The sequence below is a fragment of the Acomys russatus genome, chromosome 14 (genome assembly GCF_903995435.1).
Source record: "Acomys russatus chromosome 14, mAcoRus1.1, whole genome shotgun sequence".
NCBI classification, from domain to species: domain Eukaryota; kingdom Metazoa; phylum Chordata; class Mammalia; order Rodentia; family Muridae; genus Acomys; species Acomys russatus.
Genome location: NC_067150.1, coordinates 26271707 through 26415885, shown reverse-complemented (window position 1 = coordinate 26415885; position 144179 = coordinate 26271707). Strand labels below are relative to the sequence as shown.

At 44.9% G+C, this 144179-nt stretch overlaps 1 protein-coding gene across 5 annotated transcripts; it reads right to left on the bottom strand.

Moving 5' to 3' along the window:
- Positions 1 to 38539: 38539 nt before the first annotated feature.
- Ets1 (ETS proto-oncogene 1, transcription factor) lies at positions 38540 to 133505 on the bottom strand. 5 transcript variants are annotated; one of them, XM_051156136.1, is made up of 8 exons: positions 133346 to 133504; positions 69895 to 70014; positions 68201 to 68401; positions 65440 to 65514; positions 64267 to 64515; positions 59899 to 60159; positions 43372 to 43490; positions 38540 to 42006 (listed from the first exon to the last, which is right to left on the bottom strand). In XM_051156136.1, the coding sequence occupies exons 1-8, from the start codon at positions 133452 to 133454 to the stop codon at positions 41791 to 41793; spliced, it is 1350 nt and encodes a 449-aa protein (XP_051012093.1). In that variant the 5' UTR covers positions 133455 to 133504; the 3' UTR covers positions 38540 to 41790. The 5 variants fall into 5 exon arrangements, with proteins under 5 accessions (XP_051012093.1, XP_051012092.1, XP_051012094.1 ...); XM_051156135.1 differs by having other exon boundaries at positions 65440 to 65517; positions 133346 to 133503; XM_051156137.1 differs by lacking the exon at positions 133346 to 133504 and adding an exon at positions 101573 to 101965 and having other exon boundaries at positions 65440 to 65517.
- Positions 133506 to 144179: the final 10674 nt, after the last annotated feature.

Sequence of the window (144179 nt, the reverse complement as noted above, 5' to 3'; positions counted from 1 at the left end):
ATATGCTAAGGATTATATCAAAATATGAAAATAACTATAGATCATATGTCAATGGATAACCATAATTTTGTTTCAATAAAACTTTATTTACAAAAAGAAGTGACAAGCCTGATTTGACCTCGTTGTCCAGTTTGTCAACACCTGATTCAAAGCATCCTGAAGTGTCTCTATCTATTGCCCTGAGACTTTAATTATTCCAAAGGCAACCTTATTTCCAAGTCTAATTTATAGCAGATATACACGTTTTTAAAAAGTGATTTTTAAAAGATCTTCAGATAGGAGAAGTAGTTCTTCCTCCTGTCTAATTGGATGTTTTATCTCCATCAAGCACGATCCATCATCCACCCAAGTTAGAATTAATTAGCAGAGAAACATAGGAGTCAGACAGGTGGGTTCTTACAGATAGAACCTTCAGTGGAGAGCACAGCTGTTTGCAGCCAAGCGGACTCACTAATACTTCATTTTAAATTAGGCAGGCCTGCTCATCCAGTCACATGCACATCTGGACACAGACTTCACCATGTGGAGCTATGTCTACAAAAGACAGAGTGCAAAGTACAAGAATATGTGTGTTCTGCAGGACTGTCTCAGGAAAGGAAAAGGAGGGGGCTGAATCGCGGACAGCCAGACTTATTCCCCAAGTTATCAATCAGAGAAAAGGCATTCCTCTTTCCTTTGGGAAGTATGGGTTGGGAAACAGGAAGGCCAAGAGTGTTTCTTTATTCAAGATCTGTCCACGATGAAATAGAAACCAGGGAAAAAAAATGTGGAAAGTTTCCCCTCAACATCCACATCATTTGGTCTTGTAACCTTCTGATCAAGATGCTCACTAATCCTTCATCCCTTAAAAGGCCCATTCTGATGTCTCAACTGAAAGGAACAATGCCTCACTGTTAGATCTGACCTGCTGTTTCCCTACTGTTTCCCTGGCCAGATCAGATCGCTGCCTCCTCGTCACTGTCCCTGCCATTACTTCCACGTGGAGGGCACTCCTGAGGTGTCTTGGGTAAGCCGCGTCTGCTGCTTAGGGCTCGGCCCTCTCCCTCTGAAACCTTCTCCAACCACTTGGTTCTCAAGATCTTTGTTCTGAAATTCCTAAGACACTTAGGGTCTCAGCAGGCTTTTACAGTTAATGTCACTAATTAATTTTTGCACAATGATATTTTATCCACAGATTTAGATATTTTTGTTGCTGTTAATTCTCTGAGGCTCAGAAACATTTGCTGTTATTTTCAGAGCAAGCATTACCCATAGCAGAAGTGCTCAAACATTTGCTCTTCCAGTATCCTTCAAAATAAGCTATTATTTACACATGCGTGGTGTTAAGGGTTTCTTATTAATGCAGACTGTGTCCATCAATAAAAATTAACAAGGGTTGGCTCCATTCCTAATCACTGTCCTGGAAAAACTCCGTGAAATCGGCTTTCAGATGGGTTGTCCCGTCCTGTGGAAATGCAGGTGTGCCGGCTTCCCCACCATATCTCCCCCGTGAGCAGCTCTGACTTCCAGGCTGCTCACTTGCGGAAATAGAGCTGGAATACTCAGAGGCTCTGGCTCTTCGGTTATACTGGTGACGCCATTTGGAAATGTTAGAACTCCTTTGCCTCCATCACAGATCACGTCAAGCTATGTGACTCCATGAAATGCCACTAATGTCAGTTACTCAGAACTGCTTTTATTTTTCCCTTTACATCAGGAGTTCAGTACATCCGCACTGCAGGTGTGACACTACCTTGACAAAGGAGCTTTGTGAACTTGAGAGGAACTTTACATGGTCACAGTCGGAAGCTGGATCTACTGTCATTTCTTTAATGGCCAAGAATGTTGAGCACCCTACAGTGCACAGGACGACCCTGGACAATGAAACACTACCTTCCTCAGCAAGTAGTTATGCATGTTTGTCCAGACATTCCTGTGGGTGAAAACTGAAATGATCTGAGCCTGATACTTAATTCCATTTACATTTAAAAAAAAAAAAAGTAGGACTTGATTTTTTTGTATGTTGTGGACTTTCGTGAAGTTGGAATTTTCTGTAAGTGAGACTGCTGTGTAAAACATGGGAAGGGTATAATTTGTCCTGCATGGAAATTTCAAAACTGCATTAATCATTCTGAAAAATCATCCTGTCAGTGGCTGTACCATTCCAATACCCTCTGCAACACACCCATTGGCTGCGGACTGGCAACCTCAAGCGTTTCTTCTGAGAAGCATGTTCAAAGAACTTTTTTTCTTTAGGGGAGTGGAAGCCATTCTTCCTCCTACTCTGTAAACACCAAGTGCAATCCAAGTCACACTTCTCAGCTTTATTGACAATTTTTAATTATATGTCTGTGCCCCTGCTTTTAAACTGTGAGCAGCTTCTGAGCTAGGATCGTGTCTTGTTCGAATTAGACCTTAAGAATCATGGGAGTCTCTTGTACAGCCCTTACCAACAACTCAAAAGAGGGCTTCACATGTTTGGTGTTGGGGTTTCTGTTAGGTGGTCTATGGCTTTTGTGGGAAACTTTGTGAGCCCAGATGGGGGAAATGCCATGTAAATTTTAAGCCCATAAGGCTTCAACTCTACACAAAGAACTACAGGCGAGTTCTAAGGAAGGTTGAGAGTGGGAGAAACAGTCTTCCCCAGAAAAGAACACATCAGCTGGTTATCCAACACCAAGGGTCAGCCCTGAAAATATACATTCAAGTAATCCATGGTTTTTGTAAAAAAAAAAAAAAAAAAAAGAATAAAAAACCCAAAATCTGTCATCTGAAAGAATAATAGGATCAGAATTATCAAAGTCTCATCAAGGGGTTATAATGCACAACCAAAGCTGAAACTCTGCTCTCCTATTGACCCCATGGTAGACAATAACATCTTGACTTAGCATGCCTGTGTATGGTGTGAAACAAATGAATGCATGAATGATGTGAGTAAGTGAACTCGTGAATAAAGGAGTGAATTCATGAACGAACAGGAAAAATTATACCTCAAGTAAAGATTTATGGTCTATGGTGAAATCAACTTACTTCTGATGACAGTACCACAATGTCATTATTAGGTAGGTGACTGACTACATCATGTCATCTTCTCGGTGAGTCCCAGGTTCTCCATTTGCAGAGAGGATATAACAGCAAGACAGCCCCAGCCATGTTCTAGAAGAACTGATGTGCTCACTGCCCTGAGCATTTCATACCAGGCTGGACAACCGAAAGGCACTCAGGAAATATCACATGTCGGTCTCATGATTGAAGGAATCGTGTCCTGGGCACTGTAAGACCTCCTGTGCTATTAGTTCTTATTCCGTTATTATCCCAGGAGCAAACTTCATTCTAATCCCATCCCTGCTCATGTGGTAGCGATTAAAGCAAAGCCCACGCTGGGACCAGATATCGCTCACTCTTGGCTTGCCATCGATCCTCCTCGGCTCTGCCTGATGCTGTCATCTGGCCTCAGCTCATCTGGGGGAGGAGAGGGAGAGGCCAGACAGCCGTGAATCTTGCTGTCTGCTCACACATGTTCACAGTCTAGGGAAGACCAGGCAGAGCCCCTGTGGGGGTGGAAAATGTACAGCTCGGTAGCAAGCAGAGTCTGATACACTTATACTGTCCCTCTGCAGACAGCAAAGCCCAGGCTTGTCCAGCAGAATCCTGGGGAACTTCTAGAAGAAATATCAAAGCAAAAGGAGGGTGCTGGATCCGGGGTCAGGGCTGTGTATGTCCTTCTGGGAAGCAAGGGAGATTCAGTTCTCAAGAGGGAAGTGACTTTGTATTATGATTGGGGGTGGGGGATATCAACTAAATTGAATAATATATTTTAAGAATGCCTATAAAGAAACCAGGATAGAAACATGCTAGAGTGGTGATCAACCTTGTCCTTGCCTGGAGTGAAATACATGAATGACATGTATGTCAAGAGATCCGCCCCCTTCCCCCCCATTCATTGTTTTAATTAGTTGATTTATTCATACACTTTACATCCCAATTGTAGCCCCCTATCTCATCTCTTCCAGGTCTCACCTTCTATCTCCCTTCCCTCAACTCCCTTCCCCTATTCCTCAGAAAGGGGAAGCCCCTCCTACTCACCTACCCCAACTCGATCATGTCACACAACAGGACTGTGTGTGTCCTTTTCCTGTGGCCCAGTAAGGCAGCCCTCCAGGGGGAGTGATGAAAAAGCAGGCAACACTATCCATGTCAGAGACAACCCCCTCTCCCCTTACTAGGAGACCCACAGAAGCCTGAGCTGCCCATCGGCTATATCTCTGTAGGGGACCTAAGTCCAGTCCATACATGGTCCTTGGTTGGTGCTTCAGTCTCAGAAAGCCACTCTGGACCCCGGTTAGTGGGTTCTGTTGGTCTTCTTGTGGGTCTCCTGTCACCTCCAGGTTCTTTTCTCCTTCCCCCCATTTTTCCACAAGACTCCCTGTGCTTCACCCAATATTTGGCTGTGAGTCTCAGCATCTGTTTCAATCCATTGTTGGATGGAGCCTCTCAGAAGACAGCTATGCTAGGCTCCTGTCTGCAAGCATAGCAGAGCATTGTTAATAGTGTCAGGGATTGGCTCTCTCCCATAGGGTGGGTCTCAGGTTGGGCCAGGCATTGGTTGGACCGTCCATCAATATGTTCTATCTTTATTCTGACACATATTGTAGGGGTGGTAAATTTTGAGGTGAAGTTTTTGTGGGTAAGTGTTTCCATCCCTCTACTAGGAGTCCTGTCTAGTTAGAGGGTGTCATCATCAGCCTCCATGACACCTGTTACTAGGAGTCTCTGCTAGAGTCACTCTCATATCCTCCTAGAGCCTACCCTGTCTTAGGTCTCCAGCTTGTTACAGAGATGCCCCTGCCCATGGTTTCTTTTCTCTCTATAGGTCTTCTGGCCTCCTCTCCCGCTCTCCCAGGTCTAGTCTCCACCCTCATCTCTCTCTGATCAGTGAACTGCTTTTTATGCTACACTTTGGCACTAGAGAGCCCATCACAACGTATTCTACTTAGAAACACTGCATGCTACATGCCTGTAACAAAAGCTTCCTACTCTTGCCCTCTTGACTTTTTTTTCTCTCCCTCAGCTCTTGCACCGTAACATTTCCTTCACCTATGCCTTTAGGAAGTCTTCCTGTGGTATAAGAGATGAACTGAATGTTAAGGAATCACTTAGTCCGGCATTCTTGGCCATGTTGTTTAGCTCAAGTTCATCATTGTATGACGATGATGACGGCAGGATATTAGCACTCCTTATAGGGGCTACATCCAAAGACTGAAGATGGGTCCCTAAAACCGCAGATACTGCAAACCCTGTATGTAAACCCTACTGTACTGTGAGAGTCTGACAATCATGGTGATTGCCCAGTAACAGGCTGGCAGCATATACTGCATGGATATATCAGCCAAAGGGAAAACTCATGACCCAAGGCAGGAGATAAATAAATTATACCACTTGGGGTGGTGTCATCTTTAAATTTGTTTGTTTCTAGAATTTTCCGCCTTATATTTTTGGGTCACGGATAACTGAAACTGTGGAAAACAGAGAGCCTTGAGCAGGAGAGATGCCTCTAAGCTGAGCACAATTTTGTTTCATAAAAAATTAAATGAGCTACTACATGTAAAGAATTTAGTGTACTTCTGAACATAAGGAAACTTGAAGAATTGTTTTGATTCCAGTGTGTTCCGTCACCATGCACTTGCTGCTAATTGAAATCCTCAAATCTGATCTTTGCTTGAGAAGAAATAAAAAGATGAAACGAAAAGGAGATTAAATAGTAAAAAGGACCCTGATGGTGTTTGCCTTGTGGAATTTGCCTTGGTATAATTTGCGTACTGGGCCTCTGATTGAAGCTGGCTGATAATGGTGACATAAGGAGATCTCTGAGGCCAGACATCAGCCTGCTCTTCTCCTCTGTCTTTAGCTGTGTGACTTGGGGCAGCATCCTCTCTGAGAGTTTCTCATCTGTCACTGGAGAGCAACACGTACCTTATACAGCTGGCATATGCAGATAAGTGCCAACTCAGAGATTATATAGCTCATGCCCAAAGACAAGCATGAGGTCCACACCTCACTCTTCCCAGGAGCCAATCAGATACCACCTCCATGTGTAAGGCACCTGCTCTTCCCCCTCCCTCAGACAAGCACGCCTGCCGTCCCTAGCCTCCATCTCCACTTTGTCCCATCATCCTCATGTGCTGGAACTGCACAGGCGCCCTCAGTATTTTTCCTGTCCTCAGAAGTGACACTCTAAAAAGGATGGGTGGGTTAAGGGAGTTCTCGTTGCTCTGTTCACACCTGGCATGTATCAGGTACCCCAGAGACTTATAAGTGAATAAATAAACAACAACTGAATGTCTTAATTCATATTTCAAGGGAAACATGAATACATTGATGCTATAGTTACATACAGAAGGAAGAGCTAAGACTCGTCTCTGCCAATCTCTCCCTAATAGAACATCAGCTAATATTTTCTCTCTGCGCTGATTTTTCTGTCTCTAAAATGGAACGAATACCCTCTACCAAGTTTCCATGAAACAGCTATTTGGTGGGCAGCTTTTAGGCATGGAAACATATTTGCTTCCAGTATTATAAATCACCATATAAAGATGAAATGTTGGCATCGCCCTTAAAATAACAGCATTTTATTACCCTGTGACACCCTGATAGGAAAATGTCTCCTCAGTGTGGAAGAAAGCAGAGCATGCTTTGTGATCCAAAGCTGAGTTTCAAACTTGCTATTTTGTCCTGTCCTGCCAATCACTAGATTGGCATAGTTCACAGAGCTACCCAGGGTACCGAGTGTGGCTCTTACACACAGTCCACCCTCTCAACCAGGATGTCCTGGCACAAGCAGCCTGGACCCAGCCCAGGCTGAGTAATGAGATACAGAGCCTGTCGCCGGGCAAAGCAGCATTTGCGTCAGGAGTTGTCACTTTCCACTGGTTGCCTGGTGACCCTCATGGAAAAGGAGATGTGGCAGGCCATACCACAGAAACCACTCCCTCAGCTGGCCAGCTTGTTGGAAAGCCAAGTGCCCTGGGAGGGAGGGATGCCCCAGAAGAGCTGTCCCCAAGGCACCCTTTTGGGTGGAGGTGGAGGAAGAGATGGGAAGAGAGGTGTGGGGAACATGAGCTATTTCTGAAGGCAGGGTGAGCCCAATTCCAACATTAATACTTATCCTTAGCCTCAGTGTTAGGAAACACAGGCACACATTCCACCAGTGGATGGTAACCAACAGTTCCCAAAACACATGAGGATGTGTCCAAAGTTGTTCGACTTGCTGTCGCATACTGATGCTGGTGATGACAGTTGTCACAGAGAGGAAAGGCTATGCAGATAGAGGTAAAGCCACTTGCCTCATGCCTGAGGCAGGAAGATGTCTCTGGCAGTGCAGCTATAGGAAAAGGAATGATAGGAGAGTGGGACAATGTTTGCCTGGGAAGATAGATAATAAGCCTTGCCAATGGAAAAACAAACCACACCATGTACTTCAAAGAAATGGAACATCAGGCAAAAGGTAAAATGCTCTATGTTCAAAACTGTGCAGTGACTCCGTGGCTAGACCAGCCATTACGACTCTCCCACGCTGTCTCATTTAATCCTGAGATTATTATAAGTGTCTGTAGGTGTCAGTGCACTTGCTCTAAAGATGAAGACATTCATGCTCAGAGAGACTAATCAACTTGTCTGAGGTCACACAGCTACAAAAAGGCAAGAATAAATGGTAGTCTAACGATCCATTCTTTTTTTTTTTCCACTTTTTTCTTTTCTTTTTTTAAATTATATTTTACTCACATTATATCCCAATTGTAATCCCCTGTTATCTTCCTGTTCCCGCTCTCTTTAATGGTTCTTTCTACTCACATTCTTTCAGGAAGACTTGTCCACCACCCTACATACCTTTTCTTTCTTCTACTTTTTAGCTATTCTGCACACAGTGTAGGCTTCTCACCACTTTGTTGAGTCAAAAGCTAATTTCACAGGTTCTTTCATTTATTTATTCACCCAGCACCCACTTTTTGGGTACCCACAGAATCCCTATTAAACTAGGTGCTGAAGACAATGAACAGGAAGATGTACCCCAATCCTCAAGAAGGTAGAAATATTTAATGCTTAAAAGGAAATGCATGGACTTATGGAACTGCTCAGCAAATAAGACACGCAAAATGCCTACCCTTCAAAGAAAGGCTCCATTATGACCCCTACTAAGAAGAGATGTGGCCTTCACATTAGTTGTCCCCTGCTTCTCAATTCAAACACCTGCCCAAGTGATATGTCCGTAATATTTTCAATCCCATCAGTTATCAGTGTCTATCCAACTAAATTATGAGGTTATGAAAATCAATGAAGTAACTGTGTTCATTTGTATGTAAGTGTGGCTAATGAAAACTATTGATACAAGTGTTTGAGGGATTGTAACCAGCACTTATGTATTGATTTGTGATCTCTGAGTGAGGTGGAGATCACAGCTGAGGTGAATCGCATTCAGGTGAGGAGTGGCCTGAGTCTAGCCTCCCTGTCTGCCTCCAGCCCCAGATTTGGAGCAGCTCTCGGGTTTCTGGGTGCTTCATTTCATTTGTACTTGGCTGAAGACAGCTTCCTGTTTCTAAGAAAAGACTGCCTGGGTGTCCCAGGAGGTCCTTTGGCTAGCAGATCCTGCTGGCCTCAGACCTGTCTAGGAGAAGCCTGGTTGGGGGAAGGGCAGCAAGCCATCTGGGGAAGATTTGCCCTTATTAACCCTCTCCAGCCCAAAGAGTTCCTGGGGCTCACACTCCTAAGCGATTATAAATATTTGTGCGACTGGATGAAATATGAGGTTTACATCTGGACCAAATGGGCCTGAGCTATTTGGAGAACATCTGGATTTGTTAAGCCTAAATAAAAGTCTGATAGGCCAAGGATCACAGAAAGGGAGCCCCCCACTTCCCCTGCCAAGCACAGGCCCCTGGACTTTGCTCAGAGAAGGATTCAGCAAGGGTCCTATGCACAGCTCTCTCCAGCTCTGCCTTCCTGCTTCCAGCCCTAATCCTCACCAATCACTTTCCCAGTGGTATCACAGACTGTTGCCCTGGAGACAGCTGTTGTGGCAAACAGAAGTGTCCCATCTTTGCCCTATGGCTCACAAACTGTGGCAGAATGTGGACAGGAGCCATGGCATGGCCACAGGCCTCAGTGAAATACTCTGGGGACACATTCGGTGGGAATGGAAAACCCCAAATGGGACAGGGCCACTGCCTCCTGAAGCAGCCAGGCCCAGTCAGCCCTTCAGGTCTAGAGCAAGGAGCAGCTGCCTTGAAAAGCAGCCTCCACCAGTGGTGGAGTCCAGTGAGTGGCGATACACTCACTGGGGAGCTGCAGTTACCAGCATTCCTTGCAGTGGTTCACAAAGGCTTTGGGTCAGAACACACTGACATCCTATGAGCTGAGAACCAGCTTTGGGATCTCAGCCACCAAGGTTCAAGGCCTGGTTCCGCACTCGCCGCATTCTGGATTTGCATCAAAGCTACTCCATCTTCCTAAACCCAGTGCCCTCATTCAGAACTCCTCATTACATTGTTGGTCTCATCCTCTGAGCTACTGTAGGTAGGATCTCATTTCTACTCCTACCTGGCTCCAATTTTTCTTCACCAGTGGCCAAAGGGTCATCTCTAAGGTAGAAATCTGTCGTTGCCTCCTGGATGAGACCCTCCAGTGACTTCCCACTGGGAATGAGATCTACCCACAACCTTGTGGCCATGGTAGCTGTGGCCCATTCACAACTCTCCCCCACCACTCCACCAAGGCCCTTGTGGCCTGAACTTTGCTTCCACTTTGTCATCCCTACAGGGAAAGTCACCTCGCCTATGTCACAAGCACCACCTTCTTAGAAGAAAGATTTCCATTTGAAATTGAAACTTCTACCTTCCCCTCACAGTGCTCGATTCTGTCCTCTACAAGATTTCCTCTGGAGTATTTGCTAATGTCTGAAGTCACCTTTATTTTTACCATAATCTCCCCAGGAGGAGGTAGGCCTGTGTTTGTTTATAGAGTTTCTTCCACAGTTCCTGACACATGGGAAGTGCTATATGCATCTACTTATACTGATGTGTCTGCATGTTTTATTAAGGTATTTAATTCAGTACCTGTTAAATAAGCATTAGTTGTTATATTATTAAGGAATAATGCACTGCATTGTTTTGACCATAATAATCCTCATTTTTTTATATTAGACAAGTCTAGTGCAGATCAAGGAGCATCTTGACAGGCATGACCTTACCTGTGTCTTGTAGTTGGTACACAAAATGAAAAGCACTGTTTTGGGAGGGGTGTGTGTGTGTGTGTGTGTGTGTGTGTGTATTGCTTGCTTGTATACACATTGAAGATGGTCTTCCTCATTCCTCCACCTTATCTTTTTTAATACCGTCTCTCACTGAACTGGGAGCTTAGTGTTTGGATAGGATAACTAGCCAGCAAGCTCTATAAACCTGCCCAGCTCTGCCTCTCCAGTGCTGGAATTACAAGTGAACCACAGTGCCCAACATTGGCACTCATATTTTTGATTGGCAGATGAGGGTCTTGGCAACTTGCTGAACTATAAACCAGGCCTTTGAACAAGACCAAGGCTTTATATGACTCTACATCCCCCATCCCCCTTCCAAGAATCTCTTGAGGAGTAAATGGCTCAGTTTATGCTAGGGGATCAGCACAGTGCCAACCTAACACACCACAAGGTCTCCACATAGGACAGATACTGTTGCTGCTGTTGCTGTTATCACTCAGTCAATCAGATAATACAGTTGATTAAACAGGTTGTGTGTGCACCTATGTTAAATCTATGGTCAACATCATCCCAAAATTCAATTTTGTTTCAGTGTCTGGGGTGCCCGGTATGACTCAACCTATAGAAAACTACTGTCAGGTATAATAAGCTACTCCAGTAAAAAAGTTTTGTTTTATAAAAAGCTTTGGGGTGAATCCCTAGGCCTTGTCATGATTTGACTCAATCCCCTTATCATGGAAGCCTCCTCCTTTATCCACAGCAAGGATGGAGGAGACTGTCTGTTCCATTCAGTTTAGACACACAGCTGCCTTTACACCTCCTCCAGACTCTTCCATCAGGCACTGCCCTCCACATCTGGCTCAGCCAGTATATGTCCAAAGCAGTCCCATGCTGTCTGCACAGATGAACATAACTGGAAGTTTGAGTGGGCCGGCGAGCTGATTCAGTAGGTAAAGGCACTTGCCACCAAACCGGATGGCCTGAGCTGAACGCTGAGAATGCACACTGTTGAATGAGGGAGCAGATTCCCTCAAATTGTCTTCTGACCTCCACACATGCCTCTGGCATCTCTCTCTCTCTCTCTCTCTCTCTCTCTCTCTCTCTCTCTCTCACACACACACACACACACACACACACACATACACACACACACGCACGCACGCACGCATGCACGCACACACTTTAGTGGAAGGTTTTTTTTTTATGGTTTTTATTAATTTATTCATATTAGATCTCAATGGTTATCCCATCCCTTGTATCCTCCCATTTCTTTCTCCTTTCCATTTTCCGCTTACTCCCCTCCCCTATGACTGTGACTGAGGGGGACTTCCCCCCTTTATATGCTCATGGTGGTGGAAGTTTTAGAATAAACACACAAAGAGGAGGCAGTCCTGCCTCAGAATCCAGAGCACATGTAGAGAAGACACTTGTACAATAGGAACCTGGCTTGTCAGAACAGGTCTCTACTTCAAATAATCTGCTAGTCTCATAAACTTCATTTCCCAGGATGTTGGACGTGACACAGAAATCTTCTTCACATCATGTGAGTCTGAAATGTAGTCTGTTAAATGATTTCAGTGTATTAATGGAAATATCCCTAGACTGAAAATCACTTCTGGTCTCATACTACCATTTAAATGGGCCAAGAAACACAGGAGACTAGAGATAATACTCAAAGCCAAGACCCACACCTCAAAGGCCCACCCCAGCTGATTCCAAACCTTCCAAAAGAACCAGAACAGCTCAAGGAAAAGAACCTCTCCCAAGAATGAGCAAGTTCATAACAGAGAGTCACTCTTTCCCCTAATAGTTATCATGATAACATCACCTCCTAGCACAATGTCGCCTGTGTTATAAAGTCTGGTGAACCAAGACCTGGGTGCTAAGCGACCTATACAAAGCGTATAGCTTTGTGTGCTCAGGCACCCTAGTACCCAACAGATTTGTCTGTAATTTCCTTGGCCTAGAGCCTTACCTCTTACTCTGAGTGAGCCTGAATGCAGGGACACCAAAGTAGCACAACAAAAAAAGGAGACATTGTTACTGAGAAACTAGTTTTTACCACCAACCGCACCAAAGCCATCTAGAAGATGGCTTTTCCTAACACTTAATTTTTATGGTCTCACTGCCTCCCTTGCCTAGCACAGCTCCAGTGCGGCCACACTGCCAAGTCATATGGGCGTTGGACTCCAGACCCTGTTTTCTTTCATGTGAGGTCTGTGTGGGTGGGAAGTGCAGAGCGCGCGAGCATCGGGCCTGATCTGAGCTCTGCAGAGTTCCTCATGGAGAGACAATAGCCTTGTCTTTAGTGGGCAGAGGAGTATGGAGAGATCTGCCAGGCTCAGCCACTTGCCTCCCTGACTCTTATCAAGAGCCACAAGGAAGACTCTGAGCCAGCACCTGGACAGATGGACCACACACACGCACATGCACACGCACACATACGTGCATGCGTGCACTCACACACTCTCTCAGACTATCCTCCCCCTGGCTCCCCACATATTACATAGAGATAGCTCAAGCCAGGCTTTCTTTTGCGGCCCTCACTAGCCTCTGCTAGACTTGGCTTTTCCAGTGAAAAATGAGCCCTTAAAACCCCAGAGCCTTCTCGGTGATTTACTGAGAACGTTGCTTCCACATGGTTTTCCTGCTGCAGCCAACCCCAAGAGTCAGAGGGAGGAAGAAGAAGAAAATCATAAACTGATAGTCAGATGGGAAACAGATGTCATGAGCCTCCCCTGGAAGGGAACTCTGTCCATGAGATTAGAAGTCTGGGGCCCCAAGGAGCAGTTCCTGGTCCTACCTACATTTCCTCACCCCCAACTCTTACTCCACCTGTTTCACCCTAGCAGCCTGCCACATAGGTATCTACCTGGCTGCATCTTTGCTTTCTGACTTTACCATACTAAATAAATGCTCGGTAATCTCTAGCAGGCACAGGTTAGACATGCAACTTGTGCCAAGTTGCTCAGATGTTGGCGGAAACAAAGATGCAATGGCAAGAGGACATGTCTGTTCAAGGACTGAAGTCTGACCATTGCTCTGACTTCTAGCAGTTCATAATGTCAGGAGCATGTGATGGAATGAAAGCTTTTTGCATAACCAGCAACAAAAGGGAGAGGAAGAGACCAGGGGTGCACAATGCCTTTGAGGGCACATGTGTAATAGCCCGAGAGCCTCCCACCACCCCAGCTCCTGAAGATTACACAACCTCCCTATAGTGTACCCTTGGGGGTCAAGTATTTAATGCATGAGCCTTTGGGACACTCAAGATTTGTACTGTACTAAAGTGTCTTCTTAAAAGCATTAAAAGCCAGGCTTGGGGGCTCACCATGTAATCCTAGCACTCAAGAAGCTGAGGCAGCAGAATCGCTGAAAGTTTAAGGCCAGCCTAGGGTACAATAGGATGTAAAACACTGCTGCGCTGCATCTGCTTCTGCTTCCGGGTAGCCTGGCCTGGTGCTGCCCTGGAGAGAAGGAAGCTTAGCCAGGCACAGGTGAGTGCAGTGCAGGGTCTTCATCAGAGAGTGCAATGGTAAAGAACACACCCAGGAACGGCTTTGGAGAACTGGTTTGGTTTATTGGGGGGAAAGGGATATTGATGCCCCTGGGAGGTTGGCAGGGTCTCTGGGGCAAGGTTTGTGTGGCCATGTACCATTGGCCAAGGCATGGGTGTTGCGTACTCAGGGGCTGTAAGGTCTGGGTTAAACAAGGTATGAAGCCTGATAACTGTTAAGGTAATTAATTCCTACTAGGATTGGTGATGGGGGAGCCAGCTTTGTGGCACCAGGTTGAGAAGGAAGAGGTAGCCAATTCTGCCATCCTCATGTTTTGAGATATCCTGAGCTGAAGCTGCCTTGGCTTTTCCTATGTAACCCTGGGCAATTACGATCCCAAAAAATCCCATCTCAAAAAAAAAAGTTTTAACATAATTAAATAGGCATTTTGTGCTTAGCATGCATTAGGCAGTGTATACGATCCTCTGGGTATCAGCAAAGGAGCAGGCTCTTACCACACAGAGATAAGAAGGCTCTGACTACACCATGCGCACACACCCAAGGAGGTTCTCTATAGTCTAGGCCAACGGCAGCAGCAGTTTCACAAACCTGGAGCTATGAGACTGTGTAGCGAGTTCCTGAATAAAGGGAATTCTTCGTGAAAAGAGTACACAATGTGAGGCAGAAATCAGCCTGATGCTTTTTTTTTTTTTTTTTTTTTTTAACTTGGAAAGGTTCATGTAAAATGCCAGAAAGTCAACCAACTGAAAGAGTGACTCTCCTTAACTTTAATTTTTTCCTTGAATTTATTTGGCTAATGCAGTAGGGATAATATTCGGAAGCTTTTCTAGGCCCGTGTGATTAGTCTTCATGGCCCCCCAGTGATCACTAACAGCATTCAGACTCATATTAGGAGAGACATAGAGATGCTTGGAGCTGCTGTCACTAAGGCAACAGGGAGTTGGAAGCCATAAGGTTGGACACTGGGAGAATCCCAAGCTGGTGGCATGGATGATGGAGAATCTGAGTCTGGGAGAGTAGCTTGGCTTTCCACAAGATGGTGGAGTGGGTGGTGGAGAATCTGAGTCTGGGAGAGCAGCATAGTTTTCCACAAGCTGGTGGTGTGGGTGGTAGAGAATCTGAGTCTGGGAAAGCAGCACAGTTTTCCACTCAGAGGAAGTCAAGAAGGTGGAACATTTCCTTTATTATTTCTCTTGTCTGTTATATTTTCATTTTTAGCTTTTTTCACAATAGAGTAAAATAAAATTTTCAACACAAAACAATGCCTTATTTACCCACAAAAATCTCAGTTAAATCTAAAGTTCACCAAAAGCATACTAAATACAAGCAAATACAAAGTCTTGATAACATTTGCAGTTCTTTCTGTGATGATGTTTCAGTAACTTCTGCCATGGCCGTGTGCAGAAGTTTTCTCCTGAAACCTCCTTTTTGTGGGGGCAACAGTGTCTGTGCAGAGAAGCCACAGCTATTCACAGTTCATATTCCAGCTTTGGTCATTTCTAAGTGGTCCAAGGAAGGAATCTACCCCACCTGGTTACCCTTTCCCAGTGGTTAGCCCTAAGTACATGTATGTACAAGCAACACTACGTAGAGTCACCAAAGCTTGGGACAAAGCAGTCATTCCTGTGAAAAGGGCCATGGACAGGGAGAGGTAGAAGTGCAGGATGTAGTGCCCTACTTTAGGAAGTAAAAGACATAACATTAATTCCCCTCCAATGTTTTATTTACCTAAATTAATATTACTGTAGAAAGACTTGGAGCAAATGAAACAGGTTGGAAAGATGATAGAATATTTAGTACCATATTCTCACATATACCCTGGGTGGAAGAGGAGAGCATTTTAGGGAAAATACTGCAATATGTATTAAAATTGTTATGTGCATGAACTTTGACCTTGTAGAGTAGTGAGGTCAGAGAGCTGCGTCTGCTCTGGACATTGCCTTCTCACTCAGAGGAGAAGCCCACAGGCCTGGGTAGTGGAGGTCTTCTCCACAGACACAGCTGTACAGTCAGGAGTGGGCTTTTTCCTTGGGACTTTGAAACTGTCACCAAAAGAGGAAGAGTCACCCCTTTGCTGTGTGGCTACACCCACAATACATGGATTACGACTGTCCTGTGGCCATGTAGACTGTCATTTGTAGCAAAAACATCATTGGAAGTTTGCCTGCAGAGAGAAAAACAAATGTGACACAATCTCAAAAGGAGAAACAAAAAGTAGAAAGGAAAGTTCCGTGGCTTTCCAGCCCCTTGGACTGGAACTTCCACAGACCACTGCCTTCTTGAACCCTGCATGAACTGATTCCTCACCCTTAAGTCCCCCAGACCACTCCTTTACTCTAGAAGAACACTAGCTATTTCTTACTACTTGCAGCTAGCTAAATCTCAGTATTAATCCCACTTTTATGATTTAGTCTCAGGAAGATACAGACATCCAAAGTTATGTGTGTAAAATGTGTGCATGCATGCATGCATGTATGTGTGTGTGTGTGTGTGTGTGTGTGCACACACACACATACAAAGTATCTATGTAATGAATAAGGAATTCTGATGAGGAGGCCAACAGGTCAAATAGCTCTGAGTGTGGACTCACTAACGATAAATGCTAACAGCACTAACAGGTTACTGTCGTTAGCAATTTTTACTTAATAATCAGTTTGTGCTGAGATGGTCTTATGTTTTACTCACAGCATCTTGTTTAGCCTTCGTGGAACATCAACCATGGGTGGTATTATTTTAAGGTGATCCTGTAAGGGTTGAGCATAGTGTCTTTCAAATAGCAGAAATTTTTTGAAAAAAATGCTAACTATCATTATTTTGATTTTTGCAGCCAGAGCCAAGTTTTACAGATAAAACCTTCATGATCGTTACTCTATGAATGTAGCTTGAGACACGTAGTGTTTGGGAGAGTGAGTCAGGTAGAGCCTTACACCTTCTTTCACGACTGCAGAAATTGACAGAGGCATCAGACAGAAAGCACCTAGGCCAAGTTGAGGAATTAATAGTCACTTATGGCATGAAAAGGAATAAAGAAATAATTTTCAACAAATTCTAAACTTCAGTTATAGTGCAAACTAGATGGAGATAGCCTATAAGCACACACACACACACACACACACACATACACACACACACACACACACACACTTTACCTCTCTGTAGACAGCCTTGACTGTGTGTGATTTCTGCAGTTGTTACCAAGTTTCCCTTATCGACTAAGGGGGAAGCTTGGTGACCAACTCTGGGTCCCTTTCTTCCCCTGGCCCTGGCTTCTTTCCCTGTCCCACAATGATCCTTACCAGTCAGCATTAAGAAGACCGTTTCTTTAGCTAAGCCCTTACTACTTGCAAAAGGTTTTAGACAAGGACCCAAAAGCAAGGCAGACTTTTTATTTTCATAAGCTAGTGTGCAAATCTGAGCAAATGCCAGCACAGTAACACGTCCCCCAAAACTAAGAACACAGCCTGTGACTACGTTTTTACTTTGTGAACATGGAACTTGGAGCTAAAAGTGTTCAGTTCTTAGACTCTTCTAGACTCTATTAAAGCATAAGGTCTTCCTCATTACCCCACATTGCTCCTCGGCAGCCACTTCTCATTATTTATTATAAAGCCCACACTGCCAGCAGAGGCTATATTTGTAAAGCATCATACTGATTGATTCCCTGGAACATTCTGTTTCATATTTTTCCACTTAAGTGTGTGATACAAAGATACTTTTGAACTCATAAAATAGCATATAAGTGAGGTGCTAACACATCATGTGCTACATACTCCATTATTCTAAGCAAAATGAAAGCAATATTTTTTTCCATCATCACATTAAATAAGTTTATTTCCTTTCATTACGAGGTTACTTCTGTCATTGTTTTTTGATGGTGTATCGAATCATGATAAAAATCATCACTAAGAGTCTGCCTCCGTCTTGATTATACAGGCTGTACCCAAAATTACTAATGGCCTTATCTGCTGTGATAAAAGGAGAGGGAGAAATGGGAGGAATAAGTGATAGTTGTCACCTGCATGTGATATTTTTATGTCAAGAAACTCAGATAAATAATTTTAGAACTAAAGAACTAGTTGGCCGTAGAATACCTAGTCACCACCTAAAAATCGAGTTTATGCTCATTTGTTCTCTATGAATAAAAAGCAAAAACATTCCAAAGTTCTACTTATATCGTTGTCACAAAATATAAAATACATAATCGTAAAGATGGCACAATGCCCAGGAATTCCCAATGAAGAGAGTAAAATGTTCCTCAGAAAAGTTCAAAGATAAGAAAAATGGGCAGGTGAGCCATGCCTGTAGGTAGAAAGACCAAATATTGTGAAGATGATACTTGCAGACTGCTCAGTAGATCTAACGCAGTGCGCATCTAAATCCCACCAGGCTCTCTACCCAAACTTCTACGCAGCCTAAAATTAGTACGAATGAGAAGGAACCAATCAGTGACAGAATGGTAAGGCTCACTCTGTTTAGCTCCATGGCCTACTTGGGGACTATGGTAGACAGAAGATGGTGACAGGTTATTGAAAGGATTCTGTAGGTAAATGGATTAGAATAAAGCTGAGGGTTCAGAAGTAAGCCCATATGCTTTCCAATTGTTATTCGACAAGTCGTCTAGATTAATAATGTGGAGAATTCTTCACAACAAATAATAGAACAACCATCAAACACAACTACACAAAAGGTTACGTTTGGCCCACATCCAGCAAAACAGAATGAATCAAATGAATCACAGACCTGAATGGAAAATGGAACACACCAAATTTATGTTAGTAAACATAAGACAAGATCCTTGGGTTAGGGAAAACTTCTGACTCGACACCAAAAACCTAAGCCATATAAGAGGGGAGAAGTATTAACTCCTTCCAAAAAGAAAAATCCATTCCTCAAAAGATGAAAAGTAGCCTGGCATAGGGCTGTATCCCTGCAGTTCCCTTCTGTGGCAGGCTGAGACAAGAGAATTATTATTTTAAAGTCACCCTAGGCTATAATTATCAGACTCGTGTGTGTGTGTGTGTGTGTGTGTGTGTGTGTGTGTGAGAGAGAGAGAGAGAGAGAGAGAGAGAGAGAGAGAGAGAGAGAGAGAGAGAGAGAGAGAGAGAGAGAGAAGAGAGAGAGAGAAGAGAGAGAAAGAGAGAGATAGAGACAGAGAGAGAGAAGAGAGAGAGAGAGAGAGATAGAGACAGAGAGAGAGAGAGAGAGAGAGAGAGAGAACAACCAATTCATGTAAAGACCATATTCATATAGTTAACCCAAATGAGCAAACAAACACTCAAACAACATACCTTTTTTAATTCAAAAAATACCTCAAGCCCTTTAAAACTTAAGAGGAAGATAAACAGGATAAAGGAATGGTAGAGGACTTAGTCAGCTTTGCTTACTACAATGAAATTCCTAAAGCATTTAGCATACGAAAAGAAAAGATTTGGTCAGCTCATGGTTCTGCAAATCCAAGGGTAGGCAATCTCACTGCTTCCATCATCTGAGGAGACAGTGCATCCTAGCAGGAGCCTGGGATGGAGCAGTTTCTAAATCAGGAAACAGAACGGGATGAACGAGAACTGGAAAACTGTAGCATCCTTTGAAGGCATGCCTGACCCCAGAGACCTCTCACTGGCCCCACCTCCCAAAAGTTTCATCACTTCCCAACAATATACCACCCTGGTACCAGGCCTTTGGGGGACTCACCCAAACCATAGCAGACAGAAGAATAACTTGCAAATCTTCCACCAGCTTCCAAAGAACTGTCAGCTAGCATTAGTCACTAGGGAAATAGAACTTAAAACCACGAAGCCATCTCATCATTCTCACTAGGGTGTCTAAATGAAAGTAGGTCTTAGTGAGTATATACCGTTTGTCTCTTTTTGCTTCTGGGTGAACTCACTCATTATGATAATTTCTAGATCAATCCATTTGCCCACAAATTTCGGGAATTCCTTGTTTTTAATAGCTGAGTAGTATTCCATCGTGTAAATGTACCACAGTTTCTTTGTCCATTCTTCTACCGAGGGACACTTAGGCTGTTTCCATGTTCTGGCTATTATGTATAAAGCAGCTATAAACATGGTTGAGCATATGTCCCTGTTGTGTGGTAGGGCATTTTCTGGGTATATTCCAAGGAGTGGGATAGCTGGGTCTCGAGGAAGCCCAAGGGATACGTACCATGAAAAAACTTTACTTACCAAGAAAGTGGGTCAGAGGAGAGGACATCCTATTGAGACTTTAGGCGAGAGTAGCATGGAAGAATGGGGAAATAGTAGGACCCACAGGGTCCTGGAAACCTACAAGAAGAACTTTATGACAGGCAGATCTGGGTCCTGGGATCCTCCTCAAACTAAGGCACCAGCCAAGAAGAATATAGGCAGTAAGCTTCGAACCCCTACCAAGACCTAGCCGACGAACAGGACATTCTCCACCGTTGAGTGGAGAGTAAGATCTGACTCTCACACGAACTCTGGTGCCCCTTTTCTGACCATGTCCCCTGGATGGGGAGACCTGGCGGCACTCAGAGGAAGGATAGCAAGTTACCAAGAAGACACTCAATATTCTAAGAGCATATATAGGGGGAGGAGGTCTCCCTCAATCACAGACATAGGGGAGGGGAAGGGGGAAGTGGGAGGGAGGGAAGAATGGGAGGAAACAGGGGAAGAGCTAACAATCGAGATGTAATATGAATAAATTAATAAAAATTAAAAGAAAAAAAAAAAGAAAGTAGGTCTTATCAGTGTTGGCAATGAGAAGGGACAAGTGGAGCTCTCAAACGCTGCTGATCACAGCGCAACTTAGAGCATCCACAGAGAAGAACACAAAGCTTCTTAAAAGACAACAGTTGCACCCTCCTGGTAGTGTATAACCCAGTGTGTTTATGACAAAAAATAGGAGATGGCTATCAGTAGAGGAATATCCTACAAGTTAGCCAAACATTGCCCCCTCAAAATAGTCATTGTCATCAAAACAAAACAAAACAAACAAACAAAAAAAAAAAAAAAACAAAAAAAAAAAACAAGGAAATGTGCTGGTTCAGCAGGCAAAAGTGCTTGCAGACAAGAGCGGCAACATAAGTTCGATCCCCACAATCCACAAGATGGAAGGCGAGAACCACCTGCTCTGTGTTGTCCTACTTACCTGCTGTGGCATACATGTGTTCTCTCACACACACATATAAATTGTTATGAATTTAAACTGGGGAAACCTAAGCAATTATTACAGCTACAAGAAGCTAGAAAAACAGGCAATGAGGTGACCTACCTAGAAACCTGAAACAAAAAGGACACAGAGTAAGAGCTGACGTAAAGTGAGTAAAACATCTCAGGCCCTAATAATGTGTCAGTACTGGTTCACTCATTGTAAAACACACCACAAGATAGTAATAACTGGTTAAAAAGTAAAAACATGTGTAGGCTATTAGCACTATCTTCTTATAAAATTTAAAAGTATTCCAAAAATGAAAAATCGGTGTAAAAACAAAAGCTGAAAATCCGTCTCCCACACCATCTAGGCCTTTTATTTCTATGTGTTAACCCAAGAGAAGCAGACGCACAGGTTTGTAAAAAGGCATTTTTCGTGAATGTGCAAATCCGCTTCATTCGTAACAGAAAAAAAATGTAGCAAATTAGAAATAACCCACAAAAGTTATAGATTTAAAAATTGTGGTATGACTTACTAAAAAGGTAAAGAGGGCTTGCTGTACATGTCTGAGGAGTTCAAATACCCAGGGCCCACATAAAAGTTCCGGTAACCCAGTTGTGGTGGGAACTGAAGACAGGAGAACCACTGAGACTCACTCCCTACCAGCCTAGCTCCAGGTTTTCATCTCCAAAAAGACAATGTCCTCCTCTGGACTCTGCACACTTGTGCATGGGTGCCCATACCTGTACACACACTCACATGAACCACACACATACTTACACAGAAATAACTAAATAAATATATAAACCATTGCCATATAGCCACACACAAATTGTTGTCAAGACTGTATGAGTTATTTTAACACCAGTGTATCTCAAATCACTCCTCTGAGGGAAAGCATCCAAACAGAAGAGTATACTGTGCAAGACTGACTCACACAAATCCCTAGATCATTCAAAGTGATCCCTTTGTCAGAAGAGAGATGATCGGTTGCCGGGAAGAGGTGATGAGGAGCATCTGCAGCATGGGGGTGGGAAGGGGTGCATTGCACAGGGCTTGAGCAAACTTTAGGATTGTGGATGTATTCCTTAGCTTTGTGTAGTACAGCTAAGGTCCCACTGTTTACACTGTATCAGACCCTTTGGAAGGGTAACTCTAATTTTTACAGTTTATTGCATGTTAGTTATGCTTCAATGTAATGCCTTGGTTTTTATTTTTAAAAAGAGCAAAAGGGAAAAGACCTATTTAAGATGGAGGGGGGAAATGACATAAAGGCGTGCGTCATTGCTTGTGTGACAGCAACTTCAATCCTTACTCATCATGTGACATTCCTAAGTCTAGAGCAGTGGAGGACAAAATGAAATACGGAATTAAGTAGGATCGCTTAGAAACCATTTTTTAAACAAGGGAGGGGAAATCGTGCTCTCCACTGTAAACCAAGGATCGGCTAAGATCCAGTGTCTGTAAACAATTTACTTTGAGAAATTACTTTTTCCTTGTAGTGGTTATGGTTTTCCTGGCCATTCACGTTCTAATCCCAAGACCTCGAAATTTAGGAAAATTGGCCTGTGTTTTGTTGCTACTGGAAATAGAGACGGTTGTGGCCTACAGATGACTCGGGTTCATGGTCTTGACCTTGGTAGCACGGGACATCAACCAATTGAGCTCACTGGTACTGGAAACATTACAAAGAAACTGTACCGATGCATGGTTAAGGTGTGCTCAGCTGCACGTGTGTGTGAAATATACCGCTGGACCAGCTTTCAGGAATGCCTGGGCCTCACCCATCACCACTGTCAATACATTTAGGGAACTCCAAAAGCTTCTGCTTTGTCATCCTCAACTCCTCCTTGGTCCTTAGTCTTTTAACGTTTTATTTATTACTATTGTGTTGTGGACTGAAGGGGTAGATGGGGACCCTTGCTGTGACACAAATGTGGAGGTTGGAGGACGACTCTGTGGAGTGACTTCTCTCTTTCTCCCTTTACATGGGCTCAGGATTGCCAGATCTATGTTGCAAGCATTTTACCCACTGAGCCATCTTGCTGTTGACTTTTATTTTTAAACAATCTGCTACCACTCCCTTTGATTTGAGGAATTGGACCCTTTCATGCTAAGGTGCTCCTGTGTATAGCTAGCTTTTAAATTTCTTCCTTTTGATCTAGCTGTTATGTGTTCCCTGTCCTGTCCCTTTGTGCTTTCCTTTCAACAACAGCTTTCACTAACACCATACAACTCACACATACTGTCAAATCCTACCTCTGTCCCTGGTACTCGGACTTTGCGCTCCTGTTTCCACACACTTTACTTCTGCGTGCCTAATACGCCTATGCTGCCTGCTCTCCTGCTTGCTTTCAACAGTCTGTTGTCTTTTAAAGGGATTTAAACAAAGAGAAAAATGTTTACCTACACAATCACTGTTTCCAAGGCTCTTTAATTACATCATGCGCTTCCTTGTTCCCATCTGTTGTCATTGTGGCCTGAAGGACAGCCTTCATGTTTCCTAGCCTGCAGAGACCTTTCCAGAAATGCCATTGAAAGAGCCTTTCTTTTGTCTTTGAAAGATATTTTCACAAGATACAAAATTCCAGATTGAATTTTTTTTTCCATTATCATTGCCCACTCTTTTCTTGTTGACTTATTTCTGTTGAGAATTTTTTTTTTTTTTTCGCCTCTGTATATAATGCTTCTTCTTCTCTGGCTATGTCCGTTCTTGTGCACACGTGCCACAGTGTGTGTGTGGAGTTCAGAGTCTTGATTTGTGAGGCCTGGATTTCTCTGCTTTTATGTGACGTAGGCTGTTGGATTTATAGAGCAAGTGGCTTCACCCTCTGAGCCATCTCACTGGCCCCTATGGATATATATATACATATATACATATATGCGTATATATATATATTCCCCTAGGGCTTGGAGACAGCATACATGTGCTTGAGTGTACATGCAGACACAGAGAACAACGTGTTGCCACTCTTTCTTTCCTTCTATGATGTGAAGCCTGGGAAACAAACTCCAACTATTTGGCCTGAGAGAAAGTGCCCTTGTCCACTGAGCCACCTTGCCGGCCTCCCCTCTGGCTACTTTGTAGGAGTTGCATTTACTCTCCAGTTGTGAGCAGTTTGGTCTCAGTGCTCCTTAGGAAACTCATTTCCTATTTCTTACACTCGCGAATATCTTGGCTCTGTGAGCTGACAACTTTAAACAAATTTGGAGTAACTGCAGCCCTTAGGAAGTCTTTAAATGGTTTTGATCTGTCACACACCCCACCGTTTCACAAACCCAATTTCATATCTCCAAATCCTTCGACCTGCTCCACAGCTCCCAGACACTCCACACTTCTTGTCTTGCTTTGCAGACTCTATCCTATGTATGCTGGATTCAGGGCTGTTGTTGTTGTTGTTGTTGTTGTGTTGTTGTAGCTATACCTTTATATTCGCTATTTTTTTCCACAGCCTGGAGCCTGCCATCAGTCCCGCCTTGCACTTTTCATCTTAGATCTGGTAGCTCGTTCCTCCAGGTTTTTTCCTTAGCTTCCTTATGCTCCTCACAATTTCAGTCTTTGCCTGGCTTCTTTTTGTTTGGTTTGGTCATTCTGTGATGTTTTACTTTGTCTTGTTTTTGAGACAAGGTTTCCCCATGTAACCCTGGCTGTCCTGGGGCTTTTACAGTAGGCCAAGCTGGCCTCGAACTCAGAGACCCACTTGTCTCTGGTTCCCAAGTGCTGGGATTAAAGGTGTGTGCCGCGACCACACAGCTTCTTTAACAAATGAAGTCTCCGCGTTCTTTCAGTGCCTTTATTGCTAACACTTCATCCGTAGCACTTCTCAGAAATTTTCAGGTTAAGTGATTATTTTTCTCTACTGCGGCTCATATTTCTCCAGATGCCTGGTGAGTCTTGATTGGATATCACACAATGTGGCGTTTCAGGGCACTCTTAGAAATACTCACATTCCTAGAAATACTCTTGAGCGTATTTGGGAATAACCTGGTTTCTCTGCATCTTGTTTTGAAGCTGCTGAGGCAAGGACAGAACAGCACCCTTTGAGAGCTCGTTTCACTCCGCTACTGATGCCGAACCTTTCCAAACTCTCTCCAGTGGCGTGTGGCTTATGCAACCCACACACAGGCAAAACTTCCCTGTGAGGACAGCACTCCCAGTACTGTCAGACTGTAGAGGGTGGACATGGGAACTTTCTGGAGTGTTCCTTCTGCAAACATACTTATCAAAACACACCAAGCTGGTGACTTTGTCACTTTTAGGTATCTCTTATGGTAGAGAGATCTCATCATGGAAGATAGGAGAGGAAAGCAAAGCCACTCACCTTCTGGCTGGCAAGTAAAATTGAGCAAAGGATGAAACCAGGAACTCCAAATCCCCTTTGGTGGTCCGCTACCAGTATCCTAAAGACTCCTCACTAGGAACCAACCTACTGAAGGTTATGCAGCCTCCCAGTGGTGCCATATAGGACTGTGGACCTTGGGGAAACATGCTCCAAATTGTAGCAACTGTCTTCTTAATTGCATATACATATTTAATGAAACTACTTTGGGGTGGATGCAAGAAAGAAAACTAATATTTAGTGGGCATTTGCCGAGATCCAGACCCTTTAAGAGTTGCTTTATTATGTTTTCTTACTTGGCCAACCTATCTACTCTGCGAAGTTAAGTATCACCTTCTCATCTGCAAAATGAAATTGGAAGTGCTTTCTGTCCAAGCCAGCGCACTTGGTCTTAGGGCAGAGACACTGATATCACTTCAGAGAACTCGGGGCTTCACCCTTCAGATAGGCAGAGTGCCCTGATGCCTGTGCCATGGCCACACGGAGTTCATCTGAGACTCCAGAAAGTCGATATGAGACAAGGAAAGAGGCTAAGATAAATGCAAGAGAAAGAGGACCCCGCATGGCAACTGTGGTGAGAGGAAGGAATGTGATGCTACTTGCCTATGCCCTGAAGGCAGGTTGGAAAAACAAGGGCCACTTTGTCCTCAGATATGGTTAACAACCTGGGAGGCCAGGGTCAAGGATATTGGGTTACAGAACGGAGTGAGCATCTCCAGTTCGGGCAAGCCTGACTCACAGTCTGGTCACTGACTGGTATAGACTGTGGAGAACACCCACAGTGCAGTGGGGGCACTCAGAGAACTGTGAGCTAGAACTCCTTCCCTGGATTGCATGCAGATCACATCCTCCAGCCACAGCAGCTCTCGGTCGCCTTTGCCAGAGTCTGCGTCAGTGTCAAGGAATCTTCTCTAACATCTGTCACACGCTCCTAGCACAGGGGCCGCCTCACTCACCTCTTCTCCCGTCACCCAGAGTAGAACCAAAAGTGAAGCATTTGCTATCCTGTGGCTTGGGAAATTTCACTGGACCCCAAAGAGTCACCCCAGGGCCACCCGAAAGGAGAAGCTGGTGCTAAGATTAAGACTTGAGTCTAAGGCTCTGTTTAAAATGAAGGTTTTGGTGAGTGACTTTCAGCCTGCCCTGCCCCACCTTGTGTACAAGCTGGTCCTCTCAGTTAGTGTATGCCTTTTTATCAGATAATAAAAATCTCTTTTTGAGCAACAGTATGGACAAGATGTGGTAGGGATGGAGACTATGCTTCTGCACTTAGATGGAGTCATCATCTTCAGCGTGTACCGTTGTGTGTGGAATGAAAGGGAACCAGGGAAAGGAATCAGAAGAAATGGCATACTCTCACCTCACCCCCACCCTCATACACATACTGCCTTTAAAAAAATGAAGAAGAAGAAATGGAGGAAAGAAAGGAGTAAAGAAGGAGGGTAAGGGAACTAGAGAAGGGGAGAGGAGGGCAGGGGAAAGGAGCTGAAGGTGAGCAAAGGGAATGAAGAAGGGAAGGAAAGAAGAGGAGGGAGGGGAGGGAGGGGAGGGAGGGGAGGGAGGGGAGGGAGGGGAGGGAAAGTTGTCTGAGCTGGGCTCTGGACTAAAATCAAGGTGAACCACTTATTGCAAACATATTAAGAAGTCTCCAGGAAACACTCCTTTATTGCTGGTGGGAACGCAAGCTAGTACAACCACTTTGGAAATCTATCTGGTGCTATCTCAGAAAACTGGGAATAGGGCTTCCTCAAGACCCAGCTATTTCACTCCTTGGAATGTACCCAGAAAATGCTCCAGCACACAACAGGGACATATCCTCAACCATGTTCATAGCAGCCTTATTCATAATAGACAGAACATGGAAACAGCCTAAGTGTCCCTCAGTAGAAGAATGGATAAAGAAACTGTGGTACATATACACTATGGAATACTACTCAGCTATTAAAAACAAGGAATTTCTGAAATTTGTGGAAAAATGGATTGAACTAGAAATGATCATAATGAGCGAGTTAACCCAGAAGCAGAAAGACATAAATGGTATATACTCACTTATATCTGGACACTAGCCCAAGGGGCATGTCTCATGAAAGTCTTCACTTACCAGGAAAGAAGGATAGAGGTGAGGACATCCTATTGGGACTCTAGGTGAGAGAAGTATGGGACATTGGGGAAATAGAAGGATCCAGAGGGTTATAGAAACCTACAAGAAGAACACTATGAAGGGCAGATCTGGGCCCAAGGGTTCTGCTCAAGCTATGGCACCATGCATCAAATGGCAGTAAGCATCAAATCCCTACCCAGATCCAGCCAATGGACAGGACATTCTCCACAGTTAAGTGGAAAGTGGGGACTGACTTTCACACGAAGTCTGGGGCCCCATATTTGACCACATCCACTTGATGGGGAGGCCTGGTGGCACTCAGAGGAAGGATAGCAGGCTACCAAGAAGAGACTTGATACCCTAGAAGCATATACAGGGGGAGGAGGTCCCCCTCAGTCACAGTCATAGGGGAGGGGAATAGGATGAAAGCAGGACGGAAGGAGGAATGGGATAACAATGGAGAGGTAATATGAATATTATCAATAAAAATAAATAGAAAAAGAAGTCTCCAAGAAGGCCTACCCAGTATGTTTTCTGCACAAGCACGTGCATGCGCACACATGCATACATGCAAGCACTTGCACACACACCTCTCTTCCTAGGGCCAAGAGCAGCCTACCAGTGATATGAATTAGCACGGCATCACATTTCTCCACCTAAGAGGCACAGCTGGATTTCAGAGGAAATGTACCCGCATCTCAAACACATGAGCTTTCCCAGAGTCTCAGCAGAGTCTCTGATCCTCCTTGACAGACATGAGTTTAGGTGCCACTGTCCATTTGGGGAAACAGAGGCCCATAGAAGTTAGATGTCTCTTAAAAACTACATTTTAAACTCAGTATGTAAGTTCTATTTGAGCAGTAGTGATCTTTTAATGGTTGCACATGTTGGGTTGCTCCCAACACAGCCAGGAATCTTCAGGGTCTCCAACAAATATTTTTCCCAACAGTCATAATTGCTTTCCATGCTATGACTAAATATCTTGGCAAAACAGTGTACTGGAAAGAAGTTGTGTTGTGGCCCATGGTTTGAGTTTTCAGCCCATCAGGGTGGGAGAGTGTGACCAAACAGAGCTGCTCCTGTCATAGCAGCTAGTAGAGAGAGACAGAGAAAGAAAAGAGGGAGAGAGGGAGACTATGCTCCTTTCTCCTCTTTTATTTTACCAGCCCCCTCCTCCAGCCTATGGGATGCTACCAACCACATTGTGAGCAATCTGCCCACCTTCCCTTCCCCATCACAGACACACCAAGAGTGTGCTTACTGATCTTCTAGGCATCTGTTGATACAATCAGGCTGTCAATCAAGATTGATCACCACACCAGTCATCTCCAGATGTCTCTGACAATATTTTCCCTTTGGTAAATCTCTTTAATAGACATCTCCAATGCACATATGTCGTTATTTATTTATAATTTACATGTACCAATCAATGTCAGATAACATTATCAGCCTATACCCTAGAGCATCAATCTTCAGTAATGACGATGGATAACGCGGTGGTATGAATAAGGTTGGCCCCCACCATGGGCCTCATCTTTGAATGCTTGATCATCAGGGGGCGGCACTACTTGACAGGCATTAGGAGGTGTGGCCTTGTGGGAAGAAGTGTGTCACTGGGAGGGTAGGCTTTGGAGTTCAAAAACCCAAGTGAGTCCCAGTGTCCCACTCTTCCTGGTACCCGTGGATTCTGATGCAGAACTCTCAGCTATTTCTCCAGCATATGTCTGCCCAAATGCCACCATGCTCCCTGCTGTGATGACAAAGGACTAAACCTCTGAAATTGTAATCAAACCCCAATTAAATGTTTTCTTTGATAAGCGTTGCCATGATCATGGTGCCTCTTCACAGCAAGAAAACACTGATGACACCATGTATAGGAACCACGTATAGGAACCACGTATAGGAAAGTTCTGACAATCTGGAAAAGTTTTGGGCTAAATCTTGTCATTGTAATGAGTCATTGTCAATTTACTTTCAATATACTGATGACAATTTGTTTCAGGGTCAGAAAGACACTCCTAGAATTTTATCCCCATCTTCCTGCCTCTGAATTGTGCATAGTGTCTAGAATCTATACTTCCATTTCTGGAGACATGTAAATCACGATTATCTTGGTCAAGTTACCTCATATGGTTTGTAAATCTGCTCATTGCACATATAGAGACTGAAGAAGATTGTCGTATGCTGAAAAGAGAAACAAGGGCACCAGCGTAGGCCCCACCCACACACTCATGATCCCCACTTTCCCTCAGGATACTTTGTATATATGCAAATGACCCAGAAAGCCAGAGTAAGGGAGAAGTGATATGTATTTTCAATATGAGTAAAGAATAGATCTTTTCTAGTGTTACATTAAAAATGAATTTAAATAGAGGTTCTACTGGTTTCCTCCATGGCGGCTAGAGTGAACACTTCCTCCTTTGGTGAGCCCTACAGGATATTTGCATTATTCGTGAAAGAGACCCTACTTGGACACAGGGCACCATGGGTAAGATGAAGAGAGCAGGCCAGTGAAGGCTTGGAGTGACAGGAGGCAGGACATGAGAAGAGAAAGGCGCCCCCTCAGGAGAACCTCAGTGTGCTCTCAGTCCCGGGCAAGAAGCAATATTTGAAGGATCCAGACCACATCACATGCAGACTGGGGTGGTTCCCATGCAGAGACTACAGGTCCCCAGCCTGGATCTTGGGGATTCCTCCTTTTGAGTCCGGGTCTTTCTGAGGCATCCTCCGAAAATCTTGAGTACCAGGATAAAAGAAAACACTTCCCTGGGGCACGATGAGCCCGTACGGTTTATTTTCCAAGATGTAAAAGAAAGGCATTTCAGCCCTTCCGCAGATAAAAATAACTTGCCGTTGATTTTGAAATCCCTTTCATTTGTCTTCCACAGCCCAATGCCATACAATGGCACTTTGTATGAGAGCTCTCTGAGTGAGTGAGCCGCCTCCTTCCCTTTGCCTGCCAACAGCAGGAGGCCAGCAGAGGCCTTGGAGCCCTGTGCCATAGTGAGAGAGGACTTTGGGCTGCCCAGCGTTGCTGTTGGACATCATTCAGAAGGCCTGGCTGGGCAGGGGCGGGGGGAGCCTAGGAAAGAAAACAAACAGAGTAGGGAATAGTGGAAAATGCTGAGTCCCAGAGTTGGCAGGCACAGAGCTGGGAGCTGTTCTGCCCACCTGCAGCTGCAATGACCCACTGAAGGCCTGGGTGTGGGTGCCTGTGGCCATGCCCAGGGCCAGGAAGGAGGGGTCAGATCCTCCTCTGTCTGCAAAGAGGCCTTCTAGAGTCCTCATCCTATAAGTCCAGGAAAAACATGGCTCTCCAAAGGGAGAAAAGGCTCAGTAAGCATGCTTCTGATACACTGACCCACTTCCTTGTAGGCAACTCTCACTCGAGAGCCAACATGGACCAGACAACAATCACCATATCACTCCCCCATGCTCATTATCATGATTCCTATTCAGAGATGATGAAAGTAAGGCACAGAGAACGTAAGCAGCTTGTTGGGTCCCACAACTCACAAAAGACATGGTATGGATTTAAAATCATGTGGTCCAGCTTCCAAGTGCCTACCCTTCAATGTGACTGCCACCTTTCTTTCACTTCTCAATTTTCCTCTTTAGAAATGCAAAGTGTTAAGACACTAAGAGAGTTGGGACAATCACTGGTTGGTCATTCCCTCAGTGTCTGCTACACCTTTATCCCTGCACATCTTAGAGGCTGGAAAAACTGTGGGTTGAAAATTCTGTGGCTGAATTAGTGTCCTAGTTACAGGTGGTGGCCATTTCAGGTTTCATATCCCCTATTGTCTTGGCTAGGATCACCCTCTTGGATTCCTGGGAGTTTCCGTTATCCTAGGTTTCTAGCTTGTCCCAGAGATGCTCCCCTACCACCACCAATTCCAGCTCTCTCTCCCTGTATCTTCCCCACACATGATCCAGTTTGAGACCCATGCTATGGGAGCCCACCGCTGGCATATTAATGATATTTTGCCATACTTGCAGACAGGAGCTTAGCATAACTGTCATCTGAGAGGATTCAACCAGCAGCTGATGGAAACAGATGCAAAGACCCACAGCCAAACATTTGGCAGAGCTTGGAGAACCTTGTGAAAGAAGGAGAGGAAGGATTGGAGCCAGAGAGGTCAAGGGCACTACAAGAAAACCTACAGAACCAATTAACCTGGGCCCATAGGGCCTCATAGAGACTGGACTACCTATCAGAGAGCACGATTTGGGCAGACCTAGGCCCCCTGCACATATGTAACAGGTGTGCAGCTTGGTCCTCATGTGGGACCCATAACAGCAGGAGCAGGGCTGTCTCTGACCCTGCTGCCTGCCTTTCGATCATTTTCCCCTAAATAGGATGGTTTGTCTAGCTTCAATAGAAGAAGATGGCCCTAGTCCTACTACAACTTAATATGCCAAGGCGGGTTGATATCCGTGGGAGGCCTCCTCACCTCTGAGGAGAAAGGGAGGCAGATTGGAGGGAGGGGAGAGGAGAGGGAGGGACTGAGAGAAGAGGAGGGAGCAGAAACACTGACAGGGATGTTATGTAAAGTAAATAAATTAGTGAATAAATGGGAAAAAGACACTAGAAGAGAAAAATCAAGATGAAGAATCAACAGATGGATTTAGAACAGAAAGGAAAATTCACCAAGGACTAGAATATTCCAGAGTCTCTAAAAGCGGGAGGTTATTAGCTCAGAGGAAGTGCATGAGAGTAAGTACCAAGATGGCAGATACCCTGTTTTGGAGGGAAGATATAACAGTGCTGGTCAGGAACACTAGCTCTCTCTTATGTCCCCAGTAGGATTCTGGGAATGTGCTTGGGTTCACTTGCCAAACGTGGCTGGGAAGCTCTCTGTGGAGCAGAAACAAGCTAAAAAATGAATATCAACCTTCTCTTGTTCTTCTGATTACAACCTGGGTAGAAAAAGCACCGGGTGTGTGTGGGGGGGGTAGTACCCTTGCCCATTCTGAGAGGAGGAAAGAACAGGCTGATTCTTTGTTGGGTACAATTAAAGGGACAAGTTTTCAACCTTTGTTAGATCCATAGGATGACCTTGAAGTCAGTCACCAGCAAGCAATGTGACTAGTCTCCTAAACTCTTAGACCCTTAACTTATGTGGTGATAGGATTGGGATTTATCTCTAATGTCCTTTCCAGACCTAAAAATCCTTATTCTGATGATACTGGGACCCAGGGAGAGAGATGACACTGCCATCTTTACATACCTTGCATGGTTAGAACCCTGCCACAGCAGCACTCATCTCCTCCACACCAACCCGTCAGCAGGGCATCCATCCCACAACCTCAGGAGATTTCTGGTGTGCCAACCTCTCTTTAGATGAACCAACTAGTTTTCCAGCCTGCCTCCCTCCTCCAGCCTGTCCCCTCTGATCTGCCATTTAGAGTCCGAGTGACTTTTCTAAGCACAAGGCAGGACACATGGCTACCCCTGCCCCCCCCCCCCCCCCCCCCCCCCCCCCCCCGCCACACACACCCAGAGTGCATAGATAACTCTACCTTGTGCCTCTTAGGGATTGTCATACAGGGTCACTTCCTGCCCATCTCTTGTGACCTCAAACTTCTGCTTCTGCAGCTTTTGCAGCTTCGGCTCTATCCTGCCAATTTCTGGTTTCTCTCATAGGTTGCATATTTACTCTCTACCTCAGCCACTTCTATTCCCACCTACCTGGGTTCTTCAACCATTCAGGCCATGAAATCCCTTCATGCTCCTTTTCTCTGTGTTGATCTCATTGGAAAGAAATCTTCCTTTTGGGTCTAACGATTAGTTTCCAAGAGAAAGTAGATTAAATGGACACGCCTGTGTGTCTCCTTTCTTCTTATGGCCTCCTAAGCACAAGGCATTATCAGCCACAGAGCAGATGAACAGTGAGTGTTGGCTGTGGCAATCATTACACTGTGCCATTATTACAAAGGATGGCTTCTAGCTGAGATCTCATAAGCCCTGCAATTTTGTTTTCTGCACAGTGGAATATAGTAGGACTTCCCTCTACCAGTGGGTCTCAGCTTCCCATTTGTTCCTTAGGTGACCTCGACACTTAGCAGAATATTGAATCCATCAGAGCTAATACAAATAATTACCAGGATTGACACTAAATCCTCTAGGGATGAGCTTAGGCCAGAAGGCATTACCTGGAAATTAGATGACAGCTAACCCAAGTGTGAGAACAGGGACATGAGAGGATATGGAGAGAATCGGGTTTGCATTCGTAGCACCAGTTCTGTCACCAGTGGGATAACTGTTGGAGGATACAAGTCATGTGTTCCTGCTGCAGTCTCAAATCATGAGTGCCCATTGAAAGAATTGTATAACATGAGTTAAAGGTCATTTGAACTCTAAAACTATAGAATCTTAGATTTCTGGAATTTTGCTCCTCAACCATCATTCTTGTAGGAGTGTCTACCTTAGGGTCCACAGTCCAATGTACTGACTGTATCCCATTCCAGAAATTATAAGTTTAAAACATTGTAAGATTTCAGTGGATATTTTTATAATTTGATTTTTATTTCTTGTAACATATTGACCATGAACTTTGTAGATAATAGATCAGAAGAGTAGACACCCCTGCATGGCTTAGCCACTATTGGGTTTACCAAGGAGACCTTTCAAAATACTACGGAAGAAAAAACGGCTGCCAGAAGCAGCCACCGAGGATGATGCTTGGACACTGAGATGATCCCAGAGTCCCTAAATCATGTGGTCCCTTTGGTTTTAATTCTGTCTTTGTTGTCTGAGCTTTGGAATTTGAGTCATCACTTACAACAGCAGAAAGAAGACTATCTGGAATGTGCACTCAGAAGTCTGATGTAGAATTTCAAGCAGGCTACCCATCACAGAGTCCTAAAGCAATGAACATGCATGCACAATCACCATCATGCAGATGGCACATTTGAATTCTCCAGCGCTCTATGAAGGGGCATAAAAAGAACTACTTTTAAATTCCTTGGATACCAGGACACAGGTATGATTCTTGGCTCTGGAGAAAGAAGACGCCTGAATGAATGTCTGCTACTCCAAACACCTGTCATTGTCTACCCTCATACTTATTAAAGACATATATGTACTAGTATACAAAATATATACAGATGTGGCTGTATGTCCCCAATTAAAGGACCACCTTTATTTGTGCATTGTGCACAGATATTCGTGAACCTCCTATTCCCACAGAAGTCAGAAAATTTGAAACAAGAGTGACCTAAAAGAGGCAATCTTGGAAGAGAGGCAATCTCTCAACTCAGTCATTGTCAGGGATTGGTCTGTGGTTGGATTGCGTTGTTTCCTTTTTTCCTTCCTCCCTTTCTTGGCATTGTCAGGACCTTTTGTATGGCAGACAAGTGCTCTATCACTGAGCTACATCCTCAGCCCTGTGCTAGGTGTTGAACTTTCTGTCTCAGACATCTGTGAGGCCAGCTACCATTTCTTATGAACTCTGCACAATTTCCAAAGTCCACAGAAGGGCCCTAGTGCTACCTCTCCTTCATAGTTTGAAGAAGTCTTGCATCAACAAGTCAATCTCAGACCAAGCTAATTGTTACCATTGGTGTTGTGGCCTGGCCTGTGAGAACTGGTGCCATTTTTTCAAGTATCGATGTTCTCTTGTCATTTCCAGGTACACCTTGGGAACAGAACTTGAAGGGTTAGCTGTAGCCTCACATTTGTCTATACAGAAGTTGCAGTGGCCTGCTATGTGGTGGCTCAGATCCAATGGCTCGAGCTGATAATGTCAAACAGAGGATGCAGAGGAGACATGGGCCATCTCTTGACCTTAGTAATTACCACAAGCAATTGCTGAAGTTGTCCTTGCCTCTTTATGTCCTATCACAGGCAATGACCAGAGCCAACCCAACATCAAAGTTCTGGGTAATGCTGTGGCCGAGAATATCAGAGCCTGAACAACAGTGATGAGAGATTAGACGCAGGTCTGTAAACTCCCTGTAGGCTTTGGGAATTGGGGACCGCATCATAAGACCTGGCTGCTGTAGATTTCCTCTTGCTGCTGTGGGCAGATGGTCACTGCTATCATGACTTTGGACGTCAGCACATAGAGCTATGCCAGCCAACTGAAAAGAGTGGCCTTCCCAGGATAGACTTATTTGCCAGGAAAATGGAAACAAAGGAGGGGACTGGGACATTAAGCAAAACAGGAAATGGCATATACCCAAATGCCGAGGCCAGGTCCACTTTGTCCACTAACCTGGCTTCTGAACTCTCAATTAATGGGTGTGACCCCCTAATTTAGTCTTGGGATTTTTCACCAATTGATCAACAACTGCTGAAATTAAACCCCTGGAATAACTGCCTTATTGCACCAAGAAAATGTTTTTCTCCTATTAGTCACTGCTTTTTAGGACCAGGTGGGGTTTTTTTATAGCATGGAGGGATTCCTTTGGGTGGTGTGAAACCAAGAGTAAGCTCAGCCAATACTGCACAGCCAGGGTTGGTTCTAGAGCCAGTTCCCAGGTGTGTCAAGGGTCCTCTCAATCTCAAAGAAGAGCCTCTGTACAGGCGGACCACATTACCAACCACCTCCAGGGTGGACTCTACAAAAAAGGAGAGGTCAGAGAGGATTTTGAAGGTTGAAAAGCATCCTTGCTGAAAGAAGATTTTTGTGTTCTGTGTTTAGAGGATGAAGTGTACCTCTTAGTACCAGGACTATGGATCCCACAGATGGCGAGCCATCTCCATCTGTACTCAAAACAAGCCTTTCAAGTTCTATGGCAACCACATGGCATAACGGAAAGAACAAGGAACCAGAAGTCCGATGGCTCTCTGATGACCCTGATGACCTTTTGTACTCTCTTCCAGCAGAGCTTCATGAATTCAATTAAGTTTCATGTCAAATAAACAGGAGCTGAGGATAGATATCTACAAGAGCCAATGACTCAGATTCTACAGGGAATAAGCAAGCATGTGGATGCATGGGGTTGGCCCACTGGGAATGAAATAGGAGGTTCCTATTCATCCAGGGGAGATAGCCTCTTCAGTGCCAGTGCAGAGCCACACTCTGTATCAGGAGGAAATTCACTTGGGCTGACTAATTGGGTTCCAGACATTGAAGGACAAATGAAGCATCTTAGTCATGGGATGGTGTTGTGTCATCACCATCTTCTATGTTCACCCTTATTTTACTCAAGCCACAAATCATAATCTCTTTTTAGGTTAAAATAATTACACTTCTCTATGTCAGAAAGCTCTTGCTATGGTTTGAATCTATCATCCAAAGACTCATGGGCTAAAAGTTGGGTCCTCAGTGTCATGGTGGGGCCTTTGAGAAATGGAGTCTCAGGAAAAGTGGTTACATCAGGAGGGCATGGCATCAAAAGGGATTCATGCTGGTCTTGAAAAATGACTTAGTTCTCATTAGCGTTATTATAAAAACAGTAAGTCTGGGCCTGGAATCCCTGTGGCTTCCTATTTCATCAGGTAAAGTCTCTCTGTCCCTACACCCCCCAACATGATGCCACCACCATCGGGTGCTCACTAGAGGTCAAATACATAGGGCCACTAATCTTGGACATTGGGCTCCAAAACTACAAGCTAAAGAAAACTCTTTAGCTCTTTACCACTTACCTTAGTTATTTTGTTATAGCTACAGAAAGCAGATTGACATGTATCAGTTAATCAACTAGGAGGAAGGGAGCATGTTCACAGCTTTGTTTCAGTAAGATTTGCTATAATGTCATGGCAACAAGGATTCAAAATACTTGGCGTACCTTCTCCTCCTGTTACCTTCTGAACGCATGCCATGTCTGCACATCACCATCTTTTAAATGACTTCTCTTTCTCCATCTCCTTTTACCATACCTCACACCATTTCTCTCCACAGTGGCTTTCATAGAGTCTCACTGGTGTCATTAACAGAGTGCCAAGGACCAATTGCCTGAGCATCTCCCATTGGAAATATGGCTTCTAGCTGTAGAAAAGACTACGCTGACTTTACTCACATGGGTTTAATGTGGTCTGCACGGCAGTCAGATACCCTGAGAGGTAACAGCAGCCTGGAACACCTTTTGCACAAAGTCTTGACTGAGGCTAGAATCCATTCTCTGCTGTACAGTTTATTCAGGGACAGAGAATCTCAGACGTGGGTTCGGTTGGCTTGGGAATAGTGCCTTTGCCCAGGTTTGCAGCTAAAAAGCACAAAATCTGAGGGCCTCACCCAGCTCCACCCTCCCCTGTGGCCCCCCACAAAATAGTGGTGGCTTCACCAGGTTCCCAAGGCCAAAGCCATTCTCCTGGCCAACTGGGCTCCCTCGCCACTAGACCACACAGCCCACATTTAACATGTGCTAAGCAAACCTCAAGTTCCAGGACTGAAGACACAGATTTTCCAAAAACAGAGTTCTCTTTGTGAACAATTCAGGAAAAAAAAAAAAAAAAAAAAAAAAAAAAACCCTCTCTTTCCAGCTGTGAGTTGGGATTCATGTGGCAAATGTTGGTGTTAATTAAAAACATCCACCTTCTACAGTTTCAACAAGAAAAGAGCAGTATGCAGAATGCAGCACTAAGCACTCCTCCCCCAAACACTTGGACGTCTGTATTCTATTCACAACATAGGTTGGAGGGGCTCTAACAGATACTACCATTCCTGATTCCCAGCCGCAGTGCAAAGGCCGGGGCCAACGAGAGGGAGAGCACGGCTTTCACCGGGAGAAACCGAGCACCAGGGTCTGTCTATGTAAATATCAGGAACTGTATCTAGCTGGACTGCAATCAATGGCTACCTAATAATCTTTAAGATTTTCCTTTACATGGCTCATAGGCCTTCAGACATGAACAATGAAGTCTGACAAGGCAGGAGGCATCCACAAAGGATAAGACAAACAATATGGGTAATCAATGGGACACTAGGCCTGTGTACCTATATCCTCAACCCTTTTTGAGGAGATCTTTATCTAGAATGATCCCAAGCTGCAGGATCTAGAGAACTAAGCTCTAATTCTTTTGTGCTTTTCTCTTGTTGATTAATTTCTCCTAATTTTCCCATGATGCAGACAGGAAAGAATCAAGCCAGAGCCACCTCGCGTTATGAATGAATTCTTTGTTTCTTTAATTTCACACAGTTTAAAATACAATATGAAATCAGGCTACAGTATATAAAAAACTTTCCAGCAAAATGATGTGCCAGCATCAGCTACTAAAAGAAACGAACAAAAAACTCCCCCATAAGAATTTTTTTGCATTTGTTTTTTTTAAAAAAAAAAAAAACATATAAAACACTTACATCGCTACATCTCTAAGCTACCTCAGTTCTGATTTTTAAAAAGCACCTGCTTTTCCTTTTTAAATCTTGCTTTTAAATTTTCAGCATTTAAAAAATATAAATTATATGAAAATACAAGTTGGAAAATAGTCAAACACAATATAACACCTTTTACCCCAATAATTCTCAGCTTTAAAAAAAAGTATTCTTAAAAAAAATTCAATAACTGAGGCAGTATTCCTGATAGAGATAATTTCATTTAACATATATACTTCATATATGCATTTTGTGGTTCCTTGAAACTTCTTTGGAATGTATGTAAGAGTTCAACAAATTTATATAGACCCCAACAGAGAAAGCAGCATGCACAGCATGACTAGAAGACAGAAGGTGTGATTTCACCATGAAGGTTAATGCTTTAAAACCCAGAGTGTTGGTCTCCAAAGTGAGGAAGAGCGCCTCTGATCTAGAATCTTTCCACCAATCTCCAGGGCCACAAAAAATCAGAGCTCTATGTAGGGAGAAACACCGCTCCTCCCCCAATCCCTGACTCTGAGCCAAAAGCCAACCACATAGCTTAAAGCATCTCTCTGGGAAAGCAAGTGTATCACCCACTAGATCAGATTTGTTCCCCCTTCCTCGGAAGTTAATGTGTTTAAAGAGCATCAATGCAACAATGCTGCTACATTTCCAGTGTATATGCCACCCACCACTCTTCCTGGGATGGTCTCTGGCCTTTGGACAAAAGGGAGAAAAGCATCTGGCCAGATGGACAACAAAGCTGTCTGACTAATACACTATCTACAAATCCTGAAAATGGTGGACCTAGGGAGAAAGGGCATCCTGGCAAGTGAGCAAGCTGAGGAGTATGGGAAGGCACTTCCTTCCACCGTCTCTCTGCAGGAGTGCAGGTGTTAAAAGGGAAGGATGGTGTCTTGGGAAAGTGATGTTTTTAAAAAGCCTTGTTGCAAACAGCAAGCAATGACATTGGCCCTGGCTGTACTCTTTCACCATTACAGAAATGTGAACAGATTTAAGCAGAAAATTCAGTACTATTTCAGCTGCAGTTTTACAGACATGTATACACACACACACACACACACACACACACACACACACACACACACACACACACTGCCAGTGCCCAACAAAGACCACATAATCAAGAGAAAGCAACACAATCCAAAACGATCCCACCTAGCACTCCCTGAGCAGCTCCTAAATATTTTGAGAGCTTCATTAAGGCACCTGCATCTGTAAGATCAACACACATAGCTGGGGTGTTTTGCCTTTGCTTTCCTTGTGTGGATGCTGCAATCCATCAGCACAGAACACCCACGGACAAGAGTTGTGTTCTTAGTAATTCAAGGTCTGCAAGAGAATCTGGGAGTCGACCCCCTCAATTCTCATGAAGATGAAACAAGGTAGTTATGATTACATTTTCTTAGCTAAATCCCCCAAAAGGGTCAGCCTGGAGATGCCCATCTCAATCAACTGCCTCTTTTCTCTCATGCAAGTCTACTATCTCACCCAGGCATGTATACAGTGGAGGGGATTCTAATGATAACAGGCACGTTTCCTTGCTTTGTGTTTACACCCAGTGCTTCATTTCCAGGTCCCCTCCCAACCGGCAGGAAGATGACTGCCTCAATTAACTCTTTGTATTTAAACTCTGAGAAAAACCAAAGCATATATACTTACACATCGTGGGCCTCCTTATATCTTTGCCAAGCTCCTTCCCTTGTATTTTCTCCGTTAAGTCATCCCTCGTCTGCAGCTGACCTTCACTTGCCCTCTGCCAAGCTAACAGGTCAAGCTGGGGGTTCCAGCACTCTCTACCACTCCCTCTGCATGCAGGCTCACCTGAAATCCTACCTGACAAGCTCTTCGAAGGAAAGCCCCTTCCCAAAGGAGGCCAAGACACGTGCTACTGAAGTACCCTCTTAATTTCAGTGGCCTCTGAACCCCAGCAAGCCTGAACTCTCTAGATCCATGTTGCAATGTCTGAAATTACACTTTCATCCACCTATCAGAAAGCGTTACATTCCACTCTACTGAATAATGAGGTGTGGCTGGGGGTGGGGGGGGAGGGGCTGCAGTGTGGGAGACCGTGGAAACAAGACACAGAGGAGAAATTGTAGAGCGTTAGTTTGGAGTGGCATGCATTCAGGGTTACTTAAGACCTGACGGGTAATGCCCGTGCAGACAGCTTTTATTCTGAGTCATCTGTTTCAGGTAGAGATTTAACCCCAAACCAGGTGGATCTTTGCCCCTTCCATTTCCTTTCCAAGGCTTTTTAACAGTGTTCCTATGTTGACAACAGTCCCAAATCAGAGCTGCAAAATACATTCAGTGCAAAGGCTTAGTGCCCCTCCTCTAGCACTAAGTCCAAAGCCTGACAGTCCTCAAAAGGTTTTTTTACAAACTGTAGGTGGAATTCACATGCACAGTTCTCCTGCCCCCAAATCAGCATTCCTTTCCTTTAGCTATAAGTCAGATGAGTTTTGGGTCTCTGATCTCAGTTCAGAGCTTTGATTTTCCAATAGGGTCTATATAAACAGTTGCCTTTCACTGTGACAGAATCCTCAGCCAGCAAATAACAAGAACAAACTCACAATACTGCAATACTGAGACCACCTTAGAGCTTAAGACGATTTTTTTTTTTTAAGAAAAAAAATACTGGCACAAAATTTAATAAAATAAACTTCAACATAAAAACAGTTCTGGACCCCTTCCACTGGTGTCCACCTTTGTTTCGAAAAGTAGAAAGGTTAATAATTCCTGTGTTTAGTAATTCCCCTGAAGAAAACTCTTTTTATCCCACCCTCCAAACTGATGGACTTCCATCAATCTCATCACTCTTGATGTGACAATTCCTCCACTAATAAATCCATAACTCAGGATGGACATTTTTCTTAGATTAAAAAACAAAACGATAACTTGATACATTAGTTTCTTCCTCCTGCAAGCGAGGTCCATCAGGCTCCTGAGAAGACCTTTTTCTCTTTCCTGAAAAGCTGCTCAGGAACTTCTTGCCCCACCCACCCCACCGGTGCTGACTTTCTCTTTCCAGCCTTGCCAATGGCCAATGGAATATAGCTGCAGTTCCCTTAGCTCCCACCCCTGAATGTGAAAAATGAGTTCTGGAAAATAAAACATAGAACAACAATTAAGAATTAAGAGTCCAACCAACACGGTTGTCCTTTGAGAGGTCTCAACAGGGTTTCCCCCGCCCCTTCTGTGTCCATCACTCATCAGCGTCTGGCTTTACATCCAACATGGCATGCAGCTCCTCAGGGGTGTATCCGAGTAGGCTCTGCAGGTCACAGACAAAGCGGTACACGTAGCGTTTCCCCGCCGTCTTATGGATGATATTTTTGTCATAATAGTAGCGGAGGCCACGGCTCAGTTTCTCATAATTCATCTTAGGTTTGTTTTTCCTCTTTCCCCATCTCCTGGCCACCTGAAATAAAACAAAATTAAATAGAATTGTGCAAAAGCCTGAAGGATAAATACCAGAATACATATAGATACGTCTTTTCACACCCATCATGACCCGTGGTCAAACACAATGCTTAGAAATCTGTATGTGTACATACTTTTGAGCTATTCCCTCTGAATTACATTTTCTTTTCAAAATATATTTTTAATTGTTCACAGTAACTGTGCATAGAATGTGCAGTTAGGAGCCATGGACATTTGGAGATTATTTCAGAAACATGTGGGTAGTCCAATGCAACATTTTAATACAGCTATACATTGTATAATCATCAGATCAGGCTAAATGGTATGTCTTCGATCATAGACACTGGCCATTACCTTCTGAGGACAGTTCAAGATAACTTGCGTTAGCTATTCTGAAATATGTGATTAATGTTCTGTAGCCACCCTACAGTACCACAGAAGTTTCAACGTTGCCTCTTCCTGTCATAGCATCCTTGGATTCATTAACTAACTGTCTCTCCATCCCCTTACCCTCCCCCTGCCCATGTGCTGATAGTCACTATTTTATTCCCTTCTCCTATGGAGGCAGCAATTTAGTTGCTACAGGTAAATGAGAGTGTGTGTTGTCTTTCTGAGCCCCGTGTGCTCCTCTTACTAGAATGCTGTCCCTATTCCATACATGTTACTGCAGTAGACCTCCTAAGTTCTAGTTTTCAAGTGTTGGACTCAATTTAATTTTTTACACTGATGAAAACACAGTGACTCTGAACTCCTATGGGATAGGGTTAAAATACTTGCTATTTTAAGGGAAAAAAGACAGTACAGACATCCCTCTAGCTCACATGATAAGCAACTATCCTTAATTTGAAAGCATAAAACTGGACAGGAAGGTGAGGACAGGAGGATGGAGATGCTGCCTCTGTATTCACCAGCAGGAAGTATTCTTTCTGTACCATGGTGCAGACACTCTCTCTTATCTGCCAGAGGAGAGATTTCCTCTCTCATATATATTGATGTTTTGGCAATAGAATCAGGTGTGGTGCAGATCAACCACTTAATAAGCACTCTGGGATGCAAGGATGAACAAAGTAAATGCATCTTTCAAGGCCTCTCAGATTCACAGATCCCAGGGCTAGAAAGAGGGAAAGGACAGGACCAAGTGTGTATCAGAAACTTAGATACACGTTGGTTTAATGGACAGGGCACACGCTTTCTGTTCTGCCAGTGATGGAACCGGAGCTCAGAGAGGCTGCTCCATTTGTTCTAGGTCACACAAGCAGCAAGAAGCAGCACTGAGCTAGTAATCCAGGCCCACAGGATCAAAATCCCAGGGGTTTCCCTCACCCTTTCTCAGCCCAGGAGTCCCAAGTCACTCACTTCTTACCTCATCTGGGTCAGAAAGCTTGAATTCCCAGCCATCTCCTGTCCAGCTGATAAAAGACTGACAAGACTTATCAGTGAGTAATTCCAGAAGAAACTGCCACAGCTGGATCGGCCCACTGCCTGGAAGCACAAGGCACAGTGAATCATTAACACCACATACTGAAGGCTCACAGTGGCTAGTCCCACTAGGCAGCAGCCTCTCGCCCCTCCTCTCAGCCTGTCTAGACAGAAGAAAACCAGGCAAGCTATGGCACCACGCAGGAGCAAATATGCTGGGCTCAGAGAAAGTAAAGATCTTCCTTCCAAAAGAAAGGGGAAGTCACATAGGATAATATGTCATTTGTCTATTTTTTTTTTATGAATTTCAGCATCTGCCTCTTTTAACTGCTATGCAAACTCTGGAAAGAAAATATGAAGTCTGTCCTCACAGATGTTCTGAGGAAGTGCTATCTTTGCTTGTTTGTTTATTTGCTCTGAGAGAGGGGCTCGCTATGTAGCCCTGGCTGGCCTAGAACTTGTACCAGGCTGACCTCAGAGATCCACCTGCCTCTGTCTCCTGGGTGCTGTGAGTAAAGAGTGTTGCGCCTTGTCTGTCAGGGGTTAGTTTGAGTGCCTTTAAACACCTTTTCCACATTTGCCTCTGAAGAAAGGAAAGTCTTTGCCCAGTCCAGGCAGAAGTGAAAGTTCCAAAGAGCTTTCCACAGCAGGTGGTTCTGGCCTGGCCTGTGCTGCAGAAGGATCTATCTCTGTGCTTGGGTCCTCTCTCGAGGAACAGGCATTGTTGCCCTTTGTCATGACAGTTTTCTCTACTGTCACTCTGCCCCTGCCACTTGCAAGCCAGCACTTAGGATGAAAGGCACTGCCACTATGTGAAGAATTAGCTTGCCATCCAAGGGATCCTCAGAGGCAGGTGAGGACTGCCCTGCACTGTCTTCAGACTTACTTCTCATTCATGGTCCTCTCCCCTCTCCCTATCTCTCTCTCTCTTCCTCCCTCCTTCTCTCTCTCCCTCTCTTCCTCTCTCTATGTGTGCCTGTGTCTCCTCCTAGCTACCTGCACAAGAGCTTGACTCTACACAGCCTAGTGTACTTTAACAGCCAAAAATCTCTTATTCTGAAAGACTTGTTCTACAAATCTTCCTTTTATGTTATCTTTCTATTATAAAATGACAAGAAATCAATCCTATCTAATTTATGAGTGTGGCTAAATAAAAAACTATAGGTTCACCTCTCGGCGTCTCTTGCTGTGTACCGAACACTGCACTTCGTGAAGTTAATGTTCTAATACTTAAATTTTTTTCAATGGTCTGCGCTACAGTAAACTGAGAATCAACAGGAAACTGGATTTAGAATTGTCTCCATCACACAAGAACTGTCCTTTACACCCTGTAAGGCTCATCTCTTATTCCATCTTATACTGCTTCAAGGTGTGTCCACCGACAGTCCCACCTTAGCTGAGAGCGAGGCTCAGGCACCTTTACTGTTTCTAAGCTACTGGTACTCAGAAAAGTAAAGCGGCTTTGCTCTGAGGTCAGACTCAAAACATCAGGGCCGCTTTTCTCACCACCACAGGAGAAAACACCTAGGGCCATACACCAACGAGAGAAGACAAAGAAGCTCGGTCCCTCCTCAGCACATGCAAGCTTCATGTAGTAAAGAAACCAGCACTTCCTCACCACACCGAGAACATGCCTTCGGCTCTCTGAAGCCATCTTGCAAGATACACAATCAAAATAAAAGCATTTGCCAAATGCCTTCCAAGCAAATGAATTATCTGAAGAAACAACCCAGAGGGTTATAAAATCATTAGCTCCTTATCTACGTGCACTTATTACACAGGTTCATGTTTTGTGGGAGCTGAGTTGGGTCAGCAGCCACTGTTACCTGTCTGAGCTCAGGAAGCTAAAGATGACAGTAGAGAGGGCTGGCTGAGAAGCCACTCGCCACGACCTAGGAGGGAAGAAAGCAAACTACTCTTCAGAAATGGGCTACTCTAGCCCTGGTGTCAATTATAAGTTTCCTGAGGATGCTCCTTAATGCTACACAGCCAACAGCGTCCATGACAGACGCCGAAGAGCTGACATCAGAGTACTGTGAGTGCCCTCAGATATGAGAAAACCCCTAACACAAAACTAAGAGGAGTCACAGTTCCCTGTGGCCATCACTATACTAGACACAGTGATGCTTTACTGTCTGTTTGTGAATCCTCAGTGACTCTATGGGATAGATGCTGTTACTCATCTGTTGGTTTCTACTGCTTTTCAGCCAGAAAAAAAAATGCACAACATAGCTATCTAAGTTGGGTAAGGCCATCCAGACAAGAAGTAGAAGAGCTGGGCCAAGATTTCAGATTCTTTAATACATTGTGCAAACCAAAAGCCACGGACCTAACTAAATTGCCTGCCTGCTTACAGTGACCCACATGCTAAGTGCATGTAGTTTTCAGGAGCCATATTCCTTGCATCGCATGGTAGTCATAGTACCCTTGAGAGGCATGCCACCTACGAACTTGGGTACCTACCCCAACAAGTGATGCTGCCATCCCCAGCAGACCCCTTGCAGTGGCTAGAACCTCTCTCGCACAGTATTCAAAGACTCAGAGAGAGGCTGATAACATCAAGCTGAGGAGAGGGATTGAAAGGTGGAAAGTCTTAGTCGTTGACAGACTGGGTGGGAGGGGAGAGGGTGGGAGGCCGGGTAACAAGCATATCTGCAGGTCCTAGAGAAGAAGGCTCAGGGGTACCACACAGTTCCAGCCCTTGGGGCTGGGATAGGAAAAAAAAAAAAGGACTTCAAATCACATTATCAGGACCAGCTCAGAGGACAGAAGCAAATTTCCTACAGTGTTACCTAAATTTCAATGCCAATGAACTCCCTCCCACAGCCTATGTGCATCTGTCCACTGCTGCCTGAATATGGCTGGGGGCAGGTGAACTCCTGCCTCAGAAGCTTTTTTTCCCCCCTCACTATTAGTTTTCCTATATTTGGAGGGAATATAAAAATGTTAACTCTGGGCATTGGTAACCCACCTCCTAGGATCAGCTACTTTTGACCTTCACACGTACTCTGGTGCCTCATATTTGACCACGTCCCCTGAATGGGGAGACCTGGTAGCACTCAGAGGAAGGATAGCAGGTTACCAAGAAGAGACTTGATACCCTATGAGCATATACAGGGGGAGGAAGTCCCCCTCAGTCACAGTCATAGGGGAGGGGAGTAAGAGGAAAATGGGAGGGAGGGAGGAATGGGAAGATACAAGAAAGAGGATAACCACTGAGATGTAATATGAATAAATTAATAAAATTTTTTAAAAAGCAATCTCTTATTCTAGATACACCAGAGAGAAGAATGGATGAAAGAAGGAGAGCAGGTGCCTAAGGTGAGCACGGGAGCTTGAAAGGTAAGACATGTCTCTGCTTCGCTGAGCGGCGATGCCACTGTGCATCTCAAGTCTCCTTCCTGGGCTTCTTGCAGAACACACAGGTCAGCTGACCCATGTGCTTCTGACAGCCCACGGGAGTTTAGGTGTGCTGGCATACATCTGTGTGTGATCCTAGCACTCAAGTGAGAGAATCAGAGGTGAGAATTCAAGGCCAGCCTGGTCGATGTAGCAAGACTCCTTCCCACCCCACAGGATGGGATAAGAATCTACACACTGTTGTGCCCAATGAGACAATTCCATGGTTGGTCCTAAGACTTCCCCACTGGAGCCTTTTCACTGACATCTACACATTGCCCGTCTGTTGGAGAGAACGACAGAAGGAGGAAGGGTATGGAACTGTGGCTTCCGGGTTATCTTGTTCCTCGATGGTACCACAAGGACCCTGCTCCTACAGCAACGCATCAGCCTCATTTCACTTCTGGGGCACACATGGAGGCACATGCAGGAAGGCAGCTCTGGGATTGCAATACTTACTGGCTTTGCATATCTGCCAGCCATATCTACGTCCACGCCCCAGACTCATGAAGGAGACCTGCAGTCCCTGTTACAGGTCTCCTGAGGACATTTCTGGACTGCTTAGCATAGACCTGTTCACACCCTCAGGGCTCCAGACTCTTTCCTTCGCCCTTGCTCCAACATGCTCTGAAATTTCAAAGCTTCCTCAATTTTCTCTTCCTGATCCTGGCCCCATCCACCTACTCAAATGGACTGTGGTGTAGTGAACCTCTGCCCCCCCACACCCCCCCCCCAAGCAGAAACTGGTACTAAGAATAGCGCCAGTCATGGGAAAGAGGAGCTCACATGTTAAATGTGACTCACAATGGCAGGCCTGTCTGGGCCCCCCCCCCCCCCCGAGGCAGTCAACGGCGCCCTTCACCATGCTGCCCCACGGTGTCACACATCAGGAATCCAGTGGCATCACTGGGAAACTATGTTGCTCCAGTGGAGCTCAGAACCACAACAACAGAAGGGTCCCTGTTAGAAGGAGGTCTTCCACCGGCGGGGCATGAAGGAGCGCGGGGCACACACCCACAGGCCCAGCTCCCATCTTGCTCCCATCTCCCGAGTGGACTTCATATGCCCTGCTGTGTCCTCTTGCAGCTAGGGAATTTCCTGACTGCTTTTTCTTCTCAGATGAGAGGAAAGTCCTCACACAACGCTGCAGTCCTACTTTGCGAAGCGCAGTCCAGACTTGGAAGAAGTGCATGGAGTGGCCTGGGCTAGTGGACAAAGAACGCCAAGCACACTGCCCTCCAACGGACCCTAGAGAGGCCACAAATCAGAGGGAGCTTCACACAATGGCCTGCTCATCTGGCTCATATTTTATGTTCCTTGTCTTTATCTAGAATTTGTAAGGCCCACCACTTATGTCTATGAGGCACGACTACTGATGTCTCCTGCATTTTGGCCACTGACTCTGAGGCTAAAAAATTGAATCTAAGCTAGGAACAGACTTTATTAAAGTGTGTGCACGCACATGTGCATATGTCTGGTGTTTTTGGCTGTGGTTTGCTGTTTGTTTTTTTGGTTCCCGGCGCATACAGAACTGGAGACTAAACCTAGGATCCTGCACATGCAAGGCAAGTTTTTTAAGACCGAGCCACGCCCTCGGCTATTTATTTACTTATCTATTTATATGCGTATGCACGCATTTTGAGACATGCTCTCACTAAAGCCGCCCAGGCTTGTAATCCTCCTGCCTCATCCCTCTGAATAGTTGAGATTACAGACCTATACGAGTAAAATCAACTACTTCAGACCTGACAGTGTCGGCATCACTCTTTCTGTTTCCCTTGGCAGTGACCTCAAACCTGGAAGGGGGGTAGTCACAATTAGACTTCAGGTTCTCCAACCCCTTCCTTGTTTCCACTTCAACTATAGTTCAGACCTATCACCCGTGCCTGGTAGGAGGCTAACACAAGACAGATGACGTCACACAGATGGAGTCAACACTTGACAGCTGTTGTTGTGGCAGACTACTCATTTTTCAGCTATCTACCCATCTATAGATCTACTTACCTATCTATCTCTGTGTGTGAGGGGGGTGAACAAATGTGTGCACATACGTGGAGGAAAGGAGATTAGCTTCAGATGTCATACTTAGAAAAGCCCACCTCTGCACCGGTCTGGAGCTCACCACTTAGGCTAGGCCAACTGGTGGGAGAGAACCAGGGGTCCTCCTGTCTTCTCCTCCCCAGCACTGAGATTTCAAATGTGCACCAACAGGCCATGTGTTTTCTGTTTTTGTTTTTAAGTAGGTGCCACCGATTTGGGAGCAAACTCACTTCCTCATGCTTGGGAGGCAACCGTTTGCCAACTGAGTCGTCTGCCCATCTCCCCAGCCATTTTCATCACAGTTGCTAAAACAAAGACTTGATAGTTTCCTCAAGGCCCATCCATCTCTCATCACTGGAATATGTGCTTCCAGAAAAGTCTCTTTTCTCATTCCTGAAGCCTAGGGCAGCACCCGACCAGCACACAGCTCCCCACCAACAATTTTAAATGCCTCCATGTGGTTGCAGTGCCAGGCATGATACTGCAACATTTAATGCATAGTTTGACCAAAACCATCATCCTCAGGAGGCAAAGAGGAAGGGGGGGGGGGCAGAAGCATACAGGATTGAAAGGTTCCTAAAGGTCTCTCTCTATTGGGACCAAAATATGGATGACACCCAAGCTATGTCACATCAACATGCTCCCAAAATAAAACAACCACACCTCTTGTCCTTGGAGGAGGGGGGGAGGGTCATGCTGCCCTAAAGAAACTGAAGACCTTTAGTTCTACTCTGAAATTCAAATCGAATACCTCAGTGTGGGTAGGATGGCATATTTATTTTAACCTATGAAACTCTCATGGTTGATCACCCTTGCAATTGGGGACTGACTCTGCCCTGAAGGCACACATCTGTCAGGTGGCCTTAAAACTGCTACTAAGCCTGGCTGGCCCCTCCCCTTCCAGGCAGGTGTCTCTGCCCACAGCCAACGGTGAAGAAAAAAAAAAAAAAACACACACACACACACAGAACACCGGAGTCCGGAAATGACCCGTCTGCTTAACACAGTCTCCCTTTTTATACTCAAGAAGCACCTGTCTCTGAGGTGGGGTGGGCGACTCCCCAGTCTCAGTGCACCCTTCTAAGTCCTTCACAGGCAATCCCAGAATCGTACTGCTTCCATGAAGTCATGGCGCTGCGGGTCCAATTAAATAGAAATCACCCAACAGGGTTTTTTGTTGTTGTTGTTGTTGCTGTTGTTGTTTTTGGGTTTTTTTTTGCTGTGGATCAGACTCAGCCTGAAGCTACACCCTATTTGAGGCCCGGTTTGAGGCTGATGGTGATATTGCTCTGTGGTTTGGTACTCAGTGTCTGGAAAGAACTTTGAAAAGAAAGAGCAAAGACTGTTTGATATTCAACTTAGTTCCATGCCTAGAGCTGTCACCTCCCGCGTCTTCTAAGTTATGTCTTTCTGGTGCCATGTGCTATCCCATCTCACCCCTAACCTAACCCAAATATGGTATGTCCTACAGCCTGCACACAATGCCTTGGTTTAGTAAGTCCCTGCTATACTCTACTCTACTCTATAAAGACGTGCCTGTGCCGAAAACTAGAAATCAAGAGTAGTGAATAGAATATAAGCTCTACTAATGAGACCATTAAAGCTAGACTTGCTAAACCCAATGATTTTTTTTTTTAAATTCATCTATTTGAAAAAAAAAAACTCTGCATCTATTCATCGCTGAGATAACTCACATCTAATAATGAAAAAAAAAATGGGAAACTGTTTTCAAATAGATTAAAACCAGATGCTGAGTGCCCAGTTCAGGTCCACCATATTTCTGACATGCCACAGACCCCCTCCCACCTTGCCCTGCACACTACCTCTCTAGTAGAACTTAAAAAAAAAAAAACTAGAAAAAAAGTATGCTACACAGGAGGCCATGAAGGACTGAGAAATGACAGTATCCTAGAAAATCAAAACACAGAGAGAGAGAGAGAGAGACAGACATATGCATGTATACACACACACACATATATAATATAATATATATGTGTGTGTATGTATGTATGTAGGTGTGTGTGTGTGTGTGTGTGTATATATATCCCATAAAGAAATTTGATTTTATTTCTTCCTAGTTAAAATTAAATCTGATGCAACTCAAACTCCCTGGGCTTTGTTTTCCTATTCCTAAAGGGGAAGCAGTAATTTGTGCCCACCTTTAATTTAAAGACATGTAAATTGGGCCTTTATTAGAGAAACATGGCAAGAGTAAAGAAGGGTGAGAACCCTGAGGAATCACCCTCGGAGCGGAGCAGACCGGGAACAACAGGAAACGTCAGTGGCCTCATGAAGAAAAGCATGAGATGGCAGAAAAGCTATCTGTAAAAATAGATTTTTCAAAGACACATCCATAAATTCCCTAGATAAAATTTAATAATGTGTCCAAGAATGAAATCAACCTTTCACGTGGCAACTTTCAGAAAGCATAAACTCGGAGATTTTTTATTTTTAACTATCAATCATATAGATATAATTTTTTAAATATCTTAATGGAATATTCACTGAAGATTCTTTTTAAGTCCAGGAGCCCTTCCTCTAACTAAAAGTCGGTACACACCAGAAGAGGCAGCGGGGTGCACTGCCTTGTAAGTGAAGGCACCGGGAACCCTCTGACTTGAGGAAGCCTGGGTCACAGATGGATTTAGCATCTCTTTCCCACACTGCGCATTTGGCTTGATCACTCATGCTAAGGCCCAAGCCCCTGACACCTTATCCGGTGTTTCCACAAACATGGTTCTGCATTGTCCACCAGTCCTAACTGGTGCCTTGGCTAGCCACCAAGGCCCAGGCAAGCTGGCTGCTAAGCACAGTGGGCAGCAACTGGCCAGCGGAGGGCTGCCCCACCTGGCACAGATTTCAATGAGACTCACTGAGCTAGTCTGACTTGGAGTGGAGAGGGCAGTTACACATTTTTAATGTATGAGGAAAGACCTCTGTTTTTTGCTGAGGCTCTGCACACCTGCGTGCATTCAAGTGTCCACAAGTGGGGGCAGTGGCAGGCAAAACCAGAAGGCTCCATTCTCTTAAAGGGGCCGCCTCCATTTTTAATCTTAAGTTTAGATGCAGCTACCCCTTTTCCTCTAAGCTCACCACAGGTGCTGTCAAACCAGGTGCAGCCAAACTTGCACATGAACTACATGACCAGTCTGTGAGTCTCCAGTCAGGAAGTGGGTTTCTTTACAGCCTTTGCCTCCTGCTGTTTTCTAGGGAATGGGCCTTTCAAGAAGCCACTAGAGAGGGCTTAGCTAGGGTCAGGGCTAGGGAGGAGGAACTGTGTTATAAACCAGCATACTGTTGTTGTTGTTGTTGTTTTCCTAACCTATGCAAATATCTTAAAGGAAACATCTTGCTCTGAGTACCCAGGTAAGCAGAAAAGGAAAAGATGAGTGATCAATCAGGAGTGTGAGCCCAGGACTCCAGCTCTGTAAGTGACTCCAGTAGTCCATCTCTGGGACTGACTTAACTTTGGAGAAGAGGTTCCTCTTCATCTTAGGGATGCCGACCATAGTCTGGCCCACTCTAAGTCTGGGAGGCATTATATCCTAGTGAGCATTCATGTGTACTAGCTCTCACAGGCACTTAGCCAGAACTAATTTCTGAACAGCCTTCAAGTATAGGGCACTATAGCTAGATAGCACTGGAACACGAAAAACAATATTAGCAGCATCCGGTAGCTACAGGAGAGAAAAAAAAAAAAAACCTCTTGGTTTGCTATAATGCAGTGGGCTGAAAGTGTCCTGCCTACACCTTTGAATAACTAGGGCCAGAGAAAGCACCTGGAAAGGCCTTCTCAAGAAAGGGCTCCACCCAATGTGAAGGTTAAGCTCCCCGCATGCATAGCTGTGTCCTGGCACCTTCTTAAATACTTTGGGTACCACCCTCCTCTCAGAATCTAAACTTTCGAATTCAGTCATCCTAGGAGAACTTTCACTCTCTTTATCTATCAGGGAGATGTGAGTCACACCACCGGGTTAATTATAGCCAACATTATGCACAGAACCCCGGAGCCCACTATGGGCCACAGTGCACATGGAGACACACGATCTTGAGTAGTGCCTTACACTGGGCCAGACAAGAAAGCTATGCTAGGTTATTAAGCTATCACCTTTGTGGTTGGGTCACTAACTGCTGCTCAGGTATCCTGCTGCAGGGAACAAAATAGACCTCCTCTACCATGTCCACATCAAGGCCAGGACTCCTGGGGACTATCACAACCAGGGACAGAGCACAGCAAGGGACACCTCGGTCTAGACCTGTACTACACAGAGGTATTTCTACTGCGCACCTATGACCAAAAGACTCTCTACCAGCTTGACTGGACCATTTTGGAGGCTGAGATGCACACAGAACAGATTCACATCCTACCCAAACCGCCTTCTGTCCAGGACCGCAGTATGTTCTGGAGGCTTCCCTGCCTCTTCCCCTGCTCCGTCTTTGTCTTTGGAGACGCTCCCACACACATAGCTTGCATAGCTAACCATCTCTTTCTATCTACTTCTCACTATGTTGGACATTTCCCTAATTGCTAGCTAGACACTGTGAGAAACTTCAGGAAGCATCTCGTGTGCTCCGTGGCTTTGGTCTAGACATGAAAATCAACCCCACACTTGTACAATGAGAAAGACAGAAGCTTCTGTGTATGGCTTTTGTGCAAAGTTGACAAGTATTATTATATGAAAGACTCCAGGCCACAGTAGGTGCTTAACACACGCAGCACACTGGGCAGCATATCATATGGGGCCTAACTGACAAGGATCTTGCTTTGCCCCCTGAGGTTGTCAGCAGTTACTGGAATTCTATAAGGAAAATATATCTCCTGACCTCAAAGAACTAGAATTGTACTGCAAAGCTGAAAGGGTCAGAGATAAATACGAAGTGAGAATGAACGGCCATTCGGAGTGTACCCCCTAGGTACCCAGCACTGTTCTTTGGGACTCCATGTATTCACTAATTCTCACATGCCTATGAGATGGGATCTGTTTATTACTACCATTTTTTTTTTTCAGACAAGGGAAATGGGGCGCAGAGCTGTGAAATTTCTCAGTGTCACACAGCTGGGCAGTGAGTGGCAGAGCCCAAGCCTGTGCTCATGATCCCTACAGCTTGTAGCCTCATGTTGGAGCAGCTTAGAGCGGCCATCCTTCAAGTCCCCTAAAGTGGACTTTGTCGTGAAGGTGTTTTTGAATGGCAGATGGGATGCTGATGACACTGAAGCCATGGCGTCAAGCAAATCTGACTTTGGGCGGCGGGGGAACACGTGGAAAGGAGGGGAGTGTGTGTCTGGAATTGAGCCTCTGTGCTATGGGAGCAGTGGCTTCTCCTCCAGTACAGGGACAGCGAAAAGGAGACCTGATGGGGGCAGAGCTGGAGAATCTGGGACATGTCAGAGGTGACAGGGACTTTCCCAGACCATTGCTTAATGGCAGCCAGGACTTGTGCTGATGACGTCTCACAGCACACGGCCTACACTTTGCTCAGTGGAAACATCCTGCTTCAAAGACAAAGAAGTGGCATTTCACACTGGAGTTCAGAGTGGAATTCCCATGCAGATGCCATCCAACCATCGTGCATAGTGAGAGTTTGTTAAAGAAACAGTGATCCCCCCCCACTCCCACCCCCTGCTCCCCAAATCACGAGACTCAGAGACTTCTATAAATCACACAGGGGAGCTGTCCCCAGGAAAGAAGGAAAACCTGTTACCCAAAATGCAGATAGATCTCAACTGCAAATATGCCAGGGGTTCAGACACACTTGAAAGCAACTCCAAAGGCAGCTTGTGCAGTTTTGGCCCAAGGTTCTGAGAAAGCTTGCCCAATCCTGGCCTTCAGAACTATGAGCAGAAACCGGGAACCACTCCTTCCATAAAATTTTAAGACATTCAGAAGCAAAAAGTTAACAAAGGTGGTATGGCCACACCCTGCAACCCTAAGAATTCCTCTACTGGTGGAAAATGATTAACTGCCACCACACTCATCAGGAACGAGGCAGGAGGCATGAACTGGCACTGCGGGCCGCAGAGACCTGCTCTCCTCCCACCCAGTTCAAATTTTCCTGGGAATTTTCCTCTCTGGTAACTCCAAAGTAATTCTCCACTGACTATAACTGAATAGCATGCTGACTAACCCAGAACTCTGTGGAAGCACCCAAATGGACGCCACGTGAGTGCCTGGGACCTGCTCTCAGGCTGCTGTTGGGCAGAAGGATTCCTTTCCCATTCCTGCAACGTGTCCATCACAGTGACCTGAGATCAAGAAGGAAAATGGTCTCCCTTCCTTCCTGTTCCCAGCCTCTTTCTTCCCTACCCTGCCCAGGAACACTCCACAGTCAGACTGCACTTGCCTTTGACAAGCCTGGGAGCTAGCACCAGCCCTGCCCAAGGAGCTCCCATAAGTTGTTACCTAGCATCTCTGGCTTCTGGGAACGTGACTAATGCTCAGTGTGGGCAACCCAGGTCTCTCCCCACCCCGACAAGTTGGCCTATCTCAATGCTAGCCAACTCTTGCTGTGTTCTCCCAGCAGTGCTTGCGTGGAAGGATTCCATAAAGAGCCTAGTGCAGGGTAACATGTTAGAAAGCTCTACCTTTCCTGAGCCGTGTTCGGAATATCTGAAATCCACACAGATGCGCCTACTTTACGAACTTAGCAACCCATCCCGCTTTTCCTTATCGCTAAGTTGGGCTCATCAAAAGCCTCCCCAACACTGTCACCATTTTGTATTCTAGTAAGGGAAGACTATTTTGCAACTTAGTTTTCTCCAGAAGACTAGTGAGTGCAGGTGCTAAGCCAAAGTCACAGGCCACAGCCTGAGCTGAGGAGCTTGGCAGGCCTTCCTTCTGTTTGTTTTCTCAAATGTGGTTTGTCAATAGCTTTGGGTTACTACACCCTAAAACTCAGCTGCATTCAGACCTCAGGGTTTCTGGGCTTGACCCATGGATGTTCTTACTGTGTGACTTTAGACTGGCCCTCCTGTCTGAAATGGACAGAACAGAATTCATTCAGATGGAAGGCAATTTAAGGGGACATTCGGGATACATTTGGGGTTGCTTTTCCTCTAAATCTGATTACTTTTAGTGTGATATCAGAGAGAGGGGGAGGGGGAGAAGAAGAAGGAGGAGGAGAAGGAGGAGGAGGGAGGGAGGGAAGGAGGGAAGGAGGATATAAAACACACATTTAATTTATGATCATTAATGAATGGCTTTGGGCATAGTTTTTCCAGGCTCTGGGTGAAAAGGAGACTTGTTTCCTTCATAATTACAGCTTAGTGGGTGATGATATACCCAGATATGGATTACCATAGGTCAGCTGAGTATTACCTGCGGCAGGGATATGAATGGGCCCTTATCTGTAGCTGTGACTAGGAATATGGAATGAAGTTCAAATAATGGTATTGCAGGGGCCAAGACCTCTGTACTGAAGCCGAAGCCAGCTCTATCCACCCCCACACTCTCAGTCACACGGACGAAGTGTTAACTAGTGACAAGAGGCCATCTGGGTCTTAATCCCTCTGTGAAGGACATGGAGATACCCAAGGACTGTAGGAATATTCCCATTTCTTAACATGAAGAGCAAATGGTGCATTCAAGCAAGACGTGCAGTGTTTAAAATTCATTTAGGAACTACCTTCTCGCAGAACAAAATTACCTGCCCTTGGATAAAGCATGATCTTTGTGCTCAGTTTCACCATCTCTAACATGGGGCTGAAAAGATAGAGAGGAAAGGAACCTACTATTTAATAATAATCCAGTCTACTATCTTACCTCCATAGCAAAATTAACTAAACAAATGAATGCTAGACATTATGCTAGACCTAGGAGGAAAGGACCCATAATCATAACAAATTGATTATTTCAGCATGCACAGACTAAGTGCTCAGCATTTTTTTTTTTTCCTGAGGCCTACAAGGTATACGGAAAAGAGCAGGCTGGTGGCTCTCTGTGCTGTAATTAGAAGGGGTTCAGAAGGTGTCTATGAACAAGAGAAAATGGAGCTTTCTGATTGTATCGGTTTGATAACTGTAAGCAGAAAGGTAAGGAGCACATGCTGGCGGAAGCCAACATTGCATTTGATGTATTCTTCGTTCAGCTAACAGGCAAGCTTTCAAGCCATGTTATCTGCCCCCACATCTCGACCTAATTTAACAAGTTGCCATGGGAGCCCAGTGAAGGCTGATGCAATTTTCTTATCTTTGAAGGAAGAATGTAACTGTGCAAGAGAGTGTGAAAATTCCGTTTCTAACTGATTTCCACACTTTACAGTGAGTGCAGTAACTAAGATATCACAGGAAGAAGGAGAATGCATTCCTGTGGACGCGATATGGATAGAAACCTCAGGCCCCGGCCTAGGACAGAAAGAGACAGCCTCTTCTTGGCCAGGTGCATCTAGGCACATGCATGTAGTACAGACTAGGTAGTCACGGTATAGAAGTCTAAGCGTCTCTACTGTAGGTCACACACAAGCTGCAGCAATTGAATTTTAGGACGTAAAGGGGCCAGAACCAGAGATAGAAAATCAGCGTGACTTTTACAAACATGACAAAAGTACTGCCAACAGCTACAGCGTGATTTCCACTTTCCAAAGTACTTTTCAAATGTCATCTCATCCTAACACGCCTGCACACAGCCAGACACCTGTCTGTAGACACTCCAGCCATCACCTCAAGCAAGAGACAGGGCAGGATAGGTGTGTTCCATCCCTTCTTAATCACTGTTTCTGAGATGAAAAGGGCCCACGAGACCACAGCTCAGTGAACCTGCAATGAAGGCAGGAAATGTTCCCCAAAGACAAAAATGCATGGAGGAAACCACCAAAATCTGCTCTGCTCTCGCACACCTAACAAATCCCAATATTTCCACCACAGCAACAAGAGATTCTAGTTCAAGTCTAAGGTCACTTACAATACATGGAACAAAACAGAAAGCCTCTGCTGCGGGGTGCGGGGGTGGGGGTGGGGGGGAGCGTCCTATTTACACCTAGTTGGTGCTCATTTGCTGAGATAATAACCTTACTACAAGTAGGGGTTTCTTCTCACGCTGTCTAGCGCAATGTCTAGCACTTATTTAATTAATTGATTTGGTTCAGCTGCATCTTCACACATCTCCTACTGTCAAGAGAAGGGCGGAGAGTTCTACTTCACTAAAAGTAGAAAAAGGTACAAGGTAAATTTGCCTAAAATCACGCAGTGTGTTAGAGCGGGGAGGGAGTTCAGGGGACTTCTGTTTTCTGGGCTATTGTTCTCACCACTATTTGAGTCTCAAAAAAAGACTCAATTCATAGTGGTAAAGAAACAGAAACTAAATGTAGAGATGCTTTACTTTTTTTTTTTTTTCAATTCACAGAGCATGACTTTGAGAAGGCTAAACGATAATCGATTTCCCATCTCCTCTACTCACTGACTGTCTTCATCCCATGCGGAGAGGGAGGGAGGGAGAGAAAGATGGAGGGAGGGAGGGAGGGAGGGAGGGAGGGAGGGAGGGAGGGAGGGAGGGAAAGAGACTATTGAAGAACATCCAAACAAGAGCACTGTCATTTATTTGAATACTGCCCTGGCCTTGTCTTTTTCTTCCCTTCCAAGCAGCCCTTCTCCCTCCACACTCGATCACATTCTACTGCATGCAGCTGGAGAGTCTAGTCCCAACTCCGAAGTCTGCCATTCCTCTACACCTTGAAAGACTTTCTGTACTTTTCCTCATCTGAGGTGTCTTCCATAAGAATGAGTAAACCTCCCAATGGTCTGCTTTCTAGAAATAGAAAAGGATCCGCTGAAGTGCACCTACTATCTTCCCCCCAAAAAAGGTGTGAAGGTATTTCAAAAAGAATACACATCTTCAATGTTGTCTGTGTCTCATGATTCTCTATACAGTCCTTGCTGCCACTCCCAATCATAAGAGTTATTTCCTGGGCACTGCTGATGCAGTGACTGCCCTAGGGTCTTTGTGAATGCAATATAGAGAGCGCATTCTTGATCTCTGAAGGATGAGTAATTTTTCTAAGTATATAAATTTTGTTCTTAAAGATCAGTTAATTTTCAGAAAAAAATCCCACAGCTACCCTAGCACACTTTTAACATCAGACAGGTATGTCAACAGAGACAACCATGTCTGCTGTTTGTCTTTAGTCACATAGAGGCCCCACCTGTGTAGGCGAAGGACATTTTAAGATGCCAGCAGCCAGACCACATCTGACTAACAGACTTTAACATATAACATAATCTCCTCTCAAATGCATTTGAAAGCCCTGCAAATCCTGCAGAAAGGGCCTGATGCTTAGCACAATTATCACTCAATTCTCCCTGAACTTTTCTCAGGCAAACCATTCCAGGGCTCCTGGGTTAAGGTACCTATGTGCTGCTGCTCATGGGGACAGTGAAGCACTGCCTTGCTCTACTAGGACGTTCTGCCTAAGCCCAAGCTCGCTGAACTTCATCCATTCTCTGGGTTCTTTCTGAAATCACTACTACTCTAATGATAGCTTTCACACCCATGAGAAAACCAATCCTGAAGCTAAGTAGTAGTAGCTGCTGTTGTTGTTGTTGTTGTTGTTAAGTGTCTTACTACGGAAGCCCAGAATGGAACTGTACAGGGCTTATAACCCTGTTCCTTAATTCAAACAGCAAGCTGCTATGAGAACCATACTGTGGAACTCTTGCAGCATGCACGCCATTCAACTCTGTCATTGAGAAAGCCAGCTTCCAGTTTTGTATTTAGAAAGGTGTCCCCAGAGCAGGCCAGCAAAAGCCCCTCTGCTATCCATGAGGCCGTTTCTAGAAACTCCCCATCATCACGGTCTCCAGATATGAAAGAAGTTGAAAAGTTATATTTGCTATACTCTTAAACACGAGATGGAAATGGCACGATTGGCTTCCAAAACTCAGTGGCTTTTCACAAGCACAATGGCTTGAGCCTGAAGACCCTCCAGAGACATCTACTCTTCACAAGGAGAAAAAGGGATGCCCCTGGGTCTCTGTGCCTTACACTTGACGTGGCCCATGGAAACATGCAAACAGCCACCTAGACCGGGGCTGGGTGCCTACCTGTATAGCCAGCCAGGGCAGCAGCAGGAATGACAGGTTTGTCCTTGTTGAGGTCAGCGCGGTCACGCACATAGTCCTTGAAGGTGCCCTTGGGCTTGTGGTTGGGCAGGGCAGCGGGATAATCCTCGGAGTCGAAGCTGTCATAGGAGGGGACACGCTGCAGGCTGTTGAAAGATGACTGGCTGCTCCAGGATTGGGTGAGGCGGTCACAACTATCGTAGCTCTCTATGCTCTCAAAAGAGTCCTGGCCCCCGAGTTTACCTGGAGGTAAAGGAGGAGGTAGGAAGAGGGCAGGGAGGAGGGGTTGGGGGAAAAAACAACTGTAAAAAACCCTCTTATGGAGGACAGATTGCTAATCAGATCTGGAGAGTGATGAAGGGAGAGAGGGCCCAGGGATACAGGAGTCCCAAAAGGCATGAGTCTACACTAGGGGGAAGGAGGTTGGCCTGGCTGAAATACCAGAGATGCTGCCACTGCCCGGCTTACAGTTCCTAGCATAGACCGGAAGTTGGGTTCTATTCTTCTGATCTGTTGTATGGACACAACAGTATGAGGACCTCAAGAATTCTAAGGCCAGAAGTGTAGAATCTTGTACTTGTCAAGAGATTCTTGGTTTTTACATTAGACTTGGTGAATACATTAGACTTGATGAAAAAACAAACAGCACTGTCAGACTGAATCTCTTGTTTTCAACTCTAGACAAATGAAATGGTTTGAAAAGGACCAAACTGGTGAATTATTTTGGTCATGAGAAGACTTAGAACAAATTGGCCTCCCTTGACTTTAGAACTAAAGTATTAACTCCCTCAGTCATCCCCCCCCTCCTACTGCCAAATACTAAGTGATTCCTTCATGCTCTCTCAAGTAGAGGAAGAAGCTATGCAACGCCTTCAAGGAGAGTCAAACAAAACCCACCAAGGCTCACTGTCACCCTCCTAGGCAGAAAACAGTATTGGTTTCCCTCTTCAGTAGTTTAGTGCTCCATAGCCGGGAAGATGGGATGACTGAGGAGCTGAGGCCCAGGGCACCGTCAGAAACCCTTCACTCTGTGAGTTGCTTAAGGCATTCTGAACTGACCACAAGATCATGCAAGCTCATCCATTTCCCAAACCAGGTTATAAACAGCTGCTGGGGTTGTGCAATCACTCCTGGGGAAATTTCCATAGGCAAAAAACACCACTAACAGAGAGGCTAATATGAAAACCTTAAGTGGAGGAAAATAAATACATCAAAGATCTAAAACGGCTCCCAGGAATGTTTTCTTTGTGTGTTTCATGTTCGGCTACTTTTCGGGCAACTGGAGGCATATCTCAAGAGACAGGATGGCCACTCATGTCCAGCACAAGCCAAAAGATTGAAAGATATGACAAATGTGCCTGCAGAAATACTCCCAAATCAATTCTTAATTGTGCAAAGCTAGCTAAACCCTGAAGTAAACGTGCCTTATCCAGCCACATATTAGTGTGCTTCTGGCTTGCCTTCTCCTTCATGACAGTGAGCTCTGGTTAAGAAAACACAACTCAAACATAAGAAGCTGCTCAAACCAAAGTTAAATACTCGGGAAAGATACTGTTCCCAAAGTTGTCTGTCTGTCTTTCTTTCTGTCTTTCTTTCTTTCTTTCTTTAAGTCCATATAAACCAGTGCTTCTAATGCAATCCACTGATGTGGACATTCTACCCTTCTGCTCCCTCCTGTACTGCTTAAGACAGAAAAAAAGGTCACACCTCACTCTGCCCTCTGTCACTTGTTCAAAGGAAGGCAATGTCCAGAAAGCAAATCAGAGGCTGAGGAATGACTGGCCCAGCCTGCCCAGCCTGCATCACATTAGTGCCTTTCCATTACTGTGGGGGTGAGGGGAGCGGTTTCGAGACAGGGTTTCTCTGTGTAGCCTTGGATGGTCTTAGACTCACAGCTATCCTCTTGCCTCTGCCCCCCTGAGTGCTGGGATTAAAGGTCCCTCTCCCAGGCATTACTATTATTTAAATCACATTAAATGCATCAGGGAGGCAGTCCATACACAGACTGCCCCAGCCTCTTTAGCATAGCAGAAATATCTCCAGTATCTCACAAAAGGTGTTTTCTTTCTCCTATAGCTATGGATGCTGTCATTCAACCTCTCTGTGGCACATTCAGAAAGCCCAAGAAAGAAACCTGTATTTCCATGAAGGATGCCCTGTGCACGGAGTCATCCATGTGTAGGTATTCTCTATGCCTGAGCCTCTAGCAATCACTCTTATCTCATCAGCCATTTTGATATTTGGCGGGCCAGGAGCTGAAAGAGCTTCATTTAGCAACAGTGCTAGAGTAGGCATCACTACTCTCTTGCAGCCTCGCCAGATGCCACTAGGTTCAGACTCGTGATTTAGAGCAGAGAGCAGCTTTTATTTTACTTCTCTTTCACAACCCAAGAGCTGGAAGCCTTCATTAACGGATATTTTCTCCAAAACATCAACTTGAATCCAAAAGGATCGGACACTCGGTTCTGCTCTGTTCAACCAGGAGGCAAGCATCCCCAAAACAAGCACTGCCCATCTTTTCTGAGAAATGGCTCTGCAAAGTCCTTCCAAAGCTAACTGAGTCCACCGAACAGCACTCCGACCAGTAGTCAGCGAGCCCCGTAGCCACCCACAGAAAAGACTCACACAAAGACAGGCCTCAGAGCTCCAATGAGTGGGACAGAGGAGTACTTTGTATACTGTAACACAGGATCTGAATACTACGATTATTAATAGTCAGCTAACAGTAATGTCTTTAGTCTAGACCAATCACAACACTCAGAATCAATGGCCCTTTGGCCAGCCGTGTTACAGCATGTCTACCATGCAGCAAGCAGGCCTGCACAAGCTGGTCTTCCCCTTAAGTCTGTGGCCTGAGCTTGGAGGAGGTGGATGACAGTGAAGCCACAAAGAAACACCTGATGTCTATAGTAAGTATCTATTTGGGTTTATAATCATTAGTTAGGGCTTGACGGGGTAGTAAGGACCCAAGAGCCAAAAAAAGGAAAGTGGGGGAGAGGCATTGACACCAATCCAAAACCAGCCACAATTGTAAAACAATATGATTACAGATCTACCCAGATTTACAACACAGCTGAACCCCAAACCCACAACTCAGTCTTCTTAACTATACAGAGAGACAGCCCCACAAAGAAGAAAACGGGTTGAGAAGTGCACAGATGCATACACTTGTGAGTATGTATTTAAATAAGACATGTACCCAAAAATAAAAGACAGGCAGAAAGGGGAAGGCAGACCTGGTCCCACCCATTCCCTCTGGTTTGAAACACAAACAACCTAGGGCCTAAGAAGGATGATTTGAGTTCTGATTTTGCAGGGACTTGCCCTGTGCAAGGCCAGATAAATGTGACAGGAGGATGGATCACAGTGGCCACAGGGTACCTGTACCTTTGGCTCTGGTCCTTTTGAACAGCTCTGAACAGGTGAAACGGGGAGTCGTTCAGTGAGCAGGAAGCACTATCCTGCTCTTCCTGTTTATAACGCCTTCCCATTTACCCATCAGGAAAGTCGTTTTTCAGCTTTTCAAAAAATGAGTGTGTTTTTCTTGGATGAAGAAGCCCCTCCTCCGAACAGACTGCACTTTCTCAGCAACAAGACAATGTGAACACAGCCCTGGTGGCGGAATGCTCATGGCCTCATCTTAAACATCGGGTACATTCTACCTTTGGGGCATCAGGTCGGTCAGACCTATTTTGAAACACTTACTTCTCTGCCAGTGAATGTTTTATCATTACTATAATAGCCTTGCCACAAAGAGTACTTTCTTTTGGAAGCCTATGGCCACCTCTTTCCCTGGTCCCCTAGCTAAATACACACTTTCACCACACTGTTGATGACCAGTTCCAAATAAACCATTGGTTAACCATCTTGTATCTTCCCAAACCAAAGAAGTCACAAGTGGCTAAGTTCCCAGGATGAGCAGCAAGGGTCATCCCAGGTGCCAAGTCAGGTTCTACAGTGAGACCCAGGTGTATCCCAAGAGAAACACCGAGGCACGTACCAAATTTCAAGAGGATTACGATCCCAAGTGGAAACTGCCTTAAAGAAACTGCAGCCTGTCTATCAAAATCCAACTAGAAGTATCATGTAGGCAAACCATTTTACCCTGATAACACATTTGCTTATTATTCTGCCATACTTAGCTCCATCATGGACCCTAAGATCTTTATGATCATGTTGGATAAAGCTAAAAATCTCACGGTAGAAAGGTCTTACTGTCTACACACTCAAACATGGCCGAGCTAAGACTGATGAATAAAGGACTGATAAGGAAGCAAAATGGGACCTGAAAAACTCATGCAGTAAGGTAATTTTGTACACCCAAGGAATCTGAAAGTAAATTTGACCTACCACGACTGGCCCTCCCCATGCACATGTTGTCTGGAGTTAACACTTCTTGCTTGATGGCAAAGTAGTCTGTCTGCAAGGTGTCTGTCTGGAGAGGGTCTCGGAGAAGGACAGAAGGGTAGTCATTCTCATACTTGAGGGACAGGAGTTCCTCTGAGCTGATGGGATGCAGCGTCTGATAGGACTCTGTGATGAAGCTGGGCTCTGAGAACTCTGAGGGAGGAACACACTGCGCATGCTCAATACCATAGCCTAGAAAAAAAGAACATTTACAATTGGAGACACTGGCACCTGAAAGAAGCAATCCTTACTGCTTATCTAAGACCCATCATGGGATGTGAGCTGACTCCCTTCAAAAAGAAAAGTAAGTCAGAAGGACTTGGGTTCAACCTTGATCCACAACTTGCCATCTGTAGCCCTTGACAAGATACCTTCTTTTTTTTTTTTGTCTTAATTTACTGATTTGTAAAATAAGGCTAAGTGACTCTTACTCAAGGTGATGGAGGGTTAGTGAGGCTGTGCATGCACAATGCCTCACCATCTCTGGCATTCTTGATAAGGTCTTGTTATCTACTGAACGTAACTGTTGTCATTGAAATAAAAACTGTAATAAGCAAAAGGATAAAACAATACATCACCCCTGCTTAACACTACCTTTAAGGCAGGGCCACAGAAAGCCAATGATATCCTCTGTCTCCAGCCACCTCTACAATGTGCTAAGGTATCTTACACTACAAAGGAGAGAAGAGTTTTGCTTTCTATAATAGAAGGTGACGCTGAATGTGCCACTCACGGTCTCCAGAAGGATTCCACAGTAAATCCTGTCATCTTTAATAGTAGGCAAAGAAAGCATGTGGGCCAAAATAAAATTCCTAACCCAAGCTACTCCCGGTCACTATCACAAATGGGATTAAATAGGATCAAAAATCTAGCCACGGTGTATTCCTTCCCAGTTGCAGGAACCTTGTAGACCGATAACTACACATACAAACTTAATGCCTGTGCTTGCTAAAAAGTCATAAAGTAAATAACAAAAAACAGAATATAGCTGAGAAACTATTCCTTTCTACAGAATTATTATTAAAGTATCTGAGGTCACCATGGACAAGGGAGCCCTTCTAAGTTTCCTCTCACAGAGATCGGAGAGGCGAAAGGAGAGCGGAAGACAGCACTTACTAATGAAGTAATCCGAGGGATAGCGGGACTCTGGGTAGGTGGGGTTGACTCCATTCACCTGATAGGGTTTCACATCTTCTGTAAGAAACACAGCAGGGAGGAAGTGATATAAAGATAGCATGCAAGTGACTCTCAGTCTACAGGGATCTTGACACACAAGGATCCCAAAAATCTCAACCTTTTTACCCTAAGGAATCTGCAAGCACATTACAGGAGTTGGTGTCTTGGTTGCCTGGATGGAGCCTTAGTTCAGGATGAGATCATAAAAGCATGGCTGAGTGTATCATCTCAGTAGCTGTGAAATGGGATTTATCCATTTATCTTGGAAGAGGACCCAGTGGATAATCACTGAAGGTTGAGAAAACACTGCCAGCTCTCATTTGTGATGTCTTGGTGTTCCCCTTCGGAGAACTGAATCTTCAGGCTTGAGTCTGGGGATGTCTCAAGGACCATGGTCAATGCCTAACACTCAAACTGATCAATTAAAAACCATTCCAGAAACACACTCCTGTCTTTAGGCAAGTAGGGTTTTGTATCTTCCATTTTTTTTGCAGATGTCTGGATTTTTTTTTTTTTTTTTTTAATTCTGTTTTTCTCATTGCTCTTGGAATTCAAGTTCAGGCTCAGACAAGAAACAGGACACTGGTAAGGTGACTCCACTCAGTGAACCGTGAGGCCTTATGTAAGGTAAGAGAAACAACATATCCAAGCTGCCTAGATGCCAACTTCATTTGGACCCGGAAAAGAATGGAAAGAACGTGTATCAGAGCCAGACTGTCTCGGTGGGATCAGGATCCTCTGGCTACCCTGGGACCAAATGCACTCGCTCTTGGCACGGCACACAGCATGACTATATTTCTTTGCAAAAATCAATTGTAAAGGGAGACTGCTGATACGGGTTTTTCCTCAGGTATCTGCTAGCCTGCTGAGAGCAAAGGCTGATGGGAAAACAAGTTTATGCCTGCACTCAAAGAGAGAGAAAAAAAAAAGGTTCTAAGTTGAGATAAAATGATTAAACTCTGCTTGAACAGCTTATCAGATTGAAACATCCCTTGCACCTTTGGCCTCCAGCTCCACCCCGAGCAGCTATGTTCTCTGGCTGCCATGGTGCCTAGGTTTGATCACAAGAAGGGACGCTGTCCTGAGTACAAACATTCTGATCGTCTCTTCAGAAATGTGAATGCGTAGACAGGCATTTTTACTGCCTGGAGCAATGGGACACGGGCTGGGGTTGACAGGACTTGCCTTCTCACACATGTTCAACTACACCCTACTTCACCTCGATTCCGTGACAGCACTCCATGGCAGAAACACAGGCTCCAGTCTAATCCTGGGTCAGAGGCAGCAGTCTCCTCTAAGGCCACAGTATCACAGCAAGAACACAGGATGGGAAGTGAAATTAAAGCAGATTTAGAAGTAAGTGAAGTTTCAAGTGTTGATCGCTGATTGGAGATATATTTTGTGGCACTTCGGAATCAAAGATAACTAGCTATGCATGTACCGTGGCCAGTGGCAGACTGCGACCACCCCACGCTCCTGGTACATCCTCTGTGAATTCAGTCGGAGTTCAGAGAAACACTGTATTAACAGATTATGTTTGGTTTCATGGTCTGGTGCAACCTGCTGGTGTGTTCAGAAGCCGGCACTTAAACCAGCTCTTATGAGAAGCCTCCCACATCTTTCTTTTCCTTTTACGAACAAGTCACTCGGGTCAGTGCCTAGGGGTCAGTACCAGTGCAGTCACTAGGGCTGTTGAACACTCCTCAGTAGCAGCAGCCACAGGAAGAAGCACCAAGTCGATGACTATGTTCACCTACTAAGAAGCCAAGGAGAAGAAATGCACAGCATACTTCTGTGCCCAGAGGAACAGGTCTGGGGCTCTCCTCGGCCTGGAGTTTGAGGCACACTCTTTAACAAGGGAAAGTACTATATGGAATGAGCTATGTGCCCTGCTCCCTACGCTGTGCCTAGAGCTTGGGACTGGTGACCACAGGGATGGGAGTGGGGGGCTGGTTACAGAGGGCAGCAGGCTTCTAGGCTTACAGTCAGCTCCAGGGCACTGCTGACTGCTGGTAACTGCAATTTATTTTAAGAAGAAATTCAGAAAAATAAGCACACCACCACCCAAGTTTGCCGCCTGCTGCTGCTGTTGCTATACTGAGCCAGCGCTATGGGGCATGAGTCACTTGGTCCAAAAGGGTTAGAAGAGGCCAGTAGAGGAGGCTGTGTCATTACAAGGTTGCAACACCACGTCCTGACATAACCCCCCTAGCTTTGGCTACAAATGGAAAAGGTATTCTACACTACCGTAATCCCAAGCCAGTGAGTGGCAGAGAAACTTGTCTTGCTAATAAGCTTGGAGAAGCTGTATTCTCCTGTTACCAGAGGGCATGTACCATAAATCATGGGAATATATATTAAATTGTCTGGGGATGGGAAAAATATCTCCTTTTTAAATCCATGTTCATTTAAATCCAAGAACTAATCGTTCCAACAGTGTTTGGGGATAAGAAACTAACGTGGATCGTATTTTTGCATACAAGATGCTAAAGAAGTACAGATTTTCAAAAAATTAAAATATGAATTTCTAATGCATATAAGAAGCTAAACCAGCATGTGCTGAGCTCCGGCTTTGTGTCATGCTCTGTACCAAACATATCCCCACACACAACAGCGTGAGCATCCTGCAACTGGACCAGCGTTTCTCCTACTCTTAGAGAAATGCCACACAACCCCCTCCTCCCTGCTCTCACACATTTACCTTTCTGCAGGATCTCTAGATGTTCCCAGAGGATGTCCCCAACAAAGTCTGGAGCCAGCTCGAGGAAGCATTCTTTACCCAGGGCACACAGTGCCGCTCCGTTCATACAGAACTTCTGGAAGTCCACACCTTTCAGGCTGAACTCATTCACAGCCCACATCACCCAGTCCCGAACATGGGTTTCTGTCCACTGCCGTGGGTCTGAGAAGAAAGACCAAGTGAGGCTATGGTAGGGCAGGCTGAGGATTCTAGTCATCTTCAGACCGAGGGAGCAGCATCTTGTCCAGCACCTCGCATATCCTTCTCCCCACACTAAGGCACCTCACCTTCCCTATTTTGGCAGACAGGAGGAGCTGTGGTCAGCCAGCAACAATTCCCTGCTTTTATTAGGGCCGAGATTTCCACTGATCTCATCTCTCACCCTTACTTCCATTAACATTTTTTAAAAAGCCCCAGAGAAGGGAACATGCCCTCTTTTTTTTTTTTTTTTGAACATGCCCTCTTTAATGGCAGTAATAACAACATAAAGTGGTTTCCACAAATTGCACATACCTCTGCCTGCTCTCAACTCCTCAACGCACTTGAGGTTTTTATACTCAATTATTTTTATCTTAGCTTCTTTGGTTTTTTGCAATAATCACAACAATTAGCAATAGTAAGCCATTCAAGTGTCGTTCTTAGTGATTACATTAGTCAGATGCCCTGCAAGGTCTGCACGTGTCACGGGCCCTGCTTTGAGTAGCAGGGATGACATATAATCTTCATACATGACCTGAGGTTTGCCAGAGCTGTACCTGTAAGCAACAGCCAAAGGGGCTCAGGTAGCCGCAGGCTACAGTGCCCACATAACTGATGGCATGAACCCAATAGTAACTTCATGTGATGCCGAAACACCCAGGGCTCAGAAGTCACACTTTGCTCTGCCTTCTGGTCCTCAAAGGATGTTTGGGATTGTTCTCCACTCGGGCTTGGGGTAAGGTTATAAACAGAAGGGAAAAAAATGTACAGAAATACTTAAACTTCAGTCTGGCCCTGCTGGAAGTCTTCTCTTCACAGTAGAAGAGGTATGGTTTATAGACAGACTTCCTTCAACTTTCTTAACAACAACAACAACAACAACAACAACAAAACAGAACACAGCTTTCCTGCTCTTGACTGTCCAGGAAACGATCCTAGGTGGAGCTGACAATTCACAGTTCATTTCTCTATGACAACTCCAGACCCTTTCCATTCTCAGTGAGCCCTTTTAGATAGGACAGACCCAATGCACAGGCAAACTTTGCCAAAGCACATGGGAAAGAGCAGAGTATAAATTTAAAGGAACACAGCTCCCTGGGTTTGTCCATGGAAGCCCACATGGACCCTAAAACAAAGTCTTCCAAACTTTTCTGTAAGCTGGAATTGTTTGAGGAGTTTACAAAATAAAGATGCCAGCAGCTGTTCAGATTGAATTGGCCTAGTCTGGGACCTACCCCTGAAGTTCTCGAAGACCCAGAGATGTCCAGTCAGGGGAAGACTATCCTAAGGCCGAGATGGCAATCACAAGCTGGAAAGGGTGGATCTCCGGTCCCTGTGTTTCATGGATGTCTGCCACAGGCCATCACTGCTGATCTAAACCAGTGTGGCTAATCTAAACCAACCTAGCTACAGGGTCCCGCCTAGTGAACCCTTCTCTCCTAGTATAAAAAGTATACCTTTCGGGATTCCCAGGCGCTGCTGTTCTTTTGTGAAACCACTGAAAGTCGCTTTCAAGGCTTGGGACATCATTTCTTTGCTGCTTGGAGTTAACAGTGGAACATCCGCGCATTCCATATCTGTAAGGAAAAACAAAACAGCCTATGAAAAATAAAAACCACATAGGTAGTTAACTACTCATAAAGAATGGGAGGGTGTGAATAAATCGGAGAATGCAAGCTGAGAAAGAACTGTGTTAATGTCCTCATCACAGCAGGTAAAATAGAAGGAGTTTTCTACAATATGCTAGGCCCCTTTTGGGGGATGGGGAGAGACTGTGTCTTGCTTACAACACTCTGTATCCTGACGGGGGGAAAATGCTATTCTTTCTTCTAATCTCTACTGTCCATGCACACACACCCGTTTATCCGCCTTATTCATTGAAACCATTAGTACAACCACGTATTTTCAGTTACCTATCAAAAGAAGGAACAATATTATTCATGTAACCTACAATGACTTAGTGCTTCTAATATGCAAAGGGGACGGGGATAGCACAGAAGGAAAAACAGCAGGAAACACAGAAATAGGACTGACCAAGACAGTGGACTGTGAATCAGGGGATTCAGTCCTTTAAAAAAAAATCTATAAACATAAATGTTCAAACACAGTGTCGATAAGGGCTTCAATGGAGACGATGCACTCTAGCCTAGAACAGGGAGCTGCGGCAGCTCCAGAGAAGAGGAAAGACCTGCCTCAGGGAAAGAGACAGTTGATGTGAGATCTGACAGACATTGAGAAACTAAGGAAGGAAAGCATACTCAGGCCTAGCTGTTCTCAGAGTGAGGTTCCCCCAAGCAGACATATCAGCTCACCTGGAAATGATAAGATGCAGAATTTCAATTTCCCTGGAGGCCTATTGGATCGGAGCACATGCATCTGCTTTTCAACACAAAATCGAGTGGTGAGAACTAAACCAAAGCAACACAGGCTCTGGCGCAGCATAAATAAAGGTCGTGAGCTAGGAGGTATCAAAATGTCACTGTTTTGATTCTTCACCTCCTGCTTAGGTTTACACCAAGCCATTTTTAAGGCTATTGTGAATGGAATTATTTCTCTAATTTTCTCCTCAGTGCCTTTGTCATTGGTATAGAAAAAGACTACTGACTTTTTTTTTTTTTTTTTTTTTTTTTTTTTTTGTAAGTTAACTTTGTATCCTGCCACTCTGCTGAAAGCTAACTGGTTAGGAACTTTTCATATTACATAGAAACAGGGATACTTTGACATCTTTTCCTATTTGTATCCCTTTTATTTTCTTTTTATGCTCTAACAAGATTTTGAGCACTATACTAATAGGAGTTCAGACAGTAGACAGTCCTGTCACTATATACCTTGGTTGAGTAACATAGAGAAATCAAGCTGAAACTGAACCGAATCATAATCCTAAAAAACAAACCAAAAAAAAAGCTTGCAAACTGCTGGAGAAAAGGCAGCAATGGTCCTACACAGCCATGAACACTACAAACTACAAGACTCAACTAGCAGAAAAGATATGCTTACTTGTGCAACAGTGGCACTGCTGTTATGGGATAACCAACCAACTCATTCTCTGGTACTGAGGCCTGCTCCACAGGACAGACTCTATGCCTGGTACATTAAGCCCTATGGGGGTGGGGGGAGAACCACAATCATAGGCCATTGGGGGTAACTGAATATTGCTGGTTTGCTAAATTGGCATAGCAGCAAACTGCCTTTTAAATATTTAGGTTGATCCTGGTCAACAAATGCCTCTTCTGCAGTCAATGGTAGTAAATGATGAAACTCACAGCCACACAAGGTGCTGAGGACAAGTTACAGATGAGTGCCCAGCCCCAAACCAGAGGTTTATGCCACCCCCTCTAAGGTGCAGGGAACAAAGCAGGAGGAGCAGCAGAAATGATGTGAGACCTAGAATAGAATACACAGAGGAGTGCTACAAAATGTCTTCCGGGGAAGGCTCAGCCATTGCAATCCCAAACACACAACAGCTGTGGCTGCCCGCACCCGGTCTTCCCAAGAATAAGCCCCTCAACAGCCCTGCACGGATGAGAGAGAGGCTTAGGGAGCTCTACCCTTCACTGTGAAGCATTTGCTAACTGAGAGATTCAGGGAGCTGGGGTGTCGCTGTTTTCGTTGTATACTCAGTGGTGACCCCTCCAGGCTCCAGTGGATATTTCCAAACCAAAGGTCATGCAGATGGCCCTGACTGAACTATTTGAGTCACAAGTCAAAAACAAAAGTCATGTTTAGGAAAGAGACTGAGGGGTGGGCTGACAGGAGTGGTAAGGAGAAAAGAGTACAGCAATCAGAACACACACACACACACACACACACACACACACACACACACACACACAAATTTCAAGGAATAAACTTAATTTTTAAAATTACAGAAAATGGGAGAAATAAAACCTTGTAACGTAAAAGAAGAAAAAAGATGACCGGCTGCTGAATCAGAGTGATCAGGAGGGCAGCTGTTTGACATGGAGTTGAAGACAACTTAAGTGGGGACAACATTAAAGCACAGGTCATTTTAGCCTAAGGCAAATAGAAAGCTGCTGAAGTTTAACCAGAGGAATGGCCTCCCTGGATTGTGACTCAGGAGACCGCCTTGTCTAGATACAAAGAGGGGTTCAGGTGAGTATGAGATGTTGGGGCATTTATAAGAAAGCAGTAGCATTTGTTCTGCTAAGAGATGACAGCGGTTTTGACTAGGAAAGTGGCAGTGCTAATAAGATAGGCAGGCAAGCATGAAGCGCACACAGGGAGTCCCAATTTATGATTTGTGTGGGTGGGAAAGGACAGTAGGTATCAAATCCTGAAGACCTGCATGTATCATCATCTGCCAGACACCACACAGCCTTACCCTCCCCCACTCGCAGGCCATGTTCCCAATATGGGTACATATATGTGGTCAATATCAAGCCCTGTCTAGACTCATCCTGGGTCAAATACTCCCCAAAACTAATCCCACCTAGCTTCTCTCAGACTTTCTGAAGTGACTGCCTTCACCACCTGCCATGAGGTTTAGAGACTTGGACTGTCCATGTACCGCATGCAGAGACTGGTGTAAGATGACTACATTTCAGAAGAGGACACTACATAAGTTCCTCAGCTACCTTATAGTTCCAAGCAGCTAACAGGAAGGAAGGAAGGAAGGAAGGAAGGAAGGAAGGAAGGAAGGAAGGAAGGAAGGAAGGAAAGAAGGAAGGAAGGAAGGAAGGAAGGAAGGAAGGAAATCCCTGAACATATATGAGAGAAATGATGAAAATTAGTGACCTCTAAGAAAAAGAGCCAATATATTGCCTCTGAATGTCAAAATGAAGAGAAGCCATACTAGGTGACTGAGGACAGTTTCTATCCTTGCTTCCAAGGGGCAGCCCAGAGTCCAGGCCCTCCTAAGAAGAAACAGTTTGCTACAGCTACTCTCCCAGGCCTTGCCAGTGACAAGGAATCTCAAGACCCAGTGAGTGTTTGGATTGCCCTGGGACATTAAAAAAAAAAAAAAATCAGCATGCCTCCAGGAAGGCTGACCAAATGATGGAAAATCCCAGATCTTGGAGGGGGAAAAAAAAAAGCTCGGGGAAGGATAGCTGTTGATTACATAATATCCAGCCCTTTAAACAATGGAATAATCATCAGATGAGTCACTACAAAACACATCAATGCTCTCCATTCACCTTTATTTCACCAACCTAAGAACGGCAAAGTGATCTAGAACGTCTCCCCTTCCCAGCACAAGTCAATTTGACTCCAGAGAAAGAGGCCCCTGAACCAAGCAGGGAGCATGCCTCTGGAGTCCAGGAAAAATTCCAAGACTCCCCAGATGCTAGGACAGAGCTAAATACACACGCCAATCAACAAATATTTTGTGAATTCAGTTTTTCTCAATTGAATCAACTTTGTTCCCCTCACTCCCATCCAGTATAAATTCAGGAACTTGAATCATGTGGGTTTTGCTTTGTGCCTTCACTTTTTCCATTAGATTTAAAAACTCCAGGAAAAGGATTTTCCCAATAGTGGACACTGGCTGAGGTGACATATGGAAAATGTAGGCCACGGCTAATGGAGTGTCTGTAGAGCTACTGTAAATTATAGTACCTTAAATAATCCAAATACAATGGTGTCTCAAAATGCAGAGAACCTGCCCTAGAGATACAGTGTGCTAGTCCCATGGAGACTCTCAACACAATGCATGAACACTGGAGCCTATATTGGACTTCTTGTCTACCTACTGTTCCCCAGGTCCTTACCTCTGCAGTAACATTCACAGGACTTAATGTATGCTTCTGAGAAGCCAGTGAGTTAAAAAAAAAAAAAAAAAAAAAAGCAAGAAAACAAAAATTTCACAAGCCAAGATGGAGTGTGGAGGTAGAAGCAGACAGGACAACTCTCCCAAAATCTACAGGCATGCTGGGCCAGCAGCATTCAGAATGCCTGTGCTTCAGTGTGGCCTACATCTGACAACCCCAAACCATTTCATGTGAAACACCAAACAAATATTTCTTGTGTGTGTGTGTGTGTGTGTGTGTGTGTGTGTGTGTGTGTGTGTGTGTGTTGGTCAAAGTTAAGGGCTGTTCGGTTTCCAAGAACCCTTCAATGGTGTCTCCTGTGTCTTTTTCTACCATTCTTGGGAGTTTTCTGAAGCAGAATTGCTTATATCAGCAATGTTATAAATAACTTAGCTTGTAATAGCTTTTGCTCAGCAAGATGTTCAAGGCTTAGAGCCTTATCAAGCAACAAGTTTTTTTTTTCTCCTGCTGTTCTCGACAAACGATGTAGAAAAGGCCACAACATCTGGGACCTGCAGGTAAGGTAGTGAGGGACAAAACCAAAATCAAGAAATCCCAGAAGAACATCCAGTGTTGTGTGAATGCTACTGTGGGACGAACTCTAGTACCTGACAAATGATGCCCAGTCTTGTGTTGGTTACTGCCATAAACAGAGCGGCAGGAAGGAGAGAAGTGCAAACTACCTTATGGTTTGCCAAGACCCGATGCATATACCTTTCCACCATTTCCCCAACCATGTGACAGTCCAGGAGGACTGGAAAGGTGCTCCAGGTTCCCATTTTACAAATGTGGAAAACAAGACTCCAGAGGACTTAGCTAGCGTACAGTCACAGATCAAGAGAGGAGCAACTAGGGTCAGAAGAGACTGCCTGCCACTTCTCAAATCCCAGGTCTTCCTACTCAATTCCATTACCAATGGAACAGGCCACATAGTCAGGAGAAGTAAACATTGCAGAGCTGAAAGAGACAAGGTTTTTCTTTTGCGGGGGTAGAAATCAGATAAATATTTAAGCACAAAATTACTCAAGACTATGCGTTTCATATGGATAACCACCAAATATAGTATGGAAAGCTGCTTGCACCGTCTAGTGCATCTCCTTTCCCTTCCTGGGACTAAGGCAAGGCTTCCTTCCTTCCTTCCCTCCTTCCTTCCTTCATTCCTCCCTTTCTTCCTTCCATCTACATGAAGCCGGGAGGTGAAACAACAACCTGGCTCCTCCTCTGTCTGTGTTCACCCCTGAGTCACCCTAATGGGTCACTGTACATACAATATAAGACTAATTAGTTACACAACGATTTGCTGAATGTTTCTCAAAGTAAACAGAAACCAAGAAGAAGTCGGCTGGCTTACATGGAAAGGGGCAGGGGGGGGGGGGAGAGAGTCCAAATGCAAAGATGGAGTTCTACAGACACGGAGAAAAGAGAGCCATGCGTATGGCTGACTTGCCTTCTTGATCAAAATCTGTGCATTCTGCTTCTCCTTTTCTCTGCTACACAACTCACACGAGGTAAGCCACTTGCTCAGCTCAGCTCTAAAAAGAATTCTGTTCAGAGGCAACCTCTCTGTCACTGGGTTTTACAGTTCTCGTCTGAAAATTGTTAGACATAATAGTGTAATGAACCTTTATTTTATATCTGTGTGTCTCTCTCCCTCCTCCCTCTCTGTACACACACACACACACACACACACACACACACACACACACACACACACACACACACAAATACATAATAAAGCTAATAATCCAAGAACATGTCATTTCACCTACTAATATTTTATTGTCTTGAAGATTTTAGATAAATGAGATACTATGAGAGCTGAGGAGACAGATACACCTGAAGCCAAAGAAAATAGGCCGTTAGAGTTATTTTGTCTGGCACTGACATCAGGGTCTACATTTCATTTACTGGCCCATTTGAACCACAGGCCTCTGTCAAGGCACCAACACCATGCTATAGAAATTGACACAGGGGGAGCAGAGAAAAATGACTTCAGACCATGGTGGAAAGCCATCCTGAGATTTCCACATCCTACATGCAGGAGACTGAAGTCATTACTCTGCTTGCTAATGGCTCACGGCATCGTGAACTTTCAACTGTAACTAAGAGCACACAAGGAAACGCTGCCGTTCTGACAAACACCAAAAGGGCAGTTTCGAAGGAGGGAACCATGGTCAGGTTGTCTAGGACAAGCCCCAGTGCAGGAGAACAACACAAGGAGAAAAATGGCTGTAGCCAAAGAGGCTGAAAACTCTGGCTGCTGGGAGTTGCTATTGGCTTGTAAAAGGATATACCCAATAAAATGGCCAGCCATCCAAGAAGAACGGGAATCTCAGATACACTGAGAAGCAGACAGCAGAAGAGAAGCAGAGTTAAAGGGAGTAACACCTTCTATTTGGCTCTTGGGCCTACTAGCAGGCACCAGAAAACTGACAGACATGACTTCCTTCCCAGGGGCAGGTTAATGCAGACTGGACATAAGAGTTCTCCTGCAGGCCCTGGCTCAGGTTTCATTAATGAAGTGATGGGAGGAAGCAATAAACCGGCATCCACCCGGGGGTCCACGCAGGGCCCACCCATCGCAGTCATGCGCTGCATCATGGTTCCAAACAACTGGAACAGCAGCATGAGGCATGGAATGGATTTCCATCAGGTAGAAAAACAGACAACGGAGTGTGTGTCCTTCTCGTCTACTCAAAGCCTAGCCGGCATCAGCCAGTGAAAACCAATTCAAAGAAGGTAGAAAGAAGCTGTACAGAAAAAATCCCCAATTCACCCTCCAGTGACCTGGCTGAAAAAAAAAAAAAAACAAAACTGCAAGCCAGTCTCAGATTACAGCATCTCTCTGTGCCAATGCACACAACCACCAGGGAGCACACATTGGGTACAACGTGCCAACTCAAAGGTAGATAGATGCCTCTGCTCAGAGGGAAGCTGCCCTAGGAAAGGAGAGAGGGTCCCCTAAAGGACAGAAAGTGTTCCGAGCTGCTCTGAGCCTGAGAAAGCAGTGTGCAAGGTCCACCAGGCACAGCGAACATCTGTAGGAAGTGACCTCAGACTTCCCCCTCCCTCCCTTCTCCCATTCCTTGTCCCCCCCCCCCCCCCCCCAAAAAAGTTTTAACACATTATTACCACTGAAGTCCTGAGTATTTGGTGAGTCACAGGGCTCACACCTGGTTCCAATGAGCCCTTGACCATTACATGGTAGGGAAGCAGGAAAAACAAATGAAAGCGGTTGTAATTCGGCAGCGCCAGAGTTCAGCCTGCCAGACAAAAGGGATCGCAGGAATGTTCCCAAATGGGCTCAGGCACCTGACATGCAAAAGCTATTTTTAATCACTGGATTTATTTCTTTCTGAGCCCCTCCACCATCCTCCACTTGGGCCTACGTATAGAAAGGCACAGCAGGACCCAAATCAATTCCAGGTGCTCAGGGAAACCCAGAAAGGCTCTTCCGCTCCAGGCTAGAAGCCAAAAGGCAGAACCTGCCTCCTTGGGCCCTGCAGATCAACGTCCTTACTCTGTTCCCTAGGGTAGCTCAAGCCTCGCACCCAAAACACCCGAGGAGGAAACACAAGAATGAAGACAAAGGCCTTTGAAATGTGTGTCTTCTCTAGCAGCCGCAGCAAGTGAAGGCCAAAGAAATGATCTCAAGACAGAAGCCACTCTTCATTTTTCTCCTCTTTGCAACTATGTACATTTGGGAGGAAGTTGTCAGATTCCCTATCCTTGCTGGCCTTTTAAGCACTGTAAATAAAATCTCATATAGTGTTTGTTGTCACAAGTGGTCCAGTTCAATTAAAACACCACACTCTCTTGGACATATACTGTGTCCCACTAGGTGCTGGTATTTTCACATGCCCCTCCGGAATCTTCTTTGCAGAGCACACCTTAGAGGGAAAGCAAGCTCAGAAAAAAACCTGTTTTCGCCTGAATCTATCTCCCTGCAGGCTGCTGAAGGAACAGAGCACTTTCTTACTTATTCTGTGTCTTGTAATCCAACCTGCTAGGGTAAAATACTTTTGGTAGCCATCCTCTAAAATATGTTTGCCATGACAACACTTCACAGCGACATGTACCCTGGAGAATCTTTTGGTTTTTAAAAGCTTCCCAGGAGCACCACTTTAGAATCAATAGGGCACAACAAAAAAGTATAGTTTTGTATTCAAAACTCTTTGCTATATAGTAAGACTTTCTTAAAGTTGAAATAAACTATACATTTATGGGCTTTTAATTCAATGAGTCTCCCATAGTTTAAAGGACTGTTTGGAAAGCAGAGGGTGTAGTTTAAATATCAGAAGGAATGTACATGGCCCTGGGTTCTAGTCCTACCACCCTATGGCAGAATGCTGCCCAAGGCCCACGTGGACAGGCTATGGAAATCCTAAAATGATCACATTCACCTGTTTACATGGTGTTTCACATGCTTCAAAGCACTTCCAACCCACAAGACTATGTTCAGCTCTCACCACACAGTATTGCCTATATGTATCCAAAAAGTCCAAGGTCAGTGAGATCCCTTTGTCTTGATAAATACAGAAGCAGACAAGTCTCCATGAAAGTCATCAGATGGGTCTACATCTGTATTTAACCATACTGCACTCTGTTGACTCTTTCTCTGTCTGACGCCTTCTGGCTTTATCGTGTTAGAACTAGAACGCAGGTATTGCACAAGCCAGGCAAGTGCTCTACCACCAACCCCACCCTTATACTTCTGATATTACTGATCTGACCTTTAACTAAAATAAATGCTCATGATGGGGTCGTAAAAATCTTAGTGATAGCACGCTATAGGAGGATCCCACTCAAAATGATGGGAATTATCTGACTCTCTACATATTGTTATTATCCCAGCACGGGATACTACTGAGAAGATGAGCTCTTACAGTCTTATCATCTACCATCCCAAGAGGGTTATCAGAATAATCAACTTGTTTTCATTTCACTGCCTTCCTACCTATAAGTGCCATCACTACTTTTTAAGCAGAGTTTCACATTTTAGAAAGTGTTTTCTCAAATGGTTTAGTATTATTTCCTCCACTCTTCAGGTGAGGAAACTGAGGCTCACAAAGGTTACTTCAGTTATTTCACCACCGTGGCCAACAGGAAAGTTATGTAACCAGAAACTCGAGTCCAGATCTTTAGACACAAAAGGTAGGTAGTTCCTCTCTGTATCTATTTGTGAAATTGCAAGCAGGGGAGGCTGAAAAGACAAGGATGTAGGATATTCCTTTTCAATCGTACAGAAAGGGCTTTCTGGAGAAGAGTAGGCCTCAATCCCAGAGAGGGCAGACAGCAGCTGTTACCCAGGGTTCCAGGGGGCCCCTGTGTCAAGGCACCAGGGCACAGCCCTCCCAAGCGTCCTGCTTCCACTACTGGCCCAGAGCCTACAAGAAGCACGAAGAAGAGGGGGCCTGAGGGTCCACACCCCCCAGGGGAGCAGAGCCAGGAAAGGTAGAAGAGGAAGCATTTTCTCCATGGGCAAAGGGAAAAATCTGGGCAAACAAATGGAGCAAAGCCCGTTTATTTAGGCTGGAAGAGGTAAAGTTTTTCTGCACTTTTGAACTGTTTTCTCAGGGCCTGCCTTGCCCTCCCACGCAGGAAACAAACATAGAGCCAGGCCTCTTCCAGAGAGTGCTCAGTGGCTCACAGCTAGCTGAGGACGATGGTCTGAGAGAGCTGAGCTGGTTGGCCTGTCTGGGAAGAGGCAGGAGAAGAGGCCAAGTAAGGAGGACAAGGCCGCAACAGGCAGAAGGCCAAGTAGGAAGAGACTAAAGAGATACAGGACTTACTCCCAATTAATGATGTTCAGAAAGGAACAATTTTCCATGAAATTTGAAAGGAAATTCTCTCCTCATTTTCTTATTTATTTAGAGATTATACAAATACATTTAATCCCCCTCCCCCTGGGGGGTAAAAAAAGGACAATTTTTCCAGTGGGGGGAAAAAAAGCCTTGTTTGAGATGAAAGTCAGTCTTCAAAATCCCTCAGAGGAAGCTGAAACCCCGCATGTCTTGGTGCTACAGAAAGGAAAACAAAGTAGACATTCTTCCTGTGTTCTTAGGCTTTTTTATGCAGATGTGTTTTCCTTTTAATAAATAAATCTGGACAGAGAAGGAAAATGCATATCCACACACATTCACACAGTACAACTATCTGTATTCAAACCAGGAAAAAAAAAAAAAAAAAAAAAAACGCGACAAAACGTAAGTATGTAAGTCCATTTTCCCAGTAGAGGAGATGGATACATGCAACATGGGACCGTGTGCACTAAAGCAGCGGGCTGTCCACAGATTTGGGACCTCAGCTTCTCAGACTGACCGAAGAGTGATGATCAAAGGAAAGGCAGAAACTGGACAAAAGGTCATCCTTCTTTCCTGAGAGTCTTCTGGCTTAAGAGACACTCTTTGTGGCCTACTGTGTGAACCTTTCAACTCCATTACTAATCCAAGATGGCTACGAAAAGAATGGTGACACACATTTTGTTAAAAGACACCTGCTTGGGAGCTGTGGCCTCCAGACCTAGTTCTGGTGGTCAAAGCCTTGCAGTACAAATCCTTCTTCACCTAGTGGTTTTTTCAGCTTTTATCCTCCTGGCTTGTTAGCCCCTCTGTCCAGTTTTTTAAAACTCCCTGTGTAACTCAATCATTCACGGTGGCCAGTTGCTCCACCTAAAGCAATCTTACATGTCTGTACCCCTGGATCCCTGTGGAGCATCGTATAAACCTCCACAGAGAACATCCTTAGGGTAAACTGAGACCAATCAGATGATTGTCTAAAAGCAAGAACACAGGCAACTATGCTGCAAAGGCCAAAATGTACTACCAGCCCTTCTCTACAGGAACTGATATGGAGCCAGTCACACGCCTACAGCCCGGCCTTCGCCGGCTTCACAGAAAGTCTTCGCATTTATCTACATCAGACTTGACCGTTTTGACCCGTAATGCCCCCATGTAACAATCTTTTTCATATCGTCACTCTGTATCCACCCTATTCCCGATCCATCTCTGCCTTTGCACCATCTGCAACTTACTAAGAATGATTTCTGCATTTCTGCATCTCTGTATCTTTCTTTATTCTAGCCCCCCTTATGATTATTTAAAAACAAAAAACAAAACAAAACAAAAGCTGAAAAGGCCATGGCCAAGCACTGAGCACTATAATATAACACCACAGATCATCCATTACTCTGACACAGGCACATTAATCAAGCCCCTGTGGGGACAGTTGTTCAACTCCTTACAAATCCTCCTGTTTCCACTATCAACACATCCACATATCTTTGTCTTGACCACAAATATATCAAGAAAGGACTCAGACAAAAGCATTGCTGGCATCAAAATAGGAGGCTTATAATTCAGCTGGTCTACACTGGAGGGTGATTCTCTACTCCGGATTCTCTCCGAGCACCAGACAAGCCCCAATGAAAATAGCCAGGCTGAAATTCAGACTTCGGCACAATAAGAGAGAGTTGGGGGCAGGAGCAATGGGGGAGGCGGGCGGTAGGCTTCAGCAGCAGAAACAATGGGCAGTCAGAGAACAATGGCTACAGACAAAGTCTTGGTCTATTTATATCTGCCTCTGTGAGTCCCAGACAGGAGGAACTGGAAGTCTGCCCTGTATGCATAGCTCCAACTGGACCAGGGCTGGGAGGAAGATGAGGTCACCACAAAGGGCTGCCTGCTGCTGAGGAATGAGCTATTCTGCTCATACTGTTCTTCTCGATCTAATAGGTCTCGTAGCCAAGCGGAGCACGCGCTTGCCCTCTGTAGTCCCCTCTCTGAGATGGGTAGACCTGAAAGGCAGGTAAGGCGTCAGTCTACACTGATCAAGCAAGGTAAAGAGGTGCCAAGGACAAATCAAACAATAGAGGTCAATGCTATGGCTCCTGAGACAACAGTCTTATCAGGTCTGTTCATTACACATGGCCAGCATGACACTACAGAAGAGCCTTTCTATGGGTAAGTTCCCTAGCTCTCTGCTTTGGAGCTGAATAAAGGGACAAACAGAGAGAGCTGGGAGTATATCTCAAGGCTAGAACACTTGTCCGGCATCTGTCCTAGCTGGGTTCAATCCAGCACCACTGCTAAGGAGAAAATAGAGAGGCCCAGAACTGAAATGCACGGACACATATAAAGATCTTTCCTTCCCTGTCATTGCGTCGTCTTCTTCCTGGAATCTTATTCTTTGTTCTAACGTGAATTCATATTGTGATCATCAATTTGAACCCCTCCCTGTTGTGTTACTTATATTCTTACTCTTCCTTACTAAAATGAAAGCCAGTGGTCAGACCAGCCTGTGATAAACAACAACCTGAAAAATGCACACAGGCTGGGACCAGAAGGAAAAGGCATGGGAAGAGGCCCAGCTGTGAGTCCCTGCGAGCTGTCACCCTGTTGCCTGTTTACACCACACACATGTCACCTGGATCTTTGAAGACCGACAGGCAACCAATAGGCAGAAACTGCACGCACTGGATTTAGCCCTACAAATTCTAAGCACAGAGCGAGATGTTTTCCCAAAGACAAGAAGTTTGGTACTCAATACAAAGATCCCCTGCGAGGTAATATCAGCCTTCCACTCCTGCCTCTGAGTTTCCACTAATGACTGCCTTCCTTGCTCCTGGAAAGAAAAAAAAGTGGAAGGAAAGTAATTCTCCGTTTCCTTTAAGTGGCTTAGAATATGGAAGAGAGATTCCCCCAGGTTGCGAAGGAACTGGTGGCAAACATTTAAATGTTTTGTCATGTTAGATCTTAGGCACAAGACAGGGCATTGCTGGGGCCAACAGACCCAGTGAATGGTTAAAGGTTACACTGTGTTCCTTCCCCAGCCTCTGCACTCACAGGTGCATGAGGAAAGCTGCTTGTTCCAGTTCAGGGTACCCAGAAGGCACACTAATAAACCTGAACTACCAAGATCACTGAGCTACTATGCACATGCCACAACCAGCGAGCTATCTAGTCCCTCAGTACACCAGGCGAAAACAAAACCCCAGATGAAGACTGCCTTAAAATGCATCTGACCATGGATGGTGATCTGATCCAGTATTTCATTCAAACCCTGCTTCCTTCATTTCTCTCCACCCATTTTCCCCTACAAGCAAAGCATCCCCTTCTTCGCAAAGGCCCTGCTGACTCATCCCAGTGTAATTCAAAAGAGCCACATGGGAGCCACATGGAAGGAGTGGGGAGAGGACAGGGAGACATTCATAGCATTCATACCCAAAGCAAGGCTGACATCAGAGATGTGAACATTCCCACCCAGAGCTTGTCTGCAAGTACACAGGATACGAGACAGCCCTCCTCTCAGCCTATCAACCTTCAAAACAGCCTGCAAAACACCAACCAGTGCCCTTGGCTCAAACTGGAACATTTCGGAGTTTACAACTTCAGCTTTTATATGTTCAACAATGCATAGAATAAAGGCCCCCCTTGGTCCTGTAAATCTCAATGTATGTCTCTTAAGGAGCTAGACCCCCTAGCCCCTAAGGCATTTAAGGAATAATTTCAGGGTCAGTCCCTGCTAAAGTCTCCTGGGTTGCTAAGGAGCTAATCAAGACCCAGAGAGATAAGCTTTGAAGAGAGAGTGGTTACTCTGCTTGTACTATTAGGTTCCCTGCTAACCCAGTCACCCCGCCTTCTCCATGCTTGGTACAGATCTGCCGCTTTGGCGGGAAGAGTGGTAAACTATCCCTGCGTGCACTCTGCCTGAGTTTTCACCCTCTCTCGTCTTGTTCCTCTATACACTCTCACTCTGGCTATGTAAAGCCTCATTTGCAGCCAAGAAGCAGAAAAGAATTTACAGAATTTGCTATAAAACCTTAACAGCTCCTTGGAGGAAGGTTCTCCCCGCCTGGCAACCAGACATAATTATAAGATGAATGAAAGGGAAGCTGCCAGTGGAGAAGTTGCGGAGCTCTGTCACTGGCCAAGGGCCCCACGCTATCCCTGGGAGAGTTAGAAATGCCTTAAGATGGCATCTACTTCCAACCTCTTCTTTTCCCCATGGGGAAAGGAAAGCCAGGAGGTGACCTACCGTTGCCTTAGTCTCATGGTTACTAACTCAAGACCTTTTGACTCCCTGCCCAGTATCATCCTCATGTAGACCACCAGTGTTTACTCAATTGTGATGGGCTGAGGGGGGCGCAGAGGGTCTCCGCCATGCCTTTAGGACCACTGATCCATGGAACATCATTCTGGATTATTCCTCCCCAAGTTCTTCATGAACCCCAGGGACAACTACCCAAAAAGCCAACCCATATGCTGATGGTACAACATATTATGGCACCCTGTCCTACCTGTTACCATCAAACTTTACAAAGGCTGAGTGACAACCACCAAACTGTGGCCATCCCCCGCCCCATCCCACCCCCATCCACCCACCAAGAGAGGGGTTCCTGTTGTGTACCAGTGATCACTCAACAAGCAATCTTTGGTGACATGACACTTGAATGTTACACCAGCTCTGAAAACAGAGGGCGCCATTCTTATCAAACCAGAGGGGCGAGGGAAGACATCTGTTAATGTCTGATCTACAGATCTGTATCTAAAAACCACGGAAAGGAGAACCAAGAGTCACTGTGCCATTTGAAGCCTCTCCAACATTACCATTTCAGTTCAGTGGTGCCCAACCGGAGTAGCCAAACACAGGGAACATCAAGGAAGTATCCAAGGACACAAAGTCAGAATGCTAAACCTCCCATCTAATGAATGAAGCTGTCTGTCTCAACCCAAAGTGCCTGAAGCCTTGGGGCGGTTCAAGCACCTCTCATCGTGAAAGCAAACACACTGGGAGTGCTGGAGCTGCAGCTTTAAGAAATGCTGTATCTCTCCTAGCTAATGCCTTTTAGCCACACAGGTTTCTGGGTCTCTCAGAACAGCCCCCAAGCACCCAGACTTCAGTGTACTGGCAATCTCACTGCTGCCTCAAAAGTCTTGCCCACACAGGCCCAGAGCAGACAGCCCTGGGCGCCTCTAACAACAAACCGAGAGGCTGACCCAGTCGCCAGGCTGTCCCAATCCTGAGATCAATGAGCTAGACAGACCAATACTTGGAGAGCAGAGAAAAAGTGGTCAATGCTAGGGGGCGGGGCGGGCGGCAGCTGAAGCCACTCTCTCCATCTGCCTAGCTCAGGTGGGAAAAAGAGAGCCCGGATGCACAGCCCTCATCCGATGTTAATAAGTGGCTCTGCCTCATCAGGAAGCCATTAGGAAACTGCAGCCACCACAGCCCAGGCTCCCTGGGCTGAACTGTCTGCATGCAGCTGGGGAAAGCGCTCAATTACCTCTGCCCACCCGGCAGTACCAGGTTCACTCCACTGAGAAGCTTAAGCAGCCAGCCTGCAGAGAAGAGCAGAGCTTGAGTGCTGAGGAGAGGCCATCGGAAAGTAGGTCCCTGGAGATTGGAAGATGGGGAACTCAGTCAGCTATGTGCTTTGAATAGCCCTTGGGAACCTGTCCCTCCTGGACATGCCTTTGTTCAATAGGCATCCACTATAGACTGCGGGTGTGCATGGAGCTTCTTTGGGGACACTGCAAACATTTTGAAATGAGGTGCTTGTGATGGTTACCCAACTCTATGAATTTATTCAAAGCCGCTGAACTGTTACATGAATGCTATCTTAACAGATAAGATAGCAACTGACTCTCAGAGCAATGAGAATACCTTGGTGACTGATGGCTGTAGACCCTCCAATTAGGAGTTCCGTTCTAGTGAGATTCCGATCCTGCGCAAGCAGCAATGCACACTCCCAACTCCAGAGTGGCCAATACTCTGCAGTGAGTCCAAAGTGGCTAGATTCCAGATGCTCTGAGAAGGAGGTATAGAAAGGAGCCTGCAGATGTCCTGGGATGGGAGGGAACCAATTACTGAGTCGGGAAGGCAGAGAGGGTGTGGAGGCTGGGGCCTCCCACACCCACCTCTGACACATGGAAATACTTCAGATGGCAGCTGGACTGTGTGTGCCTCCCTGAGACACTGTGCGAGACGCTGGGCAAGGTCCATGTCCAGAACAGACACCTGGTGTCAGGGACTTCTGGGAACACTCATGTAGAGGTCCCAGACTCCAAGGGAAAAAAAATCTCTCTGACTTCCTAGCCTCCAGGCACACCCAGAAGAGGCTTCCCTGGCCCATACTTAAAGGCCCTAGAAGGAAGTTTACACTCTGGCCCCTGCTCCCTGGCTGAAGGTTTCTCTCCCAACCCCTAGGTGGTGATGAAAGAGAGGTAGATAAAACAGGGTCCCAGAGAAACAGCCATCAACAGAGCAGGGCATCACAGACTGGGAACCGAGGAAGGGCCCAGTAACAATGACAACAGGGCCATTTGGGGAAATTTTCTACAGGGATAATGAGTTCGGTCCCCTGGAATGTCCCAAAACAACACTGATTGGTTCGCTAGCCCTTGCTCTGATGGCACAGGGTCCCCACCCTTGATGAGTAAATAAAGCAGGGAGTCGGGGGGCAGGAACCGAAAGAGGAATGGAGGTTTGAGGGACAGGAATCAAGAGGGCAAGGAGGACTCTGGCTCAGGGAACATGGGAGATGAATTTCAGAGGAGCGAGCGGGAAGAAACGAGAGAAGGAGCCTCAGAGAAAACGCTCTGAGGAGCCCTACACACCCTCCAGTTGGGATAGAGCCTTGCCTTGGCAGCAGGCTCATTGCTGCCTCATAATACACTGAATTAGTCACTGGATTAGCAAGCGCATTTACACACGCTGACGCACAGCTGTTTAAAGACACACGATCCCCTTTTCTAGATGCCAGATTCCAGTTGTAAATCATCTGCTGCAATCATCAACTGGTGAAGCCCAGAGGTGAACGGGTTTTAGGGAACGTCTGGGTGAGCCAGGACAGTCCAACAGGTGCCTGTTTGGGACCAGGAGGGAGAACCCTGGGGAAGGATATATATATATAGGGGGGCTGCTGTTATGGCTTGAGGAATTTGCCAGGTGGACTCATGGCCTACACCTTCACGCGTGTGCCTACGGTGAGCGGGTAGCCTGGCTCAGCAAGTGGCGGGGACCTTTACTTGCCTCATTGGGGTACCCTCCTTAAGCCTCATGGCGTAGGTCATTTCCCCCCAAACAAAAAGAGTTTCGAAGCACCAGGGGTACTTTGACAATGAAAATCATTTGAGCTGTGATAGCAAGTGTTCTAAGAAGCCTCCTCGGGCTGGAAGGAGCGTGTTTTAAAAGAGGGCTACGGAGTAGGAAGCTCAGCCACAGCCTGAACTCAGATATGGTAAGCATGTGAAGAGAAGGGCTGGAAAATGATGTAGTCAGCCACAGGCCCGCTCTGGCTCACTCGGTTAAAGGGGTGTCAAGTGGAAAATTTTTCTGTAACCAGGTTAACAGCAACCACAGCTTTAACGACCGCTAAAGTAAAAACCGTGCCAGCACCAAAAGTGAGCCTGGTACTGAGTCTGGCGGGCTGAGACAAGGGTAACGCCATTTCCCGAGACCCTGTGTTGCGGTTTGAAGACAAATTAAAAAAGCATTTTAAGAGGATTTATCTCTAATCCTTGCCTCAGCCCTGGGACTACTTTATTATTATCTTCACGTACGGATCTAAAAAGCAGGGTTTGGGGAACACTAAAGCACTTGCCTTAGGACAGATTAGTGAGGAGAACTCGGCCCAGGGTTCTCTCACCTGCCTTTATAGAGAAATATGTTCCAACTGAGGGCAGAGATAACTTAGTGTTGAAAAACCTACATGGGTTTTTTTTTTTTTTAATTAGGTTTTTTTTGTTTTGTTTTTTGTTTGGTTTTGGTTTTTTGTTTGTATGTTTGTTTTGTTTGTTTGTTTGTTTGTTTGTTTGTTGACTAGTTCTTATCTGCCAAATGGGAAAGGAGAGGGGATCTGGAACAGAAGATTATGATAGGCAACCAATGACACAACTAAATCCACTGGACAAACTTAGGAACCAGGCACTAATGACTAAATGATATGAATCACATTTAGATTCTGTTGGAACAAGAATTGTGTGGGGAGCTCCACAAACACTGTGAGTAGGCTGTGTAGGTGGAGACTAGCATGTATCCTGCACCAGCCTTTGCTAATTCAAGCACTACTTCCCTAGAATTGGGCTGAGTTGTAAAGGCACTGGGAATAGTATTTTCCTACAAAGCAAGGCAGCTGGGAGCAGCCAGAGCCTTGCTTCATCTTTGCTCACGGTTCACTCACTGCATGAACCATGCCAGCAGGCAGTGCCTGCGGACCAGAGAGCCCTTGGAAGCCAGAACAGCTCACCAGGGCCCCGGGCTCGCTGACACTGCTGCTTTTTGTTCAATCAGCACCCGAAAAATCCTTTGGAGGCTCCAACGTTTCTAAATTATTCTATCGGGCCAGGCTACGCTGAAGACTCTGGGTACGGGCAAAAGAATAGGGCCCCTAAAAGAGGCCTCAAGAAAGTGTCACTTTTTTAAAAAGGGGGGGGGGAGACATCAACTGACAACGATGACTCCTCCTCCTCTTCTTCCTCCTCCTGAAAGAGGTTAACTGCGGGCCCAGCATGTAGATGTTGATTCATTCCATGTGCATGTTTATTTTTCTACAAACATTCCTGTTACATCAAGTAGCCTCAAGGCCTAAACTTCTGTCCCCTCCCTGGAAAATTCTCAGGCATGGCAGAGCTCTCTCTTCACTCCTCACTTTCCCAGTGGGCAACATGGGGCAAAAGTACCAAGTGTGTACGCAAAGTTTAGCAACTTTGCTTTCAGTTGTCCGTCCTGGCCTTGAGAGTGTGTGGTGTGAATTACTCAACCCTATCCCTACGGGATAGGTTTACGGACAGCTGAATAACTTTTATCCTACCCTCGATAATTAAAGAGGATCTTAAATCTTAACTAGCACACTAGCACAGGGAACAGCATCCCAGGAGTCAAGGTTTGCCGTAAGAGAACTGGCAAGGTTTCTCTCCAAATGGATGTGCTATGTAGCCTGAGCTTTGTGATAAAACTCTAAATGATGATCTCTGACTTTGAGCCTTGATGGCTCTGAGCAAAATATTTGAAATTTTCTGAGATTCAGTTTCTTATCCGGAAAACAAAACAAAACAAACAAACAAACAAACAAACAAAAAAACAAATGGGGATGAAACACTGACTTCACAGAGGTCCCTAAAGGATATAACTGTTTCTTTAAAGCTCCTACAAACGCTCCTCTCATTTCTTCTATCCCCTCCATGCTGCAAGTACAGTTGTGTGTAAGTTGTGTGTAGAAAACAGTAATAAACCCCCAAACGTTTTGAAGAATATTTTATTTCTATCAGAAGACCAGGGAGGTGTATGGCTGACCTCTTGGATCTGTATGGAATCAAGGATATGCTTCCCGTACACACACATGTGACTCACCTTGGAGAGTTCACACGTAGTGAGCATCACCACTCTAGATCATGTCTCCTGCTAATTAAACAACCCTTCCGGCATCAGCAGTGACTCGGGAACTTTCTAAACATGAACTCATTAACTCCTACTCTCTCACCCAAAGGATGCCAGCTCACTCCAGGCAACATCCTTCAAGAAGAGCACAGTAGACCTGGAGGCCTAGAGTGAAAACAGTCTCAGTATTCCGAATCCCACGTTGGGCCTCAGAAGGACAAAAGATGATGACCTGTTCAGGCCAGCTCAGTGGACAGCAAAGGAATTGTTCAAGCCAGGCGAGATAAGATTTAAAAAAAAAAAAAAAAAAAAGTAGCCCTTAATGCCTGGCCTGAACTACTTGTAAGTAGGGGGTGGGCAGGGTTCTAAGTCAAATACTGACCCTGGTTTAAAGAGGAGACTTGCCTTGTGGATGGATTGAGATTCACTTTATATGACTTCTAACAATTTCCTGACAAGAATTGAGTGCCCAGACTAAAACATGCCAACCTGAAAGCTCTTCTTTCTGTCTCTGCTATAATCCGTCGCCCATGCCCTCCTTCCCATCCCCACCTTCCCCTGCTCAATCCTCCAGGGAAATGCAGGGTACTGGTGGCGATTTAGGATTTATATGCACTTGCAGGGAAACAGTAGCGAGCCCAAGGGAGTACTTCTCAGGCCAAGAGTTTGTCATTTGGCTTCGGAGCACACTGGCTCCCAGAAAGAACAAAACAAGGAGGCGATGAGAGGGTGCTGATTTTTCTCGGGAAGAATAATTGGGGATCGGATCCAATCTAACTAGTCTCTGAGTGAAAACACACACACATACACACACACACACACACACACACACACACACACACACACACACACCTTACCTGGTACCATATTTTAAATGGAAAGAATAAAGTACTCATCTAGGATGTCACTAACTCTTGGATGCCTCTTGGGCACCGTTCTTTCATATAACAGGTACTGTGTGCCATTCAAACTTTTCTACTCTGTTTTATTTTGTTTTTCCAGAATACCCATTCCCCACCCCATCCCCAGCTTCCTGACTTTCCCTCTGCTCATCAAAATGGACCTCGCCTGACCTAAACTAAGGCATAGAAGACCCAAGCAAAGCAAGTGTTAGTTTAATAGAGGGAAAGGGTTGGGGATTCTTTTTCAAATCTCTTAGGAATAAAAAGACAAAATAAAAAAAAAAAATACTTTTCAAGGTCTAGAGTCAACCTCTCTCAAAGGAAAAGTTCAATCTATCCAGCATCCTCTAGAACAAGCCACTTTTCTTTTTTGCTCCTTGCCAAGTAACTAAGCTGCCACATTATTTAGTTTGCCCAGTGGCCTGGTATCCTGGGTATCGGTCCCACTTCCCTAGGTCTGACATCACAAGGGTTTGGACAACCTGTTCAAAGCTCTGTAGTTAGCCAACTATGTGGGACTCATTAAAGATACATAAAACATGTAGAGGAAAGGTACCTCCAGAAACAGAGAGGGGTGAGGGCCTCACTGACACTCCAATCTTATGCTCATGGTTATTACGGGTATTATGTAGGTGCTCATCAAGCAAAAGAAATATCTTATGATGAGTAGCTAAATGGAAGTGTCAGGAGGACATCTGGCAAATTCCAGGTGTGGTCCTGTCGTTTCTTTGCACGTAACACTGAGAGAACAACTTGGCATCCCTACAAGGCTCACCTTATTCACTAAATGTTGGCAACTCAAAGGATTAGTGGGATCTCTAACAGGTAAGGTCATTATGTCAGACTGTAACACATTACCAAATTATGGGGTAATATTTAGGCAGACTGCTAAATACACATAGCAGACCTCATTGACATCCAAGCACTTCAAAAAACTATGAGGATAGCATACACGTAATTTTAGAGTTGGCTACAGCTGGGTTTGAATGTACGTAGGGCTTAGCACCTTTGTAACAAGGTTTGACATCTCACCTCTTTATCGATGAAGCAGCCATAAATGTTTCACTATTACAGAATAAAATAACAATGAGGGTTTTTGGCAGAAACCTAACATCTAAAACATAACACACACACACACACACACACACACACACACACACACACACACACACACACACCACAACACCACCAACAAAATAAAGAGGGGTAGGGGTTGGATATGCCCTCTGTTAAGAATTCAATGGCAGTCTTCCTCCCAAATCGACATGTTGAACTTAGGCCCTTGTTTCCCAAAGAAAGGGTAACTTACTGTGACAGATCTTTCTCAAAATGTAGAAATAACATCAATAAAACGAGATCACAGATAACAAACATGTGTAGGCGACTCTACAGCCGCAAAGGCAGCCTTTGAGAAGCAAGAGGGTCGGTGTTTACCACACCCAGTGCACAGTTATAGCTTCCTGGATGGCTGCGAAGCCAAAGCAGGTGGCATCTTGTCTGCCCCCAACTCCAGCAGTGAGGCCATGCCCACGGTAGGGTCAGCTGGTTGCTGCCTAGGAACCACCTGTGAACAATCCAACAAGCAGGCATGGGCCCTTCCCTCTGTGCAAACAGGCAGTGAGGACCTTGACTCACTGGGCTTGTCAGGAAGAGGTGCTGAGGTGGTTCACAGCAGAGGACATTCCTGGTGCAGGAGGGGACTGTTTCTCAACAGAGGAGAGCAACAAGAAGGGGCCAGTGCCCAGGAAATATGTCACATGGGCAGCTGTGAGGATACAGCTGGGTTGGTTGCTGTACCTACCAGACTCCTAACCTACATATCTCTTCCTCCAGTTCAGACCCCCTCCCTGGAGCTGCCTTCAGCTGGCCCTGTGGCCAAAGCACATGCAGAAAGGAAGCTATTGTATACTGGAAGACCAAGGGGGAAGAGATGACAGCTGCCTCAGCATTATCCTGGGACAACACACTCAGAAGTGACCACAGATGACTGCGAGCCAAGGGCTAAGGGTGGAGTACTCGGTTAACACGTGGTACTCATGATAGCTTTGTGCAATGCCCACATCAATTCCTAATACCCTTCTGTGAGTTGTCCTTCACAGAGGCATCCACAATTCCCCAGTGACTCAATCAACTTAGGGATTTGTCTACCTCTTAAGTAGCAGTCTATGTTCTTTACCGGCCTTTGCTAACTGCCCAAAGTCACAAAGCATCAGTGTTACGAGAAACCTTAGGTTATCTTTTCTAGAAGTAAGATTCAGAATAAATGAAATTATTTTTCCCAAGGTCATATAAGCAGGCACATGGACATGGCTAGAATCTTCCTGACCCCCTAACAAATGCGCTCGCTCCCTCCCTCCCTCTCTCTCTCTCTCTCTCTCTCTCTCTCTCTCTCTCTCTCTCTCTCTCTCTCTCTCTCTTTCTTCCCCTCCCTCCCTCCCTCTCTCCCTCTCTCGCTCTCTCTGATACTGAGCCTACAAAATGAACTTTGTATTTCATACATAATACTTAATTCTACTCTGCTGACAGGTCCCCTTATCGGTCATGGGTGTTCTCCATTGAATTCTGTGCCATCAGTAGAATCTTGATGGTGTAAGACAATCTACACACAATGTAAAACATTAAAACTTAGACAAGAAAATCAAGAGAAAGAAGAATCAGTATAAAAATCAGTCACATGTAAGTTTTACCACTATAAACCATCTGTAATGAGTTTTCAAAACTGTAATTTAAAATCAGACCTATCATACATTTTTGAATATGACTGATGACAATGAATTACCTTAGAAAACATGAGTCTCTCCCTGTCTCTGTCTCTCTCTCTGTCTCTCTCTCTCTCCCTCCCTCCCTCCCTCCCTCTGTGACACACACATACACACACAGACACATATACAGACACAGACACACACACACACACACACACCATTAAGAAAAGGTACAAGGCCTGGCACATAGTGGGAGCTCCTAAACCCTTAAAAAATTTCATCTACAAACACAAGCGCCTGACTAAGTTATTTTCCATTCTACCTTAAAAATATGTACCTGATTGATTCTGTCATGTTCTTTGAGGTTTAACGCCTATTCTGATAAACTGATACAGAGGTTTTAGCAACTAGCAGTATGAGTGGGAGGGAAAGTAATGCGAGAAAGAAAAAAAAAAGCTCAGCCCTCTCAGAAGCCTACTCAGTAATACCATTTTCTTCTTGAAACCACCATACCATTTTGAGTGTTGGAGTTCTGTTATTTTAGATTACGTGCAAGTGAGGGAGTGGGTATGGGACTGTGGGTGCCCACCGAGGCCAGAGGTCTTGGGTCCTCCTGGAGATGGAGGTACAGACAGCTGTGAGCCACCAGAGATGGGTTCTGAATACTTGGAACCTGGGTCCTCTGCAGGCGCAGGATTGTGCTCTAAGCGCTGGCCATCTCTCCAGCCCCACCTCCCTATTCTGAAAGGAAAAAGTCTTCCTGAGATTCCAGGTGTCTCTTAGAGCCTGGTGACCAACATCTCTCTTCAGTGTGCAATCAATACTTTTTCCTTCAAGTCTTTTTTTTTTTTTTTTTTTTTTTTTTTTGCAAATTTGCAGTGCTCTCATGCTGTTCTATATTAAGAATAATTCTCCCCTGTTCTATGGCTCCTTCAAATGCCTCCAAGTAGCCCATGATCTTCAGAAAGCTGACCCATAAAAGCATTCTATCCAACAACTACTGAAAAAAAAAAAACACTCATCAGGAATAGAAAATAAAGGAGCCCTGGCCCCATGCATAGCCTCATATCTGCAACACGGGGAAAAACAACATCTGAATTATCCTGACCAACCACAGATGCACGCAGAGCTTAAACTGTTCAGAAATGGCATCATAAAGAGCAAGGAGCGGCCCAGGAATGTCCGCCAGGCCACCTGAGATGAAAAGTCCTAGGCCAACACAAGGCTTGGTCCTGAGGGGGAATGTTGTGAAAGTCTATGAAATGCCACTTACATTCCTTTTTATCCTTCCATTCTTTTATTAGTTCTTTGCTACTCTTCCTGTCCTCCTTCCTTCTTTCTCATTCTTTAGCCAAAAGGGATATGTTGCAATTAAAGCCACCATTCCTCCCCTCCTGAACAGATGAGGGGCTTGTGCAGTACTGTTTTGCTTTCATCCACTTTAATGATACAAAAAGAAAACCTACTTTTTTCTTTTGCCTTAAAAAAAAAAAAAAAAAAAAACTCAACATTATAAAACCTCTTCTTGGATAAATCCTAAAACAAAACAAAGTTCTGATTATCCTCATTAATGTAATGATGCTTCCCACCCCCCCCCCCCCCCACCCCCAGCTCAAAAGTTCATTTTTCTCACTCACACACATAGTCCCTCCTCCCCTTTCCACCGCCCACATGCAAAAAGTATACAGTTACCCAGCAGCACTCTGCAGAGCACACTTGATGGCTTATCACAGCCTCCCATGGCTACCAAGAAGTTTCAAGCACCCAGTGGGAACTAGTATGAGGTAGTCTCTTGGGTGCTAAGAAACAGTGTGCTTCACATCGGAGACAAGTGTAAAAGTAGTACTGGAGGGGAAGCACTAAACTCTTAATCTGGTCCTGTCTGCTTATCGGATACGACAAGCCTTTAAATGAGCAACTGACAAAGAATACTCCAGAGAATGTTCTGGTGTAAACTTAGTGCCTAAATTCAGAGACCTTCTTCTGCTGGGAGGGTCCTACTTTAAGTTCTACCATTCTAGTGTGATTATTACTAATGCAGACACCTTTGAAAGTATCCTGTGAGGATGGGAAATTACATGGTCCTTCCTGTCTAAAACTGTTCCAGGTTCTCAAATCCAACTGCCCAAAGATTCCCCAGTGCTAACCGGGTCTAATAACACTGTGCAGGCCACTATTTTACACCTCCCTGGAACAGAAAAGAAAACTCCAAAAGAGGCACTGTGAGGTAGTACACGAACAATAGAAAATAAAACCAACAACGACCACACTGCTTGAACACAAGCAGGGAAGATCAAGATGGTCAAAATAGTTGTTTGGTTTTTTTTTTCCCTCAGGCTTGTATTAGAGTATTTCGACTGCATCACGGGTCTCTGCACCTGAAATCAGGCCAACTAAAACCCCGCACTACAGACCAACTCTTTCCTGCATAAGGGTCACAGGTTAGTCAGATGCAAGAAAAGGTAACCCCGACAGACACAGACTTCAGAAACGCGGTCAAGTTGAAACAGTTTATCGGTGCAATTTGGGAAACGTTTACTGGAGTCTTGTAAAAAGGCATCCTCAAGCAACTAAGGGGAGGGGGAGGGAAGGAGACTGCAGTGAAAACGATAGATTTGGGAACAGCTCTTACCTTTCTAACCCTGAATTAAGCACAGCTTAACAGCTATGAGCAGATGGCAGGTCTAAAATTCTGGGCGCAGGGAGGCAAATGCTACCTGAGATTCTACCTGAGCAGAGAAACGGAACCAATACACCATTATAGCGCTAATAAATAAAGCAGGGGTCTCCCTATTCACTCCAAGTTCCTCTTTATGATGGCTGTGTGGCCCGAGGATGCTAAGTATTGAGAGAAGCACTCTCCAGGACACAATGGTGAAAGAATCAATACCTTGACCATGGATAAGGAAGCAGCATCTGTTTCTCAATGAGCCATGTGCTGATGGGACTGTCTACCTTCCCTATAGCCACTCTGTATGCCCTGACACAGTAACTGGAATTTAAAAAAAAAAAAAAAAAAAAAAAAAAAAAGTACATTTTAGAGGGAAAGATAGAAATTACTTGCTGGATGGAGCACAAATGAGTTTATCCACAGCCTCCTTACAAAGCAGAAAATTAAACCTCAACTGCCTTCAGTTTCCATCCACAGCTTTCACTATCCAGACTTGAAACTATGGATTCACGCAGCACCAGTGCCAAGGAAGATAAAACGGGTAGAAGCTAGAGACTCGGGGACCTGGTGGTTGCACCAGAGACCAAGCCTGAAGGTCACTGAAGCGTAAGAATCCTGGTTCTCCTTCACCACCTGAAGTCAGAGTGACTGGAACCTTCAAGCTTCTTCTAAAGGAGACACATCGATATGGCCATTCAGGGTGGGAAGGGAACCCCTGTACTCCCCGAACTACCAAAGCACCAGCCAGCACAGCCTTCTTATACAGACTATGGTTCAGATGCCATATCTCACCAGTATCTAAGTTTCTACAGTGTGGACTCAGAAAAGGTATGTACTTCTATGAATATCACTTTCTCCATCTGAAAAAAAAAAAATAGAATAAGTAATATTTCCCCCCAGAGTGAGGGTGAATCAAGTATATTTCAGTATGTCAACACTGCAAACACGAAAAGCACATTTGATATGCATTTCAGAAACTCCCTACAACAGTGAGATAGCAAGAACCTGCCATATGCCAGCTCCTGGAATGCCACCACCGCTACAGCTTTCATTCTGTCTATATAATTACGTTGTCAAGTTTGCCTATGGAATTAGACACTGTACTCTGAAACAGGGATATTCTTTCCTGGAAAATCCTGGCTGCCACTCACCAGCTCTTGCTTTTGCAGAAAGGTGGGGCCGAGAGCAAGCTGGGTTTGGGGAAGTTGACCATGGCTGCTTTATCTCCTAGAGAGAAAAGATGTTCCTACAGGGTGGTCTGGCCTCTTTAAGAGGGGAGTAAAAGTTACATGGAAAAAAAAAAAAAAAAAAAATACAGCAACACAAACCAACCAAAAATGCCAGGAATGCAAGCTCTGCCAACCAAGTAAATAAATAAAATGTGAGATACTTCATAATAACTGGACAAGAGGCATTTCTCAAGCCAGCAAGATGGAAAAATCTCTACTTTTCCTTCAACTCTGTACATGGCCCCATTGCCCTTGGACTTGGTAGATTTCCTGCTCTGAGGCATCAGTGACAGCCTCTGTCACAAGAAGGAATACACCAGCCTCTAGACTTTACCGAGTGACACTCTGGCTTCCGGACACTGTGCAAGTGAACTGCCCACCATACATGCTATGTGTAACTAAGACTAAAGCCTTCTGGTGTGAGATTTCAGGCCAGGCGATCTTTTTTCACTGTTGTTCTCTCCTTCCCAAGCAGTAGATTTGGGGGACATATATAAACCAGCCACAAGATAGTCCCACCAATCCTTCCAAGGTCCTCTGAGAGTTCTCCACAGCTTCTGTTGACCTGCTTTGTCCTTAACTGTTCAAGAGACTGATTGGCTGGCCGGAGCACTGAGTTAAGATTTGCCACATATTCAGGATTCATCCTCACCTGAGGATTATCACTCTCATTTCACACATGCAGGAGCTAGGGCGCAGGGAGATTAAGCAGTCTGCCCAAAGTCACAGAGCTACTAAGTAGGGAGTCACACCCAGACAAGCTGGCTCCACAGTCCCCCGTCTAAACCACTGGACTATTTAGTCACTAACAAAGAGTTGTAAGAAGGGATCCAGATCCTGGGGTCCTCCTCAAACTAAGGCACCAGCCAAGGAGAATATAGGCAGTAAGCTTCGAACCCCTACCAAGACCTAGCCGACGAACATGACACTCTACACCGTTGAGTGGAGAGTGAGATCTGACTCTCACACGAACTCTGGTGCCCCTTTTCTGACCATGTCCCCCAGATGGGGAGACCTGGTGGCACTCAGAGGAAGGATAGCTAGTTACCAAGAAGAGACTTGATATTCTGAGAGCATATATAGGGGGAGGAGGTCTCCCTCGGTCACGGACATAGGGGAGGGGAAAAGGGGAGAAATGGGAGGGAGGGAAGAATGGGAGGAAACAGGGGAAGGGCTAATAATCGAGATGTAATATGAATAAATTAATAAAAAAAAGATGAAAAAAAATTTAAAAAAAAGAAGGGATCCAGGAGCACAGTGAACAAGTGATGCCAGCAGCCTGCCAGCTCTCCCCTTCCCTCTTGTCTGCAGTGGCATGAAGACCACCCACACTAAGAAAGGACACTGCTTCTTCTTCTTCTTCCACTCTCCAAGGACAATAATGGTCCCCAGGGACAGACATCTTCTAGCCAAGTAAGATGGAAGCCGGGGCTGATCCTTTTAGTCCTATAAATGCTCAAACAGCCGGGGTGAATAACCCTGCTCTTCACCTCACTGTCTTCACCTCACCAAAGGTGGAGCTGCATGGAAGGGAGAAGAATAATGAAGTGGCATTTGCTCCCACACCCTGCCTCTGTAGCCTCAGCCTCCCAATACTCAGAAGCCAGGAAGGAACCAGGAATAAGTCAAGGCTGCACTTGGCTTAAGTCTATATAAGACCTGAGAGAGAAGTGTGCAGTGAAATAGTGAGCCCCACTTTACACTTACAAGGGAAACTGATGCCAGTGCTATTGTTAGGTATGTATTAATTTGATACTCGACGGAGCCAGAATGTCAGAGCTCAAAATTAAAAACACAGTGAGTAGAGGTCCTTGGGCAAGTCCTAACCACAGAGAGGCTGACAGATACTGCAGGTCTTCTCTCTCCAATTTGGAGCCTCATACTTCCCACTGCATCTCTTTGATTCTAGGAATCTGGGGAAGGCGCAGAAAGGGAGTTCTGGTTTAATCGCTGAGGTAACATCATACCCCACACTAGTTGTTTGCCACCTACAAGAAACCAAGCAATACAAAGGAAAGCCATAACGATAAACACTAAGGGCCCAGTCATGGATACGAGCCCATGCTGTGAGAAGTCAAACTTTCACACACTTGTCCTATATATTCTGATGGACAACATAATGCTCTATCTTCTTAGTATCCTTCCACTAGTGAAAGGTGACAGTCCTGGCCAGGGCTTCGCCCATCTTTACCCCACACAATTTAAGTCTCCACTGAAGTTTCTTAGCTGAGGTTCTGATGGTAACTGGCAGTCTTGCTCACTGTATGCACACTGACACGTTAGAAAGGGGATTCATCTTCCTTCAGCCACGGGCTCTGTGGAGAATTTTTGCCTATGTGTCTTAACTTTTCTGCGCCTTCAGTTCCCCATCTGAGATATGGGCATAATATTTACCACAACTACAGTCTAGAAAATGCTAAAAAAAAAAAAAAAAAAAAAAAAAAAGAAAAGAAAAAGAAAGAAAGAAAAAAGAAAAAGCAGTTATAACCATCAACATACTGTTGCTCTTCATTTTCTTTAAGAAAGTACTAGGAAAAAAATCTCATCATAGTAAATGGCTGAAGATTCCTAATTTCTTTGACCAAATGAAATTTTGTTGCTTTGTTGCACTGAAGGTCGGTGGCTTGGAAACTTTATCATCATCATTATTATTTTAGAAGGAATTTTCCTATAGTGCTCAAAATTGTCATGAATACACTATATAGCCCAGGTTGGCATCCAACTTGCATTCCTTGAACACCTTTTTTGATCAAAAAAGCCAAAGTAAAGGTACTTCGTACAATGAATATTGATGGCAGCATTAGGCCTACCTAGCTCTATTTTAGCAGCGGGACAGCTCAATAAAGTTAACTTCTCATAATTTATTTTTATCAATAACTGATGTAACAGAATGAAATGCTTTAAAATCTCAAATATTTAATATTAAACTACCAAAACACATGCTTCAGCTATCTGCTATGATCTAAAACACGTGCAGCCAGGGGCTCTCGTTCCCTGCCAGCATGAAAGATCCACTGCAGGTAGGTGAGTACGATGTTTCCCAGACACTCAAACCTGTCTCTTCCCCATAAACACACACAGCACATGCAAACAAGTCATTCTTAGGGGAAGGGCCTATTAGCTGAGTCTATATCTTCTCTGTGAACTGTCCCTTCACTTCTTGATATATATGGTTTCAATCAAGTGTAACCCAGAGAACTTTTGGCTCCTGTGAACACCCAAAAAAAGCAACCTTCATTTCTACCTGTAGTTCTAAGTGCCTGAGAAGACTCCACAGCTCTAGGAGAGACCTCAGCTCGGCATGGCTCTGACTGTCATCACATTGTGACAAGCCAGGTTTCTGTACAAAGCAATCCGATGTTGGATGCCAGGAGAGCCTCCAGAAGGGATGGCATAAAAATGTCTTTTTTTTTTTTTTTTAAACAATTTGAAGCATACCACAATGTCAAAACCTCATCTTGGCTTGTATTGAAAGGTTAAAGAAAGGGTTAAATGCACAATTCAGAGCCAAAGGTCGGTTGGGGATAGCAACTAAACTTCTGATAATCAGACCCAATGGAGGTGTATGCCCTGACAGCTTATTATTTTCCAAAATGCATTACATTTTCCCTGCATCCTTTTACATCTTCCACCTCTCTATCCTAAACGAAGGCACATTCCCTCTCAAATTGTGCTAGCTTCAGGAATCCTGAAGGGTTGACCCCATCTGTTGAGCACTAAAATTTCCTTCCAAGACAAAACTCGGTGTCTTTACTATCCCTCTCTTCTTTAAATCCTTTAAGCCTGCTAAATGAAACCATGAACCAAAGACACTTAAGTCACATCTGCTAGTGGGATGCTTTCCTTCTTCTAGGACCTTTGGTACCAGAGGACAAAACATGGCAGATTAGAAAGCCAGTAAAGTTAGTAACCTACATGAAACGGGAAGGAATCAGACTTTGCAAAAGTTAAACAGATTAATTTCATTTCTCCTCCCACTACCTCCTCCTCAACCTAGAAAAGAGGAGTGAGGCTCTAAGGGACAGGGGCGCTCAGGATACAAGAGTGCTTGAAGGCCAGGCAGCTCGCCAAACACCATTTCAGCACTCCGCAGGACCCTCCCATCAAGTTCCAATACTGGGGAGACACAGTAGTGTGTGTGTGGCGCGCGGGGTGGGGGGGGCAGGAGGAAGGTTGACCTGAGAGGTATTGTCAGCCCCTCTTGCTAACGTTAAGGAATACTACCAGAAGGTTCTTGCTTATGTGGGAAAATTGAAACACTGGAATTAGGGCTCTAGGAAGTCTATAAGCTTTTTTCCATTAGTCACAAAAACGCAGCTGTGAAAATAAACACACACACTCCCCAAAGAAAAAAAGCAAGGGTCTTGGGCCACCAACAGTCCTCCTGGCCTCTGCATCCCCGGCTCCTGAGGGAGCAGCGCAGCCCAAAGGGGAAGTGGAGGGGGCACGGGGCTGGAATGGGGGGACCTCACTGTCGCCACTCACCCGGGGAAGGGAAAAGCTCCAGATCCACTTTTTCTGTCTTGATGATGGTGAGAGTCGGCTTGAGATCGACGGCCGCCTTCATGGTGCCCGGAGTTGAGGGGGCCGGCGGGATGAGAGCAAGTTTGCTGTAACTGTTGTTTTGCTTTTTAATGGGGATTTTGAACCCGAGGGAAAGGGGACAGAGCGAAGATGACTTTCCTCCCTAAAAATCTCAAATTCGCGCTGACTGCCCCGCGGGAAGGTGTGCGCCCAGCCAGTCCGCGCGAAGTTGGCACTTGGCGGAGCAGAGAGCGCGCTCGGGTCCCAGCCTCGCCCGCGCCTCGCCCGCTCGCTCCTCGGTCCCGGCGCTCGCTCCGCTGGCCGGCGCTGGCGCTGTGCTGCTCGCCTCCGCTTTAGGGCGTTCCTCACGGAGCCCAGGCCCAGGGTCCCAGCGCCTGCCCTGCCCACTCGCTCGGGCGGTGGGGCGGGGCGGCAGGGGCGGGGCCTATCGCCTGCAGCCAATCAGCGCCCGCCTCCCAAAAGCGAAAGGAAGGGCGGGCGCGGTTAGGCGCGCCTTGCAATCCCAGCGAGCCGGGGGCCTCAGCCCACCACTGGTAAGGATGGCTGGTGCGCCGGTCGCTGGCGTGCAGGGGCTGCTGCCACGGTCTGGGGAAAGTCCGTCTGATTCTGCACGCATTCTTGAGGGCTTGGTCACCCGCGGCGGCCCGCTCCAGTAGCGGCATAGTTTTCCAAGTGCGTGTACATCATTCATTGACAAAGCTTGACACACAGGACGTGAGACGTGGATGTTCAACGAGGGGCGCGTGCGGGGGATTCCACAGCGGGTGTCCTAGGAGGGCTCCAGCCGAGACATGACTCAGAATCCCACCAGTAGAATGGTCAAGTGGCAAGGGCAGCGCTGATAAGCAGAACCCTAAATCAGCTTCACTAAAGCTCAGAACCAAGCCTATTGGAAACCCTCCAAAAAATAAAAAATAAAAAAACAAAGAAAGAAACAAAAACTCAAGCTCCAAAACTCTTGGATTAGCCAGGGAATCCAGAACCTGTAACTGAGTTCCTAATTTTCTGTTTCTCTAATTATTTTACTATTGTCTGACACTTTGTCTTTCAGACATTACTCTAATGAGAAAGAAAAAAAAAATGTCCAACATCGTTTCCTTCATTGGCACATCCACTCTGGTATAAACCTCCGGGGTTCGTCACTAGTCCACAGGAGCACAGTGCACATCCTCCCAAGCCGCCAGATAACAAGATGAGCGGGGATAATGCATAATTTGCCACGGATAATGAGCTACTATACATCGAGATAGTTGGTGTTAATTAACAAATCATCCAGGACATGGTAGCGCATGTGTAGCTGGAGCAAGGCATTGACATCTACCTTTGATTAAAAGACAACATAAATCTTCCTGAGCTACCTCAGGGAAAGCTATTCTTAGTACTGTTTCCTGAGTTCTGAGCATGTGTTGAACGGCAACTGTAACTTCTGCTGTAGTAAACTTTATTGCACCTGCTAACTTTCATCTAAGCATGGAAAATTTCCCCCTTTGAGCCTGAGCAACATGCAGGTTTCTCAAAGCAAATGGTGGTGGGGGGGAGGCTACTTATATGCACGCAGTTGAGACACTTAAAGAAGTTCACTGCGATCTAGCTATAAGCATTTTCCACCCTGGCAACAATGCGGGAATGTGTCCTTTGTAAAGCTTCCACGGTGATCATCAGTTCGTGTTCCTGTCCCTAGCCTGTCCTCAAGTGCAGAAGCTCAAAATGTTCTCATGTCCAAATCAGAAGGTACGGTTGGGATGGCTCCGACAGCAAATGTTCACAGCAGCATTAATCCTGTGTAGAGCCTTGGATCCAGCTGAATCTTCCTGGAGGGTGAGAAGCACTGATGGAGAGCCAGTTAAGATACTCTTTACATGTCAGAGACAGTAATAATCTTATTAGGGCTGTAGCTCGCTCAGTTAATGTTTGACAAATGGAATTTGCATTCTCTTTATAACACAAGAGTGTTTGTATTCCCAAACATTCTTACAGAGTTTCAAAAAAAAAAAAAAAAAATCACTATGTTTTACCTACCAGAAATCATGTGCTTTGTCAAGCCTAGGACATTATAGGCATTCAGTAAATATTTCTTGAGTGAAGAACTATCAGCTTCCTGGTCACTCGGGCTTTTACTTTACTACTGCTTATAAAAATGACTTAAAAAGGTGTCAGAAACTCTGCAGGGAGAGCTGCCATTTTGTTCCTTATGGTAAAATAGAACTCCCGTCCCCGCTACTGTGCCCACTTCCGTTAACATGTGGTCCAGCTTACCTACCAGCCTTCCATGTACCTGAGCGCATTATTCAAGATGGATGATTTTTAAGGCCCTTTGGGAGAGGTAAGAAATGCCTCTTTTGAGTTTGCTTTCTACTGGGAGAAAATAGCTTCATATCTTTAAAAATCCTTAGACTCTAGCTAATTATATCTGACCAAGGCCTGGGACTCTGGAGAATATGGATATCAAGCCCAACAAAAATCAAGACAAGAGTCACCTTTATAGATGGATTTCCTTATCACCAGGAGCATACAACAGGAAAAATAATAATTTCCCCTGTTCTTCCCTCACTCCAGCTCCAAACTCATTAGGTATATAAGAATACGTTTAATGTCAAATAGTCGTGGAAGACATAACCTTCCTCTCCAGAAATGTGCTAGAATACTCTGCATTTTGAATCTTTAAAAATATGCCTCATTGACAGTAGGCACCAAAACATTCAGACCACTAACGACCGGTCCCAGGCGAGTTCATGACTCACAGATGTTGACTTACTGGTATAAATGTAAGTTTAAAGGGGGAAAAAAAACCCCAAGCTCTCAAGCTCTCAGCTAACAACCTGTCTAAGCTGCACGGTTGGTCTCCTTTCAGTCTGAGAAAAGCCTACAGTCCCTGCCATACTCTGAAAAACACTTCAAAAACTGAACTCTGTACCAAGCAGTTTCTGTTAAGTTCAATGCAAAGCACAGGGGTAAGAAAAATGTCCAGGACTTCAGTCTCTACCATCACCAAGCAACACTAAAATGGAAAAATCGGGGACAGGGAGGAAATTAAAATAACTATTAATTAAACTATAATTCCAAAAGGCCTTAGGGTCAGTTTAGGAACTAAGGCAGGGACTCAGAAGGTGGCCTTGCTGACTGAAGGCCAGCTCTGTGACCTCACCAGGGTCACTTAACCTTTCTCGTGTCACAACCTCATCTCTGCTTCAGGGAATGAAGCCAGCTACCGCCACCACCACCACCACCCCCTCCCCCACACACACACACTGGATCTTCCTAGCTTGTAATAGAGACTCATTAGCTATTGTTTGAGGAGTATAATAAACAATGGACCATAAGAGAGCGGCTGTTGCTCGGGAGAAAGGAGGATGGTGGGGGTGACTTGAGGGCTTATTTGGCCCAGAAACCTCTGTAATAAACAAAGATAGTGAGCAGTGTGGGTTGAGAAGTGAGATTCTGGTTTTTTTGTTTTGTTTTGTTTTGGTTTGGGGTTTTTTGTTTGTTTGTTTGTTTGTTTTTTGTTTTTTTTTTACTTAACCAACTTAATCTGCTAAATTATGACAGGTGACTCACTTAATCCTAAAACTTGGGTTCCCCATGTTTGAAGCAGGGAAAATAAGGACACCCACATTTTAAGATTATCGGTATGATTAAATGAGGCCATGCAGACAACGCTTTAGCAGAATGTCTAGGGTAGGAAAGTGTTCAATTAACCTCAAAGGATTATTATTGCCTTTAGGATCCAGAGTAAGGGAGAGTGTGTGAGAAATCACTTTAAGTCTTTCTCTCTGGGCATCTCTGTGAAGTAGATCAGATGCTTAGCTAACTAAATAGTCACAGGGAAGAGTTCGGACAACTATCAGGTTGAGTATTAAAACCCACCGCCCTGGCATGGTTCTTGAGCACAGGACTACCCAGCTGTAGCCTTGCTCCAGAAACTCCAGCAGAAAACCCTGCGGATTTGTATTTGTTCTGAAAGTCAAAGAAAAGGGACTATCCTAGATCACAGTGGAAGCAAGACCTTAGACTTTCATCACCATGTGGTTCAACGAGATAGAAGCCCGTTAGTGACTTCCATGGACAGCCCTCCTCGTCGCCACAAGGGAAAAACTGAGCTTACCCTTGTCACACAAGCTCAATATCACGTGGATCAGAACAGGTAGGTAACCAAGCAGTTTCCAGAAATCTAGCAAGACCCCTGTGTTGTCCTGAGCAAGTATATTGCAGACTAACCACCCTAAATTCCCTGTGGGAGACAGCTTGGCATGGGCTACAGGGAGAAAAGGGGTCTGGCTTGGCGCGATTGCTGTCTGCAGTTTCTTAGGCTATAATTAAGAGCCATTCAACTGCATCTGCAGCCCCAACAATGTGGGATGGATTGGCCTAATCCACAGACCAAGCGACATTTTAAAAATCCATCCGTTTAGACATCACGTATTCTTCTCACAGCAAATCAGACTTGGCACAGACAGTGAAGGGAGAGGAACTGCCGATCAACACTGCATTCTTGGGAATCTTCTTCACGCGCGGTGGGGTCGGTCAGCTTGTTTCCTTAACCTCACTGAACATCTTTCTAGGGACTGTCGTTTTCTGGGCCAGGAGAAGGCAGAATATAGACTGTCTTATAAGCCTTCGGAGATCTTATCATTTGGATCGCAGTTTAACTTGTTCTAAACTGGACTCATGGCGAGAGGGAGAAATGAGGGCTTGGCACAGATGGCAAGAGAACCGGGTTCTTGAACAACATGGTAAAAGGCCCTAGCAACAGGCTTTTACCCCATGGCAACAGGACTCCATCCTACCCCTAGGGTTTCAAGTGGTTTCTTTCTGCCCCTCATCTTACCAAGATTTTCGTTTAGGTTATAAAGACAATGCCAAACTTCAAAACAGATTTTTTATTCCGATAGGGATGGCTTGAATTTTACATCCACATAATCTCACTGTGAAGTCTTCCCCCTTCCCCGATCATTTTTTAAATGCCAAGCCAGTCCATCCAGAAGACTTAGATGTGCCACACTGGAGATACAGGGGCAGAGATGATGTGATGGATTTGTTTATTCATTCTGTTTCTGGAGTTTGGAGTCAAGCGAAGGAAGCCAATAGGTGCTAGAAGAAACAGCCCTGGCAGAAGACAGTAAAGGAATAGAAGGGGTTTCCTCTGGAGATGAGAGAGGAATGAGCAAAGGCAAAGGAGTAGAGTCAAAGTGACTTTACATCCTTGTCTTTCTAGATCTTGGGTCCCCGAGAATCAAGGATGAAATTAGAACCTGCCAACGAATCCAGGATTTTCATGAAGCCAACTCAAACGTCCTACATGGCCAACAGCCATGGAACTAGGCGAAGGAACTCTGAGAGCCTCACACTGAAAGAACCACAAAGAACATAGCGTAGAAGCTGTGTGGCAGGGCCCTAGGAGATCACGGAAAATGCCAAGGCAGGTCACACTTGAATGTATGGAGTATTTCTCAGCATTTCTTTCCTCACATGGACATTTGCCATTAAGAAAGAATTTCCTTCTTCGAAACTTTATCTCCTCCCAACAAGACATGTCTTTTGTGTTCAGCAGCCTGAGTGCCTGCATGGTACGTGTTGAAATATGCGTGTCTGTCTCCTCCATTTTTATTATGCCCTATGCCATGAAGCTAAATACAGCTGGAGCTCAATAAATAATTATATTTCATTAATAAGCAGGTGACTTCCTAACCTCTCAAATACAGATCCTTGCAGAAAAAAAAAATAAAAATAAAAATAAAAATCATTTACTAGTTTGGTTTCACCTAAAAGTAAGACAAAGTTGCCCAAATCTTACATTAAAGAACTAAACAACTCTCTTCTTACTGAAAAGATCCTTCTGGTGTTTTATTCTAGTTTATTCTGCTTCACTCTGCTCATCCTCCCATCCACTGAGTGCTTCAAGTGGCGGCAAGATCACAATATTCATTTGACTCTTCATCCATGTGGTCACACACATAGTTGTTTATGGAGACTGGCCTTTGGCTCACCAAATGGCAAGCGAAGTATTTCATTGTCGGTCTGAACACTTTACGAAGCATGCTGCTCATTTCTCAGACTCTACTCGGAAGCCATCTTGGGCCTTTCTCAACCTGAATCTTCCATTTCCCTGACCACCATAAACACCAGTGACACCGCAGCTACACATGTTACTTGTAAGGTAGGGAAGATCCACGCAATGAACTCAAGTCTGTGTGCCTTTAGAAAGGCACAGCTCCCAGGACGGTTTGCATTTCCAAATGTATCCATTCACGATAAAGGAATGAATGGGTGGCTGAGCAGTACAAATGGGATCGTGGTGAGGATGTTGAGTGGGGCAGGGAAAGCCACTGAGCCGCAGGTGCCCGAGTAGCACGCAGGGACATGTAAAGGCGGCTAACCTCTCTTGCGGTGATAGAATCATACTCGCTGCATCCGTTTGTGTCTGTGAGTGGATAATCAAGATGTAGCAACAGAAAATCTGGCTAATCCACAGCCATGGAAACTAAGAAATCCATGGGCTGTGATTGGAACTGTGAACAAACACACATTAATTCTCATCTCTTTTTCCAAGATTGAAAAACAAGAAAAGCTCACATGAGTCATACTGGGAAAGCAGTACTAACAGTAAACACATTCTGAGTACATTCCTACACTCATCCACAGATATCTTGCTTCCATTAATTAAGCATCCTTCCTTGAGCCCCATGACAGTTTCGTAATGAATTAATAGGAATTCCAGCTTTATCATTATTAACACTAATAACAGAGGATCTAGAATACACAGCACTTGCTGAATTCTCAAGCTGTTTCAAATCTAGGTGCTGACTCAGTGTGTGTGTGTGTGTGTGTGTGTGTGTGTGTGTGTGTGTGTGTGTATGCAAATTCCTGGAAAGTGTGATTAAAATCTGAGTCCCGTGAATACAAGGGGACATAAATCTGGAAAGACAACATTAGGGTGGCCAATATAACAGTATAATTATTCACATTTGCTTTTTTTTTTCTGAGTACCACCAAATATGGGACCCCTGTAAAACTGACAGATGAAAACCAGCCTCAAGAAGGGATATGTCCTCTTTGCTAGGATTGCAGCTCACACCTGACGCTATGTTATAAAGTCTCAAAGAGAGACATGAAATCTCTTTTCATCTGCAAGGCACCAGCTGTGCTTCCTCCACACCATGCCTCAGCTTCATGATGGAATAGAAGTGAGGGGGCCAGCACAGGCGATGACGCACAGCTCAGCTCAGCTCTCAGGATTGGTTCCCATGCACTGAAACTCCTTCTTCCCTGGAGACGGTGAAGAGGAGAGAAGCGAAGGCCACATGTATGTCCTGTGAGGACGCCTGATAACCCCTCAAGCCTGTGAAGTCACATGTGGTCCAGAGCTCAGGGCCTAAAATGACAGCTCAGGAGAGGAGAGATGCAGAGTAAAGAAGGAAGCATCTACAAGCTCCCTCTTAATGGAAGCGCTTTTCATCTGCGATCCTAAACACGTGTTCTCCCAGATTGGGAAACCAGCCCAAAAGACTTCTTCACAAAGGGGCCTTGGGTGGGACGCACCCCGAGGGACCCATTGGGTGGGGGAGGAGCACAGCTGGGTGGGGAGCTGGGGAGCTAGCTGGCAGCTGACTGAGAGGAAAGAACAAAAGGCAGGCAGCTCCCATGTGGCAGGTTCCCAGGAGAGATCTCTTTCCAGGAATTAAAAATTCTAAATAATGTTGAGAATTTAAAAAAATAAATACATATCAGAAAGACTTTGGACATTTCTTTTAGGCAATTCCACAATGCTGAGAGAAACCTGATGGTTGACAACAGCTATTTCACATCCAGAAAAGATCCAGTGCTCACATAGATGCCTGTATTTTAGGATTAATGAGGGTTTTTTTCCTCCCTTGGAGAACCTTTCTGTTAGTTGAATTGAACTGAGTTGTAGAGGTAAGGAGGCAATTCCAAAAGATGTTCTCACTTCCAAACACTTGCAGCTCTCAGGATTCAGGGTCCTCATTGTGTGAACCACAGCATTAAACTCTAAAACACCTCAGGAGACAAGGAAATAGAGTGGTAAGTGACAAGCCTGAGCAGTGTAGAATCGAGAGCTGGCTCATGTGCTTGGCCACTCTCTGTCCACTTGGCTTTGACTTCAAAAAGTCCTCAATTTCTTCCTTTGTCAAAGGAGGTGGGGAAAGCGCCCGATTCAGAGTTAGGTTGAATGTGATATAAATGTGTGTCCGGTTTATTATTTATATTGTGTCGGACAGAGAATATGTATCCAAGAACTCTTAGCTGCTGTTGCCGCCCTTAAAATTCAGAATTGACCCTAGAGTGGTAACATAAGCCTGCAATCCCGGCATTTGAGGTACGGAGGCAGGAAGATGTGTGTGGGTGTGGGGGCAGGGGCTCAAAGTCCTCTTTGGCATAATAATTAATGTTAATTGTCAACTTGACAGAACGTAGAATCACCTGGGAAATAGACGTCTGAGTATGCCTCTGGGAAAGTATCTCGATTTCATTCATTGGAGTGGGAAGATCCACCCACTGTAGGTGGTGCCCTTCCCTGGCTGGCTCCATGGATTGTGTAGGTGGGGAAAAGCTGCTGAGCTGCAGCAAACTTTCCTCTCTCCCTGCTCTCTGACTGAGGACGCCAAGGGAACGGCGGCTGCATTGACTTGCCCATCTCAACACTCAGTACTTGAACTATGAGAAAGAAAGAAAGAAAGAAAGAAAGAAAGAAAGAAAGAAAGAAAGAAAGTAAAGGAAAGAAAGAAAGAGGAAAAATACCCTTTCACCCTTAAATCTTCTTTATCACACAAACAGGAAAAGAAACCGGGACACTTGGCAACATAGCAAGCTCAAGAACTGCTATAGCTGCACGAGACCCTAGCTAACCTCACCCATCCTACTCCACCCAGCTCTACCCACTCCAATAGTGTGCCTTTTGATTTAGTGCACACAAACTTTTCAAGAATGTTAATCCAAACCACTGGACACTGTTTTTGTCACAAACAGATTAGACCCTGGCGCCCCTCTTGGCGTATGCCGTTAACTCAGACACAGGGAGTAAAGATAATGTCAAGCAAATAAATCACCCAACTCCTTGATACTGTTCCCTTGTAGATGGAAAGAGATCCAGTCCCATTATGAAGATGTGAGACACAGCTGAGCCAATTCTAGTCACAAGCTCATAGCTGTACTACCAATCAATAGCAAAGATGTGTTCATACCTCCCGGGTTCCTTTCCAAAACTGGTCCTTTTCTCTGAGGTGGAAGATGTGATGGCCATGCAATGATTTTGTACAACATGAGAGAAATCGTATCTTCTTAAAGCAGCTGCCTCGCCATTTATTCAACTTCCCATGAGTGCAGGAATTGATGGAAACTCATCTCTAACCCATGTCAGCGACAGGGTTAGAGAATTATGTGCAGCCCCTAAAAACTCGGGTCTGCTGTCCGGATGTGAAATGACATTTTACTCGCTGCGGATGGTCATCTGCATGGACTAGTTGCCCCAAAGAATCTTGGGAAATGCTACGACATTACTCAGGGCTGCCAACCTGAACCATCACTGCTCCAACCCCCCCTCCCCCCCGCCCTTAGCAACACAGATCTTCTTTTTAGGGGACTTCAGCTACATTATTTGCATTCTGGCATTGCCATTGCCTGGCCCCTTGCCAACACGGCTGGCAGTATGGGACTCACACCATCACCTCATTTGCCTACTCCGCCTTGGCAAGACCAGTTCGGTATTGTTGGAAAAGCTAAGTTAATTGGTGTTTCTGGGTGTGTTTGGTTAACTCACCCCACCTTAGCTCCAAGTTAGTAAAAGTGTAGTTTTGCCCTTTCCAAGAGCCACAGCAAATAAATGGTGGGGAAATCCTCCAAAAGGCACATGGCTGGGTCCTCTGGCTTGCCTTTTCTTTCCTCTCTTTTTCTTTCCAGTGACTTTGGGGAGGTTTGGGCACTGATCCTGCACACACAATGCACTTCTTGTTCATCTTTTCTCTGCAGAGCAGCCCTGAATAGCTCTGTCTAAAATTATAAGTAGGGGCAGCCCCAGGCTGCAAGAGATCAGAGCTCTCATGCTGGGTTTCAACAAAGACCCTGCTCTTTCCCAACAATTAGCCGCGCAAAAAAGGACATCTATCTCCCTCTATTAAACCCACCACGTGCCTTCAAGTCAGCCCATTGTAAAGCTAATTAAATAACACGCCTCTCTCCACATGCAGGTCTCCTGATTAGCTTCTCTCAGCCAGAAACTTTTGCAAAGAGCCTAGAGATAGGCATGCCAATCTTCTCTTACTCAGAAGCCCTACCCCCCCACACATCAGCAATTAGCCATAGCCCTTGAAAAGTCACTCTTATCAATACCAAGGAATCCATTCATGGTCCCATTTCCCTCAGAGCTCAGTCTAGTCTCTCCCAGCTTGACAGCAGAGACCAAACTGACATTCTTTTGAAAATGCCTTATTCAGGAAGGCAGAAGAGTCTAGTACAGTGTGGTCTTTGGAGAGCGTCTACCCACAACGGAGCCACTGGAGTGAAGCATTGGTGAAAGCTTTTGACAGAGCCAGAAGCAGAGGGAGTCAAGGAACCTTGGGAGGCTGTTCCTTTGTACAGGGAGGCCTTGGACCTAGGTAAAAGGCAAGCACAGGCTTCTAGGAAGGCATTACACACACAGGAGAGCTGGGGCACAAAGAATTATTTCCATAAGCTCTTGTTAAGCATCATGCTGAAGTAAAACAGCACTCCAACCCTCCCTATGGCCAGGCAGGTAGGATCCGGATGAAGGCCCAAATCTGGTCCTATTTCCTCTTCCATCTAATTTCTTCTTTTCTCTCACAAAAGGCCCTTGCTCTCTAGCTAGCAGCCCTGGACTTTTTGGAACTTGGGGTTATATGCTTTTGTGCACTTTTGCAAGTCCTAATACAACTTCCTCACTGTGCAGGCAAGACTGAGCAGCAAACATCTCCTCCCAGATATGATGTCCAGGATCTTCCCTGCTGGAATCACTCACTTCCTCCTCGGAGCCTTCACTTCTGATGGAGCAACTGTTACATTAATGAAGATAATCAGAGCCTCGGTCCTCCCCCTCCCTCCCAAGTACAGGAACCACATTCAAATCAAATTTTAATTTCCAGCTTAAAATAAAATTACTTGGGTATACCAAAAGTCTGATCAAGTTAGGAAAATACATAACTGAATACAGAAATGAGGAGTGAATGGATGAATGGATGAATGAAATGAAACTATTTTATGTTAAATATGGTCTGAGATGGTTCAGCTCACTCTACTACTGATTCGTCATCACTATAGTTGTTCTTTTTGCTTGGAAAGAGGGACTGCTATTTTACAGCATGGGTCTCCCTAATTGAAATTGTCAGAACTGATTGTGTGTGTGTGTGTGTGTGTGTGTGTGTGTATGTGTGTGTGTGTGTATGTGTGCAAAACAAAAACAAAAACAAAACAACTGGCAGGAGACTAGGCTAGCCATTTCCGAACCTCATCAATGGCTCTAAAACTGATATTTTTCTCATGCCAGCTTCTGTGCTTAAAGCTTCTTTCTTGCTTTCTTAGACACAAGGGAAGAAAAAACTTTCCTTCCAACAGTTTTCAAGAAGACCCACACCTGGTATAATCACACTTGGGAGGCTGAGGGAAGGAGATTTGCCAAAAGGTTAATGACAGGATCAGTGAGATGACTCAGTAGCTAAAGGCTCTTGCTGCCAACCCAGATGACCTGAATTTGAGTCCCAGATTTCACACAGTGAAGGGGCAGAACCAACTCCCACAAGTTGTAGTCTACCTCAACCCACTCATAGTGGCACATGTCTACACACACACACACATACACACACACACAGAGTAATTAGAGAGATAGAGACAAAAATAGTAAAGCCAGCCTGACCTAGGGAGTGAGACATTGTCTCAAAATAGAAGGAGGAGGAGGGGGAGGAGGAGGGGGAAGAGGGGGAAGAAGAAGGGGAGGAGAAGGGGAGGAGGGGGGGAGGAGGGAGGAGGAGGAGGAGGAGGAAGAGGAAGCAGGACTACTAGCCAATCTTCTTAGATGGTCCACACAAGTTAGCAGGTGAGTATTTTACAAAACAACCCTGTATGGCATATGTCTCCCAAGAAATAGTTATGGGGTTCAAACTCAATAGAAGGAAAAGAAGAGAACATAAAGTTCTTTGTAAGATAGATTTTTGAACTATCCAATCCCCCAAATTCAAAAGCCATAAAAGTAATTAAATTAGTCTCACCCCCAACACCTTGGCTTTGCAGCAGAAGCCAATGGCTGAGGATCCTTGTGTGATTTTGTTGCTATGTATAACGCCATGCGTGGTGCTTTTCTTTGCTTGCTACTTACCATCATATGCTTTCTAATATTTATAGATATGTTCTACATGGAAAACCACGAACATGCAGACAATAAATAATAACAGTAAAGGAGCTTGTAACCTCTGACCTGAGACTTAGGGATGAAGCACAGTCCTTGGCCAGGCAAGCTTTCCTGTGTGCTAAAGTGGAATGGCCACTTGGTAATGATCACAATGGATTGATCAGACCAAATGCTGCCAGGCCATGAGCTCTTTTATTACCATCCTCTACCACACTGGGAGCACCTTTCCTTCTCAAAGGGTGTCTTAAGGAAAACTAATCCAAGACCTCTTAGACATGTTGAAAATAGGACAGTAAATAAGACAAAAAAGATCTGCATTTTTTTTTTTATAGATTTGTCTCCTCAAGATAGGCTTGGCATAGATATAAAACAGGCACTGAGTACTGAGTCTAGGAAAGTCATACCTGCTTATTCATCACAGATGTATCAAATAGCCTGCATTACACAAATAAGTTGTTAGTAACAAAGACAAGCAGAATCATAGCTGAAAGAAAATAATGATTGTAAATGAGTATAAATATGCCATTGTATTCATCAGAACAAAATAGTATGTGCACGTAATCTGTGAGTTTTAATGAAAGGGTTTAGAAGTTCAGAATAAACATATAGTTCATGTCTACACCGTCAAAGTTATTGAATAAAAGAATCAAGTACGTTGGATAAACACAGTATCATATAAGGTGTCAGAGACTAGCATTTGTTATGTGAGATAGAAATACTTGTTTTCTGAAAATAGCTGAAGTTTTGAGCAATTTAAAAGGCATATCAGAGAAATCAAGACATACAAGAAGCCTCTAATTAGAAGGAAGAACTTGCTAGGAGCAGTGTGCTGACAGCTCTTGTCAATACATTCTAGTTAGCATGTTATTTAAGCTAGCCATATAACTCTACAAACAGGATCCCCAACTAGGAAATATTTGTTTCATGTGGTCTTCAGTTTGGATCACTCTAAAGACTTCTGTTTTGTTTTTTTTTTTTGTTTTGTTTTGTTTTTGTTTTTTGAGACAGGGGTTTCTCCGTATAGCCTTGGCTGTCCTGGACTTGCTTTGTAGACCAGGCTGGCCTCAAAATCACAGCAATCCTCCTTCCTCTGCCTCCCAAGTGCTGGGATTACAGGCTTATCCTACCATGCCTAGCCACTCTAAAGACTTTGTAGATCAAACCTCAGCACTAAATATAAATAGAGACCTCTCCTTTTCTTTGACTCAAGTCACTCTCTGTGCCTGGTCTAGCATGGAAGCTCTAAGAGCATTTCTGGCCACTTCATTGCATAGCATCTCTGAGATACCCAAGAAGAGAAATGTCTCAGCCTCTCCATGTGTAGGGTGGGGACACTCTTTCCTAAGTGCTATTTAACTCCAATCCAAGACAGCTGTGCAAAATACTGAAGGCGCGTATTAGTTCAACTGTTTCAAACTATCCATATGTCTCATCTACCACTCTAAGACCTTTAACTGTGGTTTTCTCCTGTCATGCGTTTTGTCATTGTTCCGTGGATTTGTGTTAGGCAAGTGGAGTTCTCCTTGGGAAGTAGATATGGTGAGGTTCCAAGCGATATATCTGCCTGAGCTCAAGAATGGACCAAGGGAGGAATGAACTCCAGCTGCAGATCAGGAGAAGCGGGGGTTGGGGGGAGGGGGGCTCAGATCCCTTCCCATAGGAGCTAGTGGTGAGGGAAACTGACATGAAATGACTGAACTCATCCAGTGCTTGGTCCCGAAGCTGTTGAGGGGAAAACACTGGGAAGCCTTGGAAAATAAGAGCAGCTGTCCACAAAACCTGTGTTTCTGGTTGTTTTGCTTTCGTTTTCCATGCATTTGGGGATTCAGTGGTTACTGTGCTCCAGCAGAAATTTCATAATAATTGCAACTGGAGTTACAAACGCTGTGTTCTGGGAGATGCTTCACTGTCCTAAAGCAGCACATCCCAATTCACCACCAAAGCCATCTGCAAGAAAGGGAAAAAAATGGAACAAGCCAGGGAAGGGGCTTGCGGAGCAACTTCCCGTCCACTGCATACAGACAGCTTCATTATGAGGTACCTCTACTTTCCTTAGGCTCAGTGTTTATTACTTCCAAGTGCCCAGATTAAATATATTGACCTGTTACACCACTTGTCTGTGATAAACTTTGTAGGTCCAGGATGTTTACCAGCTGTTAGTGACTTTCTTTAAAATTTATCAAAGACAAAACAAGAATATTAAAGAAATGCCAATGTTTGTCTAAAATACACAAAAAAGGGCCTCCAATGAGATGTATTGACTGATTGATTAAAAAAAATACATACAAAGAAATTATACTTCAAAAGTCTTCTGGCTTTGTTGACTTCAAATACACTGAAGGAGTTTTGAAATGAAATATTGTTTGGTTGGGTTCCATTGTAACAAAGGAGGTGAGCAGAGGGCACCATGGTCCTGTTTATAGAGACGTAGAAATGGATAATCACTCGCATGGTTGGATTTACAGATTTTGTTTTCATCACAAGTCCCTCCCACCATGATCTTCATGAGGCCTTTCCCTGTTTCCTGTGCTTCTCCATCACTCACTGCAAGGTTGTGGAGATTCAGGCTGTCCTGAGCCTCAACTGAGAACCCGACACTTAAAATCAGTGACTCTTACAACAAACGACTTTAGCTATGTAAACTTGAACTTATCAGCTGTAAGATGGAATTAATAGTAACTCACAGGATTTGAGGTAAAATGCAAATAGCGTAATATATGTAAAATGTTAACTATGTCTGACTCAATGTAAACCATAAATAGTAGGTTTTTTCCCTTCAGGCTACATACACAAACACACCTACATACACAGCTTTGCACTCAAACATTCTTAAATCCTAAAAACATTTATTTATCAGAAAGAGCATTCTCGGGGTTATTCAATACAAATAATAATTTGTGTCCAAAAACCAAGAAAGCAGTTCATAAATGTTAGTGTATTTAAAATCTCTGTCCACAGAAACAGCCAGGCAATGGATAATAGTGGGATATAAACAGATTAGGTTTATTCTTAAAAAGGAAATTCTGTCATTTATTCTACAATGGCACGCAGAAATTAATTCAAAATAACCATAGACTTAAATGAAAAACTAAATTAGTACAACTCTGCAGGGAAAACTAGAAATAACTAATCTTCATGGCTTTCTCAACACACACATAAATAGATAAGTTATATCAAAATTAAAATCCATTTTTGTTGTGTGCCACAGGTTGTAACATTGGAAAAGGCAAAGAGTGACTCACAGTATGGAAGACGCACTTGCAAATTATGTGGCTAGTGAAAGACTTGCATCTCGGCATCCACAGACAGAACTTCTAAAACTCAGTAGTCAAAGAGATAACCCAGTGTAAAAGTGGCTCAGGGATTTGAATAGACAAGTCTCTAAAAACATTCTACAAGTGCCCAATAATTTATATATGCTCCGCGTTGTTAATGTTAAGGAACCCCATAAGGAAGTACTGCTCACATTCACTGTGTGGGTTCTAATCCCAAAAGACAACGAGTATTGTTGAGGATCCAGGGAAGGTAGAGTCCTCATGTGCACCTGATGGGAATGGAAAGTGGGCAGGCAACGTTACTCATAGTTTGGCCACCCTATAAAGAGTTAAACCGAGACGACTGAGAAATTCTACCCCAGGTCTATACCCAAGAGAAATGAAAACACATTCATGCAAAAAATGTGCACATGAATGTTCACAGTAGCATTATTTATAGTAGCCACAAAGTGGAAACTACCCAAATGCCCATCAAAGGTTGGGCAAAAAATGTGGCACAGCCATCTAACAGAAATGTTAATGATTAGAAAGGAATGAAATGTGGATTCACTTTGGAACGTGGATATGCCTTGAAGACTTAGGCTGAGGGAAAGAAGCCAGTCACAAAGGGCCATATATTGCATACCTCCATTTATATGTGAGCTCCAGAATAGTTAGATTCATAAAGACAGCCATCAAACACTGATTAGTGGCCAAGAGTGGAAAACATGCGGGACGTTGGCTGCTAATGCCCTGGGATGTCTTTTTTTTTTTTTTTTTTTTTTAATTTATTCTTGTTATATCTCAATGTTTATCCCATCCCTTGTATCCTCCCATTCCTCCCCCCCCCCATTTTCCCATTATTCCCCTCCCCTATGACTGTTCCTGAGGGGGATTACCTCCCCCTATATATTCTCATAGGGTATCAAGTCTCTTCTTGGCTACCTGCTGTCCTTCCTCTGAGTGCTACCAGGTCTCCCCCTCCAGGGGACATGGTCAAATGTGAGGCACCAGAGTACGTGAGAAAGTCATATCACACTCTCCACTCAACTGTGGAGAATATTCTGACCATTGGCTAGATCTGGGGAGGGGTTTAAAGTTTACCTCCTGTATTGTCCTTGACTGGTGCCTTAGTTTGAACGGGACCCCTGGGCCCAAATCTGCCTATCATATTGTTCTAGTTGTAGATTTCTAGGACCCTCTGTATCCTTTTATTTTGCTATTCTCCCATGCATCTCTCATTTAGAGTCCTGGGATGTCTTTTTAAAGCCACAACAGTGTTCTAAATTTCAATTGTGATGTCGGTTGCTCACTACTATAGCTATACTAAAAATAATTCTTTAAAAATGAATTTTATAACAAAGCCTCATGGGGAAACTACAGTGGCCTATTGACAACACATGGCTTGGGGCCATTCCATCTGGTAAATTCCAGGGAATGTTCCTTCTCTTCGTCAGTATTTACTATTGAATAAAGCTTCCTTTAAATATGCCTGCCTCCAAAACATGCATTTTAAAGGAGTCAATTGATACATATATTTATATCGATATTTAATTTATATCAATATCCCTGTAAACTTATCTCAATTGATGATTACTTAAAGAAAAATAAAGTAACTTCAGTTTTCCAGAGGCGAAGGCAAGAGAAATAAAAGGAAAAAAGGAATTTCTCATCATCTAAAAACACCTTCCCCGTGGGGTCTATGAACATCATCTTAAGACCATTTATTTAACCAAAGTTCAGTGGGGGGAAAAAAAAGTCTAACATTTCCATGACCTTCTTTTCTAAACTTCCTAAGTGGCTTAGAGAGAGGCTGCCTGGGGAACTCCAAATGGAACCTAAAAATATTATCTTCTGGCTTTATAAACATCAGGAACACTAATGAAGTGAGGGGCAGCAGGCCCAGGAATGGACTATCTCATTCAGGTTGGGAGGAAGGGTGTGGGGGGGTTGGGTAAGCCGAACACATCCCTAAAGGCAAGCAAGAAGGCCACGGGGGCCAGACTGGGGCCAGGGAGGTGAAAATCAACACAAAGTAGAAAGAAAAGAATAACAGTGATCTGGGATACATAAAGCAGAGCCTGGGTGACCACTATTCTAAACACCAGTAAAACAAGCCCTTTGTGAGCCAGACCGTCCAAGTTTGGAGAGATGAGTGCTCCACCGGTCAATCTTGCTGGATCCCCATTTGCGCTTCACTTGGAGGCCACCTGGAAAGTCATACTGTGCTGGTCTCCCCTCTGCAGTATAAACATTCCTCCCGCTGTTCCTTCCTCCCTAGTGCTCAAGGGACACTGCCCGGCATGCTTATGTCTGCCTGAGTTCTCTATCAGGTCCTGTCAGGGACCTTGAGGTCTGAGAATGACTCGTGGCCACAGCACCTCAAGACACATCCGTGCAAACACACATGGATGCGGAAGGGGTTCTCTCAGCTCCTTCTTCTCCTGGACTTGCGAGGAAGTCAATAAATTCCCTCTGAAGTTACTTAGAAGCAGTTTTCTACAACTAAGAAACAAAAAGAGCCATAAATGATGCTCCGGTTTACATAGGAAGGAGAGAGTCAGCAACAGCCAGTTTTCTAACATGGTAATGATGCACTCACCAAGCCAAAAAAAAAAAAAAAAAAGAAAGAAAATTAGATTAAAGATTAGGACACCATGCAAGGAACACGCTGTCACCCAGGGACCCTAACCAGCAGCAGGTGGATCTCTGTGAATTCCAGACCAGCCTGGTCTACAAAGCGAATCCAGGACAACCAACGCTACACAGAGAAACCCTGTCTTGAAAAAACAAAACAAAAAAGCCCCAAAACAACATCAATAACAAAAACCAGGGACCCTATGTGTAACCCAGCTTCATCCAGAAAAACACCCAGGGAAACACCCCCACGGGTTAAAGCTCAGATGATATGACCAGATCACTTTTCCTACTATTCTTTAATTTGTAAATCATCTCCAAAGAAGTGCATTGTTTCCATAGTGACTACTTTAAAGGGTAAAGCATGCATGGGACATGGGTGTGTGTGTGTGTGTGCGTGTGTGTGTGTGTGTGTGTGTGTGTGTGTGTGTGAAAACTGATAGGCCATAGTCAGAAAGAAGACAAAGATTGTGTTAGACATGACCAACCATCATGGGTTCTCTCTACTCTTTCGTTCAAAACTTCTACTTGAGTCATAGAGAAGGAGGAACTATTTTTTTCCCTCTGCCCACTACTCCATGGACACTGGACTTCCCAACTGGAAGGCATAAAAGGAGTAAAGAACCAATAATTGGAAAGATGCAGAATTCCATTGTCAGCCATTTTGCTCTAGCCCCACACCCTAACCAGGTGAGTTCCCAACACCAGCACAGCCAGCTTTTCCTTTGTCCCTTAGAGTAATCTGGATCCAGTGGCTTCTCTTCATACTTGATACCCTCTGTGCACTCCTAAAGCACCCCACCAAATTCCCTTTAAAAAGCTTTGAAATTTACATCCTATATAATAGAACCAGATAGACAATAATAAACACTTTTTCAACTCCTTCTGAAATATCCTTTTGAAAAGCAATATTCTTAAAAGGCATTTGAGAGGAAGTAGCTCACAAACCCCTTTAAAAACTAATCTCAAAGTCGGCCTTTCTCCTAGCTAATCTAAACCTCCCCCGCCCACCCCTCACTTAATACCATGTTTTCCTGAGGCTATTTTAAGAAGACTTAAACGTATACCACTATTTAATCTTAATTGATTTTACTTAGTTTCAATTCACTGAATACTTAAACTCAATTTTTGTTAAAAAAAAAAAAAAAAACAAAAACAACAACAACAACAACAAAAAAACCAACCAAAAAACAAACAAAAAAACACAATTTTTTTTTTTTAAGTAAAAGTTAAAGGAGGGAAGGGAATACTTGTATGTATCTGGCATCTTATTCTGTGTTATATTGTAACAAAATACCTGAAGCTGGCTACACAGTAAAGGAAAGAGGCTTGTTTATCACACAGTTACAGGGCAGAGGGGATAACCACCAACTCTGCTCTGATAAGGTCCTCATAGCAAATGAAGTCACAGTGGGGGAAAACACTGAGGGACAGGAGGCTGATCATGTGGCTGCACTCCGCTAAGAACAGCCCGATCCATGCTAAGGATCCATGGAATCACTTGCACCCCAGAGGCCTCTAGAAGCCATCTCTTAGCCTCACAGAAGGGGCCCGGGTTCTAGCCTGTGGAACTTCACGAACATTCTCAACCACGTCCAAATTGTAATGCCAGGTACAGCATGGATGACACAGGACACCGAGGCTGGGCATATCCACGTTCCCAGATGCATCCTTTCTCCTTACCTGTGTATTTAATAATAACAACAACAACAACAATAATAAACAACTTGGGAAAACTCCTTGAGATAAAAATAGAGAGCAAAACAAAAATGTTCCATCTCAAAACCTCTAAGATCAGAAAGGAGTGCTCAGAAAGCAGATGGGAAAGCGATTGTTTACTGAGGAAAAAAAAAATGGAATTTCCCTCCTCCATCACCCACTCAGTTTGGCTGAGAGCAGCAGGCAGCCCTGGGGACTGAGGTAGCTGCTGAATCCAGAGCCCAGCCCTTCTCCTGCCTTCTTCCCCCAGCCTTGCTCTCAGATGTGTCAATTCTAGTCTTTGCCAGGCACTCCCTCCAGCTCCCAGCTCCCAGCTCCAGAGCTGCAGCCCTCCATCACATTGAGTTGAAAATAAAGAGATGCCTTTCCTAAAGAATCCACCCACAAATAATCTCATTACCCCTAGTGTTTGCATTTATACAGCAGACATCTTCTGCCAGAAGGAGAGGAGAGAGAAAAAAAAAATCACTCTATACTCACTCACAGGGAACAGCTGCAAGGAGAGAAACGGTATTCAATTCATTGTGCAAAAAATTCAACAATGGCTACACTGCACTTTTAAAAGCCTTTTGATAGTAAAACCCACAGGGAACAGCCCATCCTGTGCGCTGAAAAGCAGCTTTCCCACAATTAGTCCCTTTATTCAGGTCTGAGCATTCTGTGTAAACTTCAGCACGTGCTACGGACACTGTGGACGGCTTCAAGGGTATAACCTTTCAGAAACTTTGAACACTAGCCTGCTCACAAAGCTGTCCGCAGGGCGGGGCGGGGGTGGAGGGGTGGGGGGAGAGTCCAGGGTGAGAAGCCAAGGGGAGTGGGATACTTAGGTGAAGAAGAAGAAAATCCTGCAGCTGAATCCCAACAAAGGAAGACCCACTCTCCGCACAAGCCTCGCAAATTACTGGGTTTATTCGTGCCCTCAAATAACCAGTGTTGGAGAAAAAAAAACCGGAGTGGAGAGCCAAGAGTAATCAGGGGACAGTGGATCATTTCCCTGTCCCATCTCTGAGGTTTTCATGGGTCTCTGATTTGTAGGAAAGCGAGCTTTCATTGCCTTATCTTGGCAAGAGACTTAGGAGGAGGTGACAATGAAGAGTGAAAAAAAACTGTCCGGACAGATACAGTTTCTACCGTGATAGAGAGAACTGACTATGAAGCAAACTCAGTTTAACTTCTCTACCTCTGCTGTCTTTATTTTCTTCTTCCCTCCCCCGCTCCCTTCTTCCTCAGAATTATAGTTGGGTTTTTCATTCACCGCATGGGTTCAATGGGAATATCATCTTCCTAGGAAATGCAGCAGAAGCAAAAGACATACAACCAGGAGCCTTGGCGCCCTGGCGATGTGGAGAAGAACAACAGTTCCCCCTCTCATCTCTAGGAAAGGCATTCTCGGAATAAGATTGTTCAAACTCATTTTACCAGGGAACAGGCATAGGCATATCTGATACTTTTCATCAAGAAGAAAGTATGGAAGCAAACATACTCAGAAATCCTACCTGGAAACTCAACAGGCTCTGAAGCAGTCAAAACACAGAAGAGTCAAAAATGAGTAAAAGTTTCTGTTGTGATCAACTAGTTTTATTGTTCGGGAAATTTAAAGTCAGAATTTTCAGTTAAAAGAGAATGATGAAATGCCTATAGGCTCCAGATTTCTTTTTTCTCCCTAATCTCCCCTGGGCTCTTTAGGACAGTCTACAGACATATCTGACTCCAGATACAGCTGGCCACTTTCTATAAATTCCCAATATTTGGCCCAAGATCACCAACCAGCCCTAAGTCTTGATCCACTAGGAATGCTCATCTAACAGACTAATGAAAGATAGAAACACTACACAATGACTCGAAGGCCAAAGTAGAAGGCTTCATGTAGAATAACCAAAGAGTCCATGGAGGGTAACTGCTCTCTAGAATGGAGAGGTCTGAAAACCAGTTGTCTAAGTGAACTTGTAGCAACAGACCCTGGTCAGCAGCTTCAAGGAAAGTCAGAGATCAGATATGAGGGCTGAGGCTCCAAAGGATGATGCCTAGGCAGAGGCAGATGGCTGGGACTGGGTAACACTCAACAGTTCACCTGTCAGTGTCACCTTTATATATTCTGACGGAGTAGGGAGAAAGTTCCAGACATCACTACCACCACGTGTTCTCCTATTGTATGAGATGAGGGTGGTGGGCACAATTGATGACCCTCTAGAGAGTCGAGAAGCAGACTCAAGATGTATCCTGACCGGCACAAAGCAAGGCAGAAAGATGAGCCTGGACACTGGGCAAGGCCACGATTCTTATCTCCAAGACAATGGGATGGAAACAATTTCCAGACTTAAATACAATCTCTGGGGATCCCACCAGAGCGTTGGAAAGGGATTTGGAGGAAGGAAGTTGACACCAGTGAATTCATTCCTGTTAAACAAGATATGCCCCAATGTGCTCTCCCTATCTGCTGCGGTGGGGCCCCTTCTTACTGCAGACGTTCCTAAGTTCTCTGGAGTCTCAGATCATTTTGAGAAGCAGGTGAAAGCAAAATTCTTGCATGTAATTTTTTTTTTTTTTTTTTTAGCAAGATCATGCTTTCCTAAAACTCAGTTCTTACCAAAATAAATAAATCCTGTGACCATCAACAGGTCTAAGACTTGGTAGGAAGGTAATGTACAGAAGGCCCAGGCGGTTAGGGCCTTTTCTATAGATGTTTAAATCACTGGTGTTTCTGCTTCCCAAGCCCTATTTGACAAAGTCTACAAGGAAGGAGTCCCAGCTTGCCAAGCAAGTCACTTTGGAGGTTGAAGTTTGGATCCCACCTGAAAGAACGAATAGGGGTTCTGGGAATCTGTTTTGTTAAAAACAAAACAAAACAAAAAAACAAAAACAAAAAAACCAAGAGTCTTCAAAGGCCATGAGCAAGTCTTAATAGGATGTTCAGGAATCAAAAGCAGATCCCTATAAAAATATACAGTGGTGCAGAGAAGAGAGGGCTTAGCTCTCCAGACAGTGAGATAGGGCAGGGTCTAAGCAGAAAGGCAGAGGCCACGCACAGGGGCAGGTTCTGAGGGCCAAAGGCTGCCCACACATCGGGGGAGAGGTGATCGCTCCCACAGTGCAATTAGGCCTCCTGTTTGACCCCTGACTTCTGCCTCATGGGATATTTATGTGCTCTGGACAGACAGCTAGGGGCCATAGGAAGGAAGACAGACTCTGAAGGCCCTTAGTAGGAAAGAACTAGAGGGAGGGAAAGGAGGAGGTGGAGGAAAGGATGGAGGGAAGGTAGGAAAGGGGCAACATGGAGGAATGGAAAGAGGTAGGCAGGCCTGTAGGCTTGCAGGCAGGCAGGCAGTGGGCAGGCAGGCAGGCAGTGGGCAGGCAGGCAGGCAGGCAGGCAGTGGGCAAGCAGGCAGACAGGCAGACAGGGAGTGGGCAGGCAGGCAGGCGGGCTGGCTGGTTTAGCATTCACATTAGTCTGTGAAATCTTGAATTAGCTTTCTCTGTAGCCATGCCTGGTCCTTGATCATTTCCACATACAGTCTGGTTTGTTTTTTGTTTTCTGTGCTGCAGTAATTCTTCAAGGTTGGCACTCTGCTATTACAAATTAGGAAAATGAAGTTCAGAAAGGTAGCAGGGTTTGTCGGTGGGTTGCAGGTCTAAAAGTTGGGTCTTGGCAGTCAGGCTCTTGTTTCTCTCTGAAGAGCAGGGTCTCTCCTGTGTACTGGGGCAGGGAGTGGTGAGCTTGCTTGCTCTTGCACCTACCTAGAACTCCCACGAGTCTCTTGCAAACTAAATCTAATCCCAGTATCTCATCTGTTCCAACCATCTATTTCTTAAGCAGATGTGCCACCACAAACCAAGGGAACAGTAGGCAGGCCAGGCAGGCCATGCCTCTCCCCTCCCAGAGTCAGCCTTGAAGCTGCCAAGCCTGGGCCTGGCCGCTCCACATTGGGGGCGGGCAGCTGGGGTGCTGCCTGGCTGGCAGTGCCGGGGTTAACCAGGCAGTCCTGCGGAGCAAAGATTTCTGTTTTATTTCAGCGGGGGAAGTGTGTGCTGCCTGATTAGCTGGATGGTTTCCTCTTTTCCCATAACCTCCAGACCCCCACGGCCCAAGTGTTTACTCTCTGAAATAAAAAATCTGCTGGTGTTTTTCTTTTTGTGTGCTCGTGTATTTTGGGAGGATTGCAGAGGAGGAAGGCGGGGTCGGGGTGAGGGACCAGCCCGGGGGAAGGGAGGGCGCTGCCTCCAGCTGCAGAAGCTGCTGCTCAAGAAAGCAACTTCTTAACGAGGGAGCTGGTCTCTTGCTCTGGCAGCTATAAACACACTGAACATCTGGAGGCAGAGAGTCTCTCCCGGCCAGACGTGAGCGCCACAGGCTGTCCCTGCCTGGCCGTCCCCACCCCCTCGGCTCTCACACCCCCTCGCCGCTCAGCTCCAGCCCTCTCACATCATCCACCCACCCGACGATTTCCATTCACAGAGATCCGCAGCGCCGGCTAGCAACCGGCCCACGGGAGCAGAGAGGAGACGAACAGGCGACACCAGGCAGCAGTGGCCGCCCCGCCCCCGCCCCGTTCCAGAAGAGGGGTCAAACTGCTAGAATCCAATAAGAACTTGGTGCCCCCGGGACCTTTTCCCAACTCGGACTAAATAGTTGCGGTTTGAAAAAGTTAAGAGAACTTCTCCCTCCCCCCTCCAGAGCCCCCTGGGAGTTGCAGTGCAATGCTGTTACTTCCTTGACTTTTTTTTGGAAACAAGGAGTTTATCTATCAGGTGGTCAGGCCAACAGCAGGCTTACGTGCTAATTGTCACTGTCCTAGGCCTGCTGAGGTAAGAGGGCCTCTTTCTGCACCTAGGTCTCCTTCCTTTCCCAGCACCCTTAGAGGGGATTCATTCTCTCATAAACACAAAGCCCCAGCCCACCCTCCCCCACCTCCCCTTGCATCAATCCAGTAAGCCCCAATTCCTAACTGCCCTGGACTCTTCTTCCTGGGTGCACTTCTCTCTTTGCTGGGGGAATGAGTTATAATGAAGGGTAATGTTGGCAGATGTAATATATGTGTAATATATGATATGGGGGGAGGGGAGGGAGAGAGGAGAAAGGAGGACAAGGAGGAGGAGGAAGGAGGGAGTGGGAGGGCAGGATGCACCAAGGGGCAATGAGACTCATTAGGTCAGAGTCATGCCCCTTAGGGTGGGCTTGGTGGCGCAAGCCTTTAATCCCAGCAGAGGCAGAGGCAGAGGCAGGCAGATCAACCGTAGTTCGAGGCCAGCCTGGTCTACAAAGGGAGTCCAGGATAGCCAAGACTACACAGAGAACCCCTGTCTCAAAACACAAGAAGAAGAAGAAGAAGAAAAAGAAGAAGAAGAAGAAGAAGCAGAAGAAGAAGAGGAGGAGGAGGAGGAGGAAGAAGAGGAGGAGGAGGACAAGGAGGAGGAGGAGGAGGAAGGAAGGAAAGAAAGAAAGAAAGAAAGAAAGGAAGAAAGAAAGAAAGAAAGAAAAAGAGTCATGCACCTTCTTGCTTCATGGATATCAAAAAAGCACAGGGGGCCGACAATAACAGAAGAGTCTGTGGTAAGCAGATTTGGGGCCAGGCTCACCTACGCCCCGATCCTGGCACATGCTTAAAGCCCCTTAGACATGTGACGGGATAGGGTGCGTGACAAGACTGTTCAGCCTCAAGCGTTCGTAGGCACCCTCCTAATCAGGGCAGTTAGGCCTGGTCGTCTGTGACAAATGAAAGTTGAGACAGGATTATAGTTAGCTCTTTCTGAGACAACCCAGCTGCCAAATGAGAGTCAGAGCAACCCAAGCTGCCTATCTCCCTCAGTGCTCAGACCCTATTTGCATAAAAGAGGAGCATTCCCCAGTGCTAGGCTATATAGCCTGTTCCAGTCCAGCCAGGACTGCATACAGACTGTCTCAAAAAAATAAGTAAATAAATATTTTAAAGAAAATGATAAAAACAGATTAGCTGCAAGGAACTGCCTTTTGAAAGTTTACACTGCTCCCCAGTGAGTTGGAAAAATCAAGAAAATTCAATAAAACGTTGAGGATGGGGGTCCCTGAGGGACTCCTCATTCACCTTACTATAGGGTACCTCAAGTCTCTGACAGGACCAGCCCAGTATTCTGTCTAGGACAGATCAGTCCAATATTGTACTATCCAGTGTTACAAATCCAGGACACTCACAGGCTCATGGGCTTAGAACTGTTTTAGAAGAACAAGGAAATCTTTTTTGTAAAAAAAAAAAAAAAAAAAAAAAGTGCTCTAGAAAAGAAAAATGTGTGCTGAAGAAAGACAGAACCTGTATGTGCGGCAGATGGAGCTTAAAATGATGGTTTTTAAGCCCTGTGGCCATCAGACACAATCAGCTGAAAGAACAAACCTGCTATGAGCATAAACACTTCAGAGGAAGGTGAGTCTCCATTGAAGTCATGCTGGCGTGTCTTCAACACTTGAAAGCCAAACTGGAGTCTCCTGCTTTCCCACTGAAACATCCCACCTGGCTGTCAGCAGCCATTTCCAAACACTGCCCAGGTTTGATCCCTCCCAGCCGCTGGGCCTGAAGACGGAGCCCTGGGAAAGCCCATGAACCTGGCCTCTCAACATGTCTCCCACACGAACGTCTACAGTTTATTTGGGAAAGACATTTTTTTTTTTCAGCTCCACCATTTTATTAGTACATTTGTTTTAGAAATTTTAAATAGTGAGATCCAAAGTCACCCCCCTGATCCTGCCAAGCTTGTGTCATATTTAAGTGTGGTATTCCATGTGGGAACCATTTGTTCTATCACAAAAAAAATAAAATGTGCCCCACATACACAATTTCTTTTTTAAAGTTGCTTGCAGGCAAGGACGGTGCCTTCTATTTCCCTGTCTGTATTCTTAGGACCCACCACGTGCCTCTGGCCATCAAATGAGTTCAACCAATCAGTGGGTCACTTTCTGACTCAACCCTTAGACATTTTGGATTTGCAAAAATATACTTTACCGGACAATGAGTCAAAAGGCGCTTGAAGACTATGGTTTACAATAGCAAGCGTGCACACCAGGTTTACTGTGTGCTGACATGCTTCACGCTTCGCAGGTATGAACTGGGTGGTTCTCAGAGTGCAATCTCTGGACTTCCAGCAGTAATAACAGGGGCAGCTCCTGGAAGTGTGCAAGGACCAAACACTCTTCTGTCCTAACCCTGGAATGGAGCATGAAAGCCTGTGCTTGAGCAGACGCTGGAGTTTCTAGTTCAATGAGTCTAGAGCAAGACTTAAAGTTTATCTCTCTAAGATTCAATCCTCCTCCTCCTCCTCCTCCTCCTCCTCTTCTTCTTGCTGCTGCTGCTGCTGGCATAGGAAGAAGATCAAGTTGCCCAAGGTCACACAGTGAGGAAGATCAACTATAATCTAAGTGATCTCCTATAGTGTTTTTTTTTTTTATTCCAAACAGCTGAGAAGCAGCAGGATTTGGTGCAGGCAGGTAAATGAAGGTTTTAGTGCACTCAGCAACCAAAATATACCAAACTGCATTATATAAGGACAAAAGCGATGGCTGGTAGATCAAATCAAGGGCTGTGGTGACAGGGATGAAACCTGCTCTCTTTCATGCTCTGTGGTCCGTGCACTGCCTCCAAGCTCACACAGGTATTTGACTTGGGTGTACATGATCAAAATGCCACTGTCAAAAACTGGGACAATTCAAGACCAAATCTATCCCTGTATTTGAAAAATAAAACCTGAAATGAAAAACAAAACAAAACAAAACAAAAAACAAAAGTGATGATATCACTCTGGAAGAGGGCTAGGGCATTGTGTTTTCCGACGCATGCTATGGTCACTCATGATGGGCCCAACCGAGAGGCTGAAATCACATATGGACAGCTGGCAGCTATGGCTGAACCATGGTCATGTTTGTCTCCATGTCTCTGATTTCTAATTCCCAATAGAAGACTAGCTTTGCCTGCCTCCAGTCAGGACTGAGCTCCATCTCTGATTTCTAATTCCCAATAGAAGACGAGCTTTGCCTGCCTCCAGTCAGGACTGAGCTCCATTTCAAGGCTTACTGTTTTATGTGAGAATGGCTGTATCTACCCTGCTACTTCTCAACGGGTCTGTGGGCAGGAACTAGCCCTAACAGCTCACGACAGCAACAGTTTAGTGAGCTCTCAGAGACAGGGAGCAGGAGCCTGACACACACAGCCATTCTTGTTATGATGATGGAGAGGGAGGTGCTGAAGCTGAGGGGCAGAACAGAGGAAGGGAACAGAAACAAGGCAGGGTCAGTGGGCTGCACTCCAGGCAGACTATAAACAGTAACAGACATTACAGCCCTGGCTTGTGTAAGGAGCTCCATTGATTCACAAGGTTCCCTGACAGAAGGATGCCTAGAAGCTGAAACAGAAAGGGCCCATTCATTCATGCAGAACACCAGCCCTCAGGCCCCCATTGGCTCTCCATAATGGCTCCCGGCTGATAGCGAGGAGGGGGCCCACGGCAGAGGGAGGAGGAGGTAAAAATGAAAGAAAATGATGACTGCAAGATCGTTGTGAAGCAATGTACAGCTGCACAGGCAATTGCATGCAAATTCGACTTCCCTTTTTAGTTGTAGCGAATGTCCTCAGAATCACGTATTTTTCTCTCACACCATTTCTTCTCTTCTCCTTCTCTTGTAATTTTCTGAGCTCCCTACTTCTCTGCCCCTTCTCCTTCATCTTTCATCTTCTCTTCTCAAGACCACCTCCATCTCTAGCGATGCCCACCTTTTTTTTTTTCCTGTCAGTTCCACGCGTCTCAATTTTCCTCATCTATTTCTTTTTACCTATTCCTAGCTTTCCTAGTTCCCGGGGCTCTCTTTCTCTTATTAGTGAGCCTTTCCGTATTTAAGGCTTAGCTCAGCTTTATTCTCTGTTGCCCTCCCCCCTTCCATTGCTCTCCTCCTCAGCCTCTGCCCCTTCATGAATGAATGACAACAATGCTCTGATGAAGGCCACTGTGAGGGAGGCTGGGTGTTCATGGCTGGCCCCTCCTGTCAGTATTCCAGTCACTGACAGATGTGCAATCCTTGGAAAAGAAGTCCATTCATTCATCCGTTCTGAGAGCACAAACGTGAGGCAGAGCAGCGATGGGAAGCAGCCATGAGTCCGAGGAGGGGAAGGAAACTGAAGTTATAAATAGGATGAAAGAAGATGGGGAAAAAGCCTAGAGTAATTTTTTTCTCCCTTTCTTTTTATTCCGCACATCTACACACACACACACACACACACACACACACACACACACATGCCACAGCTGGAGAAATCATTCATTTGTTCATCCACGTCTTCATCCTCCTTCTTTATAACCCCACAAATGCCTTCCAAACGACAACCGATGGCTGAGGAGAACTGGACAGCGGCCCAGAAAGAGATCCTGCAGCTCCTTTATGTAGACATGGCTCACAAGGTAAAGATAGACAAGGCAAGCTCAAGGTTCTTGCCAGAGCTTTCCATCAGAGGGAGCCTAAGGAAGTAGGAGCTACTACCTCTATTTGCAAACAGATTGCCAGCCGCTGGTAGGGAGCCAGACCCATGGAAGCTGTCTGTCGTTCAACATGCAATGGATGACATTTCGGCCCATTCTAAGAATGGTTACTATTCCCATCCCAAAGCCACATGTCCAGGCAACTCCAGCTTCTGTCCTGTAACCATAAGCTTTGGGACAAAGCACTATATCACACTGCTAACAACTCTTGGCATTTTGAAGCTAAGAACAGCTTGAATTGTTATTCATATATTTTATAGAAACTGTCTCTCTGGCTCTTGAAGTAAAAAATGTTTTAAATTTCGAGAACATTGGCAAGAAGGACAATAAGATGTCATCACGAGTAATGTTCCCCCTCAGTTAAGAAACAGAAAGGCTATATCTCTTTGTTGGGAAGAAAAGATATTCTCACCTTGAGGTTAAGGGCAAGTATGCAGAGAAACTCAGATGCAAATAATATTCAGCTTGTAATAAGTGGAATGCCATCAGAGCAAAAGCTTAAGGCAAGTAGCTTTAATCACAGCTGCATTTAGTGAATAAAAACTCTAAGGCTGCTGGGCATGGTGATACACACCTTTAATCACAGCACTTGGGAGGCAGAGACAGGATGATCTTTGTGAGTTCAACACCAGCCTGGTCTACAAAACAAGTCCAGGACAGCTAAGCTACACAGAGAAGCTCTGTCTCAAAACCCCAAAACAAACAAACAAACAAAATGCTAAGGCTTGTGACATTAATAGTATTCAAAAGTTATGTAGACCTGGGCACACACAACAATGTGGGTCTTCTGATTTTACAGATGAAGTCTAATTTGTTCAGAATTTTACTGGACCACTTTTTTTGTGTGTCTTTACACCTTAAATCTTGAGGTCTAACCTTTGTATGAGCACAGAACTCTCTCAACCTCTTTGTGTAATGGGTACACAGCTGAGAAGTTTGTTGTATGCTTTTGGCCACTTTTAAAACCCAACGATGCCAAAAATAAAAGGACATCATAGATGTTACTACATCTGCCTCCCTGTTGGGTGTCAAAGAGTCCTTCAAATATCACTGTCCACTGAGAAACAGAATATTGATGCCATTCTGTCTTGCCAGGATGAACCAGGAACCATGAAGTGCCTCCCATACTGTCCCGCCCACCACCGTACACTCCTGCCTGGGCGAAGCCCTGTGCTCTGTATCCCTCCCTTCCTCTCTGCTTCAAGATGAAGCACGGACAACCAAGCAGATACTTTGTTTCATTCTCTCACTATTTTACAAGCTACTTTCTATAAGTCAGGAGGATACTGAACAACCACCACAACAAAGAATTCCACTTCGATTTCAGAAATTATTCCCAGGCTCATAGCTTCACCTGTGTAATTCCTGAGAATTACATATTTCAATATGTCAGAGCAATGACATTTCTTATGGTACAAATTTTAACCTGATAGAAAGTTTTGACAGATTTTGTTTTGTTTATTGTCATACACACAGCATATATTTATAGACACATCGCATACATTATATTTTATGTATGCCATTATAACTTGGTCTCAAGGACAATTAAACTCAGAGGCCCAAATTCAAGTTTTACATTTATTATTTTCTTCAGATGCTAATAAGTAAACCAAGGCTAATGGAATACAAAAGCAACAGAATACAACCCTGAAAACAGAACACTGATAAGTTGGGACTGCTTTGGTTGGTCCTGGGGCAAGCAAGCAGATTTGCTACAGACAGGTCCCCTGGGAAGTCTCACTCCAGCTCAGGAGAGGGTGGCCTTGTACCCAGCAAGTCAGAAAGAAGGATCAAGGAAGCTGCTGGCAAAGGTGGTTGGGGAGGGGGACAGGGGTGTTGGAAAGAGAACCACAGATGCCAGTGGAGAGTAAAAAGATCATGATGAAAAACGAAAGAAGTTCCATCCTGAAAATGGCTAGTCCATTTCATCGTTTACCGTTTATGATGTTAAAACGTGTTTGTCAACAACCATCCTAAAGGGTGGAAAGCGCACAGAAGGAACGAAACTGTTTACAGAACAGAGACCGGAAGCAACCCCTCCTGGGCCAATTAGTAGAGTATCACCTTCCTGTTGGACAATGAAGTAGCACAGAGTTATTGAGAAGACGCGGGGCTTTCCAGGAGAGAACAATAGCATCTGAATCCATGTACGCTGTGCGGTGTCCTTTCACAGAACACAGCCCTCAGCAGATTGCTTTCGCCCTTCAGCTCTCTCCTCATTCCCGCTTTTGTTTATGTTCCTACCTGAGCCACAGTGTTCAAGGCCGGTGGGAACTTCCTGAGTGGCCGTCTCATCCCAGAGTGGATAAAGAAGTCTTTGCTGATGATAACTAGACTGGAAACCACAGGTCATTCGAGGATCTTCAAAAATGTTGATAGGCCCCTGCCTCTGTGACCAGTGAAAATAAAATGGCACGCATTAGGAGAAAACACTTTATAGTTCACCCTTATTATAAATATGGCGTCACACTATCTAATCACAGATATCCAGGGACCATTTGTCACTCAGAACCTGCCATTCATTCTCACACACTTTGCCCTCCAAACTCACAAGGAATGAGAGGAACTTCTGATTTAGACTATGACTCCCATCCATACTTTCATATATTTTATTTTATTCCCATCCATACTTTCATATATTTTATAAGCTTCAAAAACATTCACAGTGAATAGAATATTGACCATCTCAGACTTAACACAGTCTGGGTCTTTTCTGTTAGTGTTATCTCCCTCTATAAAAACATAAAAGAATATTCTCATAGGACAGCCCAGTGTCATAGAATAGATGATAAAAGTCACAGGAAAATGGGGGAAAGAGGGATGTACACCATAAAATCCACTTCATTTGTTGTTAAATGGTAGAGGTGGGTTTTGATGACATCAGTTGCTAAGTAAGAACTATTTCTGGTAGTATTTGGAAATTTTTGCCACCTCCTTATTAGTTTTATTAAATACACAAAATACACAGTGTAAGAAAACCAAAACTGCTATGTAGAAAACTATATTCCACAGTATTTAAAAGCCTATCTCTTGAAATCAGATGAATTTTAGTATATATAAATGGAGACCTGGGCTCTAACACTTACTCATGGGTGTACAGGCCCACTGCTTAGTATAAGCACTAGTTTATTCTTTCATAAAATGGAAATAGTACACTGAACTCATAAAGTAGAAGAATTGAGGGGCTGGAGAGATGGCTCAGTGGTTAAGAGCACTTGCTGCTCTTCCAGGGGACCTGAGTTCACTTCCCAGTGCCCCCATGACCTTCACAACCATATCTAATTCCAGTTCCAGGAGATCCAGTGCCCCTCTCTTCCATCCTTCAGGAGTACTGGGCACACACACGGTGCATAGACATACATGCAAGCAAAACACCCATGCATATAAAATTAAAAATTTAAATTGTAATGTATAAGAAAACTACATATAAATAAAAATTACATATAAAATGTGTTGAATAAAATTATTTACTTATTAAATGTATGTAATGAGCACGTTACGTGAAAATTTGTCATCAGTACAAGGTAGGGATTATTTTAACTTAGTATATACAGGTAGGTCTGGTGGCACAAGCCTATAGCACCAGCTACTCAGGAGGCTGGAGCAGGAGAATAGCAAGTTCAAGATCTTTCTTTACTTTAGGAGGCTGAGGCACAAGCATGGTGAGTTCGAAGGCTGCCTGGTTCTATAGCAAGTTCAAGTAACTTAAAGAAATAGTGTCTCAAAACAAAAGCTATAAATTAAAATGAAAAGCTTTCAGTCAAAAAGGATAACCTGTTTTTATTCTTAAAAAGAAACCATGAGCTTCACAAGGATGACACCAATGGACATACCAAACCAGACGGGGTGAGGCCCACAAGGCTGAAACTCTACACAAAGAATTATGGACAACTAAGGAAGGCTGGGAGCAGGAAGAGTACACAAGTTAGTTATCCAGTGCTTGAAACATACAAGTAACATCATATATACTGAACAGATTATATTTAGGAATATATACAGATGTATATGCATATACATACACATATATACACAGATTATATATAAATATATATATATATGAACAAACGGGCCATGAATCCAAAAAAGAGCAACAAGGGATATGTAGGGCATATGGGAGGGCTTTTTAAATTTATTTATTTGTTATGTATAAAGTGCTCTGCCTGCATGTATGCCTACACACCGGGAAGAGAGCTTTAGATCATATTATAGATGGTTGTGAGCCACCATATGATTGGTGGGAATTGAACTCAGGACCTCTAGAAGAGTTGTCAGTGCTCTTAACCTCTAATCCATCTCTCCAGCCCCTTATGGGAGGGCTTGAAGGAAAGAAATGAAAGGGAGAAATAATGTAATTATATTATAATCTCAAAAAATTAAATTAACAAAAAATAGAAAGAAAAAAAACCTGCTTAAGATAAATATGGTTCATTGAATGAAGGCACTTGCTGCCAAGCCTGACAACTTCAGTTCACCCTCCAGGACTCAGGGAATAAGTAGAATCAACTCCAGAATGCTGGCCTCTGACATCTACATGCATGCCTTGGCATAAGTGTGTGGGTACCCACCATACCACACATATACAGTAAATAAATAAATAAATGTTTTAAAAGGAAAGAAGAAACTATGGTGCTTAGGAGATGGTTCTGTGACAAAGCACTTGCTATGCACATGTGACAGCAGGAGTTGCAGACCCTGAACCCACATAAAAAGCTGGATAGGCCACTTGTGATCCCAGAGCCCTGGAGACAGAGACAAGGGGTCTTCCTCCATGCCAACCCTGCAAGCCAAATTCTGAGACAGATATTGTCTCAGGAAACAAAGTGGAGAGTGATGGAGGAAGCTAGCCAACACCAGCCTCTGGCTTCCACACACACTCATGCACCAATGCAGGGGCGAACACACACACATGCACACACACCCCCACCCTCACCCCATATACATATGTGTGCAACCAAAAACAGAAGAAAGAAACTCTTTTTCAGACCTACTCCCTCTGCGGCTGCCCTCAATCAAGCCGGAGGACTGTTTTTGTGAGCGAGATATGGTTGGTCGGCCATGAACCGCAAGCATCTCCACTGGCAGATGCTTCTGAGAAGCCCTTCGCAGTCCTGTCGTCTAAACACCTGCCTGTTTGTTAGACATTTCACGAACCTACTTCATAGCCATTTCGTAGAGTATAGAATGACCTTATTACTCAACAGAGCCACATCAACAGCTTCCACTCATAGCGAAACCGTCCCAGTTGAGGAGAAAGAAGCAGGCTGTTAGGTCAGAAATCTAGGTGGTGCAGCCCCCACCTCACGGTTTAAAGAGAACCACCTAAAATAAGCGGCTGCACGGCAAGGCTCTTCGCTTGCACCTTCCTTTCTTGGCTGCAAGTGAAGATACATCAGTGAGATGTTTGAGCAACACCCCCATCCCCGCTGCAGTCTGAAGAAAAGCATCTGGCAGTTTCTCATTTGCTCTTCCCCAAGTGGTTGCTGAAAGGAACTGATGCGCACCACGCACCTGCCAGTGCCAGCTGGCACATTAGACCCTCTAAGTGTGGCCATTCTGAATCACGCCACCATCCTGTAAAGAGCTAGCACCCTTATCTCCATTTCACAGAAGAGCAGACTGACGCTGGTAGAGGGAAAGCAAATTGCCACAGGCTACCCTGCTCGTAACATGATGGAGACGACAGAAGTCTAGCCCTGTTCGACTTGACTTCTGACAGCCTCTTCTACCTGAAGCTGTGCAGCTCAAAAACAGTTTGCTCAAAACTGACTGTGAGAAGTCAGGCATGGTATCACTTACTTGTAATTCCGGACACTTGGGAGGCTGAGGCAGGAGAATGACTAGTTTCAGTCCAGCCTGTTCTAATGAGCAGGACTCAGCCTCAGTAAAAACTAATCCCATGCATGTATGTATACGCATGTATATTCCATAGTATTTGATGAGCTATGCCACTGCGAAGGCACAGAATTAGTGGATGCTACACTTAGTCCACGCCAAGCATTATGTGGGATTCTCAGAATGGAACAGGAGCAAGAAACGAATCACGCCCTTAGGAGCTATTACATAACAGTTTCCTCCTAGATTGAAACATGTCATCCTTCATGGAAGCTCCTAAACAGGAAGGTAAACAGAAGTCCCTGAAACTGACCAGATTCACTAGGCCCGTCCCTTCCCGGGTAAGTTGAGAGTCCTCTGAAAGAAACAAAGTTGAGCTGCAAAGACTCTGAGACCTGACTAGCTGCCTGGGACTTTTCCAGAAAGTTTATAAATGCTAGGACCCTAAGAGGCATGATCGGGGGTTGTTGGTGACTGGGGTGTGGAGGTGGTGGGGGCGTGGTTTGTTAGTAGCCATGCTCAATGAAGAAACAAAAGGAAAGAAATTAAATATTAGATTCAGGGATTCCCCCGTCCCGTCCCCCACCCCCTCCTTCTCTCTCCCCTCTCTCCTTCTTCCTCTCCTATCTAGTGATAGAGGGTTGAGCAAGAAGAACCCACAAAGTAGCAAAGGCCAGCTACAGACACTAGCTAGGGAAGCCTTTCTAGAGAAAGCAAGCTAAGATGAGAACTGTAGGTTGGTTGATATTGAACACTGGTGAATGGCCAAGAAATCAAAGTGTAAAGGAGATGGCAGGCCTAAAGTTCAAGATAGACACAATTACAGAAGGAGGGATGAAAAGAGGTTCAGGCAACTGAGAGAAAGCTGGAGACTTTCTCTGGTGGGGACAAACCTTGGAGCAAAGCATTTATCTTGGACACCCTGTCATGGGATGTAATAAGCACAAATAATTAGACCTGAAGTACAGGCTAGAAGCCATGAACACCAGAAGTTGGAGGTTGTGTATGTGACTTATTAACTCAATACATTCTAGACAGAATCACTTCATGGCACTAAGGAGGATGGACAGGGCAGTAGAAGACAATGAAGAGGTGGGACAGTTAGGAAGAGTCCTGTCAAGCTACACGGGGAGCTGATGCAAGAATGTAAATCTATACTGCTGACCCAGATTTCACTTTTAGTTTCAGATTATTCAAATTAAATGTTTTTTTCATTACGATTTTTACCTTAATTACGAATTTGAAAATTGTATTAAAATAGTCTTCAGATTAATTGCTGACTTCAGGTACCTACCTCACACAAAGCCTCATTAATCTTGCCTAATCCAGATATGAAGAAAGACTTAGATTTGTGTCATCACAGAGTTGAAGGTGAAAACAGAAACGCAGTTCTCTGAAGGGAGAATGGATGTTGATTTTTTTGAATGAGACAAAGTAAGGAAAGAGAAAAAAGAAACAAAGACACACAGAGGGCTTGCTCATGTGCAGTGTAAACACTGAGCTTTCGGGCACGGGTAGGGAAGGTGGACTATAGTGATGCTTTGAGTCGTGTTTAGATAGCGGGATGGCAGAGCAACGTGGTAGAGTGGTCTCTAAAACAAGAAAGAAAGAAGTCAGGGCTGGTTGCGTAAGGAACCTAGTTTGAGCATAGACTCAAGGAAATTGGCAGGTGAAGCAAAAAGGATGCCAGGGAAGGCAAAGATGAGCATCTTGGTCTGCGGTGCAGTAGCGCACCACGGTGACTGGTTCTACAGCAGCTGACTGGGAAGAAGCTAGGCTGCGATTGGGATGTTCCATAATTCCTCTCAGGCACTTCTTGTGCCACCCAGGCCCCACCTCCTGAAGGCTCCATGGCTTTCAAACTCATAACACAAGCTCGGGGGCCAGGCTTCAAAAACATGGGCCTATGGAAGAAAATTCAGATTCAAAAGTCTGAAGTGACAGGAGAAATAAGAATATAAGAACAAAGAAGTAATAGCTAACACTATAGAAGGAAAAAAGACCATTAAGTGGATACAGTTGTGGTGGCCCACAGCAGAGCTTAAAGCATGAGTGGTGGTTTCCGAGCATTCCCCAAGAGTGGGAGCCACGTAGCCAACAAACAATCGGCCCTTGAAGTCTCTGGCATGCCTTATCACTCTTACTCTGAAGAACAATTCAGTGTGCATCTCTGCAGAGAGGCATTATGGGAGAGCACCCGGGAACCTGCTACCTAAACATCCCACCAACCTAGTTCTGGAATCCAGTAGACCAAAGACACTACTTTGTCACTGTTCTGCTCTAAGGGTGAACTAAATCTACTAGGGACCACATCCCCTCTTCTTACAATGACGAGTTCCCTTGTGTGCTCTCTCTCTCTCTCTCCTCTCTCTCTCTCTCTCTCTAGTCAGGTCCAGCTCCTTCTCCATTGCAGGTAGCCATGTCTGCAGAGCCACCATTCCCCCATCCTCCCTCCCCTTCTAATCTTGCTACATCCCAAAGCCATTCTATTTGTTCATAGTTCCCAAAGTGCCCCCAAATTGAAAAGAGGGAATAAGGGAATGTTTTTATAATACCAAGTCACAAACATATGGAGTCAGTGCATCCGGGGAAGTGTGTGAGCTGTTCCTCAGCACCTCTCCAGCTTTGGCCAAACAGCCGTCAGGTTGCAGGTGTTTGCCCATGAGCTCCCTCCTTTCTTTCCTTTCCTTGCGTTCTTTCAGAAACACTGCCTTTTCTTTGGTTGACTACTGAAACCTGGGGCTTAGCCTCAAGCCATAAACATAGAAGGCACGATAAACACTTCAAGATATTTTTTTCAATCCAGAATTACAGTCGAGTCAGCACTGGGCAGGATGGACATTGTGATTTGTCATCTAGGATAACTGTATTGTGTTCTGGGAATGTCACAGACGCTCATAGACTCTACCAGGAACACAGAGGCCTATAAAGCAGGAAGCTTGTGTATAGTCCTGTTCCACCACCGTGGAGCTGTGTAACCTCTGGCCTGTCACTTGACCTCCCTAAGCTTTTGCTTCCGGAAGAGAATAGCTTGATGGTCTGCACGTTCCTTGCCAACTCAAACTCTCCATTTTGCTGACCTGAACACATTCCTTCCCCTGACCTTGTAACTGGCAATCTTCATCAGATCAACAGCCCCTTGGGACAGAAAAGCAAAGCCTATTGGGCCAAAAGTTGTCAGAGCCACAATGTGTGTTCACAACAGTGTCCCTGTCACGTATTCATGCTTTCACACTGTGGCCTCATTCTTTCCAAAGCCAGACTCAAACAGTGTTTTTCTCCCATATTACTGACTGGCTATTCAGAAGAAAAAAGTGGGGCTTAGGCAGTTCCTGAGGTTGAGCAATTACTGGGCTCTCATGTGGTGAGGATTATAAAACACTGCAATGCATAAGGCACCCCACAGACTTCTAATAGATTGGCCCTAGAAGATGCTGTGTAAGGCACCTTCCTACTTCCTTACACTGGCTGCCACGCATGTCAGATAGAATTCTTTGGGCGATGCTAAGGAGGAATTCTGGTCAGGATGAGGTTCTCTCAGAAGGGCACAGGGACATCCAGCTGATTCTTGGGCACACTAGTCCTGCTACCTTGAGAGGCCAGAAGGGAGGTACAGCCAATGTCCTCTGAGCTCTCCTGAGGGTGCCTACAAAGAAGGAGGGACAAAAGGGCTCTATGGCCACCAGGAGAGGCAGGAACATACAAAATAGCAACCAAAGGGCAACTTAATTTTAGACTCAAGGCCAGGAAATTCTTTTTAAAACAATGAGAGTGATAGGTTTGGGGCCTTGGTGAAAGGGCAAGCTTGACCCTTTCAGGTTTCTGAGAAAGAAACAAGAGGGAGGGCTGAGGCAAAGAACGTCTAACGTGTTCTCCATGTGGAACTGCTTTTGTCTTCCCCCACAGACCACTAGGAAGAAGGCAAAGGCCTCCACTCACATCAGACGCTCACTAGGACCCAGGCAAGCAGCATGGATGGGGTGGAGCATAAATAGGCCCCGGGGGTCTTGTTAAGAACTCTTAGGGGAGATGAATATCATCTGTCAGCTTTGAACTCCTAGGACCTCTGGATTGCCACGCACTCAGCCAGAAGCCCTTAAGAGCATGGGATGGCAGTTTCAGATACCCATGTTGTGAGGTGCATGGTGATGCTGACTTGGAACCCTGGGGTAGAATCCGGTCTGGAGAACCTGCCTGCCAGGATAAAGGACAGTCAATTTTGCGGTTTGCTCAGCAGTCTACATAATGAATCTCTGACTCTTTCGGAAATTGGGGGACGCCAATTTTTCATAAACAAGGTACACGGATAAAAGTTGGTTCTAAGCTTTCATGTGCCACCAAATATCTTTTTGAAAAATGAATAGGGCATACATCTTAAACCTTAACACTCAGGAGGCAGAGGCAGGCCGATCTTTATGAGTTTGAGGCCAATCTGGTTACAAAGTGAATACCAGACCTTACCTCAAAATAAACAAACAAACAAAACGAATGGTATAGTAAGGACTTGCTGTGGCTGAATGTGTTTTCCCCAAACCTATTTTTGAGGCTTATTTATCAATGTGATAACATTAAAAGGTGGGGCATCCAGGAGGTGAGGAAGTGACAAGGTAGCACCTCACAGATGATATAAGATCTCTAGTTAAAGGGCTTGAAGAAGTATGTTTGGCCCCTCCATCCCTCAGCTGTGTAGGAACACAACATTTTTATCCCCTCAAGAAAACACAGCAATGAGACACTGTCTTGGAAGAGAGTCTAAGACCTTACCAGACCCAGAACCTATCAATGCTTTGATCTTGATTCTTCTTAGCTACAGAACTGTAGCAATAACTTTATCTTCATATGTTTCCTACTCTCATACATTTAGAGATAACAACAAAAACAGATTTAAAAGGAGATTAGGGCCACATTCTCTGCTTTGCTGGTATTATAAAGTTGGGCAATTTGTTTAACCACGTAGGTCCTTTAGGTTGCAGTGTTGTAACATTCAACTTGGACTGTCTCGGAAGTTATCTCCTTTGTACTGACTGACTCTAACAGCTCAGGAATGGTCATTTTCTATGGTGCTGGAAAAATAGGTGATAGATGATAGGTAGACAGACAAACCAACAGACAGACGGGCAGACAGATAGACAGCCAGATGACAGTTACAGATGATAGACAGATAGATATAGACAGACAGGCAGATGATAGTTACATAAACACACACACACGCACACACGCGCACACACACACACACACACACACACACACACACATATGTATAGTTACTCTATTATACTTTTATAATTTCATAGTGATAGAGCCACCATCATTCCCCGAAGCAATGAGAGAAAATGAAAAGTCTTCTGGTTTCTACTGAGATTCTGAATGTCTTTTGAGAGTTCCCACTCTTCTAAAAGAAAGCACAACTGCACATGATTCCCACAGAGCATAGGCACAACTGTTACAGCTTCACAGTAGCAAGCATAGTGGATGACCACACAGTATAGGGATAGCACATCATGATCCCAAGAACACACCCAAAGTCTAGGATCCTGAAACATGGGTGATAGGTGTGGGGACAGTGTCAACAGCCAGAGCCACAGCTAAGAAGAGACTCACCGCCCAAGGAGGCCCACTGTAACTAAACTCCTCTAGATAAGAGAGCCAGGTCTGCTTATGCAATGGAACTGTAAACCACCAGAGAATTTTGATCTGGTGGCAAGAGGGCTCTTTCTCAGTCAGAGGAGCATGAAGCAAGAAGATTTCCCAACAAGAATGTCGCCACCTGTTCCCCAGTAGCTCCATCTTGTTCTGACAGCACCCCTGTAGAGACAGGTAAACATCTTCTCTATCCCTCCTACCACCAGGGGGATCTTCTTAACACAACTTAAGAATCCAGAATAGAAAGATGCCGGGAGTGGCAGGAGAATGAAAGGATCTGAGCTCATTTCTATGGAGACGCCAGATAAAAGTGTAACCCATACAAGCAGCACTGCAGCCTGCGTGGTCGGTTACATTCACCTGTTTTGTAGGCAGGAATGCCATGGTTCAGAGCATTAGCAGTTTGCTCACTTTTGCTGCTTGAGGAATAATAGACCGGGTCTTTCTGCCTCCAACACTCACATACTTTTCGTAGTGGTCATCTACAACATGCTGTCATATAGATTATCCTCTAAAAACCCAAGTAAGAATTTAATCACTGCTGTGATGAGCAATAGAGTGGGACCGTTGATGTTGACTTGACCACAAAGGCACTGTTGCCTTGAGCCCCTGTGCGTGCTGTTACTGAGCTTGCACTTCCTTGTGCTCACACGCTCTCTCACTTCATATCCTAAGATGGCTCAACGATCTTTAGAATACAGCAAGAAGGTCTTCCCTAGATATAGCCCCACAGTCTTTGTCTTTGTCTGACCAGACTCCAGAACAGAGCCTAATAAATATCTTTTTGTTGTTGTTTTGTGTTTTGTTGTTTTGTTTACAAATTACACAGTCTCAAGATCCATCTAATACCTGCTATAAATGGGGCAGGAGAAAGATGGCTTCCCCTTCTGCTAGCCAAAGCACCTGAAAACAGAAACAAGGTGATACGTATAAAGTTAGTCTGTTAACCATCGATCATGATGAAAGGAAAAAATATACAAAAGAAGCCAGGCTGGGTGGCATATAAGGAAAAGATGGAAGGAGAGACAGAGGGAGAGAAGGAGAGAGGGAGGGAGAAAGGAGAGAAGAGGAGGGAGGGAGGGAAGGAGGTGGGGGAGATACAAAAGGAGATTTGCTAGATCTTGGAGACCTCAGCAAGATTCACAGTTCATCTCAAAACCTCTGAGATGGGGACATACTATTCCTGCAGAAGACCCAATTTCAGTTCCCATCACCCATACCAAATGACTGACAGTTTCCCATAACTCCACCTCTAGGAGATTCAATATGGCTACATGCATACATACACGCACGCACGCACGCATTTTAAAACAAAGAAGCAAAACTCTGAGACCAAGAGCTTGTGGGAAGACTGCCATTTGGGAACTTGTTTTGGAAATAAATGTAAGTAGCTGACCAGCTGACCTTGATGGCTGGGATGCTACTATTTGCTATCACCAGTTTAACATTCAACCACCAAGGTGGGCACACATGTCCCATTAGCGTGGCCTATGACCCATGGAACAGATGGCTGACACATCCTTTAGGTCCCTTTCAAGCTGACAGGCAGCACAGACTCAGGCACATCTCAATCTCCTGGACCCTCCCGTGGTTTCCTGTCTGA

What these genes read in the sequence shown, in the direction of transcription:
- Ets1 (XM_051156135.1), bottom strand. Translation starts at nt 133,454, where the DNA reads ATGACCTGTGGTTTCCAGTCTAGTTATCATCAGCAAAGACTTCTTTAT. An exon ending in CATGGGGAGGGCCAGTCGTG is followed by an intron (nt 60,160 to 64,266) that starts GTAGGTCAAATT and finishes CTTTACCTCCAG; the next exon opens with GTAAACTCGGGGGCCAGGAC. An exon ending in AGCTTTCTGACCCAGATGAG is followed by an intron (nt 42,007 to 43,371) that starts GTAAGAAGTGAG and finishes GTTTTATTTCAG; the next exon opens with GTGGCCAGGAGATGGGGAAA.